At 46.0% G+C, this 144,179-nt stretch overlaps 1 protein-coding gene across 1 annotated transcript; it reads right to left on the reverse strand.

Moving 5' to 3' along the window:
* Positions 1-3,144: 3,144 nt before the first annotated feature.
* LPGAT1 (lysophosphatidylglycerol acyltransferase 1) lies at positions 3,145-98,728 on the reverse strand. Its single transcript, XM_040430395.1, has 10 exons — positions 98,725-98,728; positions 98,547-98,551; positions 96,206-96,290; positions 88,883-89,147; positions 35,229-35,347; positions 31,352-31,447; positions 28,650-28,923; positions 14,271-14,397; positions 10,636-10,742; positions 3,145-5,551 (listed from the first exon to the last, which is right to left on the reverse strand). Exons 4-10 carry the CDS (start codon positions 89,118-89,120, stop codon positions 5,400-5,402), a joined length of 1,113 nt encoding a protein of 370 aa, XP_040286329.1. The 5' UTR covers positions 89,121-89,147; positions 96,206-96,290; positions 98,547-98,551; positions 98,725-98,728; the 3' UTR covers positions 3,145-5,399.
* Between the last annotated feature and the right edge of the window lie 45,451 nt (positions 98,729-144,179).

Consider the following 144,179-nt stretch of genomic DNA (forward strand, 5'->3'; position numbering starts at 1 on the left):
TAGGTACCTACCCGTACTGAGGGATATACTCATGCATGTAGTAACAGGTAGGCCGTCTTGTGATATTCATGTTTTATAGTGTATACTCTTTGGACATGGTGACACTTGACATGTGGAAGATCTTTTTGGGAGTGGTAGCCGCATAGGTCAGGTGATTCTGGCACCATTATACATCTGTCGTTTTCCTTTAATCATTACTATTATATTGTTATATATTGTGTACATGGATTTTTATGCAATAAAGTGGATATATTTTTGACTATATTGGGTATGTCTTTGTTGTTTGTGAGTGAGCAACATTATAGGTATATGTTCTGGTCAATATACATACCCTGATTTGTTTGTTATTAAATTATTTAAAATATTCATTTTTCTCAGCACTGCGGGCACACATGAACATGGGACCAACACAGATGCCTTCAGCTGCCAACCGCACATGTAACAGTCAGTCAGTGTCATAGGTACAAATCTGCTGACAGATGCCCTTTAAAACCGCTGATTGGTGCCCTTAAAAACCGCCTACAGAAGGTGCTAGGGACTAAATAGGAAGCTAATGCCAACTGCGCCTTAGAGGAGGACAACTATTGAATATGGAGTCTTATTAGATTAAAGGGGTTGTCCTCTCTCGATGATAAAGCCATAAATGTCTGATATGTGCGGTTCTCAAGAACGGGCCCCGATGGCTGGAGAGCAAGCTGCGTATGCATGGCTTTCTCCATTTACTGCTATGGGACTTCCAAAAAGAGCAAACAGCTGGCTCAACTATTTTTTGGAAGTCCCATAGCAGTGAATATGGGGAAGGTGAGCTCTGAATTCACAGCGGGTCCCCATTCTTCAGATCGGTACGGGTCCCACATCTGGGACTTGCTCTTGCCGGACATTTATGGCATTTCCTATCAATATACCATAAATGTCCAGATGGGACAACCCCTTTAAGGGATTTCCACTTGAGTATTTTGGGGATGTATGGTTTGTAAAGCTGACTTTTACACCCTCTATTAGAAAATTCAGAGCTAAATCGACAGGGTCCATTGTTCTGAATCTCCATCAATTAGCCAGTCAAAGGGCATCTCCATCTCTCCGGAGGACCCGGCCCCTCAACGTACTAGACAGATGGCCAATTGATTCCCATGGGCGCCTTGTAATGCTTTATTTGCCCCGTGGTGGCGCTGCAGATGAACTGGACACTTGTTGCTGGATTTCCTTGCAGATCGCAGTTGATCACCAGTGATCCCATCAGCAGGACAACTAGTGATCTGCTTATTTTCAAAAGGACCCTTTTAACTAAAAATAAAAATAAAAAAAAATAATACTTATTGATCCAGATTATATTATAGTGCTGTCTTTGCAGCCATATTTTTCTAGCCTCGTACTTCACAGTCACTATATTACAGTCCGCCCCTCTTGATGGTAGTAACTATACGTGGTCTCGGCCTGTACAGTAAAGGGTGACAGAGGACCTGTCAGGGACTTCTAGGGGCTTGTGTCCCTGGAGTTGACCTTTTGCTTCATTTGGACAGTCATGCCAGACTAATGGATTTTCCGTCCCCTACATGAAGGGGTTGTCTGGTTTAGAAAGCACATTTTTAAATACTGAATAAGGGCTCATGCACACAAACGTATTTTTTTTCCGTTCCGCCGTTTCTTTTGCAGACCGTATGTGAAACCAATGGCTCCGCAACCCCCCCCCCCAAAAAAAAAAACCCTGAAGTTTTTCCATGTGCATTCCGTTTCCGTATGTCTGTTCTGCCAAAAAATAGAACATGTCATATTGTCCGCATTACAGACAAGGATAGGACTGATCTGTTAGGGAACAGCTCTCTTCTGTTCCGCAAAATACGTAATGCACACGGAAGTCATCCGTATTTTTTGTGGATTCGTGTTTGGAGGACTGCAAAATACATACGGTCGTGTGCATGAGGCCTAAAGGTGACCCGGCGAGATTAGCCAGCACTGAGAACAGCAAAAAAAAAAAAAAAAAAGAGCGTCCCTTTCTCTGGGAGACCCTGCACATTCACACATAGATAGCCACCAATTTCAACAGGAACCATGCAATACCTCATTTTCCCAGTAGAGGCGCTGCCATTAAATTTAACACCAATGATTACTGCCAATTACTGTGAGCTCTCAGCAGCAAGTCAACCTGTGAGCAGCTTTTCAGTGGACCCTGCGGCTGTTGAACATGGACAACCCCTTTCAAAAAGAATCCGTCCACTTCTCCCGATTCGTCCGTTTTTGTTTTTAATGCATTTGCCATGAAATAGCATTTTTTTTTGCTCATTAGAACCATCTGTTGTACCATTCCTGTGTTATTCCTTTCTAAAAAATAAAAATAAAAAATAGGAATAAACTGGTGTTACCAGCTGAGGTTGTGTCCCTGACACTGCCAGGAGTCAGACTGCATAGGGACACGCACTTTGGGAAGGGCCAATTCAGAGCTCATGCATGCGACCGCATCCGCAAAACACGGATCCCGAGCGCATGCTGCCACACTCCTCTAGAAATGTCCTTTCCTTGTCCGCTAAACGCACAAGAATAGGACATGTTCTATCATTTTTACGGGGCTGTGGAATGAACGTGCAGATGCAGACAGTACATGGTGTCCTGTCCACATCTTTTCCGGCCCCGTTGAAACAAATGGGTCTACATCCGATCCTCGGCAGGTCGGATGGATGCGGACAGAAACTACAGCCATGTGCATGAGCCCTTATTCATACATTTCCAGGAGGAGTAACAGAAGGACATCCCAATGCAGAGTTCTAAGAAAAGAGACTCCGGAACCGTTATCTCATGCAAGTAGTTCCTAAAACAGACATGTCAGGTCCTCAGAACTGTACATGAAACTACAAATATAAAACCCAGGGATGATCTCATTGTCTCCATGGACTTCTGATCCTCCGTTTTACCTCACCTAGATAATAATGAAGCTACAATGTGCAGGCGCTACTCCTCATCCCGCTACACGCTCCCTGCCAGGACGAAAACATTGCTGAACCAAGCGCTATAATGTGCAGCGGCATCACAAATACTGCAAAGAACAGACAGTCACATGAAATCACAGATTTGCAAAGTCTGTGAAGATTTTTTTCGGCCGTTAAATGACAAACGCTTGACCTTTTAAAGCCATTAAATGAGATAAAAAAAAAAAGTTTCGTTTTTTTTTTTTTTTTGCTTTTAATAAAATCTGGGTCAAATCATGTGTCTTTATAAATCCTGCGCTGCATTCGTTTGGCAATATTATTTTTTTTTAATGATAGATTTTCATATCAACGTACAAAACAATTCCCACCGTATGGGGGGTCAAATGGCAGCACAATCCCTCATCCCGTCTGGATGGATAACAAGAACTGTTTGATGGTGGGCTCGTTGAGACGACAAAAAAAATAAAAAAATATATAAAATACAAGCTCCTTGAAATCATCTAAAAGGCATATCTCTTCTGCTGATGACATCACAGTGACAACATACACAGGAGGACAACGTAAACCAAATCTAAAGTGCACCCAGAACCCCGACAACTCCGGTAACACGTAGCACAGTAGAAATACTTCCCTTTTAAGCGAGGAAAAACAAAACAAAAACAGTTTTCTTCCAGAAACGGCACCACCCCTGAACAGCAATACCACTCAGAACCTGCAGACAAGGTGTGCTGCTGGTTTTGGAAGAAAGCCGCCATATTTTTCCAACCTAACGCAACCTCTCTATAGCAGACCATTGTTCTCCAGCTGTCAGGGCATGCTGGGCGTTGTAGTTTTGCAATGGCTTGAGGGCCACAGTCTACAAACCACTGCTGCATACGGATATGTTTAATGTGACAGGGCAGCTACTTTGCAATATACATATCAAAAGGACGGGGGGGGGGGGAACACATTACTCTATAGGAACACAGTATGGCTTCAACTCCACCCCCTTCATCCTCGACATGAGAGGCTGTGGGCACAGGGATGGCCAACACAAAGAGCCTAGCGTCCGCTTGTGGTGCCCTACGTGAACCCACATTGAAAACTCACATGCCCGTTGTCAGGAACGGTCGTTCATCATGGGCCGACATCCCCATTCAGTCTGAAAGAACCGTATTCTGATGGGTGCCGGCCTCCGGAATAACCGTCGCTAATGGCAGACTTCTACAATATCTACGGCCAGTGCTAGACTGGAGCTCGACAGTTCACTAGCATTACTCATCGTAGTAAAAAAAAAACGGACATCTCCATAGGCAGCGTACAGTGAATGGTGATGCCCCGGCCTCGACACTTGGGCTCAGTCATCAGAACCGCCCCCGAAATTCGCCTTTTACGTGGCATTGACCATCATGTGGAACAAGCGACATCTGGACTCCGTGCCATGACACTGCCCTAAAACTTGAAAGCAGTCAGCGCGGTGTAGAAATTGAGCTGACACATTGTCCCCTCAGATCGAGGAGAAGAATATTGGTCACATATGGTCAGAGTCAAACCCCCCCCCCCAGATTGGCAAATACAATAAAATTCTCCCGGCCACTTCCCCTGCTTGTCAGACATAGAAACCGCGCCATGGAAACACAACGAGGACGCTAATGAAGTAAGACATTTCAGCCTTGACGAACGCTCAGATGGGTATCTAAAATTTTTCAGCACTTATTGGAAAAACGGAGAGAGAGAGTCCACAGAATGAGAACTGTGTGTCGTAAAAGTGCAATTAAGGAAGAAAAAAAAATTACTACATTGATAAAACCCACATACAAAAAAAATGGTGCATACTAACAAAAAAAAGAAAGAAAGAAATCGTCAACTTTACAGACACTTCTCCATAGAGATGACACTTGTATGAGTAAACCAGGTGCGCTGTGGTCTACGGAAAACGTCTTGATCTTCAGGATGGATACACGTAATGTCATGAAGGACAGGACAGGTTTCTGGAGCCTCACCGGACAACATGTTCCTTGGGTGTTGGGGCCGAAAGCAAAAACGTGACAAATGCATTTCACAGTCTTTTCTTTTTGTGAGGGGTACGGAGCAGTTTCACCCAAAGACTTTGCACTCGAAGACCAAGCACTCGCCACGCTCACTTGTCTTCTTTCCATTTTGATGCATCCAGTCGCGAACAACCTTTCCTCGCTGAAAGGTCGAGAAAGACTTCTGTCTGTTTTGCTAAAAATACATTAGCAGGTCACCGACATAGATCCGTTATATCATGACTTTAAAACGGCCCCGAGTGGAGCGTAAAATGAAAAAAAAAAAAAAAAAAAATTTGAAAAAGAAAAAATTATATATAAAAAAAAATGAAAAAAAAATGAACAAGTCAGCTATCTCCTCGACTGTGGTGTTCTTCACATTCACACAGATAACATGATGCTCTTACGCAAGAGCTTGAAATTTCCTACATTTAAAGTCCTCAGGTCCCAATGAGATTTTTTATTTTTTTTAAAATAGGCATTGATAAAAATAGTGGAGAACGCAGTACCACATGTACCCTGACAAAAACGCCAGCGACTGTACAAGGAAGAGCCAGATGTTGTTTAGGGTCATCTCTCTGGGCACAGCTTTCTTCTGTCCTGGCACGGGAGGGAAAGCACCTGGAAGAGAAAGGGATGGAAGTCCGATCAGAAGAGAAAATCATTCACAGGGTTGTTGATCCAAATTAGCTTAAAGGGGTTATCCGAGTTAATAAAAAAAAAAAAAACACTTAAAGGGTTTCAGTCACCCCACAAAACTCTTTTTTTTTTTTTTTTGGATAGTTAGATTCCTCATAGCGCGATATAGGAGAATATAATAGTCTTACTTACTTTCATGCGGCCGATTCTTTATAAAACGAAGTTTTATAATATGTAAATGAGGGCAGAAAACCGCCCCCTCGCCGTGTTGATTGACAGGGCCAGCCGTGATCTCCTCCTCCGGCCGGCCCTGTCAGTAATTCAAAAATCGCGCGCCTCTGTTCATTCGGCGCAGGCGCTCTGAGATGAGGAGGCTCGTCTCCTCAGCACTCCCTCAGTGCGCCTGCGCCGATGACGTCTTCTCTTTCGATGATGTCATCGGCGCAGGCGCACTGAGGGAGTGCTGAGGAGACGAGCCTCCTCATCTCAGAGCGCCTGCGCCGAATGAACAGAGGCGCGCGATTTTTGAATTACTGACAGGGCCGGCCGGAGGAGGAGATCACGGCTGGCCCTGTCAATCAACACGGCGAGGGGGCGGATTTCTGCAGCGGCTACCAGCAAGTAGACGCCCTACTTGCTGGTAGAGCCCTCATTTACATATTATAAAACTTTGTTTTATAAAGAATCGGCCGCATGAAAGTAAGTAAGACTATTATATTCTGCTATATCGCACTATGAGCAATCTAACTATCCAAAAAAAAAAAAAAAAGAGTTTTGTGGGGTGACAGAAACCCTTTAAAATCCATCAGGATATACATATAATTTGGTTAAGCTAGATTTCATCAAGTTAAAACCCATATTTGCACCTTTTCATGGTCCTGTCATTGCTTTGTTTACATGCTGCAGTACATGCTGAGGGGGCGTATAACAACAAAGCCTGAGCTCTGCCTCATGAATATTTCTGGGCGTGAACAACCTGACCTTCCCCGCCCCCTGCTCTGCACACACAGGGCAGAAGACCTCCCTGTCACATTGCAGCTGCACAGTGTAAGTTATGTTATTTTACATACATTTCTTTCATGTTTGGTTTTGTTTCTAGTCTAAAAATTTTCTCTCTGTTATTACAGTATATCAAGGAGGACGTATTTGCACTAATTCCAAATTCCGTCACCATAGAAAATGAATGGGTCCGCACCCGTTCCGCAAAATTGCAGAACAAATGCGGACCCATTTGCGGATGTGTGAATGGAGCCTAAGGCTACTTTCACACTAGAGGCAGGATCGATCCAACAGGCTGTTCACCCTGCCGGATCCGGCCAGCCGCTATTTTGCCGTGCCGCTGGACTGCCGCTCTGTCCCCATTGACTATAAAGGGGATGGTGGTGGAGCTATGGCGCAGCACGGCAGTGCACAGCGGGCGGCCACTTGACTAAAAGTCCTGGATTTTCGACTTTTTATGGTACTTTCACACTAGCGTTAGTGTGATCCGGCAGGCAGTTCCATCGTCGGAGCTGCCCGCCGGATCCGCCAATCAGTGTGACAACTGACAGCATTTGTAGACGGATCCAGGTGCGGATCCGTCTAGAAATGCATTGCAATAACGGATCCGTCTATCCGCTTGCCATGTCTTTTTCACAGTTTTTGCAGTCTTTTTCACAGTTTTCATGCTCTGCGCATGCGCAGACCGGAAGGGCGGATCCGTCCTTCAGTTGTTTTGCAACGTCGGAGCTGCGTGCCTGCTGGATCCGCCGATCAGTGTGACAAGTGACAGCATTTGTAGACGGATCCAGGTGCGGATCCGTCTAGAAATGAATTGCAATAACGGATCCGTCCAGCGGCACGGTCAAATAGCGGCAGGGCGGATCCGACAGGGTGAACAGCCTGTCGGATACGTCCTGCCGCTAGTGTAAAAATATCATTAGCATTATCTGTATCTAAGCAATATCTATATTATTCAAATATATATTCAATATTGATATTGCTTAGATAAATCCATATATTGGTGGCAGATAAGGATTTTATATAGCTGAATAATGATGATGATGATAATAATGATGGCCAATAATTTATTTATATTTCCCAGCGGGTGTTGAATGTGTACTAGTGTGGGGGGGGGGGGGGGGGCAGGGCTGTAATAACGATCCAGAGGGGAACATTTACAAACTGACACCTCTAGCCCCAGTGAATGCAGGAGGGACAAACATACCCTGTGCTGCTGGAGAAGAGATCACCTCGGCATGAGCGATCGCATAGCAGAGCTGAGGCAGTGACAAGAGCTGGAGGGGGAGGGCACCAGAGGCTCTGACGTCTCGTTTACACAGCCTGGCCACTCCCTCAAGCAGAGAGAAGCTTGTAAACGAGACGTCACCAGCAGAGCAGGGTTACTGACGTCAGGTGTAACATGACCCTGAACTGAACTGGCCAAACAGTGATAGATAGGTGATGAAAGTGATTTTAAGAATCTTTCACTGGTCTACAATAAATGCAATTAGAATAGATTTATTTAAGTCGGATAACCCCTTTAAGGCCCCTTTCACACGAGAAAGTGTCACGCTCTGGACTCGCAGAGCAGCTCCCGTCCTGACCTCCCAGCACTGCCGGGGCCGCATAACATTATATTTATTTATGATGTTATGTAACACTTACAGTTCTGGAATGTATTGGATAACACTGACAGCATTATGTCAGTGTTATACAATACATTCCAGAACTCTAAGGATTACATAACATCATAAATCAATATAATGTTCTGCGGCCCCGGCAGTGCTGGGAGGTCAGGACGGGACAGTCTCTCGTGTTTTCAACAGATCTGCTCATGTAAGTGTTTACCTCATGTACATCTTCCCCGTGCTTTTCACTTTTTTGAATTTGGACCCCCCTGACCCGTTTTCACCATGGAAACCAATCCCTCTGGTTTGTTTCCATCCTGTATGTGGCACTTCCTGTTCCTGTATCCAACCGAACCCATGATGCACTTCTCCTTCCTCTGCCAGAGCTCCAGCCCCGCCCCTAACAAAGCCCAGCTGGTTTAAAGCTCCTCCCACCTAGCTAGTTACATAGACACTCCCCTATCACTGCCCAGAAAGAGCTGCATGGACATGGTCATGTGACCACAGCTCAGAACGGGAGATAGGAGCAATAAAAGGTAAAATAAATACATTACTAATTATTTCAAAAGGATATAAATGAAAAAATCGGAAAACCCCTTTAACAGAACTAAAAGCAGTTTGTCACTTTCCTAGGAATCCCCAAGCCACCTCATTTCTTACCTTAGCACAATTCAGTGTCCCCTGCTGCCCACAGATCTGGCCTGTAAATGGCGGGTGCTGGTGGCTGTCGCATCCATGACAATCAAGATGGCTGTGGTCCCATCATCTGCCAACATGACCACAGCTCTGGACGCATCCTCTTCTGTGCTTGAGTTGAAAACATTCAGCGCATGCTCAGATTCATGCAGCAGAATATACTGTCTCTGCACATGCGCCGAATGCAAGATGAGAAGAGGATGCACCTAGGGCAGCAGCCACAAGGGTTAATCACGTGGCCAAGGAAGTGACCGCTCCCAGGGTCCGCAGTTTACAGACCGGATCCATGGGCAGCAGGGGAAACTAAACCGGGGTGCTCCAGTAAGACACAAAGGGCATGGGGTTTCCTAGGCTGCTGCCCACAAGGTTAGGGCGTTACACAAATTTTATTAAAGAAATTGGTCAACCCGTTTAAAGGAGCAGTCTCAACTGAAAACAGGTCATGGCAGTGATATGCTACCAATTAACGAGAACCCAACTCTTGGACCCCCACTGACCCAGTGTTAGTGCAGTGCTTTGTTCCCTTGTTCGTTTTCATGTGAATGATCAGCAGGGGAGCCAGGAGATCAAAATGTCCGATATATGTGGTGGTAAGAATGGGTGGTACTATGGAAGTGGCCGAGCGGGCTGTTTCCGTAACTGCTATAGAAGTGAATGGCTCGCTGTCTGCTGGATCACCGTGTTCTGCTAATAGGCATCCTGAGAGCCAATAATCTCTACACTGCACAATAATCAGAGCATGCATGTGTATTAGAGGGGAAGGTGGGAGCGTTGGGAGGAAGAGCAGTCTGCCAAGCACTCGTAGTCGCCTTAAAGGGGTATTCCTATCTCAGACATTGATGGCCTATTGCTAGGATACGCCATCAATGTCAGATAGCAGCAGGTCTCACCTCCGGGACCCGCTTGTATCTCAAGAACAGGGCCCCTGAAATGAAAAGAGAGCAGCCAAGCATGCGCGGACACCCTCTGTTCACCACGATGAGAGTTCCGAAAGTAGCAGAGTGCTGGCTCGGCTATTTTCGTCAGTCCCATAATGGTGAATGTGCCACATGCCCCTTCCTTCACTTCGAGGGATCCGCTCCTATCTGACACTGCTCGCATATCCTAGCGATAGAGGAGAAGTGGCCATGCACGTGCAGTGCGTTTTTCCCATTTACGCTTATTGGACATCCGAAAAAAGCTGAGTGCTGGCTTGGCTATTTTTGGAACACCCATAGCAGTTAATGGGCGATGTGCTCTTCTTCACATCGGGGGCCCCGTTCTGAAGACGGGAGCCAGAGGCAGGTCCCAAAGCTATCTGACATTGATGACATAGCCTAGCGATAGAGGGGAAGTGGCCATGCATGCCCAGCGCACTTTCCATTTACCTCTATGGGTCTTCCAAATACAGCCGAGCACTGGCTCGGCTATTTTTGGAACTCCCATAGCAGTGAATGAGTGGTGTGCTCTCCTTTACATCGGGAGCCCCGTTCTGAAGACAGAGGTAAGTCGCCCAGATATCTGACATTGATTATATATCCTAGCGATATGCCATCAATGTCTGAGATGGGAATACCCCTTTAACTGTAGCATAAAGCAACACAACACAAAATCAGTACAGCAAAGTCACTAGAGATTAAATATACCTGGAAGGTTGGGGCCCCAATATTTGTCCGGCCAGTATACAGCCAACACATTGACTATAGGACATCATGGCCCCTGTGGCTATAGTATTGATAATTTACTTATAGATATTGATAATAACAGTCATTGATCATTTACCTGTTTTATAAAAATGTGACAAAAGCTCTTCTTTTTCAACAAAGCGCTGATATAACCAATCTGTTAACGCTTCTGTTTCCATGGGAACTTCTTTGATGGGATAAATTCTGTCCAGGAAAACAAAAAACAAAAATATTACATCATTATCGGAGAGAACGAGGAGTGTATTACCAGAGGAGACGAAGACATAAGGGGACGTCCACGCAGGACGCAAAAGCCCATGGCGGACTTTTTAGGATTAGATGCGTGACGCGGAAATGGCTTCATTGCAAAAGGTGAGATCTGCGGTGGAGATCTGCAACATAAATTGAAATACTGCACCACAGGTCAATTTACGCAGATTTTTTTTAATTTATTTTAATTTTGCAGTGTGTGAATGAGGTTTCTTACAATCTCATCCACTTGGCAGCACGCAAATCCACAGCATTTCAGTCCCATGTGGACAAAACCTTGTCTGAGGGGTTACATTGACAATCAGCCGATTTGCTACCCAGCTGTAGTCTGCAAGGGAAGCTGGAAGTAAGGCCAGCCACGCACTAGATCAGGCATCCTCAAACTGCGGCCCTCCAGCTGTTGTAGAACTACAACTCCCACAATGCCCTGCTGTAGGCTGCGAGGGAACCTGGAAGTAAGGCCAGCCACACACTAGATAGCTGACGTACGAGTTGCTCGGCTGCCCGTTATCCCTTCTGACTACCCCATGCACATGCCTGCTCGGCTGAGTGAGCGAGTACCGTAGATCAGGTGAAACCTGCTGTGTAGGAGTCAGGAGTTCTCCATATACATTTAATGGTTGGCTAGTCTGGGGGGGTACGGTTAATATACATCTAACACATAGGGCCAGCTTAAAAGCCTGTTTCACACTTGCGTTGTGGCATTCTGGTTTTGAGATCCGGCAGAGGATCTCAAAAGTGGAATTAAACGGTTATGTGCCATTTAAATACATACAGATGCATCCCTTTCAGCCGCATCCAGTTGTATTAAATCAAAACTGAACAAACCGGATCTGGTTTGAAAATCATTGTAAGTCAATCGGTGCCCAATTCGTTTTGGGTTTTTTTCAACAAAAAACAAAACAAACAGATCCAGAACCATTGACTTGCATTGTTTTTAGTGCCAGATCCGGTTTGTTCCGTTTCGTAGACCGGACACAAAACCTCAGCTTACAACAATTTTGTGTCCGGCCATAAAACGCAACTAAATGGAACGGAGTGCATCCTGATCAGCTTTGTCCCCATTGACAATGAATGGGGACAAAACTGATCCGTTTTGTGCCCGGTTTTGAGATCCTCTGCAGGATTTCAAAACCAGAATGCTGCAACGCAAGTGTATAACAGGCCTAAATGTTCTTCCATTTCTCTGCAGCGCCACAATGTCCATTCACATCATTGGTTCTTTGGGTAAAGCAGGACAGGGCAGGTCCTCCAGAGTGAGAGACGCTCTTTGTAACCGCTCTCCGTTCTGGAGAAGAGATGAGGATCCTGATCCTTCTATTAGCTCTAAATTCCCTAATAAGATAATGACTTTCAACACAGAAATGACAAAGGAGGACTTTTCCAGATATTTGGTCAAATTTCAGAAAGAAGAAGAGTTTTCTCCAGCCCTTGTCTGAGTTAAAATCATCAGCATTTATTAAAAACTAAATGTACAAAAAAAGATCCACGCAGACTTTTGCACGTTTTTGGACAATCTCCATTGTCTTTAGTCCTATAACTAAGGACAATGGCGTTTGTAGTCTGAAACACTTAACGCGTTTCAGACTACAGAGTAGAGCTGGTTCTCACCACCACCCATTATTGCCTTTCCAAGAATAAGCCACCACGAGTCTGAGATTATTCTGCACAATGCCAAGCTTTAGCTGGAGGGGTGTAAAGCCAGCATCACTGCAGTGCAAACTAGTGCCCTGGAAAGATGAACCACACTGCACCAAGTGGTGGTCTGACGGCCGAATAGGTGTTTAAGGGATGTCAGAGGAAGACGTAACTCCTGCATACATAGTGCTAATTGTTTTTGGAGAAGAATGAGAAATAATGGGGGGTCCTGATATGAGCCAGCTCTTATGGCAAGGCCCCATAATGAGTGTGGACCTCAATAAGGCTCTTGTGGCAGAATGTGTATCAGTACTGCCACAGGTTCCTTCTCAGAAAAGTGGAGAGCAGAAGGAAAGTGGGGCCTCACAGCCAAGAGCGCAGGAGCGGGGACATGTTTTTTTCAAAAATGTCAGATGTTTATAGACTATACAATCAAAGCCTTCTTCATCTCTCACACATTACTTCATGCATGTTGTGATCAAATATCCCATTATTTCAAATGACTTCAACACTCATGAATAATTCATTTATATGCATGCGGGAAAACATGCGAGAAGATAACCAGACCTCTGACAATACATGACTAATGTCATTCGGCCACCAAAATGATAAATGGTTGGCTACATACTTAGAATGTATCTAAACTTAGAAATACATTTATTAAAACCTACTGTACATGCCATACATATTTTTATTTCGTAATATACTTTTTTGTTTTCTATGTGATCTACTTCTACTACATTATGTGAAGTTCAGGTGCCCATAGCACTTTGCAATCTGTGCTCCGGTACACTGCTGTGCATGGCAGTACGGATTCCCCTGCGGCGGCACAGAGCGCTGTACAGGTAGGAGCCACGTATCACGTCACTGTTCTTGCCTGTACCAGCGCTGCTCTCCAGGGACGTACAATGCCAGGCTTTAGCAGAGTGGAGCGAGTGGGCACAGGCTCAGCATAGCACATCGCTCCTCTGTCTGTGCCCAGTCTGCGGACGCCTGGCATAGCACATCTATGCCAGGCTTTAGGACAGCAGCGGAACAGGCAGGAACAGTGATGTGCTATGGAGCTCCTGCCTATACAGCCGCAGGGGAATCCGTGCTCCAATGCACAGCAGGGTACGGGAGTACAGATTGCAAAGCGCTATGGGCACCTAAACTTCAAGTGTATCACATAGAAAACAAAAAAAATATATTAAAAAAAGTATATTACAAAAAAGAACATTTTAGGGCAGTTACAGTAGGTTTTAATAAACTTAATTTATAAATTTAGATACACTTTAAGGAGATTGCCACCGATGACAAAAAATTGTGGGGCAGATTTACTAATAATGTCGAAGAGTTAGACACTGCAAACGTAGACTGACGGTCTTAAATGGCGCAAGATTTACACAGTGGTTGATGCTGGATGATAAAGCTGGCACATCTTCAGAGTGTCTAGTCCAAGTTTACTCCACCTATAAATTGGCTTAGACTTACTCCAAAAGTGCACCAAGATTTTGCCACGTTTTTTGGTGCACAGCAGCGCCCTCAGGTCACGCCCCATTCCCATGAAGCCACATGCCCTTCCCTCTAAGTTATGCCCCCTGCCAAACAAGGCATAAAAAAGTTAGAAAAGGGTCTAAAATGATAAATGCATTGCAAAGCATCTTCAATATTAAGTCGGCCGCTGTGCGTTTGTTCTTGTAAAAGCACCATCTAGTCCATGGGCTTTGTCTGGTATTGCAGCTCTTACCATTTAAATGACTGAGGCCGGGATGCAATACTAGATGCAACCAATATAGACAAGAGAGGAGCTGTTTTTGCAAAAAAAAAACAAAAAACACCTACCTGTAGTACACATGTGTGACAGTAGGTGGCCGATAGCCCAGAATCCATGTTTGAATGTCCATAGGATTTGCATCTGGGTATCCAATGGTGGTGTCTATTACCCACTGTAAGCCTTTAGGTTTCCGATCTTTGAAAGAGGAAAAAATATATATATATATTATCACAAAAGGTACACGTAGATATATATTAATATCAATTATTTTTACAAAATGGACAAATTTAAGTAAATGTATATATTTTATGAATTAATCATTTATTAAAGGGGTTTATGAGTTTAGAAAAGAAAGGTTGCTTTCAGCATTGTTCCCTTTAATACTGCAATACCAGACACAGCCTATAGACAAGAGTGGCGCTGTTTCTTCTAGGAAAAAAAAGCAGACCTTTTCTAATCACATACAAACCCTTCAGGATCTACTTAGCTGGCCATAAAAAATGGATTAATCGCAATGTATAACCTTGCTTAGGATTGTCATCTGTGAGTGCCTTAAAGCACCCAGATGGTCATGTTACTTAGTCATATAACAAGCCTATTGTGATGTTAACTGAAAGGAAATTGGCAAATGTGTTGGAGGAACCAGCGGTGCCTCAAGAGCAAGACACATGGACATAGGAAGAACATACAAAGACCACAAGCAGGTGGCACTCAAGGTTTGATTCAAACCCAGCGGTTCCCCTGCCCTATTAGACAATGGTGGCAGCTGTGCCACGCAATTATAATCCTAAAATTATCAAGGGTATAGACCGACATGAAAATGCACTTGAAATACGATCCATTAGATGGATGTCAAGAAAGATCTTGGCAAGGATTCATAGACCATGACATTTCTGGTGACTGGCAGACTATGGCTTGGAATCTGCAAGGATGGGAAACTGGGATCGGAGAGGTTCAAGTTCATTGCTTCCACCGCATAAGCATCATCCAATATGTCTGGTGGATGCATACCTTACTTTTACCAATCATGCATGTAGTGTGGATTTGGCAGTAAGACTGGCAGAGAGTGTGGAACCACTGTGCCAACCAACCAGTTTGACTTTTCTGCAGGAGAGCCACCAGGTCGCCATCTCTTGGAATAGGCCCATTGTAGTTGGCAACTGATGCGAAGCACCGAGGGGTCAGGAAATACTCATGGTCAGGACACAGGCAGAAAGCAGGGCAGGCACAGTTTGTGCGAATCAGTAAAACTAGTCAAGGGCCAGGTCAGGGCAGGCAAAGATTAAATACTCTAAACAGGCTAAGATCAGGTCAGGCGGCGGAGGGTCAGAATTGGTAAACAGGCAGTGGTTGGTGCACAGGCAGAGAAACAAAACACCACACTTTTACTTGGAACTAGCAAGCTAGATAACCTAAAGCTTAGAGACCCTACCCTTGGGGAAAGCACCTAAAATACCCTGAGATGACCAAACATTGGCTGGGGACGACAAGGGTGAACGTGCTGGCCCTTTAAAAGCCAAAGAGGGCCCTAGAAGCAGAGATGGGAGCCCTTAGGCCCCTTTCACACGGGCGAGTATTCATTCATTTCTATGGGGCTGTTCACATGAGCGGTGATTTTCACGCATCACTTGTGCGTTGCGTGAAAATCGCAGCATGCTCTATATTCTGCGTTTTTCACGCAACGCAGGCCCCATAGAAGTGAATGGGGTTGCGTGAAAATCGCAAGCATCCGCAAGCAAGTGCGGATGCGGTGCGATTTTCACGCACGGTTGCTAGGAGACGATCGGGATGGAGACCCGATCATTATTATTTTCCCTTATAACATGGTTTATAAGGGAAAATAATAGCATTCCTAATACAGAATGCATAGTAAAATAGCGCTGGAGGGGTTAAAAAAATAAAATAAAATTATTTAACTCACCTTAATCCACTTGATCGCGGAGCCGGCATCTCCTTCTGTCTTCATCTTAGCTGTGTGGAGCAACAGGACCTGTGGTGACGATCCATGGTGATGGATCATGTGATGACCGGAGTGACGTCACCACAGGTCCTGTTGCTCCACACAGCTAAGATGAAGACAGAAGGAGATGCCGGCTCCGCGATCAAGTGGATTAAGGCGAGTTAAATGATATATTTTTTTTAACCCCTTCAGCGCTATTTTACTATGCATTCTGTATTCAGAATGCTATTATTTTCCCTTATAACCATGTTATAAAGGGAAAATAATACAATAATAACACCGATCCCAAGCCCGAACTTCTGTGAAGAAGTCCGGGTCTGGGTACCAAACATGCGCAATTTTTCTCACGTGAGTGCAAAACGTATTACAATGTTTTGCACTCGCGCAGAAAAATCGCATGTGTTCCCGCAACGCACCCGCACCTTTTCCCGCAACGCCCGTCTGAAAGAGGCCTTAGTGGGAAGTGCAAGCCGCAGCCTGCAGCACAGGAGAGAACGTGGGAGATCGGTGGTAGGGCCTGATGCTGTAAGGCTACTTTCACACTAGCGTTTTCGATTTTCCGGTATTGAGATCCGTCATAGGGGCTCAATACCGGGAAAAAAAACTTCAGTTTTGTCCCCATTCATTGTCAACAGGGACAAAACTGAACTGAATGCTCCAAAATGCATCCCGTTCCGTTCTCATACCAGAGAGCAAACCGCAACATGTAGTTTGCTTTCCGTCCTGGAATGCGGAGCAAGACAGATCCGGCATTACCCTCAATGCAAGTCAATGGGGACGGATCCATTTTCTCAGACACAATCTACCACAATAGAAAACGGATCCCTCCCCCATTGACTTTCAATGGTGTTCATGACGGATTCGTCTTAGCTATGTTACAGATAATACAACCGGATCCATTCATAACGGATGCAGATGGTTGTATTATCAGTAACGGAAGCGTTTTTGCTGAACCCTGCCGGATCCAGTAAAAACGCTAGTGTGAAAGTAGCCTTAGGCAGTGGAGGGCAAGCAGGTGCAGACCACGGCACAAAAAACATGGGGTGAGTGATGGGGGGCCTGTGCCTGTTTGGGGGCCATCAGCACAACATAGGGCAGATTAACCCCTTAAGGGCCCATGACGTACATGTACGTCATTTCTTTGTGGGACTTAAAGACTCATGACGTACATGTACTTCATGGGGATTGGGCGGGTGCAGAAATTGCGCCCACCCGATCAGCGGCAGGGGTCCGGCTGTCACTGATAGCCGGACCCCTGCTGCATGCGTCGGCATCTGTGAAATCACCGATGCCGGCGCATTAACCCTTCATGTGCCGCGGTCACCGCTGACTGCGGCACGTGCGATGTCGGGCGGGGATCGGCGCTGCCATCGGGTCCCCGTGCTGCTGTGACGGGGACCCGATGGAATGGAAGGCAGCCCGATGCCTTCCTTAGGCATCGGGGCTGCCTTCCGGTGGAGAGCCTGTGAGACCTAGCCCCCTGGATCTTACAGGCAGGAAGCTATATGTATAATACACACAGTATTACTCATACAGCCAATGCATTCCAATACAGAAGTATTGGAATGCATTGTAAAAGGGGATCAGACCCCCAAAAGTTGAAGTACCAAAGTGGGACAAAAAAATAAAGTGAATAAAAAAAAATAGTTTAAAAATAAAGTCGTCCCCCCCCCCCAAAAAAAAAAATATAAAAAGTAAAAGTTTAAAGTAAAAAAACAAACAAAAAAAACCTCATTTTCCATAAATAAAGTAAAAAAAAAAAAGGAAAAAATAGGGAAAAAAAGAAAAGTAGACATATTAGGTATCGCCGCGTCTGTATCGACTGGCTCTATAAACAAACATATCACATGACCTAACCCCTCAGATGAACACCGTAAAAAAAACAAAAAACAAAACTGTGCTAAATAAACAATTTTTTTTGCCACCTTACATCACTAAAAGTACAACACCAAACGATCAAAAAGGCGTATGCCCGCCAAACTAGTACCAATCTAACCGTCACCTCATCCAGCAAAAAATGAGCCCCTACCTAAGACAATCGGCCAAAAAATGAAAAAGACTGACTCAGAATATGGAGACACTAAAATATTGTTTTATTTGTTTTAAAAATGCTGTTATTGTGTAAAACTTAAATAAATAAAAAAGTATACATATTAGGTTTCGCCACGTCCGTAAGAACCTGCTCTATAAAAATATCACATGACCTAACCCCTCAGGTGAACACCGTAAAACAAATTAAAAAAATGGTGTAAAAAAAGCTATTTTTTGTCACCTTACATCTCAAAAAGTGTAATAGCGATCAAAAAGTCATACACACCCCAAAATAGTGCCAATCAAACAGTCATCTCATCCCGCAAAAATGGTACCCTACCAAAGAGAATCGCCCAAAAACTGAAAAAACTATGGCTCTCAGACTATGGAGACACTAAAATACACTGCTCAAAAAAATAAAGGGAACACAAAAATAACACATCCTAGATCTGAATTAATTAAATATTCTTCTGAAATACTTTGTTCTTTACATAGTTGAATGTGCTGACAACAAAATCACACAAAAATTAAAATCAAATTTTTCAACCCATGGAGGTCTGGATTTGGAGTCACACTCAAAATTAAAATGGAAAAACACACTACAGGCTGATCCAACTTTGATGTAATGTCCCTAAAACAAGTCAAAATGAGGCTCAGTAGTGTGTGTGGCCTCCACGTGCCTGTATGACCTCCCTACAACGCCTGTGCATGCTCCTGATGAGGTGGCGGACGGTCTCCTGAGGGATCTCCTCCCAGACCTGGACTAAAGCATCTGCCAACTCCTGGACAGTCTGTTGGTGGATAGAGCGAGACATGATGTCCCAGATGTGCTCAATTGGATTCAGGTCTGGGGAACGGGCGGGCCACTCCATAGCATCAATGCTTCGTCTTGCAGGAACTGCTGACACACTCCAGCCACATGAGGTCTAGCATTGTCTTGCATTAGGAGGAACCCAGGGCCAACCGCACCAGCATATGGTCTCACAAGGGGTCTGAGGATCTCATCTCGGTACCTAATGGCAGTCAGGCTACCTCTGGCGAGCACATGGAGGGCTGTGCGGCTCTCCAAAGAAATGCCACCCCACACCATTACTGACCCAATGCCAAACCGGTCATTCTGGAGGATGTTGCAGGCAGCAGAACGTTCTCCACGGCGTCTCCGGACTCTGTCACATGTGCTCAGTGTGAACCTGCTTTCATCTGTGAAGAGCACAGGGCGCCAGTGGCGAATTTGCCAATCTTGGTGTTCTCTGGCAAATGCCAAACGTCCTGCATAGTGTTGGGCTGTAAGCACAACCCCCACCTGTGGACGTCGGGCCCTCATATCACCCTCATGGAGTCTGTTTCTGACCGTTTGAGCAGACACATGCACATTTGTGGCCTGCTGGAGGTCATTTTGCAGGGCTCTGGCAGTGCTCATCCTGTTCCTCCTTGCACAAAGGCGGAGGTAGCGGTCCTGCTGTTGGGTTGTTGCCGTCCTACGGCCTCCTCCACGTCTCCTGATGTACTGGCCTGTCTCCTGGTAGCGCCTCCATGCTCTGGACACTACGCTGACAGACACAGCAAACCTTCTTGCCACAGCTCGCATTGATGTGCCATCCTGGATAAGCTGCACAACCTGAGCCACTTGTGTGGGTTGTAGACTCCGTCTCATGCTACCACATGAGTGAAAGTACCACCAGCATTCAAAAGTGACCAAAACATCAGCCAGGAAGCATAGGAACTGAGAAGTGGTCTGTGGTCACCACCTGCAGAACCACTCCTTTATTGGGGGTGTCTTGCTAATTGCCTATAATTTCCACCTGTTGTCTATCCCATTTGCACAACAGCATGTGAAATTGATTGTCACTCAGTGTTGCTTCCTAAGTGGACAGTTTGATTTCACAGAAATGTGATGGACTTGGAGTTACATTGTGTTGTTTAAGTGTTCCCTTTATTTTTTTGAGCAGTGGTATGATTTTTATTGTTTCAAAAATGAAATCATTGTGCAAAACTTACATAAATAAAAAATAAAAGTAGACATTAGGTATCGCCGCGTACATAATAACCTGCATTATATAAATATCACATGACCTAACCCCTCAGGTGAATACCGTAAAAAAAACGGTGTAAAAAATAATTAAAAAAAAACATTTGTCACCTTACATCACAAAAAGTGTAATAGCAAGCGATCAAAAAGTGATATGCACCCTATAATAGTACCAATCAAACCGTCATCACATCCCGAAAAAAATGAGCCCCTACACAAGACAGTGGACCAAAAAATAAATAAAACTACGGCTTTCAGAATGTGGAGACACTAAAAAATCTTTTTTTTTTCTAAAATGTTTTGTTATGTAAAACTGAAACAACCAACCAAAAAAAGTAGTCATAATTGGTATTGTCGTGTCCGTGACAACCTGCTCTATAAAAATACCACATGATCTAACTAACAAACAAAAAATAAAAACGGTGCCAAAACAGCTATTTCTTGTTACCTTGCCTCACAAAAAGTGTAATATAGAGCAACCAAAAATCATATGTACCCTAAAATAGTACCAACAAAACTGCCACCTTATCCCGTAGTTTCCAAAATGGGGTCACACTTTTGGAGTTTCTACTCTAGGGGTGCATCAGGGGGGCTTCAAATGGGACATTGTGTCAAAAAACCAGTCCAGCAAAATCTGCCTTCCAAAAACCGTATGTCAATCCTTTCCTTCTGCGCCCTGTCGTGTGCCCGTACAGCAGTTTACGACCACATATGGGGTGTTTCTGTAAACAGAATCGGGGTCATAAATATTGAATTTTGTTTGGCTGTTAACCCTTGCTTTGTAACTGGACAAAATAGGATTCAAATGGAAAATCTGCCCAAAAAGTGAAATTCAGAAGTTTCATCTTTATTTTTCATTAATTCTTGTGGAACACCTAAAGGGTTAACAAAGTGTGTAAAATCAGTTTTGTATACCTTGAGGGGTGTAGTTTCTAAAATGGGGTCACTTTTTTGGAGTTTCTACTCTAGGGGTGCATCGGGGGGGCTTCAAATGGGACATAGTGTAAAATAACCAGTCCAGCAAAATCTGCCTTCCAAAAACCGTATGGCATTCCTTTCCTTCTGTGCCCTGCCGTGTGCCCGTACAGCAGTTTACGACCACATATGGGGTGTTTCTGTAAACTACAGAATAAGGGCCATAAATATTGAGTTTTGTTTGGCTGTTAACCCTTGCTTTGTAACTGGACAAAATGGATTCAAATGGAAAATCTGCCAAAAAAGTGAAATTTTTCAATTGTATCTCTATTTTCCATTAATACTTGTGGAACACCTAAAGGGTTAAAAAAAATGTAAAATCAGTTTTGCATACCTTGAGGGGTGTAGTTTGCAAAATGGGGTCATTTTTGGGTGGTTTCTATTATGTAAGCCTCACAAAGTTTCAAGATTTGCTTCTAAACTGCTAAGCCTTCTAACGTCCCCAAAAAATAAAATGGCATTCACAAAATAATCCAAACATGAAGTGGACATATGGGGAATGTAAAGTAGTAACTATTTTTTGAGGTATCACTATCTATTTATAAAAGTAGAGAAATAGAAATTTTTCAAATTTTTTGCTAAATTTGGAATTTATTTATAAATAAAAGTACATTTTTTGGACTCCATTTTACCACTGTCATGAAGTACAATACGTGACGATAAAACAATCTCAGAATGGCTTGGATAAGTAAAAGAGTTTTAAAGTTATCACCACATAAAGTGACACGTCAGATTTGAAAAAAAAATGGCCGGGTCCTTAAGGTGAAATATGGCAGGGTCCTTAAGAGGTTAAGATTAGTTATGTACACAAGTACATAATACTTCTTGCACATCTGGCCATCTTCTATTGCATTATTCTATAGCATATGATTTATTAATCACATGCAGTGTAATGTTGGCGAGCCAGCCAGGATTCTGCGCACAGGAACAGTTCCATGTCCTCTGTGTTTGGAACAACTTCCAAGCTATTTTTCAGCTACTTCAATATTGAACAAGTAACCTAAATCTAAAACATTCCCCCAGAGTCATTAATATTTCATTGAGGAAGGGCAGCTGGTTGGGGTTGTAGTCCTGGCTCTCAATTCTTTAGTAAATTAACAATGAAACCCAAACATTTACAGCATTCAATACCTGTCAAGCCTTCCTGATAGCAGCTATTTACGGTGTATCTGATGCATTCACTCTCCCCACAGGTTTGAAGGCTACAGGTTAGCGCGCCATACCATTCTTCCTGCCTCTTCTGCAGAATGTAGTACTTTAGGCTTTCTAGCTACCACATGACCTTCTATCTGGGTGACCACCATGGTACATGTAGCTCACCATCTTGATGAGGCTGCGTGAAGTTCTATCTGCTGTACAGGAGACTAGCTCTCCAAGCTGCACTGACTTGTTTTAGGTCTATCACTATTAAGCATGCACACAAAACAAAATAGCTAAGGGATAAATCAATCAAGACTTCTGGAGGACAATGAAGACAAGCTGACTTAAAGGAAGATAGGGGGTCCCACGTCCCGCTCTTAAATGGAACGGTGGTTGAGCATGCGCACTACTGTTCTTTACCTGTTCTTATCGCCCATCTAGGGGATAGGGGTTAACTTATTGCTACTGGAATAACCATTTAAGCCAGGGCATCTACAAACGGTCCTCATAAGGATTATATTAGCTAGTTGATGCATTTGAACCCACAAAATGGCCAGCAGGACCAAGTCAGTGACCAATATATGCTCTCGGATTACTCTAAGCCCATCCGAAGGTGCACCCCAGGAAGCACTTGCAAATCTCTACCTTTACAAACAAGTAAAAGTCCAGAAAGTACTAACAAAGTACTGCAGAGCAAAGACTTGATAGCTGAAGCCATCTACCACAAATCCACCATAAACTTTACCAGTCGGGATGGTCAACAACGTAATATCCATGATGGAAGCAGGGATATGTGGCCATCAGGCACCTCGCATCGCCCATCTAGGAGGAAACCATAGGATTTAATTTGCTGACCAGACCAATCCTTGCTTTCCCAATGGCAGATAACAAGGGGACAGTCTAGACCAGGGTTCCTCAATTCAGGTCCTCAGAGCCCACCTGCCGGTCATGTTTTCAGGACTTCCTTAGTATGGAGCAGGTGATATAATTCGTATCAGTGCATCAGGACTTACCACAGGTATTCATTCTGCGGGATATTCTCAAATCATGACCGGTAGGTTGGCCCTGAGAACTGGAGTTGAGGAACACTGGTCTAGACCACGATTATGATTATACAATACCAATTGTGAGACGGTTGTGGATCCTGCCTACTGCAAGCTTTTACGCATCTGACTGGCAGAGAGGACTCGGGGACAGGTGCCCATTAAAAAAGGAAACTGTAAAGTTTTATGGAATTTTTCATGCTGTCCCGCACAACACGGAGCTCAGTAGTAATTACACTATCCAGTGGAAAAAGTCTAAAATCTATTGCCAGGTTCCACACTTCTTATCACCTCCTCTACAGGTTGCATCAACTGGGTCAAGTCGCTTTGCTCTATAAACTCAAAAATTCTTTATGGGGTCGCGATGATCTGCAGCTTCAATTATCTGTTTAATTTCACATTTGCCACCATAAATTTCTAATGTGCTCAAGGTTATTTAATAAGTCAGTCTAAGAAATTCCCGGGAGTAAGGCAATTCCCAGCAACCTGAATATTTTATACTGAATCCTAATTTCTGAGGCTCCTTACAGAGTTGCACAGGCCTCAATGTCCCTCTGGCCTCGCGCTCCTCTTCTCCACCAAGCCTATGGTGCAGCAGTAATGCGCTCCGGTCCGAAGTGCTGTCAGCAGTGGAAGACGCCTCCTCAATAGAAGATATTATTTTTTTCTCATTATCACTGAACATATTGTAGTTTTTGTTTTACATATTAACCAGTTAACAAGAAACCAAAAGGTCTTGAATCTTTTCTATTAAGTAGTGGGGTCAGAACATGCCCCAATGAGAGATACAATGGGGCTAAAGAAAATGGCCAGCGTGGTATTTCATTTTAATTTGTATTTTAGATTATATTTTTTAACACGTTCAACATCGGCCATTTGAACCCCTTTCTGACCATGAGTTTTGAAAGCCATAATTTTTCTTTTTTCCCCCCACAGAGTACCATAGGTCATCATCAAGATCAGAATGGCGGGGGTCCAAATCCTGGCATCCCCACCGATCAGCTGTCTGAAGAAATTACAGCACTCGTACAAGCGCTGCCTTCCCTTCATTGCTTACCTGCTCGCCATCGCAACAAAGCGGTGATCAGGTGTAATTACCGTACATCTCAGCCGCCCCATTCACTTCAATAGGAAGGCTCTGACTTCAAGTGAAAAGGAAGGAGCTGTCTTCAAACAGCTGAACGGAGGGGGAAGGCCGGAGGTAGGACCCCCGGCGATCTGATACTGATGAACTATGGATAGGTCATCATTCAACATAAAAAAGCATACAACCCCTTTAATAGCTCAACATGCAATAAAAATATACAATTTTTAAATTACATCCCCTTTCCATAACAGTCGCTTTGATATGTGGAACCAAAGGGTTATGAGGGGTGGGTGGTGTGGTGGAGTTTTTTGATTGTGGGGACATGTAACTTTTTTATTGTCGATTTCTCCAGTAACTGGAGCTCATATATTAGTTCCAGTTACAGAGGGAATACAGCCACCAGAAAGGTTCTCCACATCTGAACAACTGTACTCCAAAGCTGATCTGAGTGTGCTAAGACCCAGCAGCTCATGCAGACAACTGGCCCCTGGCAAGGACATGATAGCTAGGACCAGAGTGTTGCCGCTTCCTGATCTTTATACACAACACTTATTGAGAGGCGAGTGGGGAACCAGGCTGTCGCTGACAACGGGCTTCCCACAGCCACACGAATAACCTGCAGCTGCAATCTCTGCAAGGGCGTTTAGAAACCTCGGTGTCGGGACGTATACAGTAAACAGGGGGTCGGCAAGTGGTTAGGTCTTACACATGTCCTCTCATGAGAAGTTTTCCACTGTAACTGGAGCTTCCATAGAAGGACCAGTCAAAGGGGAAAACAGCGCTTTGTCAGGACGTTAGTCACTGGCAGAGCTAATCTGGTTCTGCTAAGACCCAGGACAAATGTCATACTGGGGTAAGGGGGAGGGGCACAGATAATAGACTGATATTTTGGTAAGAAATTGAGTTATCTAGTGATGATAGAGATATGCACATCCCCTTTTTGCAGCAAGTCGTAAAGTAATAGCTGGATCGACCAGCCTTTTACTTTCAAAGCAAAAACAAAACAAAAACCTGTCCCTTGTTAGGCCACTAGGGGCAACGCTGTCATAAGACGCAACTCCCACAGCCATGACTAAGAATGTCCCACCTGAAAAAGTAGAACCTTGGACAATCATTTATCATGAGAATGAGGGTTCAAAGATTTTCAGATTCTCCTAGCAGACAGAACCCCCAAGATGAGCTACACAAGGGGGGACCCACAATCTGAGCACGGGCTGTCCAACCAGATAGTAGCCGCGTACTGACTATATGACCATAATGACAGGACACCCGGGGCACTAACTAATATATGTAAATCTATGTATGAGACCTACTGCTATATTTAGGCATAACCTTTATATTAGCATTCATGCGCACGTAGGAGCGGGCGGAAAACACAGGAGGGCTCAAGTCTGCGAAGTCCATATATTCATGGAGAAACTGAGCAGAGGGACTACTATAAATCTATGTGATACTCTGGATACAGTTCACTAACTTTAAGTAATTCATTGATTTCTTAATTGAACACAACCCGCGATCCAGTGTTCATTCAGAGGAGATCAGTGACTCTGAGGCTCGTTGTACCTCATCAATATTCACAGCGTATCAGCAGCGTCCTGTCATCAGAGACATGGTAACCTCCGCAACGTCTAGGACAGGAGCATGGCAAGTCCACTCAGATGTTAATTCTACTCCCATATTGTACATAGGAGCAGTATTATAGTAGTTATATTCCTGTACATAGGAGCAGTATTATAGTAGTTATATTCTTGTACATAGGAGGCAGTATTATAGTAATTATATTCTTGTACATAGGAGGCAGTATTATAGTAATTATATTCTTGTACATAGGAGGCAGTATTATAGTAGTTATATTCTTGTACATAGGAGGCAGTATTATAGTAGTTATATTCTTGTACATAGGAGGCAGTATTATAGTAGTTATATTCTTGTACATAGGAGGCAGTATTATAGTAGTTATATTCTTGTACATAGGAGGCAGTATTATAGTAATTATATTCTTGTACATAGGAGGCAGTATTATAGTAGTTATATTCTTGTACATAGGAGGCAGTATTATAGTAGTTATTAACTTGTACATAGGAGGCAGTATTATAGTAGTTATATTCTTGTACATAGGAGGCAGTATTATAGTAGTTATTAACTTGTACATAGGAGCAGTATTTTAAAAGTTATATTTTTGCACATAGGCGGAGGTATTATAGCGAGTTATATTCTTATACATAGGAGCAGTATTATAGCAGTTATATTCATGTACATAGGAGCAGTATTATAGCAGTTATATTCATGTACATAGGAGGTTGTATTATAGTAATTATATTCTTGTACATAGGAAGCAGTATTATAGTATTTATATTCTTGCACATAGGCGGAGGTATTATAGCGAGTTATATTCTTGCACATAGGAGCAGTATTATTCATGTACATAGGAGCAGTATTATAGCAGTTATATTCATGTACATAGGAGGTTGTATTATAGTAATTATATTCTTGTACATAGGAAGCAGTATTATAGTATTTATATTCTTGCACATAGGAGCAGTATTATAGTACTCGTATTCTTGCAAACAGGGGGCAGAATTCTAGTACTTCTATTCTTCTACATAGAAGGCAGCATTACAGTAATTCTATTCTTGTACAGGGGGCAGTATTATAGTTGTTCTGTTCCATTGGAAAGTGGAATAAAGGAGACAATCCTTTTAAGGAGTGCCTGCTCTTCATGCTTTCCTTTTCACACAAAGTGAACATCATACTCCACAAAAGAAACGTATAAAATCCAAATATTTGCTGTAGACATGGAGGCCCTGGCCACAGGTGCAGAGGCTGCTGTATCCCGGAACAGGTCAATAAAAGCTGCGATGGTTTCAGCAGGAACTAAATTGTTCATCACTTTGGGAGCAGACATGCTCTGTCCCCGATTATAGAAACACAACCCATTACTGAGGCAATAGCATTAGGATCTAAATTCCTGGCCAAGCCTAAGCAGCTGTATGTGATCATGGGGTAATCTTATAAAGACATGCTGTGTGTACTGCTCAGGTATTCTGGAGAGCAAGCTGGGTACGACCTGGACGTCCTTCACCGAGGAGGAAACAGAGATGAACCCACTGCAGAGTCCATGTTACATGGCTCAGTGGTAAAGATTGGCGTGACGAAAGCACCTAAATACATACGGATCAGCCATAATATTAAAGGGGTTTTCCGGGAGTTTTACACTCATGACCTATCCTCTGGATAGCTCGTCAGGATCTGATTGGTGGATGTCCTGCAGCCTTCTCTCAGCTTTCCCTAGGCCAGGTGATGTCATGTTTATTGGTCACATGGCCAGGGTGCAGCTCAGCCCCATTGAAGTAAATGGGGCTCAGCCCGAAACCAAGCACAGGCGCTGAGCTTGGTTTGCAGAGAGAAGGGAGCGGGGCTACAGCAAGTACCAGTGCCTTCACAAACAGCCGACCGGCAAGGGTCCCGGGTGGCCACCATGGATCAGACTTGTTTTCCAGCACATCCCACATAAGACGACTGGCTTGAGATCTGGAGGCCAAGTCCTCACCTTTAACTCTTTAGTCATGTTCCTCAAAACATTCAAGAACAATTTTTGCAGTGTGGCAGGGGTGTTATCCTACTGGAAGATGTCAGTGCCATAAGGAGGGGTATGTGATCCATACAATGTTCAGGTAGGTGGTATGGGTCACATCCATATGAATGGCAGGAGGCAAGGTTTTCCAGCAGAACACTGCCCAGAACATCACGCTGCCTCCACCAGCTTGCCTTCTTCCCATAATACATCCTGGTGACACCTTTTCACTTGCTGCCCATCCCATGATAGGTGCCAGTGCCATGAGATAATGTTATGGCTGATCAGTGTATACATATATATAGTATTTTGGAGTCATATTGGTCTCCCAATATGGCCGCCACTACAAGGGTTTTCACTCCATTTCCCAGGACCTCTAGATAGCAAATATGTAGTTATACACCCCATGTCTCCCTATCTACTGCAGAACAAGAGAAAACTGCCATTCAGGGGTCTGGGAAAGTTTAGTGATCAGCAATATGGCCGCCCATTGCAGTTTCCACCCAAAGTCACTCAACTATCCAAAAAGCCTTAATGGATTTGGGGGGCATGCAGGCATCTAGAGCGACATCAACACGGTAATTAAGAACTTGCTGTGCCATCCTTACCCACGTGAGGCATGTCACCCCCTGCTGGAGTGCCATTCTCTTGCTGTGCCAGCAACGTGTTCAGGATCACTTGTGTCGCCCCCAGTCTCGGGAGGGTGACGTGAGTAATAAATGGCAAGTTATTTTTTTTGGCATATAACTGGCTTGTTTCCCTTCTTTTCCTGAGAAAGCCGCCCTCTGGAAATAAGATGATCCACTTTCGGTCTCGACTCCTGTAGTATTTTTCTAGATGGACCTTCAGGAGGACCAGCTGCTGGTCACGGTAAGCTTTACCCTGAGAAGATACAAGAGCGCAGACTGATCAGAGCGGATCGGTGCCATCTGATTGATCGCTTTACATGCATTTCAATGATTAGACTGTAAAAAAAAAAAGAGCATTACACAACGTACAGGACGCTGCGCCCGTGGGCAACGGTAACAGATAGAAGCAATTTCCATAATAACCCTCCAGATTCCTCGCTGCGGCCACGTAAGTGCCTGGAGCACTACTCTGTGAACGGAGCACCTGCAGAGTCTCTATTAGCACCAGTGTCTTCCACAGAAGCCGCTAGTATCCTGTTAGAAGGCCTCTGCAAGGGAAGCTTTGCTGGCGGATTAGGCTTCTTCAGTCTCTAAGCGGAATATCAGAGGATAGCTATTCTTTTAGGGCTCATGCACACGACCATATGTATTTGCGGTTCTGCACAAAATGGATCTGCAAGAAATACGGATGGACATCCCTGTGCAATACGCTTTTTGCGGAACAGAACAGCTGGCCCCTAATTAACCAGTCCCTATCCTTGTCCGTAACGCGGACAATAATAGGACATGTTCTATTTTTTTGCAGAATCGTACATACGGAAAACGGAATGCACACTGAGTAACTTCCGTTTTTTTTTTTTTTTTTGCGGACCCATTAAGATGAATGGTTCCTCATACGGTCTGCAAACAAAAAACAGAACGGACACAGAAGAAAATAGGTTCATGTGCATGAGCCACTTATTGTTCCTTCCCCTCACTTTTGGTTTATTTTCAGTTGGCTTTTTAAGGTGGGATGGGGCCAAGCTCTCTCCTGGTATTACTATGAGCTTCTAGCTTCCAAATCCTGCCTGGAGAGTAATTACGGTATATGAGTGCGGTATTCTATGCGATACTTAATAGACAGATGATCTTTTGCTTTCTGTGTATTGTTCTTCTTTACAAAATAAATAACTTATTTTCCTAAAAAAGAAATGAATGGGTCCGCATCCGATCCGCAAAAAATATGCAGAGAAGATGTGGAACAAAAATATAGTTGTGTGCGCGGCGCCTAAAGCGGAGAACCCCTTTAAATGGAATCAATACAATTCCTGAGTCTCTGAAGTCCTGAAGGTGCGGGGCTTCCTCCACTTAATCTTGTATCCAGCGTTGTCCTCATTTGGTAATATCTAAACAATGACTGAACAGAAGACACACAACTGCCTGAAAGAATGTAAACCGGAGAGGCATTACTGCTGCTCGGGGTCTGGGTGGTGTCTGATGAAATACAGAACATCAAAGTGAAAACGTTCCCCGCCATCATGACCAAATAAGACCGACCCCTTAAAGGGGTTGTTGGCACTTCAGCAAACGGATTTATCATGTAGAGAAAGTTAATACCAGGCACTTACTAATGTATTGTGATGGTCCATATTGCCTCCTTCGCTGGCTGGATTCATTTTTTCCATTGCATTATACACTGCAGGTTTCCTTGGTTACGACCACCCTGCAATCCCATCTGTGGTGGTCGTGCTTGACACTATAGAAAATGCACTAGCTATGGTGCTCCCACGGTCCCCGGCCAACCAGGAGAGGCCAGGGGTTTTTCCTATAGGGTGCAAGCACGGACACAGCTGATGGATTGCAGGGTGGTCATAACCATGGAAACGAGCAAGTGTATAATGCGATGGAAAAATTAATCCAGCCAGAAAAGGAAGCAATTGTGGACAATCACAATACATCTAGTAAGTGGCTCCTATTAACTTCTTCTACATAATTAAGGCTATTGCAGAAGGGACGCAATCCCTTTAAAATGGAAAAGTGTGGAGGGGGAGGGGGGGACCGCAAAAACAAATACGGTCATGTGCATGGTGCCTTTTTCACACATTCACAGCAAAATCACAAGTTCTACATAAAAATAAAATAAAAAAACACAAAATCACTGTGATTTGGTGCAGATTTCCCTTTGGGTTCTTTTCTTAGATTTTTTTTAACAATTCCGCTAGGTAGGGACGTACTGTGCACTCATGTGCAAACTGCAATGGTTCAGATTTTTTTCCCATGACTTTCCTGTGACTATCTAGCATGCCAAAATGGTCCCTAACTCTAATTCTACCAGGTATAGGCCGTCCTTGGCGAGCTAAACATATCAGCAACACAGACGTCTCTCCTGTCTGCTGCAATGTCATCAGCGCAGGGAAAAAAATTTCAGCCCAGACTTTGGGTGCTTTGCCAAAATGGAATACAATTTTTAGCAAAGTTTCAGCTGGACATTGAGCCTCGCGGGGGGGGGGTTTAAAACAAGGCTACCATTCACTGACAGCAAGCAGACATTTGAAATGGCAAAACATAGCATATTTAAAAATGACAGATCATTTTTTCATCACAAAATAGCAATGTTATATATATATATATATATATATAAAAAAAAAAAATAAAAAAAAAGCCCCAACATATTTCCCCAAACACACAACAGATTGGCTTACCTGTCGTATGAAAAAATCTCCGTGCACAAGAGACACCACCCCGAAATTGGTGTATTTGAAAATATGGTCCATTAACCACATCATCTGCCGGACGACCTATAATAGAAACAAAAAGATGAAAAAAAAAATACAAAAAAAAAAATGAAATATAGAAAAACACAAAAATCCTCCAACACTAGTCCAGAAAATGTCACTGCAGCTTCTACAGCACAATAATAATTGGTCTCCTTCAAAGAGCAGACGTCCTGCGCTGACCCCGCAGCCTCGGAGTACGGAGCAGCACTTGGCCCCTGCAGCAGCTCAGAGCCTGTGAAAGCAGCTGAGGTAAGCGGACCTCCTTACACTGATCGTTATTAGGGCCGTCAGATCGTCATGCAGGTCAAGAATATAATCAGAGGCGTTTAAGAAAAGACGAAAGCCAAGAAGAAGTAGTCGTGGTAATGTAATGCATGTACTCAGTGACTGCACCAGCAGAATAGTGAGTGCAGCTCTGGAGTATAATACAGGATGTAACACTGGATCAGTACAGGATAAGTAATGTATGTACACAGTGACTCCACCAGCAGAACAGTGAGCGCAGCTCTGGAGTATAATACAGGATGTAACTTAGGATCAGTACAGGATAAGTAATGTAATGTATGTACAAAGTGACTCCACCAGCAGAATAGTGAGTGCAGCTCCGGAGTATAATACAGGATGTAACTTAGGATCAGTACAGGATAAGTAATGTAATGTATGTACACAGTGGACTGCACCAGCAGAATAGTGAGTTGCTAAGCTCCGGAGTATAATACAGGATGTAACTCAGGATCAGTACAGGATAAGTAATGTATTGTATGTACACAGTGACTGCACCAGCAGAATAGTGAGTGCAGCTCTGGAGTATAATGCAGATGTAACATAGGATCAGTTACAGGATAAGTAATGTAATGTATGTACACAGTGACTGCACCAGCAGATATGTGAGTGCAGCTCTGGAGTATAATACATGATGTAAACTCAGGATCAGTACCGGATAAGTAATGTAATGTATGTACACAGGTGACTGCACCAGCAGAATAGTAGAGTGCAGCTCTGGAGTATAATACAGGATGTAACTGAGGATCAGTACAGGATATGCTAATGTAATGTATGTACAACAGTGACTGCACCTGCAGAATAGTGAGTGCAGCTCTGCAGTATACTAAAGGATGTAACTGAGGAATCAGTACAGGATAAGTAATGTAACTGTATGTACTTAGTGACTGCACCAGCAGAATAATGACTGCGGCTCCAACTTAATGTTCCTGATATCTACATTACTGAGCCCAGGAATCTGCAACGTCCATCGTCCCTTTATAGAATACAGGCATCAAATGTGGAAAACTGGTCTCCGCCAGTAGACAGTGGGGGCCTGGCCTTGCCGATCCTCTGCCATTATATGTTGCCGGTGATTGGCAGCTGGAGGCCACGTCATGAGGAAGCCATTATCACGTTTACAAGAATTGCTAAAATAGATGCAAGGGCATCAGAGCCTAAACCCGGATCAGCACTTTCTGAGGCTCCTCGCATTATGGGATTATTGACATGTCGGAATATTTCTGTCACTCCCAATTAAACAGCACTGGTATCTCAAGTGCACGATCCGTCCATGCACTACAGCGCGGGTCTGTGTGCGCTGGTAATCTGGTTTCTTTCAGTATCTGGGATAGAGTTAGGGCTCATGCACACAAACGTATTTTCTTTCTGTGTCCATTCCGTATTTTTGCGGACTGTATACGGAACCATTCATTTCAATGGGTCCACCAAAAAATTCATAAAATGGAAGTTACTCCGTGTGCATTCTGTTTCCATATGTCCATTCTGCAAAAGAACAGAACATGTCCTATTATTGTCTGCATTACGGACAAGGATAGGACTGTTCTATTAGGGGCCAGCTGTTCTGTTCCGCAAAATATGGAATGTGCACGGACGTCATCCATATTGTGAAGGCCGCAAAATACATATGGTCGGGTGCATGAGCCCATAGATAGAGGTACAGGATTAGAAAAACATGGCTGCTTTCTTCCAGAAAGAGCGCCACACGGTCCACAGGTTGTCTCTGGTATTGCAGCTTAGCTCCACTGAACTGAATGGAACTTAGCTGTAATACCAGACACAACCTGTGGACAAGGGTGGCGCTCTTTCTGCAAAGAAGCAGCTATATTTTTCTTATCCTACGCAACCACTTTCATCATGGCAGTTTTAAAATTTCGAAGGTATTATCACTATAAACTTTTTTTTTTTTTTTTATAACCGTTTAAAAGGGGTTGTCCACCTTAGAAAACCCACTGTTATAGCCAGGATCAACCCAAGTAAACGAGACATATTGCCTGGTAGGGTTGACCCTGCTTATTAAAATATCTGTCATGAAAATCAGTTGCGCCGTTCCTGAGAATGTAAATGAGGACTTCAATGCACTCAGGGGTGGGGCCTATTCGCTTGTGCGCCTCAACTTCCCAGTGGTGGCCACGCCCCTCATTGCACTGAAGCCCTCAATTACATAAAGTGGGAACAGATTTTCACAAGAGAGGTATCATTTTAATCAGCGGGAGCAACCCAACAAGGCAGTATAATAGGGTTGATCTTGCTAATGAGTGCTCTTTAAAGGTGTTTTCCCACTGACAACACTTATCCCCTGTCCACAGGATAGGGGATAGGTTTCTGCTAGCTGGGAATTCACAAACATGAAAGTCCCGGACTCTCCTTTGAGAATGGAGCTGTGATGAGCGTGTGACCACTGATCCATCTACGTGTATGGGACCGCCAAGTGCAGCACTGGACACTTAGGGCTTGTTCACACGACAGTTACGCCTCCGTGCTGTCCGCAATGCACGGGCACCGGCCGTGGGGCTGCCGCATGTGGATCGTGACCCTATTCACTTGAATGGGGTCGGAAATCCGTCCGTTCCGCAAAAAGATAGAGCAAGTTCTATTTTTTTTGCAGTGCGGAGGCACGAAACAGAACCCACGGAAGCACTCCGTAGTACTTCCGTAGGGTTCCGTTCCATACCACATCTCCGGATTGGTGGACACATTCAAGTGAATGGGTCCGCATCCGTGATGCGGAATGCACTCGGCCGGTGCCCCGTGTATTGCGGACCTGCTGCATGCGGGCCGCAATACGGCAACGGGGGGGAAACGGTCGTGTGAACAAGCCCTTACTCTGACAGTCCCTTAGAAGTGCACAACACTGGGGACCTGCACTGTATTACACAGGCATCCCACTGATTTGAGCACTGTGTAATGCTTTGTTTCCCCTGTGGTGGCGCTGTAGGGTAGATGAACCCTTATTGCCAGGTCCCAGCACTGATCGCTGGAGGTCCCAGCAGGGACACCCTGTGTGATAAGCTTATCATCAGGGGAACCTTCTAACAAGCAGGGAACCACTTTAATAAGAAATGTGACCTGGGAAAGAGGACTACAGGATATATATGGCACGCTGCCATAGGCAGCAGTGCCGGGCCAGGAGTAGAGAACACAGGGTGGCGGTCATTCAATAGTTGCACAGTTGTCTCACAATCAGGCAGAGCGTTTCATAACCACCCTCTGCCCAATCCCTATGGAAGTGGTCTGGCAGGTCAGCGCAGTCGCTTAGCTTTACTAATAGAATCTAGCTCCCTCTGCTGGTAGGCTTTAGATAAAAAAAAAGTGTATATGCCCCAGATATAAATCAGAGACCAGCCAGACAAACCCTTTAAGGAGTTCATCAGCAATAGAAGTGTATGAGAGTCATTGGGGACCATAATAAACTTTTCATTAGAACCCATCGAGCGCAGAGTGTTTAGTCCCGGAGAACACAAAGCTCCCCTTTGCCCCCCTGGAGGATAGAGCCAGTTTCCACAGAGAGACATCATACCATGCCTTTGTCCTGCAGGCACATCATCAGCGTGCAGACGTCCCCCGTTGCTTGATGATTCACCAACATTACAGCTTCGTCTTCTGTGATCGTGTGGACGTCGTCGCCCCATTCAATGACTGCAATGACAAGGAAACGCCAGCGTTAGTCTTCGGAGCTCCTACAGAGGGCGCACGTTGTGACACAGGATGAAAACCAGCCAGGCGACCGCTCGTCTGCAGGCTGTACTGTGAACGGCATGCCAAGAAGATTCGCCACTCACATGTAACCGCAACGCGCTTCTTTGCAACCAAACGTTAGATGTGCGCTGGTCTCCCAAGTAAAACGATCTGTCGTCCCCCCCCCCCATACAGATTTTCACCTGCGTTCCAGAGAAATTCTTGTTGTAACTGCTCAGTGCAACAAGGGTGTCGCTGTTGCACCTAAAGCCATGCTACTTATATTGCCCATGCCCCAGCAGTGGAGACATGTTCGCCTCGGGGATCGGCACACACAGAGCACAGACCTGATGCTTGCCAGCAGAAGGAGTCAGTACTGCAGGGCGTGCCAATCCTGAGACAAATGCGCAGGCGCACGAGTACAGGCCCAGAGTGAGATTATGTCACCACTGCTGGCCCTGTCACTGAAAGATTTGGAAGGGGGGTGTTTCGGGGCAGACAGCAATAAGGAGCGTAGCCTTTTGGTGCAATGGTGACACCCTGATTGCACCGAGCAGTGAATTTGAATACCAGAAAAATCTGGTTCTGAATTTCTCGCAGGAACCAATCGGGATGGAAGACAACTCAGGAGAACAGCGCACATGTAACAATTCATCTGGATTGAGCAGGTATGGAGGGACATATCCATTTAGAACTATTTGTAAAGTGGCCATTTTTATTTAAAATCTGCAACTGAAAATTCAGTTCCCATCTCTGCAAATCCACGCGCCTGCCACCAATACAGGTTTAGGGAACCGATTTTCAGTCGTAGAAAATAGCGCCACAAAATCTGCAGCGAGTAAAGCACCCCATAATACGCTGTACATGATGAGCGATCGTGTGGATGCTGTAGCACTAATGGCCTGTGCCAATGGAGAGGGTGCTCCTGCTTCACACCCCACCGCCAGTCCGATTACGGGGGCTTGAAGCGTTAGGAGTAACCCTAAACATATGCTTGGCATTTTACATGCACAGGAACCAATGTAATGTCATATAGACAAAAAAAAAAATTGAAAAATAAAGAAGTCAACTGAATTAAAAAAATAATGAAAAACTAAAACAAATTTAATACATATACATATTTTTAATAAACAAAAAAAATAAAAAATAAGCATTAAAAAACACACGCATCAAGTATCCTCGAACTTGCAATAACACGTACAATAAAAGGTAATTTGTCAATTATGCTAAAAGGTAAAGGGTATAAAAGATGAAAAAAATTATAAAGTAAACTTTAATTTATATATGCCAAAAATAATTTCCCAAAAAAAAATCCACAAGCGGTCACCAACTATGAGACCATAAAGGACAATTTCGATTTTAATTAAAAAAAATAAAAAAATGGCTAATTAAATACAGTGAGGCAAAAAAAGAAAAATTTCATGTGGTCCTTAAGGCCCCTTTCAGACGAGCGGGACGGATAGGTCCGGATGCGTTCAGTGAGAAACTCGCACCAATTTGCAAGGAAAGTTCAGTCAGTTTTGTCTGCGATCGCGTTCAGTTGTTTTCCGCCCGGTGCAATGCGTTTTGATGCGTTTTTCACGCGCGTGATAAAAAACTGAAGGCTTACAAACAACATCTCCTAGTGACCATCAGTGAATACCGCATCGCTTCCGCACTTGCTTCCGGATGCAATGCGTTTTTCACTGAAGCCCCAATTCACTTCTATAGTCAGGGGCTGCGCGAAAACGCAGAATATAGAACATGCTGCGATTTTCACGCAACGCAGAACTGATGCATAAAAAACAGAGCCATTGAAATGAATGGGTCAGGATTCAGTGCGGGTGCTGTGCGTTCACGTCACGCATTGCACCCACGCGGAAAACTCGCTCCTGTGAAAGGGCCTAAGTGAAAAATCTAAAGTTTTGTGTCTGCGGCTTCAGTTTCCATGGTAACCGACTACAAACAAACCCTGCATAGTGTGCTATTCCCTCCCATCTGACCCCAGTTTCTTACAAAACATACATTCGGCAGATCGACAAGACAGGAGACAGAACAGTGAGCAGGATCAGACTACACAGGGTGTGTTTGTAGTCTGTAACCATGGAGACACAAGGGCCCACACAGGCGCGAAAGAGGACAAAAAACTGAAGATTGTTAATAAAAGGGTTTGTGAGGAAGTTTTCTACCCTGATCCCTGATCCACGGGATAGGGAATATGGAGTCTGATCAGCGGGGGTTGGACTGTTGGGGCCCCTACTGATCAGGAGAATTGTGGCCCTGCTGAAAAGAAACTAAGTACAGCTATTGGCAATCTCAGGCAGCTCCATAGAGATGAATATGGCAGAAGCACGCGTGCTTGACCACTGCTCCAGTCATAGAGGGAGAAACGGGACGCGTGTTCTCATGACCGGAGGGGGGATGAATAGGGGAGGAGGTCCAAACTTGGTACAACCGCCTCTGCAAATTTGCATTGCTTGCAAGGCCTATAACAGGGATCAGCAACCTTCGGCACTCCAGCTGTGGTGAAACTACAACTCCCAGCATGGACACCTCCTAGGCTATTCTCAGAACTAAATGGAGCATGCTGGGAGTCGTAGTTTCACAACAGCTGGAGTGCCCGAGGTTGCTGATCCCTGGACTATAAGTACCGACGAGGCAAATTCATATTATTCTGACCCTGCTGGTTGCCATATGACGGATCCGTAAACCACGCATTGTTGTATGGACACGTCCACGGGCCTTTACTCAGACTGGACGAGTTTCCAAGAGACCAACTGGGCAAAACTCTGTATAAAGTCCTCCAGTTCTGTCATAGCAGCTCTATTACATCTCTGTAGAAAACAGAGCCACCGTACGGCTGAGTGCGGGAGCCGCAAATATCGCCCTCTCTAAAACCAGACGCCGAAGAACAGGCTTTCATTTCTGCTCAGTATGAATAAAAGATAGCACGGCTGCTGAAAATAGAAGAAGATGCAGAGTCATGATGTGGCAGATCCTAAATAGACCTCCCTGTCAATCATCGTTACCCTACTAAAAGGGTTCTCTAGAGAGTTGTAGAGTGGTGCGAAGAGAAAACGGAGCGGACAGGGACGACCATGCGCATTCCGTAGGAACGATGGATTTTCCGGACTGATCACTGACTTAAACAAACTGCACACAGAGGTCCAGGCTGACCGCAGCCCCCGTACAGGAGAGGGGACCCGCCATTGAGATGGAACACTACAGCGTCATAAATCACTAGGATGCAGCGAGTTTGGGTCGGCCCGAGCCAGTCTTCTCAGAAATTCAGCCGTCACTTGGACTTGTCTGAAACCGCCCTACGTGTGTGATATAAGATCAGGCATACTGAAAATATAAACTGCCCCGATCCTTACTCTCCTGACACCTCTATACAACATGGTAGACGGGTTCCCACAGATTTTGTTGCCATAACTACAATGGTATGACCACCCTTTAAGAGTCCAGTGGGTGGTCGTAATTCGTATCGACAGCTATCTCTATATGTACAGTGGGCGGACGACTAGTGATTGACAGCTAAGCCCAGAAAAAAGCAAGGTTTACTAAGTGATGGCCCCTTCCTCAGGATAGACTGAGCGGCGGAGGGCCGACACCCCGCACCCCCTCCCGGATCAGCTGTTAGGGTGTAGCTCCGTTACCAGACGTTGTCGTCGTAACTAACACAGCCTCTGTAACCTTATAGTGGAAGGAGCCTGTTACCACGTTGGTCAATGGAAGCAGCGATGGGCGCCGACACCAACATCCGGGCTATACCCAAACAGAGGATAGACGGGGATGGAGGGTGTTGGACCCCCACCGATCAGATAGTGATGTCCCATCCTGAGGATAGTCCATCAATTAGTAAAGGCTGGACAACCCCTTTAAATAAAGGATCAGTATTGAAAAGTTTTGTTGAATATTTTACCATAAAAACTACATAATCAGCTTGCTCAGCTCCTCCTGCGCTGCATGTTCAACCTCAAAGGCTCCATTTAATATTATAAAATGTAAAATATACAGTCATGTGAAAAAATTAGGACACCCTTTGAAAGCATGTGGTTTTTTGTAACATTTTTAATAAATGGTTATTTCATCTCCGTTTCAACAATACAGAGAGATTAAAGTAATCCGACTAAACAAAGAAAACTGAAGAAAAGTCTTTTCAAGATCTTCTGTAAATGTCATTCTACAAAAATGCCTATTCTAACTGAGGAAAAAGATAGGACACCCTTGCCCCTAATAGCGAGTGTTACCTCCTTTGGCTGAAATAACTGCAGTGAGACGGTTCTTGTAGCCATCTACCAGTCTTCGACATCGGTCTGAGGAAATTTTACCTCACTCCTCAATGCAGAACTTTTTCAGCTGTGAGATGTTTGAGGGGTTTCTTGCACGTACAGCCCTTTTCAAGTCACCCCACAGCATCTCAATGGGATTCAAATCTGGACTTTGACTTGGCCATTCCAGGACTCTCCATTTCTTCTTTTTCAGCCAATCTTTGGTTGATTTACTAGTATGTTTTGGGTCATTGTCATGTTGCATGGTCCAGTTCCGCTTCAGCTTTAATTTTCTAACTGATGGTCTCACATGTTCTTCAAGCACCTTCTGATACACAGTAGAATTCATCGTGGATTCTATGATGGTGAGCTGACCAGGTCCTGCTGCAGCAAAGCAGCCCCAAACCATGACACTTCCACCTCCATGCTTCACAGTTGGTATGAGGTTCTTTTCTTGGAATGCTGTGTTTGGTTTACGCCAAACATGTCCTCTGCTGTTGTGTCCAAAAATTCAATTTTGTGACCTCATCTCGTCCAAAGAACATTATTCCAGAAGTCCTGGTCTTTGTAACTTTAATCGCTGGCCAATGTCAGTCTGGCCTCGATGCTTTCTCTTGGAAAGCAAAGGTTTCCTCTTGCACACCTCCCATGCAAGTTAAACTTGTACAGTCTCTTTCTGATTGTAGAGGCACTGTACTTCTACATCAACAGTAGCCAGAGCCTGCTGTAGTTCTCGAAGATGACACTTTAGGGTTTTTGGATACCCTCTTTTAGCATCTTGCGGTCTGCTCTTGGGGTGAACTTGCTGGGGCGACCAGTCCTGGGCATGTTGGCAGTTGTTTTGAAAGCCCTCCACTTGTAGACTATCTTCGGACAGTGGAATGGCTGATTTCAAAATCTTTTGAGATCTTTTTAAATCCCTTCCCAGACTCATAGGCTTGCTACAATCTTTTTTCTGAAGTCCTCTGACAGCTCTTTTGCTCTCACCATGGTGCTCACTCTCACTTCAACAGTCAGGAGCACACCAAACTAAATGTCTGAGGTTTAAATAGGGCAAGCCTCATTCAACATGCAGAGTAACGATCTACTAATTATGTGCACCTGGTGTGATATACCTGTGTGAGATCTGAGCCAATTTAAGAGGGAATACATGTGAGGGTGTCCTATCTTTTTCCTCAGTTAGAATAGGCATTTTTGTAGAATGACATTTACAGAAGATCTTGAAAAGACTTTTCTTCAGTTTTCTTTGTTTAGTTGGATTACTTTAATCTCTCTGTATTGTTGAAACGGAGATGAAATAACCATTTATTAAAAATGTTACAAAAAACCACATGCTTTCAAAGGGTGTCCTAATTTTTTCACATGACTGTAAAAAGAATTTGAACATTTACAAAAGTAAAATCTTTTTAGGTAGTAACTGGCTCCAGGAAACATTGCTAGAAAACTCAATATACTTGGTACTTATGTCTCAGGGTTTAGCTCGACGGTGCGGCCAGAGGACGGCAGAAATTGTGGACGATTTTAACTCTACGCAGTAGTGTCTGGATGTAGTATATGTCCAGTCCAGCACAGGCCCCTGTTCGGCTCTCACCTCTCCTGTCACAGGCAGCCCTGTGCCGACATGTACAGATGATACTCAGATTGGGGAAGCCTTGAAGGGTCAAACTGGTACAAACCACAACGGGTACACTGAAGCGTCTGCTCCTGGAACCACTGCCATGCTTTGCTTCAGGAAATGCCACACATTGTGGACAGTCAGATGCACAAGAGACCTTCTGCTAATAGTCACCCCGCAGCAGGACAGAAGCATCGCTGTACAGGACAGCACAGTTCCTGGTCGGGAATAATAGTCTTTAAAGGTGTCCCTGCCCACAAGAGCTTACAATCTAAATTTGGGTACCTTGGCCTGAGGCACTAATCTAGTCTACCATACACATGAAATCAGACCGGATCCCACCCACACTCCCACCCCATACACACGCCCGCCCACACTCCCACCCCATACACACGCCCGCCCACACTCCCACCCCATACACACGCCCGCCCACACTCCCACCCCATACACACGCCCGCCCACACTCCCACCCCATACACACGCCCGCCCACACTCCCACCCCATACACACGCCCGCCCACACTCCCACCCCATACACACGCCCGCCCACACTCCCACCCCATACACACGCCCGCCCACACTCCCACCCCATACACACGCCCGCCCACAATCCCACCCCATACACACGCCCGCCCACAATCCCACCCCATACACACGCCCGCTCACAATCCCACCCCATACACACGCCCGCCCACAATCCCACCCCATACACACGCCCGCCCACAATCCCACCCCATACACACGCCCACTTGGCTTGGCAGGGCTTGCATGTGTTGGGAATGGATATAGGGGAGAAACCTGCTGCCAGACAGAAACCTCTGGCTGTGGCTCATCTCCCACAGTACAAAAGGATCGGGCATGTTGAAATCCAGTTGTCCGATCCTTATCATCCATGACATTTGATGTCAGGGAAGAGTTGGGACATCTCTATACACGGATGGTCGGCCAGTCCCATGGAAATCATAGCGTTTGGATGACTTTAATGTATATTGCCTGCTTTCGACTCTCTAGCGGATGGGGGAAATAACTACAACTTCCAGCATGTCCCAACAGGGCATGCTGGGAGTTGCAGTGTCACCATAGCTGGAGACCACTGATCCAACGTCTCCTGAACCCGGCGGTGTTACAGCTCCAGGTTGTGAGCTGTACAGGGCATCTATAGAGGTGTATGGCGCCATACTGGACCATTGAATTGCTTCCAAATGGAGGTTTTTTAATACAGACTAGAGGTGCCATATGGCAGCACACAACTGACATACTGATGGCAGCCAATACCGTGCCCATAGAAGCTGTCATTGAGCCTCCCACAGACGTGGCGGTGCACTTACCTCCCCACGACTCACCCCTCATAGGAGTTGCCTGCCGATTCTCGTAACAGCACAGGGATTGCGATTTATGTAATTCTCTAATAGATCAGTGTAGATTTACCAAAAATGGCAATTTCCTCTCTGCGGGCGGACATGCTAAGCAATAGAGTGAGGGCAGGAGACGGTGTTCATAGACTTCAATGCACTTAAAATTCATAGGACAGTTCTGCATGGGCGCCTCCAGAAAGCGTGGCCACAGGAACAGCAGATATTGCCTGCGTAAGCAATCCCTGATCACTTACATGGCGGTTTACAAGGTGCCTTACATTTCTACACTTTATACATGGGCAGGGGCTGCCAGATGAGGGTAGTGCTCCATATTGCCAAGTTCCAGCTCTCCACGGCACCAATTCATTACATTTTACTGCACACATCTCTCTTTTACCAGACCCTAATAAATATTCTTTACATTTTCTAGTCTGTTTTTATTTTTGGATTATAGATTAATTTTTTCTGTACGTGATTATGGAGGGGGGGGAACGACACGCTTTACAGCAGCCACCATGGGGCACAGGTACCTGCAGACTGGAGACGATTCATTCTCTACTATGGGAGGATGTAGTGGGCATGCTCTGTGATCTGTGCAGTCAGTGGTCATTGTACAGGACAGAGCTTAAAGGGGTTCTGCAGTTTTTTTAAACTGATGATCTAGCCTCTGGATAGATCATCAGCATCTGATCGGCGGGGGTCCGAAACCCAGGACCCCTGACGATCAGCTGTTTGAGAAGGCAGCGCCGCAGCCTTCTCGCCGTTTACCACTGACCCAGTGACGTCACGACTAGTATCACTGGCCTGGGCGGGGCTAAGCTCCATTCAAGTGAACAGAGCTTAGCCCCGCCCAGGCGAGTTGATACTAGTAATGACGTCACGGGGCCTGCGGTAAACAGCGAGAAGGCTGACGGTGCTCCTGGAGCGCCGCTGCCTTCTCAAACAGCTGATCGTCAGGGGTCCCGGGTGTCGGACCCCCGCCGATCAGATGCTGATGATCTATCCAGAGGATAGATCATAAGTTTAAAAAAACTGCAGAACCCCTTTAAGCTCTGAACATCACCTATGGTGAATGGTGGATCCTGTGTTACCAATACAGAAGGGTGAACTCTCATTGTAATCTTGCCTGTGATGATAATGAGAGGACTGCTGAGAAGTGATCTCTACACTAGACGAATTGGCAGCCTATTATGACATGAAGGAAAACATTCTTCCAACATTCTAAGAAAATCACCTATTTTTTAAGGATTGAGGGTCTGATATCTTGTGGGGGGCGGAATGAGCACTCAGAGGTATCATTTTTGTAACATACATGGCAGATCTGGGGGCTCTTCTTAGACCATGGCAATCCATCAGCACCCCGTCCACACATCAGCGGGAATCAAAAGGCACTGACCACTTAAATGGGGTTATCAAATAGTAAAAATACCCCTCACAATGCCCGGTCTCCTCCTATAGACAATACCTACCCTGGCACCCGCGTCCCTCCGGATCCCTGCACGGCCACCGCTGCATCTCCTCGTCGTTCGGATCAAAACATCTGGCGACGGAAAGAGCAGCCAATGGCAGGCCGCGACAGTGACCAGCAATTGGCTGCTACCAACCCTCCACCACCCCCGGTATGCGACGGGGAGATGCAGCAGTGGCCGTGCAGGGATCCTTTATTATTCCTGCTAGAAGCTATGAATGAATTGCTATCAGTCTGCAATAAGGGTACAGAGGGGTGGTAACCAGTTTGGGGGGGGGGGGGGGGTTTCTCATGCATAGTCTGACAATGGCAGCACTCACTGGATACAGTCAGACCATGTTTGGGAATTGCATAAATAACAATTGTTCGCATAAAATCCATTAGATTATCCTGACACTAGAAATCACTTCCGGACGTTCTGACCGTTACCAGAATACCAGCATCTATAGCCCGGGCCACTTCCCTCAGACACATGGCCTCACAAAGCCACATCTGCCAGTTAAATGACGGGTATATACTACAGAGGAGCTCATATAATGGAGGCTACGATGAGGAGGGGGGGGGGGACTGATGTGCCAGGTTATCAATACTTTGGCTTCTGTGTGTCCACCATCATATACGTCCATCTATACCAGTGGTGGCAAACCTATGGCTTATCCCATCCTCTCTGTGGGCACCCACGCCCTGGAAGAAGTCTATGGTGTACCAATATGTCTTACACTTATCCTGTCATTCATCAGCGCAGGGCGCACTACGAACAGCGCAGGCAGCGCAGGGCGCACTACGAACAGCGCAGGGCGCACCACGAACAGCGCAGGGCGCACCACGAACAGCGCAGGGCGCACTACGAACAGCGCAGGGCGCACTACGAACAGCGCAGGGCGCACTACGAACAGCGCAGGGCGCACTACGAACAGCGCAGGGCGCACTACGAACAGCGCAGGGCGCACTACGAACAGCGCAGGGCGCACTACGAACAGCGCAGGGCGCACTACGAACAGCGCAGGGCGCACTACGAACAGCGCAGGGCGCACTACGAACAGCGCAGGGCGCACTACGAACAGCGCAGGCAGCGCAGGGCGCACTGAATGCAGGCAGGTTATTATAGCTAAATGATAAAGTACATGGAAGATAGACTGTACTGGACTGTAGTATTCAGGGTGAACTGCCGTGTTGGCACTTTGTGATCAATGAGTGGGTTTTTGGTTGCAGTTTGGGCACTCGGCCTCTAAAAGGTTCACCATCACTGATCTATATGGTGACTAGTGCTCAACTGAATGTGGATATGATAAAAGGAGTTGACTGACCCTTTTTATGGATGTAATAGGGGTTCACCGCACACCCCATATTAGATTGAACAGAGGGCTGGTAAAAAAACGCAAGGACCTGACTTGTCCCACTGATTTCAGAGGGTGCTGCCTACTGCCTGGGTAGCCGGCCGTTCCTCTATGATAACATGGACTGGCATGAAAACCCATCCTCCATGATCAGCTCACGGGCTGTCAGATACACATGTAAAGGTGTGCAATGTGCGCTGTGGGTCAGGACGTGATGCAACCACTTCACTTCCTATCTGGGTAACCAACCATGAGAACATGTGGCAACGTGCGCTAAATTGGTGACAGGAAGTGCTGGCTGTTCTGCAATAGACTACATGGCGGTAATACAGAGGTGTGAGCAAGACATGAGATCTTAGCACAAGAAATCATGGGCGACAACAAGCAAAAGGAGAAGGTGGAGGCAGAAACAAGAGGCGAAGTGTTGTCTGTGTTTCTATAGATCTAATCTACAGGTACATAAAAAGTTGAGAAACAGTTTACACACATCATCCTGTACTGATCCTGAGTTACATCCTGTATTATACCCCAGAGCTGAACTCACTATTCTGCTGGTGCAGTCACTGTGTACATACATTACTTATTCTGATCCTGAGTTACATCCTGTATTATACTCCAGAGCTGCACTCACTATTCTGCTGGTGCAGTCACTGTGTACATACATTACATTACTTATCCTGTACTGATCCTGAGTTACATCCTGTATTATACCCCAGAGCTGCACTCACTATTCTGCTGGTGCAGTCACTGTGTAGATGCATTAAATTACTTATCCTTTACTGATCCTGAGTTACATCCTGTATTATACCCCAGAGCTGGACTCACTATTCTGCTGGTGCAGTCACTGTGTACATACATTACATTACTTATCCTGTACTGATCCAGAGTTACATCCTGTATTATACTCCAGAGCTGCACTCACTATTCTGCTGGTGCAGTCACTGTGTACATACATTACATTACTTATCCTGTACTGATCCTGAGTTACATCCTGTATTATACTCCAGAGCTGCACTCACTATTCTGCTGATGGAGCCCCGTTGTAAGTATTATAATGAATCACCACACAAGGTTGTCAAATTATGCATACATTTTCAGGAGGAATAACAGAGCAGCGGTACAATGCACAGCTGTATGAAAAGATGCTCCAGGATTGTTAGTACATGGTAACACAAGTATTTTACAATACAAGTAACACAAGTATCATCTTCCTGCGGAGGCCGCCATCACTGCACGTTCTCTACACCGTCTTCAATGGAAGTAGAAGACAAGACAACTCCGTAGGAGAGCGAGCCATAGGAGTACATGTAATGCTCCAGTATGTTGTGTGCTATATAAATACATTTGACATCTTCCCCTTGGAAGGACAGCCATGCCAACGTGACCTCGGGGTATTTTTATTTTAAGACACAACATATGCCAACCCTGGATCGCTGCTCCTGAGGCACACACTATGTATTCTGCTGATCCTATAGACTGCTGGGAATTCTTACAAACCTATATAGACATACAAATCCTGAGACAAGAGCTTCAGAGGACGTGTCCCCTCTCCTGACATCTCTGCTTCAGAGAATACTCGGATTCTCTATGAAACAATTCGGTAGCATCCTTTCTCAGAACTCTTTGTGCCATCCCTCTGTTATTCCTCCTGAAAATGTAAAATTAAATTGACGACTGAGCGTTCTCGGCCCCCTTGTTAGTGTATTGTGCCACATACAATGTAACCTCGTGATAGGCGCACCTGAGCCATCTAAATCTCCGTGTCAACCTTCCCTAAACCCACCCTTGGCGCTTGCGTGGTACACCTGAAAACCACCGCATGCGCAGAGTGTCTGACCCTGTGTAGGCCGAGTTAGCAATTAGCAAGTTAGCAAGGTTTTTCTGAGATTTTATTACTGATGACCTATCCTAGGATGACAGACTCTGCTGTGTAAAACAGCAGGCACCCAGCAGGTATGGCAGCCGCTCAGGAACTGAGCGGGCCCCATATTTAAAGGGAACCTGTCACCGGGATTTTGTGTATAGAGCCGAGGACATGGGTTTCTAGATGGCCGCTAGCACATCCGCAATACCCAGTCCCCATAGCTCTGTGTGCTTTTATTGTGTCAAAAAACTGATTTGATACATATGCAAATTACCCTGAGATGAGTCCTGTCCCTGACTCGTCTCACATACAGGACTCATCTCAGGTTAATTTGCATATGTATCAAATCGTTTTTTTGACACAATAAAAGCACACAGAGCTATGGGGACTGGGTATTGCGGATGTGCTAGCGGCCATCTAGCAACCCATATCCTCGGCTCTATACACAAAATCCCGGTGACAGGTTCCCTTTAACCTCTTTAGGACACAGGGCGTACCTGTACACCCTGTGCATTTCCGATCACCGCCAGCCGCCGGTGCCTGCACAAATCATTGAGCAGGCACCTCGGCTAAATGCGCAGGGGGGTCCCGTGACCCCCCCATGGCGGCGATCGCCGTAAACCGCAGGGCAATTCAGACCTGCGGTTTGCAGCTTTTTATGATGCAGTGCCATCGTGTCTCCATGCGGCTGTAGGGTGGACCCGATGGCATGGAAGGCAGCGTAATGCCTTCCTTAGACATCGGCGGTGCCTTCCAATGACGAGCCTGTGAGATCCAGCCCCCTGGATCTCACAGGCCGGAAGCTGTATGAGTAATACACACAGTATTACTCATACAGCCAATGCATTCCAATACAGAAGTATTGGAATGCATTGTAAAGGAATAGACCCCCAAAAGTTGAAGTCCCAAAGTGGGACAAAAAAAAAAGTGAAAAAAAAATAAAGTTTTAGGTAAAATAAACAAAAACGTCATTTTCCCCAAATAAAGTTAAATGGGGGGGAAGGGGGGGGGGGGATTTGACATATTAGGTATCGCCGCGTGCGTATCGACCGGCTCTATAAACATATCACATGACCTAACCCCTCAGATGAACACAGTAAAAAATAAAAACTGTGCTAAATAAACCTTTTTTTGTCACCTTACATGACAAAAAGCACAACAGCAAGTGATCAAAAAGGCGTACGCCGACCAAAATAGTACCAATCTAACAGTCACCTCATCCCGCAAAAAATGAGCCCCTACCTGAGTCAATCGCCCAAAAAATAAAAAAACTATGGCTTAGAATATGGAGACAATAAAACATCATTTTTTTTGTTTTAAAAAGCTGTTAGTGTAAAACTTACATAATTTTTTTTAAAAAAGTATACATATTAGGCATCGCCGCATCCGTAATAAGTTACTCTATAAAAATATCACATGACCTAACCCCTCAGATGAACACCGTAAAATTTTTTAAATAAAAACGGTGTAAAAAAGCAATTTTTTGTCATCTTACATCACAAAAAGTATAATAGCAAGCGATCAAAAAGTTATATGCACCCCAAAATAGTGCCAAACAGTCATCTCATCCCGCAAAATATGAGACCCTACCTAAGATAATTGCCCAAAAACTGAAAAAAAAAAACTATGGCTCTCATACTATGGAGACACCAAAACATGATTTTTTTTGTTTCAAAAATAAAATCAGTGTAAAACTTACATACATAAAAAAAAATGTATACATATTAGGTATTGCCGCGTCCGTGACAACCTGCTCTATAAAATACCACATGATCTAACCTGTCAGATGAATGTTGTAAATAACAAAAAAAAAAAAAACGGTGCCAAAACAGCTATTTCTTGTTACCTTGCCTCCCAAAAAGTGTAATATAGAGCAACCAAAAATCATATGTACCCTAAACTAGTACCAACCAAACCTCCACCCTATCCCGTAGTTTCTAAATTGGAGTCACTTTTTTGAAGTTTCTACTCTAGGGGTGCAGCAGGGGGGCTTCAAATGGGACATGGTGTCAAAAAACCAGTCCAGCAAAATCTGCCTGGCTATGAGCTGTGCGCTACGATTGGCCAGCGCTGCAGCAAGGGACAACCCTAATACAAAAACTCTGCCCAGTACAACAGAGGGAGCTGCACACACCGGAGCCTATACCGGGCGAACGGAGCGGCGCCCAGACATACTAGTAAGTGCAGGGGGACCCCTGGGTGCCGCTCTGCCCACTGATATAGTTTGTTTTTAGTTTTTAAACTAGTGAAAGGTCCTATTTAAGGTGAAATAAGGCTGTGTCCTTAAGGAGTTATAGACCTGGCATCCAGTGCACTTGTACACCTGATGTCGGGAAGGGGTTAAATCTGTTGCAAATGATTTGAAAAACATGGCTGCTTTCTTTGAAAAATCTGTGCCATGTCTGCCTAAGTGACCGAAACCATGCTGCAATACCACATGCAACCTGTGGACAGGCGGGGGTGCTGTTTTTAGAAGAAAGCAGCCATGTTTTTGCCGGTCTTATTGTACTAAAACAACTGAGAATGTAGACCAACTGGGCACGTGCTCACCCTGAAAGAAGAAAATTAATTGCAGGACGTAACCAAGGTCAACATGGTAAAAACAGACCGATAGGATTTGACGGCACAATATCGTCTGCTGCATTCATTTTTGGGGGAATAATCCCAAAAGGTTTACTTAAAAGGTAGATAGCGTTTAGAAAAACAAAAAAAAACTTTATTAGAAATCTTATTAGCTATCTGCCCACTAGATAATACTCATTAAAAAGGATAGGAATATCCTTATCACCCTGTATAGTATATGTAGTGTGTAGATAGGTCGCCACCTAGAACTGCTTGAGGTGTGTCTTGGTTCAGTTAGGTACTTTCACACTTGGGTTGTTTGATTCCGGCAGGCAGTTCCGATCAGGCAAACTGTATGCAAACGCATGTCATTTTTTCTGACTGATCGGGCATTTTTCAGACTGATCAGGATCCTGATCAGTCTGAAAAATGCCTGATCAGTCACAAAAATGCATTGCAATACCGGATCCGTTTTTCCGGTGTCATCAGGCAAAACGGATCCGGTATTTATTTTTTTCTCATTTTTAAAGGTCTGCGCATGCGCAGACCGGAAGGACGGATACGGCATTCTGGTATTTTGATCCGGCACTAATACATTCCTATGGAAAAAAAATGCCGGCATTCGGGCAAATCTTCAGTTTTTTTCGCCGGAGATAAAACCGTAGCATGCTACGGTTTTCTCTTTTGCCTGATCAGTCAAAATGACTGAACTGAAGACATCCTGAACGGATTGCTCTCCATTCAGAACGCATGGGGATAAAACTGATCAGTTATTTTCCGGTATAGAGCCCCTGTGACGGAACTCAGCGCCGGAAAAGAAAACCGCTAGTGTGAAAGTACCCTAAGATCAAAATCACCTCAATCAGCCCAGCCACAGTATTTTGGCAACACATACAACTAGCACACACTACATTAAAAGGGTGAGGGGTGAAGCTGACAAACATATGCAGGGTCATGCACAGAGCTCCGCACCTATCTGTGACCTCTTTGTTATGTTATCACTGGGTACGCTGATATACGGTGCAGTCCTGCTTTCCCCGCCTGTCATGCTCGATTCAACCTCCTAATTCTGAGGCTACATTTGAAGTCTCTCCTTAAAGGGATTCTGTCACCAGGATTAACGCTATAGCGATATGTGCCCATTAGTCTCCATGCAGTGTTCACAATGATCCCACTGTTACTGCTCTGTGTGTGTTAGTTTTTTATAAGACTCTATCTTATTGATATGTAAATCACCTCCGTCAGGAGCCCAAGGGGTTGTCCCACGATATGTTGGCGCCCATCGATCCGGAGCCCAGCACCGCCTACCACTTAATTTATGCACAGTTGCACATGCACAGTTGACTCGTCGAAGCCGGTGCCAGGAGTCCGCTCAGGCGCAGACTACAGTGTCGTCTGCGCGAGATTACGGCACCGAGAAGAACTGATGTCGGGGATAGTGGAGTGAATAAATTAAGTGGTAGGCGGTGCTGGGCTCCGGATCGATGGGCGCGGCTGGGCTCCAGGAGATCGTGGGTAAACCCCTTGGGCTCCTGACGGAGGTGATTTACAGATCAATAAGAGAATCTAACACACACAGAGCAGTAACAGTGGGATCATTGTAAACACCGCATGGAGACTAATGGGCGCATATAAATATCGCTATAGCGTTAATCCTGGTGACAGAATCCCTTTAATGCTCTACGCGTTTCATTGTTGTTACAAGAACCAACAACTCATCAGGAGCGGCGTGGAGAAGTAAATCAGGATAGATTGCATCACTACAAAAATAACATTGCGGTGTGCCTCTGACGGCGCGCACATAGCTGAACAGACGGCCGCCAAGCGTCAGTAGCTACCTGGCCACAGCACAGGGAGGAGCCTGCCCACGGGGATGTCCAATCATGTGAGAGGCAGAAAGTACTAATCCTCCCCCCGTGTATGGATTATCGGCCTTGATCCTGGGTGAGGATAAGGTGTATTTTTTTTCCAAGGTAAAATCACTGGCGGTTTTATAATCTGTCTCCTGTATGGGACAAAGCGTTATACAGGTCCTTCTCAAAAAATTAGCATATTGTGATAAAGTTCATTATTTTCTGTAATGTACTGATAAACATTAGACTTTCATATATTTTAGATTCATTACACACAACTGAAGTAGTTCAAAGCCTTTTTCTTGTTTTAATATTGATGATTTTGGCATACAGCTCATGAAAAACCCAAAATTCCTATCTAAAAAAATTAGGCATATCATGAAAAGGTTCTCTAAACGAGCTATTAACTAATCATCTGAATCAACTAATTAACTCTAAAAACATCCCTGCAAAAGATTCCTGAGGGCTTTTAAAAACTCCCAGCCTGGTTCATTGCTCAAAACCGCAATCATGGGTAAGACTGCCGACCTGACTGCTGTCCAGAAGGCCATCATTGACACCCTCAAAGCAAGAGGGTAAGACACAGAAAGAAATTTCTTAACGAATAAGCTGTTCCCAGAGTGCTGTACAAGGCAACCTCAGTGGAAGTCTGTGGGAAGGAAAAAGTGTGGCAGAAAACGCTGCACAACGAGAAGAGTGACCGGACCCTGAGGAAGATTGTGGAGAAGGACCGATTTCCAGACCTTGGGGGACCTGCGGAAGCAGTGGACTGAGTCTGTGCAGGAAATAGGCTACAGGTGCCGCATTCCCCAGGTCAAGCCACTTTTGAACTAGAAACAGCGGCAGAAGCGCCTGACCTGGGCTACAGAGAAGCAGCACTGGACTGTTGCTCAGTGGTCCAAAGTACTTTTTTCGGATGAAAGCAAATTTTGCATGTCATTCGGAAATCAAGGTGCCAGAGTCTGGAGGAAGACTGGGGAGAGGGAAATGACAAAATGCCTGAAGTCCAGTGTCAAGTACCCACAGTCAGTGATGGTCTGGGGTGCCATGTCAGCTGCTGGTGTTGGTCCACTGTGTTTTATCAAGGGCAGGGTCAATGCAGCTAGCTATCAGGAGATTTTGGAGCACTTCATGCTTCCATCTGCTGAAAAGCTTTATGGAGATGAAGATTTCATTTTTCAGCACGACCTGGCACCTGCTCACAGTGCCAAAACCACTGGTAAATGGTTTACTGACCATGGTATTACTGTGCTCAATTGGCCTGCCAACTCTCCTGACCTGAACCCCATAGAGAATCTGTGGGATATTGGGAAGAGAAAGTTGAGAGACGCAAGACCCAACACTCTGGATGAGCTTAAGGCCGCTATCGAAGCATCCTGGGCCTCCATAACACCTCAGCAGTGCCACAGGCGGATTGCCTCCATGCCACGCCGCATTGAAGCAGTCATTTCTGCAAAAGGATTCCCGACCAAGTATTGAGTGCATAACTGAACTTAATTATTTGAAGGTTGACTTTTTTTGTATTAAAAACACTTTTCTTTTATTGGTCGGATGAAATATGCTAATTTTTTGAGATAGGAATTTTGGGTTTTCATGAGCTGTATGCCAAAATCATCAATATTAAAACAAGAAAAGGCTTGAACTACTTCAGTTGTGTGTAATGAATCTAAAATATATGAAAGTCTAATGTTTATCGGTACATTACAGAAAATAATGAACTTTATCACAATATGCTAATTTTTTTAGAAGAACCTGTATAGCAATTGGGCATATGCAGGGAGGTCATCATAATAAAAACCGGACACCGTCTCTCCAGTGAACAGTACTGGATAGGATACACTTATACTGTAGGATGTCTGACAATGAGAAATGCAGTACAGTGTGGCACCTACTACGGTTTCTTTTTACGCGCATCTTAGAATTCAAGGTGCATAACACCTAAGTGTAGCCTAGACCATCATGCCCGCAACCCGTTTAGACTTATGGACACGAAGAGCCAGCAAGCAAATCTCTTGGGGGGGGGGGGGGGGGAAGGGTGAAGACCCCTATATAAAGCATGTGTACGAGATAAATTCATTTAGGCCCTTAGGTTTTACCGTGTGTAATCTGAAGGTCCATTCTGCCTCCTTACGTAGTAGGAGATTATCAACATCGCCTCCTCTAGGGGGCGAACTCACGTGCTCAATTCCCTTGAAGTTCATACAATCAGGTCTTCCTGAGTGGCATGTCATGATGTGCGGTGACAATGGGGTATCATTTTGTCTGGCAATATCCGTAAGATGCTCCCCTATACGTCTCCTGAACTCTCTCTTCTATTCTGAACCGCTCTGCAGTTACTAAAAGTTCTTCTATTCTAACGGCGTCCAGTGACGGAGCCGGTTATCATGTCGCCTTTACAAATCACTTTACAGGCTACACAGTTGCCACATTTGAATGTGCCTGGTGGTCTCCTTGGGAGCCACGTGCCACTGATCGGAGTGTTAAACGTACTGTGCACCCCTCTTCTGTATGTGATTAGTGGATATTCTCCCCCAATTCACCCACAACAGGGTCCGATTGGAGAATATGCCATGAATCCTGTAGAGTCCTTCGTATCTCATTGTGAGCCACATCAAATGTCCCCATTGTCCTCATCTTCCCCTCCTTGGGTATTGTTTTTTTCGGCTATAGGAGGCTATCCCTGTCACAACTCGCAGCATGTTGGAAGGCCGTCCTTAGAGAAGATTCAGGGTAGCCTCAATAATCCCAAAAACCTGGTACTATGGGGCATGGTCCCATCTGGAGATCACAGGAGCAATATGACACCCATGCTCTACAGAGAACTGACTACGAGATATCATTCCCAAAGATGAAGCGAAAACACATTCGCTAACGTTTTAGTCCTCCAGAGCTGCACTCACAGATCTGATCATTCCTTCCCATTCAATTTCTATCAAATGTTCCAATTACTGAGTAAGGACTCATGCACACAAACGATGTTCTTTCCTTGTCTATTCGAGCCGTATGCGCAAGCTCTTTCATTTCAATAAGTCCGCCAAAAAAAAAACGGAAGGTTACTACTCCGTGTGCATTCTGTTCTTTTCGTGCGCATGTCCGTTCCGTAAAAAAAAAAAAAAAAAAACAGCAGTCTTATTATTGTCCATAGGACTGTTCCACTAGGGGCCAGCTGTACGGAATGCACACGACATCATCCTTATTTTTTGCAGATCCGTGTTTTGCAGACCGCGAATATCATACGTCGTGTGCATGAGCACTAAAGGAGGGAGGCGAAGGCGCATTTTCTTTGACTTCCAGTCCTGCAGGGATCAATCACTGCAGATCTCACCTCTCCCTCAGCAGTCTCACGCTATTTATTCTTTTAGCAGCGCAAAATATAGTGAACATATCCCTTTAAACTGTCGGGAATGGCGGCCATGGGGTTGTCTGACATTCCTAGACATCACACAAATGGAAGCATCTCATGGAAAGGGCGAACTGGGACGTGTGGAAGTTGACTGGACACAACTGGCCTTTCATCCGTGACAGGTTCGCCAGATCAGCTATTCCCCCTATTCTCCCCAGGCGAAATACCAGTGCAAACTAGACAAGACGTCTCAATGTGGAGACTAAGCAGTCTTGTTGAAGCGCAAGGCGTGGACACCGAGGCTTCCTCTCATACCTGGTGAATCCAAGTAGAATGTCTCCCATCGCCTCAGAAGATGGACTGACGGACAGCACAGACCATACAGGACATGCACCGCTGTATACAGACCCAGCCTAGAGGAAATTCCACAGTTCTTATAGTCCTGCCCCTAGGGGGGCAGTGTACAGTAGGGTTTGTGATGGTGCCGTTTCCATTTAGTTGGGCAGAAATGCAGCCTTAAAGGGGTCATCCCATGATTAATGTGAAAAACGAACAGACATTATATAGAACATGACAATCTCTTAATAGCTAGAACCAGCCCTGTACCTCACATGGATCCAGAGATCTCCACATTCATAGCTGTACTGGATTTAGTTCAAGCTGAGAGCTGCTGCAGCTCTCTCCCCCATCACATCTCAGGGGGGGAGTGTCCTTTCCGATGCTGCTCTCTCTCCCCATCACATCTCAGGGGTGTGTGTCCTTTCCGATGCAGCTCCCTCCCAATCACATCTCAGGGGGGTGTGTCCTTTCCGATGCAGGCTCTCTCTCCCCATCACATCTCCAGGGGGGGCGTGTCCTTTCCTGATGCAGTTCCCTCCCAATCGCATCTCAGGGGGTAGGGGGGTCCTTTCTGATGTAGCACTCTCACCCATCACATCTCAGGGGGTAGGGGTGTGTCCTTTCCGATGCAGCGCTCTCCCATCACATCTCGGAACAGGGGGGCCCTTTCTGATGCAGCTCTAACCATCACAGCTCAAAGCATGTGTTCTTTCTGTGCAGCTCTCGCCCTATCACAGCTCAGGGGACAAGTCCTTTCTGCTGCAGCTCTAGCCCTGTAACTGTCACAGCCTCTAACAAGTAGATACAACTGGTGCCAGCTGAAGGATGGAACTAAGCATGTGCGACCACCTCGGCAAAAAAGAAAAATAAGGACAGACAGCAGGTGGTGCTATACAGATACATTTTGTTGAATAACTGAGTGGCTATAGTAAATTTTTTATTACATGCAATTACAAAAGTATTCCGATCCAGGTGCCGGTTTTAAATAAAAATAAAAATTATTATTTTTTTTTTATAATTTGTAAAAAAAATTGCATGGAACAGGTCATCCACTCAGACCCCACCGAACTATACTTCTGACATGTCATATTTTTTTTTTTATTAGACATCCTTTAAAAGGGGGTTTTCCACTTTGGGCGACCCATTTTTTTCCTTTTTGTTTTCTTATGTTACAGTGTCCCTGATGATAAATAACAGTGTCCTGTGCCTGTAACCCACAATAATAAATTGTAAAGGGGTTGTCTGCTTAAAGAGGAATGGTAATGGGCACCTCTCCTAACGTGTCTGCTGAAATTTTAACCCCCATGCTCCTACGATCCATGTTGTTCCGTCCCTCAGTTATTGCTAATAGAAGTTTATGGATGAATTTGTAATTGGGTTTTACCAGTTGGGGGCTGTCACTGCACAGTGTGACCATGTCCAATCACAGCTGCCAGCGTCAGACTGAGCAGGGACACCCCCCCTACTGTTAAGACCCATTTGCAGACTCATGAATACATTTCTCATAGGATTAATAGAGGAACAGAACAAGAGAGTTATATGTAAAGATACCCCAGAATTTGTATATTGCATGGAAATTAAAATTATTTAGTATAACAAACACATCAGAAAAGGTGACATGTCTTCTTTAAAGGGACACTGACAGGGCCAAAAAGCATATTAAGGTATATATATGACCGTACAGGTCTTATAAAGTGTATAAGAGTCATGTAAGTATCCCCCCTGTCCACCTTATAACTACAGTAATGTGAAGTTTTATAACCTGCTGATATCTGGTTCAATCTGCCCAAGGGGCGGTGCTTCACCTCAGCTTGCGCCCAGCCAGCCTCGCCGCAACTGCCGTTTGAAGCGCCGCCCAGCTCATCAATATTCACTTCGCTGGGCGGCTACTAGTGTCCCCGGCTATCTTCAGCGCATGCGCCCGGCACCCTCACTGGCCGGGATCGCATCGCGCCTGCGCACAGTCTCATTCTCAGAGGCTGCCTCTGAGAATGAGACTGTGCGCAGGCGCGATGCGATCCCGGCCAGTGAGGGTTGCCGGGCGCATGCGCTGAAGATAGCCGGGGACACTAGTAGCCGCCCAGCGAAGTGAATATTGATGAGCTGGGCGGCGCTTCAAACGGCAGTTGCGGCGAGGCTGGCTGGGCGCAAGCTGAGGTGAAGCACCGCCCCTTGGGCAGATTGAACCAGATATCAGCAGGTTATAAAACTTCACATTACTGTAGTTATAAGGTGGACAGGGGGGATACTTACATGACTCTTATACACTTTATAAGACCTGTACGGTCATATATATACCTTAATATGCTTTTTGGCCCTGTCAGTGTCCCTTTAAGTAGCTTTTTACTGTACCCCAAAATGGTTATTTTCGCCTGACATGGGCTTTTCTTATTATTTAAAAGACCTTAATCCAGAAGTTCTTATTCAGGGACAAATGGTCAGAAATAGGAAAAGATACACTTTTTACAAATTTTTTCATGCTATGCTTTAACACAGCTTGTTCAAGAAATAATATTTGCCCCAAAAATGAATCCTAAAGTTTTCCTGTGCAAAATGATGTCACATACGGATTTGCTCATTGAGTAACGTAAGCCGTTACTATAGCAGATCTCCCTCCTTTAGGTTTAAACGCAGCCTGTGCACATACACGTATCATCCAAAACAGAACGTTTTTAGGGAAAGCATGGACTTTATTTTATTTCGAAGGGAGGGGGGTATTTTTTTTTTTTTAGGGTACTTTCACACTAGCGTTAAAGTTTTCCGTATTGAGTTCCATCATAGGGGCTCGATACCAGAAAAAAACGCTTTCGTTTTGTCCCCATTCATTGTCAATGGGACAAAACTGAACTGAACAGAACGGAATCCTCAAAATGCATTCCTTTCTGTTTAGTTGTGTTCCCAGACCGGAGAGCAAACCGCAACATGTTGTATTTTGCTTTCCGTCCTGAGGATGCGGAGCAAAATGGATCCGTCATGACCCCCAATGCAAGTCAAGGGGACGGATCAGTTTTCTCTGCCACAATAGAAAAAGGATCCGTCCGCCATTGATTTTCAATGGAGTTCATGACGGATCCGTCTTGGCAATGTTAAAGATAATACAACCGGATCCGTTCATAACGGATGCAGATGGTTGTATTATCAGTAACGGAAGCGTTTTTGCTGAACCCTGCCGGATCCAGCAAAAACGCTAGTGTGAAAGTAGCCTAACTTTTATAGACTATTTTTCACAGTATACTTTCATTTATCTATTTTTTTTTTTACAATTTCCATTTATTAATACATTTTTTTTAAAAAAAATTTTTTACTAGGGGAAAACAGGTTAGAAGAGAACACATTGGGGCCCTATGCCAGAAACTGTTGTAAAAAAATAAAAATAAAAAAATAAAAAGTAGCATGCCCGCATTTTGCAACTTTTTGAATGCTTTAGAGTCTTAATTTAGGAGCCTGAGGCATTTCTATGCAAGTTTCCTTGCGTAAGTGACTATTGAAATCTATGCCAAGGGCTGCGCCCAATTTATGACGATGCCTGCAGCAGTGCAGAGGATGTCAAGGGCCAGTAACAGGTCTTTGATAAATGACCCCCATTATCCCTGTGTTCCCGGCTGTCCCCATATACAGGTCATTGATAACAGTTTTCTAATGGTAACAGCCCATAGATAACTGTCCAGTCATCTGTATACATAGGCATGCAAAATACAAAAATCGTACAAATCTGCATGTCTCCAAGCAGTCTCTGCACAGGGAATCCCTCTGATGTCATCCCTGACATCACAGGGATCCTAAACAACCTTCCGGGAGCACGGAAAGGGAGGAGGCCTTCCGAGGGCACGGAAAGGGAGGAGGCCTTCCGAGGGCACGGAAAGGGAGGAGGCCTTCCGAGGGCACGGAAAGGGAGGAGGCCTTCCGAGGCACGGAAAGGGAGGAGGCCTTCCGAGGGCACGGAAAGGGAGGAGGCCTTCCGAGGGCACGGAAAGGGAGGAGGCCTTCCGAGGGCACGGAAAGGGAGGAGGCCTTCCGAGGGCACGGAAAGGGAGGAGGCCTTCCGAGGGCACGGAAAGGGAGGAGGCCTTCCGAGGGCACGGAAAGGGAGGAGGCCTTCCGAGAGCACGGAAAGGGAGGAGGCCTTCCGAGAGCACGGAAAGGGAGGAGGCCTTCCGAGAGCACGGAAAGGGAGGAGGCCTACCGAGAGCACGGAAAGGGAGGAGGCCTACCGAGAGCACGGAAAGGGAGGAGGCCTACCGAGGATAATGGAAGGGGAGGAGGCCTACCAGGATAATGGAAGGGGAGGAGGCCTACCAGGATAATGGAAGGGGAGGAGGCCTACCAAGCGCATAGAAGGGGAGGAGGTCTACCAGCTGCATGGAAGCACCATAAAATTCTATCCTACAAGGACATACAGGTGAAACTCAAAAAATTTGAATATCGTGCAAAAGTCCATTTATTTCAGTAATGCAAATTAAAAGGAATCGCATTAATGCAGCTTAAAATGATAATTTTGTGAAAAGGTTCAATATTCTAGGCTCAAAGTGTCACACTCTAGTCAGCTAATTAATCCGTACCTCCTGAGCAAAGGGTACCTCAAAATTGCGACTTCGGGGTTTTAAGCTGTAAGCCATAATCAACCAAATTATAACAAATAAAGGCTTGAAATATCTCGCTTTGCATGTAATCAGGCTATCTCATATGTTCGTTTCACCTTTTAATTTGCATTACTGAAACAAATGAACTTTGCACGATATTCTCATTTTTCGAGTTCCACCTGTACACTTCTATTTGTGCCATTGTCATGACATCTGTGTCTGATGTCAGAGCTCATCACTTATGCAGGAAAGGTACAGATCTCCATTGGGGCTCTCCTTGTGTATACCAGCATGGGTATAGATAAAAGCAGAGGAGGCAAATTAAATGCTAATGAAAACCAGGCCTTTGTGATATTGAAATCATATGTAAGACATAAGGATCAAACAGGAAGACGCAAGTCAAACATCTCAGAGCTCGAAGAGCTTCAAAGACATAAGGGAGAACACGACAAAATATACCCAATGTACAACTAGAGGACACAAGCCTTCGATATTTTCCATTATACTAGGTGGTAAAACGTCCACTATTTATTTTTCTTAAACTGAGTCATCTCTGTCAAGTATTTATCATCTATACACAGAGTAGGTGATAAATATTGGATTATGGTGGCTTCCAGTCACTGGGACCCCCAGCGATCTCAAGAGTGGAGGGTCCCCAAGTCCAATCTTTAAATAAAGCGGCAGTGCACACGTGAATGGAGTGGTCAACTAACATGGATCGGATAAAATCTTTTCTGTGGGATAGCCCCTTTAAACAGTTGGTGCCTAAAGAAGAACAGGCCCACTGGCAAGAATAGTTCTATTCGTTTTAAAGTAAATCCCCCTCCTATTCACATGTTTTTAGATCGAAAGATCCACTCCGATTCATTTCTTAATATATCTTTATAGTGGTCAAAGTGCCTTTTTTATGATATAGAGCTCCAAATTTCCAGCAAAGTTTCTAAGTATAACATTCAGGCTGCTTGCAGCCACCACTAGGGGGAGCTTACTGCATATTGTGTTATTATTGAGCTCAATGTAAATGCAGTCTGCAGCGAGCTCCCTCTAGTGGTGGCTGCACACAGCTGAAATGCAACAGCAAGAAAAGAGTAAAGATATAAAGTGTGTGTCCGATAGTTGGAAATTTCTCATAAAGTGGTATAGAGCAGTCCGGAATGTCAGAATCTTACACGATTTCACAGGAATGTTAGGCAGTCTACCCTTCATTCACGGATGGGAGGAGTTGTAATCCGACATTTGGCTGGGTGTCTATGAGCTCTTGATACGAGGAATGCTTCAGTATAATAGGTTATAATTAGGAATGCGGGAGCTGAATACCTTCCTCCATTAAAATCAAAGAGCTCGGAAGTCTTCTGAGCTGAACATGACGCTTTTCTCTGAACATACCTCAACACAGTAATCCGTGGCACTTAAAAAACAAAAAGAGCCATTTGATGTACCGGAGACAATTCGCTACGAGAGGTCAAACATTCAAGCAGTGCTCATCGGCCGGAACAATATCACCTTAATGGAAGAGGTATTACATAAAAACGCTCTGGAGACAGAGTACCTCTAGGTTCTGAAACCTTTAGAAATGTGATATGGGCACCATGTCCCTTCAGCTTTTAACTCCAAAGACCTCCAAATTAATGTTGATAAGGCGCCCATATTAATGGTTTAATTACACAATTGTCCATATCCATAAAAACATTAAAGCAGTTGTGTCACGAAACATTCAGCATTTTTCAAGCCAGCCCCTGGACCTGAATACTATTGTAACTGCATGTAATTAAAAATTTTGTATAGCCACTGAGCTATTCAATAAAATTAATCTGTATAGCGCCACCTGCTGTTGGTCCTTTTTCTTACTTTTTGTTCATCTCACCGAGCTGGTTGAATGTGCTCAGTTTAAAGAAGCACTTCCACAAAAAAAAAAAATGTATACTCTGACCTGTTAGATATAAACTGTAGTGACGGTTATCTTCTTACCAGAGACTGTATTTGTGAGTTATAACCTCCCTTCTGCTCCTCACCTGTGTCACGTGACCAGCACTTGTGGACAGGAAGCCAGTTTCTCTATGTATTCCTATGGCAGCCTCAATGTCAGTCTCATAGGAATGAACAGAGAAGTAACAGACTTCCTGTCCTGTGTCAGTTGAAGATCAGAGTGCTGGTCACATGACACAGCTGAGGATCAAAAGGGAGGTTATAACTCACAAATACAGTCACTGGTAAGAAGATTACCCACACTACAACTTACATCATGTACCTCTCCAACAAGTCAGAGAAAAAAAAAAAATGTTTGTGGGAGTGCTGCTTTAAATTTTCAACTGTCGCGGTGGCAGTTACAGGGAGAGAGCTGCAGCGGAAAGGACACGCCCCCCTGAGCTGCCAGGCTGAAGATCATCAAGCAGAGCAATTGGAGCAATGAATGGGGAGATCTCTGGATCCATGTGAGGTACAAGGCTGGTTCTAGCTTTATTAGAAAGGTATTGTCATGTACATCAATCATGGGATAATCCTTTTCAAAAGGATTTTGCAGGGGAGATAAAATAAAAAATAAAAAATGAAAACCAATTACTCAATTTACCGATCCCAACTGCTACTGTTCCGATGGTGCTCCAATCCCCGCTGCTCTCCAGTTCCTGGTCATGTGTCGACACACAGGAAATACCTTAAGATATATTTTTAGCCAATCACTGTCTGAGACCGGTCACTGCTGTGTATGGTGATTGGCTGAGCAGACACTGCAAGCAATCTGCAGGCATCGGGAAGTGGACAGCAGCTGGAGACCAGAGCAGCAGTAGCAGGGGGTTGGTGAGGTGATAACATTATTTAGCCCTTTCTCTAAAAAAAAAAAAAAAAAAAAAAAAAAAAAAAATGGGAAAAAGTAATTTAACATATGCAAATGGTTCCTCAAATGAAGAAGTTCCAGTCTGCAATCTTCTTTTATTCTAGATCCACTGAAATCCCGTTTACAACCTGCTGCTAGTTTCAGACTTTTCTCACTTGCCCTGGTCCCGTCCCCGTCCCCCCTCGCTCACGTTATACCAAACATTGCTATGACTGTGAAGGTCTCAAACAGGTTCATATAGTCCATACCGCCATTCTTATGGGCTTCTTCTATAGGAAGTTAACCCTTGGGGCATCCACAAGAAGACACCTAACCAGTTGGCATCATTACCCGATCCCCCCCCCCCAGTATGGAAATACAATTCACTAATACACACAATTGATAACAGGATAATGCAATTCCCAGGAGTCGAATATTGCAGGTAAACGAGTCTCTTTAGCGTTCAACAGGTTATCAATAATTGGCCGTCCAGGTCTAAAGGTGGTTGAGACAACAGAGAAAGGTTTATGACGTGCGCTCCCCGGAAACGCCACGCCCGAACATAACTATTAAATGGAGACTTTACAGATCATTAGCGAATGTAATGATGCTGGCATAAGGTTGGGATATTGCACCGACGGCTGACTGCTCTTGAAACAACTTACAATTCGGGAGAGCAGGATCTCACGAGGACAAAAGTTATTTCATGTCTGAAATGCAGCAGCAATCCTATACTAAAATGTATGACATATACTGTATATTTAAAGGGCATCTGTCAGCAGTTTTGTACCCATGACTCTGTCTGACCTGTTACATATGCGCTTGGCAGCTGAAGGCATCTGTGTTGGTCCTGAGCCTCTAGGAGCAACGGGGGCGCCAGTTTCATAGGTACAAATCTGCTGACAGATGTCCTTTAACCCTTAGACTCCCAGTGCTAACACATGGAGCTGGCTCACGCGTGCACTGGGAGCCATAGCTGGCAGGTCTCTGCTGTTTAAAAATAGCGGACGTGCTACCGGGTTAAGACCGGCATCCCCGGGGATGCGGGTCATTCGTTCTAATACGCAGAGTCTGAGCATTTTGGAGCGCTCCGTTCTGTTCAGTTACGTTTTGTCCCCATTGACAATGAATGGGGACAAAACTGAAAAGTTTTTTTTCCCGGTATTGAGACCCTATGACGGATCTCAATACCGGAAAATATTAACGCAAGTGTGAAAGTAGCCTTATACTGTCATTAAATGGGAATACAGTAAACGTTGTCATCAATCTGGCCGATTCACAATTTTTTCCATCGCCCCTCTTTCCCCCAAAACATTTTATAAAATGTGATAAATGTGTGTGAAAAAGTCTCGCACACTCCAAATTGGTATCAATAAAAACTACAGATCATCCCACAAAAAAAATTAGACCCCACACTAAATTTTCTACGTTTTTCTCATTTTTTTCAGTACTAAAACCCCCCAAAAAATCCTACACATATGTGGTGTCGGAGAATGAAGGGCCCAGGTCAGTTTTTTCCGCATAGAGAATGCTGTAGGGACAAAACCCATAAAACTGTGGCTTAATTGAGTATTTTTTCCAATTCAACCTATTTGGAATTTGTTTTTCCCACTACATTGTATCCCACATCACATGAGGGCATTAAAAAGTACAACTTATAACACAGAAAAACAAGCCCTCATATGGCTATGTGAACGGAAAAGTAAAAAAAGTTATGGCTCCGGGAAAACAGGGAAGAAAAACAGGAAAAAATAAAAATCACAAGGGGTTAAAAGGACACTGAGTTTTGAACAAATGTTTTACAGAGATACAGTATATCAAAAGCTTTGCTCAGTGGGGGTCTGAGTGCTAAGACCCCCACGGGAGTGAAGCGCTCACATATCGTGCCGTCTCTCCTTGCTGCAGAGGACGGGCTCCATAGCAAGTCTATAGGCCCATCTCGATTCTGTAGAGCGCGATATGCAAGCGCTTCTCTCTTTTCGATCTAGGGACCAACGGCGAACTCCGTACTCAGAGCCCCACCAATTAAAACTTCTGATATCGCTCAATGATAGAGAAAAACTCAGTGACCCTTTGAAGATGCAAAAAAAATGCAGATGCAACACGGATACAGTCATAGGAATGGGGCCTAAAGCATCAGCCCAAAAAATGTACAAGTTAAAGGGGATGTCCCAAGATATAAACCCATCTCCCATTCGCTTGATAGGGGGTAAGCGCACAAATGGAGTTCTCAGAATGAATGGAGCTGCTCCATGTTCTCGTCGTCGGTGGTGCTCCCGGCAGTCGGATACTTCTCCCCTATTTGGTGGAATACAGTTATATATGGGGAATGCATTGGTGCAAATATTATAACCGCTAACTACAACCACAAAAACTCTGAGCCGCTCCTTAAAGAAATGAAGAAGAATACCCAGGGTAATAATAACGTGAGCAGATGACCGCGCGAGCAGGTGTCCGCCAGCGGCCTCCAAATTAAAAAGTAACCCAAGAGCTGTAAAACCGCTCCAAGTTTCCCTTTGTGTTTTCGGAGAAGGGTGGGACGCTACTGGGACTGCGTTATTATATGATCCTGCCATTAGTCACAGCCTTCAAAGTTAGTCGAAGGGTCACTTGCAGTATTCTTCCTCCCACGCACGAGGGAGGGGGGCTACGGGGGCAGCTGGCAGATTTGAAAGCCAGTGAATGAAGCCGCCCGCACACCGGGATCTACTGACTGGGAGTGAGAGGGTCTCGTCCTACGTCGTCACTTGGCCAGGGAGCTGGTTCTGTCAATTAAGGAGGGAGGGGGAGCAAAGGTGCACAGAGAGGCCTGGGCCCACCCTCTGTGCACTTAAAGAGGACCTTTCACCGATTCTTACCCTATGAACTAACTATACAGATAGGTAGAGCGGCACCCGGGGATCTCTCTGCACTTACTGTTATCCACGGGCGCCGCTCCGTCTCTCCGTTATGCCCTCCGGTATCTCCGCTCAGTAAGTTATAGTAGGCGGAGATACCAGTCCCTAAGTTATGGTAGGCGGAGTCTGCCCTAGCGCTGGCCAATCGCAGCGCAGAGCTCACAGCCTGGGAGGTTATTTTCTCCCAGGCTGTGAGCTCTGCAGTGCGATTGGCCAGCGCTAGGGCAGACTCCGCCTACCATAACTTAGGGAACGGAGATACCGGAGGACATAGCAGGAGAACGGAGCGGCGCCCGGGGATAATAGTAAGTGCAGAGAGATCCCCGGGCGCCGCTCTACCTATCTGTATAGTTAGTTCATAGGGTAAGAATCGGTGAAAGGTCCTCTTTAACTGCTCATTTGCATATGGATTTAAAAGTATGCAACGCAATGGATCGCCAAGTGAAAGGAATCGGTGAATTTCCTGTTAAAGGGACTCCATTTAATTAAAGGGGTTATCCGTGAAATAATACTGATGACTAGGGATGAGCGAATCGACTTCGGATGAAACATCTGAAGTCGATTCGCATAAAACTTCGTTTCAATACTGTACGGAGCGAGCGCTCTGTACGGTATTAGAATGTATTGGCTCCGAGGATGACCTATCCTCAGGAAAAGGTCATCAATATCAGATTGGCGGGGGTCTGGTCACCATGAGTGCCGCGGCCTCTTCATTGGCCATGTGACGTCACATCGGTCACGTGGCCTAGTTGCAGCTCAGTCCCATTGAAGTGAATGGGGCTGAGCTGCAATACCAAGCACATCCACTCTACAATGTACGGCGCTGTGCTCACAAATCCATGAAACAGGTCGTCATTATCATTATTTACTGGATAACCCCTTGAAATTTCTACTTGTTATAGAAGGGTCCTTTGAAAAGATGCTGAAACAAAAACTGTCCTCCAACTGGGACCCTAAACGATTGGCTTTGATCTGTGGGGAAACCTGGCAGAAAGTGTTCAATTTCCCTGCAGCGCCACCACAGGATACACCAGGCATTACACCCTGCCCATTCAACTCAATAGGTTGCCTGCTGAAAGGGGTTCTCCAAGGGGGGGGAAACAAAAACAAAAAAAAAAAAACACACAGCGCCTGCATCAATTAAGCCCTAAATACCTTTAATTAGCATGTGCTCGTTTTGTGTAGGGCAGGGATGCTCAATCTGCAGCCCTCCAGCTGTTGCAAAACTACAACTCCCAGCATGCCCTAATAGCTGTAGGCTATTCAGTCAGGCTGGGAGTTGTAGTTTTGCAATAGCTGGAGGTCCGCAGGTTGGGCATGCCTAGTCTAGGGGGTACAGTTCATTAAAGCGGTCACCATAAACAAAATGGGCTGGGTGTGTGTGGAGGGAGGCAACACCGCCTGCTGGGATTTGGGAGACACGGATTACGGCTGCGGCATCAGTAAGGGTACGACCACTTGGCACGGTCGTGCTGCATTAAGGTACCGCGCCGACGAAAGATCCAGTGGGCTCTAATTAAACGAATGAAGAGCGCGCTGATCAGTAGGCCTATATGGTTAATGAAGGTGCTGCGTGGCCATTAACCGGACAGTGCGGTCTCAATTTAATTCGTGCCTGCTGCGGCCCTTTCGGCTGTACGGTACCTGAACGCAGGACAGCCACGTAATAAACGTTATCCAATAGAAACCTCTACTTCCGGATAAGAATGCGTCCTGCTCACGTGGTGGACACAGATATCGGACCTGTGTATTAGAACTGTCAGTATAGGAGGGATCCTGTCGCAAAGACAACAAGCAGAGATCTTACAAGAAGTCTGCCATTTATAGAGGAGGTATATTAAAAGATTGGAACTATTCATTGCACGATGAGTATGCTTGCTGAATTTTCGCCATTTTCACCCTAGGCAGACTCATCAAGAACACCACAGGGCAGGTAAGAAATGACCCGGAAACCCCGCGGACATGACCGATGCGCCATCAGCTGTACAATGTGATCAGAGAGAGAACGCAGCGGTCAGCTGGAGAGGACATGGACGTCACCTACTCAATCAATACCGCTAACAAAGGACTTCTCAAGAACACAACGTGGACGTCTCCAAGTGGCAAGAAACACTCCTCTTATTAAGGCTACATGCACATGACCGTATGGGTTTTGCGGATCGACAAAAAAAAAAAAAAAACGGGTGACATCCGTATGCCATCCGTTTTTTTTTTTTGCAGATCCATTGTAATAATGCCTAAAACGGACAAGAATAGGACATGTTCTATTTATTTTTGCGGGGCTACGGAACAGACAGACGGTGTGGTGTCCGCATTTTTTGCGGACCCATTGAAATGAATGGGTCTGCATCCTATCCGCAGAAAAAACGGAACGGACAAGGAAACGAAATACGTTCGTGTACACGAGGCCTAAAGGGACTATTCACCTACATTGAAAACGTACCTGCTATTCACTTCTTTCCGTTTATTTCATTCAGCTCCATTAGGACAGAGCTCTGACTACAGCTCAGCTACAGTATCTACAGGAAGTCTGAAGTAGTCTGAGACACGCCCCCTGTCTCCCCATTGGTTCCGGTTGACGCATTGTACATTTTAATTTAAAATCACATAACCATTGCTTGCAACACCCCCAACAGCGAGGTCAGAACGGCCTAGATTGCGAACAATTCATCGAAACGACCGTCCCGCTTCTCTCAGTCCAGTGATGCGCCCTCTCTCAAAGTCTGTCATCCGGGCAAAATGTCTGAGTGCATCGTAGAGGCATGTATAGCAGTCAGTGATCTCTCATCAAGAGGTACACTACCCAAAAGTAGCCTCTGTGAACCTTTCTATAGGACAGCAGGGTGAAACACTTTTACGCCATCTTGTAGCAAGACTCAGGGGGTCATTTATCATCCAGAAATAGGACTATACATTAGGTGCATTCCTAGTGTAGATTGCACCAGGTCTACAAAAGTGGGAGTGGCGGGGAAGGGGGAGGATCGGCAGGCCCGTCTCATCTGTCATTTTCTATGACTTTAGAACTGGCGCTGAATGCGCCAAAGTTATGTAGAAGCCGGCGCCATTTCATAACTTTGTCGGATCCACCGCCAGCGCAGGGGTTATTAAGATCAGTGTCTAAAACACCGGTCTTAATGAATGACCCCCTCAGTGTCTAATCAGACCAGACCTTAAGTCATTCACATACCTGCCCGAGACACAACGGCATGGAGAGTTTGGCAGAAAGCCAACATTTCTATCTGGACGCATTCACTTTTTTCATCAGTGCATTTTCTGCACAGATTACTCAATTTCAAGATCTCTGCTTGCTCTCAGTGAATCTCAAATCTCTAGTGATGAGAAATTCCTGAAATATTTCCATACACAAGTGACCAATATCAGCAGCTCGGGATAGGTCATCAATATCGGACCGCTGCAGCTCAATCCCATTCACTTAAAGGGGACTGAGCTGCACAACGGACATGAGATGACTGAGCGCCCACCAGAGCGCCGTGGCCCCTTCCAACTGCTGATCGGCGCTGGTGTCGGGAGTCAGACCCCCACCCTTCAGACACTGATAAATATAGATGACCTTTCCTCATGATAGATAAAGTCCTGGAAAACGCCAGTGGCTACTAAATACAGCAACAGCGCCACTGCTCTCCATGGGTTGTATTTGGTACTGCAGCCTCATTGGGGTGAATAGGGCTAGTGGTACAATATCCTCTGATGCAGTTTTTGGAAGGAAGCTGCCATGTTCAAGAACATAAAGATCTACAGTTCTTAAGTTGCCATTTCCAGGCACCGCCGCTTGGGCCAAGGAATTCAGGAAATGATCAACCCTTGTAACATCTCATTTCTTGCCCCGCCGTCCTCGTCTCTGCAACAGGAGTATGAAACCTCATCAGTACTGAGGTGTTCTGAATTCACCCTCATCTCTTCGCCATATGCTGATTCATCTCACGCAGTTCTGAAAAATATCTCTGGCTCTGTCATTTTCTATTTCGGCTGCGCAGTGTAGACACACAACATTACTTATCCTGTACTGATACCGAGTTACATCCTGTATTATACTCCAGAGCTGCACTCACTATTCTGCTGGTGGAGTCACTGTGTACATACATTACATATCTTGTACTGATCCTAAGTCCCATCCTCTATACTCCAGAGCTGCACTCACTATTCTGCTGGTGCAGTCACTGAGTACATACATTACATTACTTATCCTGTACTGATTCTGAGTTATATCCTGTATTATACTCCAGAGCTGCACTCACTATTGTGAAGGCTGTAACTAAGAATCAGTAAAGCATAAGTAATGTAATGTATGTACACAGTGACTCCACCAGCAGAATAGTGAGTGCAGCTCTGGAGTATAATACAGGATGTAACTCAGAATCAGTACAGGATAAGTAATGTAATGTATGTACTCAGTGACTGCACCAGCAGAATAGTGAGTGCAGCTCTGGAGTATAAGCCAAGATGTAGGATCAGGCTAATCAAATTTTCATGTGGATGATATTACAATATATCCTGGGCATATCCTACAAGAAATACTTGATGGAAGAATCTCTTCCTGCTACTCACTTCCTCTGATGTCTCAGTGCAGGATATCCACCTTGTTTATTCCCCTGCATGCTGCCTCATATTGTACCTCTTGCAGCTGAGCTCAGTGCAGACCTCATATTAGGCCCCTTTCACACGGGCGAGTAGTCCGCGCGGATGCGATGCGCGAGTTGAACACATTGCACCCGCACTGAATCCTGACCCATTCATTTCTATGGGGCTGTTCACATGAGCGGTGATTTTCACGCATCACTTGTGCATTGCGTGAAAATCGCAGCATGCTCCTCTTTGTGCGTTTTTAACGTAACGCAGGCCCCATAGAAATGAATGGGGTTGCATGAAAATCGCAAGCATCCGCAAGCAAGTGCGGATGCGGTGCGATTTTCACGCACGGTTGCTAGGGGACGATCGGGATGGAGACCCGATTATTATTTCCCCTTATAACATGGTTATAATGGAAAATAATAGCATAGTAAAATAGGGCTGGAGGGGTTAAAAAAAATAAAATTTAACTCACCTTAATCCACTTGTTCGCGCAGCCGGCAACTCTTCTGTCTTCTCTTTTGCTGTGTGCAGCAAAAGGACCCATGGTGACGTCACTACGGTCATCACATGGTCCGTCACATGATCTTATACCATGGTGACGGACCATGTGATGACCGGAGTGACGTCACCACAGGTCCTTTTCCAGCACACAGCAAAAAAGAAGACAGAAGAGATGCCGGCTGCGCGAACAAGTGGATTAAGGCGAGTTTAATTTAATTTAATTTTTTTTAACCCCTCCAGCGCTATTGTACTATGCATTCTGTATTAAGAATGTATTATTTTCCCTTATAACATGGTTATAAGGGAAAATAATAGCAATCTACCCAGCACCTAACCCAAACCCAAACTTCTGTGAAGAAGTTCGGGTTTGGGTACCAAACATGCCGATTTTTCTCACACGAGTGCAAAACGCATTACAATGTTTTGCACTCGCGCGGAAATATCGTGTATGTTCCCGCAACGCACCAGCACCTTTTCCCGCAACGCCCGTGTGAAAGAGGCCTTAGAGTATTGGGTGGTCCATGCAGCTCCTTGCTCTCTGCATTACACAAAGTATGGGGGGTGGGGGGCAGCACATGCATTTTCACCCTGATATAATGGAATGCAGCAGGACACTGGCGGTGGAACATCTGAACCAGCAAAGCAAAATCCCCATATAACACAATGAGATCACGCAGTGGTTGAAAATGACAAGCTCAGCTCTGCTACATCAGTCATAAAAGCTTAGTCATACGATAGCTGACTTTCTGCCCATTTAGGGCTCATTCATATCACCGTATGTATTTTGCAGTCTGCAAAATGCAGATCTGCAAAAAATACGGATGACGTCCGTGTTGAATTGTTTTTTTTTTGCGGATCCATTTCTAACAATGCTTATTTTTGTCCACAAAACGGACAAAAATAGAATTCGTTCTTTTTTGTGGAGATGCAGAACAAACATACGGATGTGGACAGCCCAAGCTGTGATGTCCGCATTTCTTGCGGACCCATTGAAATGAATGAGCCCGCATCCATTTTGCAAAAAATACGGTCGCGTGAATGGAACCTTAGAAGACTAAGTACAGAATGATGAAGCACAGCAAGGCCCGGGCATTTACCCACGCCGATAATGATGCCAGCTGGTGGTTATGTGGCGGAAGGCTCCCAACTATAGAGGCCAACTTGACCCCAATAGCTCCGTCATACCGTCTACAAGAGGCCGATCCCTTCCCATAGTCATTTATAGTCACAGTCAAGGAAGAATAAGCAGAAGGGCGTCCAGGTAAAAAGGCTTTTATGATGATTGATTTAGAAGACGACACAGCGCTATAAATGGCCGATTCATAATTCATAAGCGACAGACTCCTGCGCCATGTGATAGGATGGAGACTGGAGCCTCGACAGCCTCCGTGACATGACGAGAGCGCAGCTGCTGCCATAAGACCATAGAAATCCTACAAAACCGTAATATTCCCACAGTTACCTCCGACTGGCTGCATTCAATATGGCGGACAGCCTTGCACAGTTCTGCTCCAAGTCTTCTAGACCTGCAAACATTACATCCATAGTGTAAAGCTCCTCACTGAGCAAACCAGGGCTGTGGAGTCGGAGTCGAGGAGTCGGAGTCGGGGGAAATTTTGGGTACCTGGAGTCGGAGTCGGCAAACAATGCACCGACTCCGACTCCTACTAAATTTAGATTGGAATAAAAAAAAAAAAGCAAGTTTAAATGTCCCAATTCACAAAAAGTTATAATTAATGACTTCTCTACTGTAAGAATAAAGACCAATGCATGCAGTGCCTCACGTAACCGCAAAACGAACACGTTAAGTGACCGTGAAGAAGCTTTTCATGTGCTTCACTATATGGCACGCAACGCACAGTTAGGAGCTGCAATACTTATACTTTCCATAGTGTTGTGTTCCGCTGTTACAGGGAACGCAGCGTCCATGTGTAACCTAGCCTCTCACTGATAAGGGATTAAATAAATATGTTTTTTGCAGGACTAGAGAGTGAGACACTTGTATAAGTGAAGGGAATGGAGGGCCAATAGCTCAAGACTGAAGCTGTAAACCATTGGAAAAACTGCTGTCATTCAGCTAAGGCTATAAAAACTTGTAAACTCAGATTGTTAGCTTAAACTTTAAACATGACTATGGGATTCTCCTAGGAAAATCATGTTTTAGAATAAATGCCCCGTCCTGGATCCTCCCACTGCCCGATCTTCAGCAGCAGATCAGCACACAAAGGAGAAGGCAGCTTCCCAGCCAGTAGTCCTGTGGTAGGTTGCGTTTCTTTCCCTCAAGGAATGTATAAAATACATTCACATATTAATACAGAGGAGTCGGAGTCGGGGAGTCGGAGTCGGAAGTACATAAAACTGAGGAGTCGGAGTCGGAACATTTATCTACCGACTCCACAGCCCTGGAGCAAACAGCTGCATAGAAATGTTCCTGCCAGCTATGTCTGCACAGCACTTCACCCCTCAGAGCAGCATTTTGTGCTCCAGAGCTGCTCTTCCTACAGTAAATGGGGACAAGAAGCTAGTGTATGTGCGCATCCAACTGCATATGACAATATACTGAATCCTTGCTTTCCTCTCCTCCTACAGCCTCGTGCACACAACCGTATGCATTTTGCGGTCCGCAAAAAAATACGGATGACGTCTGTGTGCATTCTGTATTTTGCGGAGCGGAACAGCTGGCCCCTAATAGAACAGTCCTATCCTTGTCCGTAATGCGGACAATAATAGGACATGTTGTCTTTTTTTGCCGAACGGAAATACGGAAACGGAATGAATGTTTTTTTTTTTTTGTGGACCCATTGAAATGAATGGTTTCGCATACGGTCCGCCAAAAAAAAACAAAAAAAAAAAACAGGACAGACACGGAAAGAAAATACGTTCGTCTGCATGAGCCCTAACAGGGAGTCTGTCACCAGGAAATCCACTGATACACCAGGCACAATGTCTTGTAGGGCTAGCTCCGATGAATGTAATTATACCTTTCACTTAGCGATCCATTGCTTCATTTTGGAGAAAAAGTATGTTTGATCCATTAGGTGCACTGAGGGCGGACCCAAGCCACGCTGTGCACCCCATGCTCCTCCTACTTCCTCTACCAGCCCTTCCCTCTACTTGACCAATAAGGCCAATCCAAATGACCATATAAAACTGCTGGGCTGCCCTTGTCAATCAAAAACATCCTGGTGACAGACTCCCTTTAAAGTGCTAGGCCACTTCAAAATTTCCAGGATTACCATGTTTCTTTAGCATATATGCTTAGGTAGTTGCTTACTTCATCAGCATCTCTGTTTTTTTCAATTCGGACCCTCCTGACCCGTTTTCACCATGTAAACCAATCCCTCTGGTTGTTTCCATCCTGTATGTAGCACTTCCTGTTCCTGTCTCCAACCAATCCCATGATGCACTTCTCCTTCCTCTGCCACAGCTCCAGCGCCGCCCCTAAAAACGCCCAGCTAGTTTATAGCTCCTCCCACCCAGCTAGTTACATAGACCCTCCCCTATCACTGCCCCGCCCGTGGACATGACCTCACAGGAAATAAGAAAGAGCTGCATGGACATGGTCACGTGACCACAGCCCAGACCGGGAGATAGGAGCAAAAAAAAGGGGAAAGAAATACATTACAGAAATGATATTGATGCAAGCAGGAAAACCATTTTAATCTTAACTAAGCCACGCCCCCTACCTTGACCAAACCTGTCATTCAGCCTCCTCCGTGTAAACAGCAAACCGCACTTACGGAGGTCCTGGACGTCAGGAATCTACAGCGCGGTTTCAATAGAGGAGGATTCTGCGTCAGTTCCCACTGAAATGGGCAGGAATGAAGGGGGGTAGAAATTTCTTTAAAAAAAACTGATTTGGATTCCGCTTCAGTTTTCTTCCTCAACTATACGGTATATGGATAGGTTTACACTTATATACGGTCGGGTTTATTTGAACGGTGTGTTCAGACTGGATTTCTAGCAGCCACCAGGCTTGGGACCACTACTGAGAGCTTTGCGCCGGGACCACCAATGTGGTTGAACGACTCTGGATTTCAGACTCCGTCAAACCCCGACAAGTAATGCGGCTGAGCCGGAGTCACGGATCACAACTCTGACCTTACAAAGCGATAAGAGCCAAAACCGGAGAATAAAAAAAAAAAAAAATTTTAAACCTAGCATGGCCACCCCTACTGCTGAGATTTTACCATTTCCACAGGCTCTAATGTTCAGCCATCTGTACTGTATAACTAAATGGTGTCGCCATCATGACCCACCAAAATACACACACAAAAAAAACAAAAAAAAAATGCTCATCGGGATCCAGCAGATGACGTGTTCCATAATATAATCTATTGTATCTACAGATGGCTTTTTCATATTCCGTGATACCTATATGGGTTACAGGATGCCAGCTCCAAACTGCACAGGGTTAATAAAGCAGAAATCTTTTTTTTTTTAAAAAGGTGGCGCCAGACTGGCACGGACCCTGGCGCAGGCCCTGATTAGCTACGAGGTACGACCCTGGTGACGGACACAAAAGGTAAGGAAAGAAAACAAACAGTGAACACATCCTGCGCGGCGAGGATAATACACCGGGGGACGGCAGCCATCTGACGCCAGCGCTGCACTAATTAATTTGGCCTCGGAGGACGCTCCTCACCCGGAGAATTACCGCACATATGTCTATGCACAAGGGGCTTCAATGCGAAGGGGAAAACAAAGAGGATGAGAAAGCTGATAGACCCGGCACAACGCACGGGAGCGTCTCTGCTGACCACAGTACAAGTCCGGCAATTCCCAAATCGCTGAAATATTTGAGGAATATTATAGTTTTACGCACAGAATGTGAGGTCTGACTGTACACATCAATGAAATAGGAATGTCATGGGGGAGGGGGTCCTTGATTGGGACCCTCCTCTTTGAGAAGAGAGAGACGCTCTGGCGGACTCAGGTCCTCCTCGTATTACGTGGACGGCCATTGATCTGAATGGCCGCCATGTAATACTTTGTTTCCCCAGCAGTGGCCGCTGCAGAGGAATTGCGTGGCTAATGACGCGGTCTTCCCTTGGCAAAAATCAATGCTTTGTGGGGGTTAATCAGCTGAAAAGGGGGGGGGGGGGTCGTCTGTGAAGAGACGACGACTCCTCTAACTGGAACACAGCGACAAACATATATGCTTTTATATATTACTGGACATATTCTGTCCCCATGACAGCACGGTTGCTGTGATTTGGGAGCTCAGGGTTAGGCCTCATTCACACTACACTGGAAAATGTCGGTGTTTAAGGAACGTCACATGGCCATTTTCAGAACCACTGCAGTCTATGGCCAGAGGTGCGCCACCAATGAGGCAGCACCAGGTAGGGGCAAGAGGGGGGCAACGGAAGGCCCATGGGCAATGAGCGCTTTAATTGAGGTTAAGAAATTGGCATGGGGGGGGGGAGCCCCGTTTCAGTTTTCGCCTCAGGCAGCGGAGAGGCTAGGTGCGCCCTAGTCAGTGAATAATGGGCCTCCAAGAATAAGGCAGACCCTATTTTGATGGCCAGATAGACCACGCTGAATCAAAGGCCATCTAGTGTGTATGGCCAATGCTTAATTCCTGGAACCCCCACTTTTAACTACATTTGTCCCCAAAATCGCTACTTTAGCTCAAGGCCGCCATGTTTAGTGCTCCTTTACACTGGATTCCTCGGTCCCTATTCCCAGAGGGCTCTGCAGATGAACGGGAGCAGAAAACGATGACGAAATCCATCTATTATTAAAAACCCAGACAGACTCCCTGCGACGGTTAAATACAGGATCGGATAACAAGTGTAATGTCCGGGCCCTGTGATCTCCACGCGGAGAGTGCCACAGGCCTGACCTTTGTGTAGACGAGATGGAAATACCACAGACATACAGTATAAGGCTACCTTCACACTGGCGTTTCTGGGTCCGCTTGTGAAATCAGTTTCATGGATCTCACAAGCCGCCCAAAACTGATCAGTTTAGCCCCAATGCATTCTGAATGGATAAGGATCAGTTCAGAATGTATCAGTTTGCCTCCGTTCAGCCTCCGTTCCACTCTGGAGGAGGACACCAAAACGCTGCTTACAATGTAAGTCAATAGGGACGGATCCGTTTTCACGGACACAATATGGTGCAATTGAAAACGGATCCGCCTCCCATTGACTTTCAGTGTAAGTCAAAACGGATCCGTTTGCATTATCATGAACAAAATGCAAACAGATCCGTTCTGAACGGATACAAGCGTTTGCATTATAGGTGCGGATCCGTCTGTGCAGATACCAGACGGATCCGCGCCTAACGCAGGTGTGAAAGTAGCCTTTTTTTTTTTTTTTTTTTTTTGTATCTTTACAAAAATACAGAAATAAAGTTATATAATATAAAAGTTTTTAATATTCTATATTGTAGCTACTTTTACTTCAAAAGGCTGCTGGAATAAAACTACGATATGTCCGACATTTATTCCGGCAGCCTTTTGCCGTGCCTCACCAGAACTCCGCCCCCGCCTCCATTATAGTCAATGGGGACGGAGCGGCAGTCCAGAGGCACACGGTCACTAGCGGCAGAACGGATCCAACAGGCTGTTCACGCGACGGAACAGCCTGACGGAGGTCCGTGCCGCTAGTGTGAAAGTAGCCTAAGGCCCCTTTCACACGAGCGAGTTTTCCGCGCGGATGCGTTGCGGGAGGTGAACGCATTGCATCCGCACGGAATCCTGACCCATTCATTTCTATGGGGCTGTTCACATGAGCAGTGATTTTCACGCATCACTTGTGAAAAATCGCAGCATGCTCCTCTTTGTGCGTTTTTCACGTAACGCAAGCCTCATAGAAATGAATGGGGTTGCGTGAAAATCGCAAGCATCCGCAAGCAAGTGCGGATGTGGTGCGATTTTCACGCACGGTTGCTAGGAGACGATCGGGATGGAGACCCGATCATTATTATTTTCCCTTATAACATGGTTATAAGGGAAAATAATAGCATTCTGAATACAGAATGCATAGTACAATAGGGCTGGAGGGGTTAAAAAAATAATAATAATTTAACTCACCTTAATCCACTTGATCGCGATGTCGGCATCTCCTTCTGTCCCCTTTACTGAATAGGACCTGTGGTGAGCATTAATTATAGGTCAAGGACCTGTGGTGACGTCACTCCGGTCATCACATGGTACATCACCATGGTAAAAGATCATGTGACGTACCATGTGATGACCGGAATGACGTCACCACAGGTCCTGTTGCTGCACAGAGATCAGATGAAGCCAGAAGGAGATGCCGGGCCGCGAACAAGTGGACTAAGGTGAGTTAAAATATTTTTTTATTTTTTTTAACCCCTCCAGCAATGTTTTTCTATGCATTCTGTATTCAGAATGCTATTATTTTCCCTTATAACCATGTTATAAGGGAAAATAATACTATTTACAGAACACCGATCCCAAGCCCGAACTTCTGTGAAGAAGTTCGGGTTTGGGTACCAAAAACGCACAATTTTTCTCACGCGAGTGCAAAACGCATTACAATGTTTTGCACTCGCGCGGAAAAAAAACGCACATTTTCCTGCAACGCCCGTGTGAAAGAGGCCTAAGGGTGCTTTCACACTAGCGTTTTTCTTTTCCGGCACCGAGTTCCATCCTAGAGGCTCAATGCCAGAAAAGAACTGATCAGGTGTATATCCCCATGCATTCTGAATGGAGAGTAAGGGTACTTTCACACTAGCGGCAGGACGGATCCGACAAGCTGTTCACCCTGTCGGATCCGTCCTGCCGCCGGACTGCCGTTCCATCCCCATTGACTATAATGGGGATGGGGGGCAGAGCTCCGGCGCAGCGCACGGCGAGAGGCTGCCGGACTAAAAGTACATCATGTCCGACTTTTTAGTCCGGCGGCCTCTCACCGCGCCGGAGCTCTGCCCCCGTCCCCATTATAGTCAATGGGGACGGAGCGGCAGTCCGGTGGCAGGACGGATCCGACAGGGTGAACAGCCTGTCGGATCCGTCCTGCCACTAGTGTAAAAGTACCCTAATCCGTTCAGGATGCATCAGAATGTCTTCCGTTCAGTCATTTTGACTGATCAGGCAAAAGAGAAAACTTCAGCATGCTACGGTTTTATCTCCGGCGAAAAAAACTGAAGACTTGGCTGAATGCCGGATCCGGCATTTTTTTCCATAGGAATGTATTAGTGCCGGATCCGGCATGCGCAGACCGAAAAAAAAAAAAAAGGTGAAAAAAATAAATGCCGTATCCGTTTTGCCGGATGATACCGGAAAGATCCATACATTTTATCTGACTGATCAGGCATTTTTCAGACTGATCAGTCTTACTAATGCCATCAGTTGGCATACATTTTGCCCTGATCCGGCGATGGAACTGCTTGCCAGATCACTCTGTTGCAAGTGTGAAAGTAGCCAAAGGCCTCCTGCACACGAACGTATTTTTTTGCGGTCCGCAAAAACGGGTCCCGTTTTTCCGTAATCCGTGACCGCTTTTTCGTCCGTGGGTCTTCCTTGATTTTTGGAGGATCCACGGACATGAAAAAAAAATTTCGTTTTGGTGTCCGCCTGGCCGTGCGGAGCCAAACGGATCCGTCCTGAGTTACAATGCAAGTCAATGGGGACGGATCCGTTTGACGTTGACACAATATGGTGCAATTTCAAACGGATCTGTCCCCCATTGACTTTCAATGTAAAGTCAGGAGTTAGTATACCATCGGATCGGAGTTTTCTCCAATCCGATGGTATATTTTAACTTGAAGCGTCCCCATCACCATGGGAACGCCTCTATGTTAGAATATACCGTCGGATTTGAGTAACATCGTGAAACTCAAATACGACAGTATATTCTAACACAGAGGCGTTCCCATGGTGATGGGGACGCTTCAGGTTAGAATATACTAAAAGAACTGTGTACATGACTGCCCCCTGCTGCCTGGCAGGTGCTGCCAGGCAGCAGGGGGCAGCCCCCACCCTGTAGTTAACACATTGGTGGCCAGTGTGGGCGGCCCCCCCTCCCCTGTAGTTAACACATTGGTGGCCAGTGGGCCCCCCCCCTCCCCTGTAGTTAACTCAATGGTGGCCAGTGGGCCCCCCCCCCCTCCCCTGTAGTTAACACATTGGTGGCCAGTGGGCCCCCCCTCCCTCCCCCTCCTAATTAAAATCTCACCCCTATCATTGGTGGCAGCGGAGTGTACCGATCGGAGTCCCAGTTTAATCGCTGGGGCTCCGATTGGTAACCATGGCAACCAGGACGCTACTGCAGTCCCGGTTGCCATGGTTACTTAGCAATTTGTAGAACCATTATACTTACCTGCGAGCTGCGATGGTCTGCGTCCGGCCGGGAGCTCCTCCTACTGGTAAGCGACATGACCTGTCACTTACCAGTAGGAGGAGCTCCCGACCGGACGCAGACCATCGCAGCTCGCAGGTAAGTATAATGGTTCTACAAATTGCTAAGTAACCATGGCAACCGGGACTGCAGTAGCGTCCTGGTTGCCATGGTTACCGATCGGAGCCCCAGCGATTAAACTGGGACTCCGATCGGTACACTCCGCTGCCACCAATGATAGGGGGGAGATTTTAATTAGGAGGGGGAGGGAGGGGAGAAGGCCCACTGGCCACCATTGAGTTAACTACAGGGGAGGGGAGGGGGGGGGCGGCCGCACTGGCCACCAATGTGTTAACTACAGGGGGGGGGCTGCCCCCTGCTGCGTGGCAGCACCTTCCAGGCAGCAGGGGGCAGTCATGTACACAGTTCTGTTAGTATATTCTAACCTGAAGCGTCCCCATCACCATGGGAACGCCTCTGTGTTAGAATATACTGTCGGTTCTGAGTTTTCACGAAGTGAAAACTCAGCTTTGAAAAAGCTTTTATGCAGACGGATCTTCGGATCCGTCTGTATAAAAACTAACCTACGGCCACGGATCACGGAAACGGATGCCAATCTTGTGTGCATCCGTGTTCTTTCACGGACCCATTGACTTGAATGGGTCCGTGAAAAAAATAGGACAGGTCATATTTTTTTCACGGCCAGGAAACACGGATCACGGATGCGGCTGCAAAACGGTGCATTTTCCGATTTTTCCACGGACCCATTGAAAGTCAATGGGTCCGCGAAAAAAAATACGGAAAACGGCACAACGTCCACGGGTGCACACAACGGTCGTGTGCAGGAGGCCTAACATGGAGTAAACATGTAAACATCCTGCCGGGATGTAGTGATGCTGAGAACAGGGGAGGGTAAGTGCTGAAAAGTGAGAGAAAAAAAAAGAAGGTATATGGGGCAGAAAGATGCAGTGTTTCAAGGACTCTGGTCAGATAAAAAATAATAATGTGATTATGAAATAAGAACCCCTTTAAAATCATTTGCAGTAGTGATGCATATGATAAAATACATTAAATAAAAATACATTAAAAAAAAGTTAAAATAAGATTGAATTATGTAAACAGAAAAGTTTGGCCTCAGGCACACGACCATTGTTTTGGTCCGCATTCGAGCCGCAGTATTTGCAGCTTGGATGCGGACCCATTCACTTGAATGGGGCCGCAAAAGATGTGGACAGCACTCAGTGTGCTATTCTTGTCCGTTTTGCGGACAAGAATAGGCAGTTATATTAATGCGATCTGCAAATCCCACAACAGTCGTGTGCATGAGGCTTATTTCATAATTTTTTTAAGAAGCTAAAAAAAACAAATGTAGACAAGGCCTGGTTATATGAAACATTTCATTGGGAACCATTATAAAACCATTTAAAATGCATCAAATTAATAAAAGCAAAAAATATGTAAATAAATCTGAACTACTGAATTATATAGATATAAAAAAAGTTCACCTTTTGTTAGAATGTTTTGTCAAGTCTGGCCAAGGAGGGAAAACAAAAAGTTAATTTTCATGTCGCACTAGCGAGTAAAGAGCCCCCCACTGGGAATGGCATTTCCATTCTGTTTTGTCAGGTGCTGACAAAGGGTCCGTGACTGGAGACCCTTCCCTGAAGCCAAAATTTCCTGCCGCTTCCAAGATAAGATGAAGAGGGATTATAAAAAGGCAAGAAACCAGTTTTTGGGTCGCTGTTTTTCACAATACAATAAAATAACCGGTCCCTTGACCTACTACTAGAACAGCGGTTTGATTTTATAGATTTATAATATTATACAGTTTATTTTACTAAAAAGTACAATATAAAATGATCGTGCTAGGTTGTGCTCAGTGGTTTTCCACAGTAAGGGCTCATGCACACGGCCGTTGCTCGCCCATTCTGTGCATTGGGGACCGCAAATTGCAGTTTATCCATGCGGATTCGGCAGACGGATACAGACCCATTTAACTTGAATGGGTCAGTGATCTCTCCGCACCGCCCAAAAATAGAACACATATTTTTTTGGCGGTGCAGAGGCACGGACAGAAACACCACGGAATCGATCTGTAGTGCTTCCGTGGGGTTCCGTGCCTTCATTCCACAATGCACCTTTCAGACGGCGGACCCTTTCAAGCGAAGGAGTCCGCACCCATGATGCGGTGAGCACATGGCCGGTGCCCGCATATTGTGGACCCGAACAACGGCCGTGTGCACGAGGCCTAAGGCCCGATTCAGATGGCCGTACTTTTCGTCCCTACAGAGGTCAATGGTGCAATTCACAAACCATTTGTCCCCACGACACCGAGGGTCCGAGCACAGAAACTCAGGGCCATGTTTGTATTTGGGTCTGTGTCCTTCGTGGACATAAGAACCACGCGGTGATTTTTAGTATGGCCGTCTGAATCCTGCCTGTTGGATCCGATCCAGCAGGATGCACTTAAAAAAATCTATGCATTATATGTATTAATTAAAGAAGAAAATCTATTCTATGCAATAATCTCTGCACCAAATACTCTATGGGCTGTGTCAACCAATCAGAGTTCAGATCACATCTCTCAAACCACTATGGAGAAACAGAAGCCACGCTCTGATTGGCTGCTACAGGCAAAAAGGCCAGCTTTCCCCATTAGGCCTCTTTCAGACGAGCGTGACGGATTAGGTCCGGATGCGTTCAGGGAAACTCGCACCATTTTGCAAGCAAGTTCAGTCAGTTTTGTCTGCCATTGCGTTCAGTTTTTTTCCGCGCAGGTGCGATGCGTTTTAATGCGTTTTTCACACGCGCGATAAAAAAACTGAAGGTTTACAAACAACATCTCTTAGCAACTTGCTTCCGGATGCAATGCGTTTTTCACTGAAGCCCCTTTCACTTCTATGGGGCCAGGACTGCGTGAAAAAACACAGAATAGAGAACATGCTGCGTTTTTCACGCAATGCAGAACTGATGCGTGAAAAAAATAAACGCTTGTGTACACAAACCCATTGAGTGAATGGGTCAGGATTCAGTGCGGGTGCTATGTGTTCACGTCACGCATTGCACCCGCGCGGAAAACTCGTTCGTCTGAAAGGGGCCTTAGACCAGTGGCGGCCCTGCTACATGGCATGACGGTACAAAGACCCATAAAAAAAAATACCAGAAGCGAATCACGGTCATTTACGGAACAGGTTTGAAGGCATTCTTTTCACATGGCTCTCTTCCTGAGCCCTGGGTGGTAATACTCCGCGCCCCCGGGGACAGGCACGTCGTTGGCTGGTTTATTATAACCTGTAATTACGGCTTGTCTTTAATTACAGACCTCAGTTCTGTTCAATGGGAATCGTGTAAGAAAAGATAAGACCTGGAGCCATGATCTATGCGACCACGGCATGTGCTAAAACCCGCAAGGGTCGTCTGCAGTTTGTTATACCCAGATTTCCTTTTTGCTTCTTTTTGGAAACCCTGGTAAATTAAAAGGGGCGGTCTCGCCAAGAGTATGCCTTCTTTAAAAATCCGTTGACATGCCTTCAGCTCATCGCCAAAGGTCTGGCTCTTGGGACAATCACTGATCACCGAGGAATGTCTACATCAGCCATACATTTCCCTGCAGCGGCCACTACAGGGGAAGTAAGGTATTACATGCCGGATATTTTCTATGTATGGCTGAACACTCTTACCCCGCGCGGCTTTCTTCTTTCATTCAACAGCAAGAGACCCCCAGTACGACTTTTATGTCCCCTAATAAGGCTTACGCACACAACCGTATGTATTTTGTGGTCCGCAAAAAAAATAAAAACTACATCCGTGTTGCATCCGTTTTTTTGCGGATCCATTGTAACAACGCCTGTCCTTATCCACAAAACAGACAAGGATACGACATGTTCTATTTTTTTTACAGAACGGACACGGAAGTGTAAAAAAAAAAAAAACACTGAACAGAACAGAAAAAAAAAATACATTCGTCTGCATGAGCCCTAAGGCTTATAGGAAGGAGGTATATCTTTCTGAGACGACCCCTCGGTCAGAAGACTATGCTACCTTGTTTACCATGGGGGTAGGGGCTCAGCACAAAAAGGACTGTCTGGATAAGACAAAATGCCAAGAAGGTGACTCATTCCACTAAAGTCTATGGAGGCAGCTGGGCCGCTCTCTAGATACAAGCTGAACAACGATGCTGAAAAGGTGAAAGGTCCCTTTCAGAAAAATGGCTGGTGCAAAGTCACGGCAAACTCTGCAGGAGCAGAAAGCCTTCACCAACTGCTTAAAAATCTCCTTTAAACAATGCAGAAAACCTTCAGTGCATCAAGATCCTCGGCACTGAAAGACGTGAACCTTATCCATTCACGCGTCCGCAGAATGGGTCCGCATCCGTTCCGCAAATTGCGGACCCATTCATTCTCTATGGGGCAGGAATGGATGCAGACAGCACACAGAGTGCTGTCCGCATCCACATTTCCGGAGCGCACCCCCGATCTTCCGGTCCGCGGCTCCGGAAAAAAAAATAGAACATGTCCTATTCTTGTCTGTAATTGCGGACAAGAATAGGTAGCTCTATAGGGGTGCCGGCCGGGTGTAGTGCGGATACGCAATACGCTACGGACGTGTGAATGGACCCCATCATTTACACGAACGTGTGCTGCCCGTTGTATTTGCGGATCCGCACTACACAGGCACGGTTCCGTGTGCATTCCGCATCACAGGTGCGGACCCCTTCACATCAACGGGTCCGCAAATCCAGAGATGCGGAACGGAAGCACAGAACAGAACACTACGGAGTGCTTTCTGGGGTTCCGTTCCGTGCCTCCGCACCGCAAAAAGATAAAACTTGCTCTCTCTTTTTCCGGGAACGGACGGATCGCGGACCCATTCAAGTAAACGGGTCTGTGATTCCCATGCGGCTGCCCCATGGTTGGAGCCCGTGCATTGCGAACCGCAATTTGCGGTCCACAGCACGGGATTCACACGGTCGTGTGAACGAGCCCTAAAATAGCAGAACCTCTATGGCCGGGTACAGCCACTCACGGACGCCAAGCTGCTTCCACGTTTCATAGCACAGAACGACAGAAAATGCAGAAGGGCTCTGCATTACTTAGTGGGTGGCAAATTTTTCTTCTCCATTCACATCCAGAGCTGCACTCACAGTTCTGCTGGTTTCTGTCCCATGGTGAGGTGCATTATGGGAATGCAGAAGACATGGAGAGAAAAAAAAAAAAGAAAGTAAACAGGGGTTGGCCTATGTCGCTAGGATATGCAGAGGTGGGACCCACACCCGTCTCTAGAATGGGGCCCTCAAGGTAAACGAGGGTGCACCGCGCAAGGGCAGCCATCCTCCAATGGCTTCTATGGGAGTTTTGAAAAAAGCTGAGCAAGAGCACTTGGCCATTTCCAGTGCTCCCACAGAGGTGTGGCCGCGCTTGCGCACTGTGCTCTCCATTCACTTCTATGGGACTTCCAGAAATAGCAGAGCAAACACACTCTGCTATTTCCAGCATTTAACTCCTATAGAGGGGATTGCGCTTGCGCAGTACACTCTCCTTCACTTTAAGGGTCCCAGTCCAGAGATAGGTGCGGGTCCACCTACGGGACCTGCACCGATTGATCGGACACTGGTGGCATATCCTAGCGATACACCACCAAAGTGTGAGATGGGCCAACCCCTTTAAGAGCAGACTGCAGAATATATTAAAGGTGTTTTCCAGGCGCTGTTATATTGATGGCCTATCTTTGGCACAGGTCATCGATATCAGATGAGTGGTGGTCTGACTCCCAGCACCCCCACAATCAGCTGCAGACCGCTGCATTCCAGAAAAGCACAGCTCCATAATCCATAGTGGCTGTGAATGCGACTGCAACGCTGCTCCCATTTAAAGGGATTGGCCACGTTAACAGAATAGACACTAAGTGGGCACAGTCCATGCTACGCCCCATGGACAGGCAGTTAAAGTGTTTCTTGGGGCACAGTTAAGACTGCATGCCGGTTTAGCCTATTTTCTTTTAAAGTGGCCAGCCCCTTTACAAAACAGGATTGGCGCTGCAGTACCATTAACAGCCACTACCCAGCGTATGGCACTGTACTGTTCTTGAGTGCGTATACCTATTGAAGCAGCTGATGTTTCTGGGAGTCGGACCCCTGCTGATAAGATATCGATAACCTCTTTCAAAGACAGGTCTATAACAAAACAGTCCCAGAAACCCCCTTTAAATTAGGACATTTTTAAGACATACTCCCTATGAGCCATCGGCAGAATGCCTCCTGCTGCTTTGGAGGTGACTGGAGGAGGTGACAGCTGTGAGGCGTCACGGGCTCAGTAAATACCACCGCTTTACAACAAGCGCATCATCACTACAGCGCTCTGACCGCAGGGCTGCACAGTCACACCAGATTTCAGGAATAATCAATGGACAAGAAAACAAAGGGCTGACACATGAAACACATACAGACTGGACCGGGAGCCGGCGGAGATCACCCCGGGAGGTGCCGCACTCATCATCATTAGGGATGAGCGGAAAGATCCAAAGTCGATTCGCAAAAAACGTTGTTCTATTACTGTACGGAGCAGGAGCTCCGTACAGTATTAGAATGTATTGGCTCCGATGAGTCGATGTTGTTACGTTACAAAGTCTTGCGAGACTTCGCATAATAACCTCAGAAATTGATTTAGGCCTCATGCACATGGCCGTTGGGCGGCCGTGGCCATATGGCGGCCCGCAAACCCCCATCAATCACACAAACGTGTGCTACCCAATGCCGTGTTGTGGACCGCATTTGCGGATCCACAATACACGGGCACGGTTCCGCAATGCGGAATGTACACGGACGTGGACCCATTCACTTGAATGGGTCCGCAATTCCGGAGATGCGGAACGGAGTCACGGAACGGAACACTTGAAGCACTACGGAGTGCTTCCGTGGTGTTTCTTTCCGTTGTTCCGCACCATCATATTTTTTTGCGGTGCGGACAGACCACGGATCCATTCAAGTTGAATGGGTCCGACCCGCTGCACGAATGTTGCCCATGCATTGGGGACCGCAATTGCTGTCCCCAATGCACGGAACGGCCGCGTGCATGAGGCCTTATACTGTAAAAAAAAAAAAACATTTCCCGAATTCAGGTTCGGTTCCAAGGTACCACTCCTCTATTAACCCAATTATACTTTACAAGCAGCACGCAAACTTCTCACAGACGACCCCTCACCTCCCCCTGACACATCTGATGTAGTAAACACTTGTATCCCTCCATTAAGTAACAATTCTGGAGCAAGTTTAGCCATTCCTCTTTTAATCCTCTTGGAAATTCATGAATGCATGGACAACTGCATGTTACCATTTGTAGGGGTGAAGCAGCACACTCTGACACTGCGCCATCAACGCTGCCAGTGTCAGGGCCCCCCCCCCCCCCCGTGACATGGGGAATGGTGGCCCCCAGTTGTCAATTTATTAATACATTTCCAAGTATAATAACAGAGGAATGGCACAACAAAAAGTTCTGAGAAAACATGTTCCAGAATTATTTCATGGGTATACAAGTATTTGCTAAGACAGACATGTCAGGAGAAGTGATGGGGGTTTAAAAGGGGTCCTCCGCCTAGGACAACCCTATGTTCTCAAAACGTCTATAGGACGTAGTATTGTTATATGTGGTTGTACCAGGACCTCCCACTATAAGCCAGTAGAGGGGTGACCTGAGCTGGTGACCCCTTAAAGGGGTTTTCCGACACTTTTTAACTAATGACCTATGCTCTGGATCTGATCGGTGGGATCCGGCACGCAGAACCCCTTACCAATCAGCTGGTTACCCTAGGTCAGTGACGCCACATTCATCGGTCACGTGGACCAAGCGCAGCTCAGCCCCATTGAAGTGAATGAGGTTGAGCTGCAATACCAAACACAGCCACTATACAATGTGCGGCGCTGTGCTTGGTGATCTGAGAGAAGGCCGCGGTACTCACAGGGGCGTCGGTGCCTTCACAAACAGCTAAACGGCGGGGGTCCCGGGTGTCAGACCCCACCGATCAGATACTGATGACCTATCCTGAGGATAGCTCAGTGAGAGTCGGAAAACCCTTTTAATGACATCTATAGGCCCTAACAGGACATATCCAGGCATGCCGCAGATACGAACAGACCCTAAGGCCCCATTCACTCGATGGTATTTTTGGTCCGCATCCGATCCATATTTTTTGCGGCTCGGATGTAGACCAATTCATTTCTATGGATACGCAAACATGGTGTGCCGTCCGCATCCATATGTCCATTCTGCAGCCCCGCAAAAAGATAGAAGGTGTCCTATTCTTCGTCGTTTTGCGGACAAGAATAGGCATCGTTACAATGGGTCCGCAAAAAATAAAAAATAAACGGATGCAACACGGACGTCATCTGTATTTTTTGCGGTCCACAAAATACATACGACCTTGTAAATGCACCCTAAAAGCGTACGACTGAGCTCACAGCATCCTCCGTAATCAGAATCTTTAATTGGGTCTCATGCACACGACCGTAGCAGGTCCGCGCCCGCAAACAGCGGGTCCACAATATACAGGCACCAGCCATGTACGCACTGTATCACTTGAATGGATCCACAATCCGGAAGAAAGGGGGTGGAACAGAGGCACGGATCAGAAGCCCACGGAAGCACTAGTCTGCAGCACAGGCACGGTTGGCACACAGTCGGGTGCACGAGGCCTAATACGCATTTACATAACATGCAGAACAGGAAGTATACCAGTGCATGAAAAAGTAAGTGCCCTCAAGGTGCACAGTGAATATAAACCTGCAATCATCATCATGCCAACATCCAGACGCCACCTTACCTGTGTACCCCGCTGTCCAGCCCCAGGACGCCACCATCGCCAAGAGCCATTTAAACATGACCCCTTCTATATACCAGAAGAGTTTACGGTCTAGAAGTCTGAGCGGCTGCAGAGCTATTAAATAGAACACGTAGGACGGAATGGCGACCATGTTGTTGACCACCATGAAGGCGAACCGTAAAACCATTTTCAAAATGAGAAATCCCATCCTCCTGATCGCCTCCAGGGTGACGGCCATCTTGCCCGCGCAGAGCTTATCCAGTGCCTAAAAGAGATGAAAAAATAAAATAAATGTTAAAATTATAAAAGGAGCAGAATATAAAGACGACAGATCCAGAAATCCCGCTCCGCCTGGCTCTGAGTAGTCACCCAGCTTTCCCAAAAACAGATGACGCTTGGCAGAAGAGGGCGACTCAAGGTCTTCTGTACCATGAGAGGAGGCAAGTTGTTTTAGCTCCTGGAGAGACATGCGGCTACAGACGTGAGCTCGGCGCGGACATGCAAATCTTCATCAGGGTTACCGGGTGTTAAATCGCCCTGCCCTCGCTGCCAAAAACGGCCTCCTCACTAATAGAGACTTGCCCGTACTATCACAAAGCTGTGACATCCATCTTCTCACACCCCTCCCTCCCCCGGCACACAGACAACTCCGAGAAAAACTCATGGTGAGAACAACACAGCCCAGGTCCCCTCCTGACACCGACACAAGGTCACGCCGCGCGCTCACGTGGCTGCACAGGGTGCCGGTGATATTTTGGAAGGCTGGAAAGGAAAAAAAATATCTACTATTTTTAGGGACTGTCCAAACTGGCGACCCTGCCTACTGGGCTGGCCCCAGGAGAGTAAATCATGTGTCGCCCCCTCTTGCAAATGGAACCACGAGAACACGGTTATTACGTGTAAAAAAATTCACAGGAAACCTCTATTGCAGAATACGGTACAAATCACATTTAAAGGGACACTACCAAATAAAATAATTCTCACATATTAACAGCCTATATAGGAATAGGATTTTTTTTTTTTTTGCTATTTTCTGGATAAATATATATATATATATATATATTTTTAAGTCTGTACTTCCCGTCCTGGCTCTTTAAAGGGGTTTTCCAGTGGTAATGATTTTTTAGTCTGCCCCCTGGTCCATGTCGCCTCTGCTGTGTTCATCTTCCGGTCCACGCACCGTTTTCTTTCAGTAATGCATGGTCATGGTCACGTGCGTGTGGCCACATCAACGCTGGAGCGGTGCGCGGGACCATGCACCGACGTATGTAAACAGCGCGGGGACCAAAAGATGGAGGCAACGCGGAGGACCAGAGTGGCAGGGAGCAGTTAAAGGGTTATTCCCATCTCGGACATTGGGGGCATATAGCTAGGATAGTCTGACAGGTGCGGGTCCAACCTCTGGGACGAAACCTGCAAAGTGCCGGACTGCGCATGGCCGCCCTCCATTCATTTCTATAGGACTGCCGAAAGAAGTAGAGCATCACGCTCGACTATTTTTGGAAGTTCCAATGAAATGGAAAGGAAGCGCACCGAACAAGTGCGGCCACCGCTCCATTCACTTCCGACCCAGCGCTGCCGTAGAAATGAACGGAGGAAGGTCACGCATGTGCGGTGCGCAGTCCGGCACGTTGCAGGCTCTCAGAGATGGGACCAGCACCTATCAGACATTGGGGGCACATCCTAGCGATATGTGTCCAATGTCCAAGACGGGAATACCCCTTTAAGTATGAGTCTTCTGTCTCTGGGGTCATGCTGCGGGCACCTGCTGAAAACAAACCATTATTACCAGAAAACCCCTTTAAATTCCCCTTGTTTGGGCTTTTAGCACAGAAGACACAGCCTCGCTTAAACGTTTCGACCAATGATCTGGCAGATTGTTGAGAATTAATTGGCCTGTGTAAAAGGTGCCAGTGATCATCGGGTGATTGTGTCGTTCTGCTGGCACCAAATCGAGCAGTGTGAACAGCAATCTTCTGCGGGGACGAGCGATCGCTGTATCTGACCCCATACAGTAGAGGCGATTGTTGCATGTAAATCCAGCTCTGTCCTCCACTGATTATAAAGCAATTATCGGGAACGTTTCGTTTGTTCCCAATAATTGCCTGATACATCTGTGTAAATGGACCTTAAAGGGGTTTTCCGAGATTTTTATAGTGATGACTATCCTCTGGATAGGTCATCAGTATCTGATCGGCGGGGGTCCGACACCCGAGACCCCCACCGATCAGCTGTTTGAGAAGGCAGCGGCGCTCCTCTGAGGTGTGCAGTTCACCAAGCACAGCGCCGTACATTTTATAGTGGTTATGCTTGGTATTGCAGCTCAGCCCCATTCAATTCAAAGAGTCTGAGCTGCTCCTAGCCCAGGTGACTGATGGCGTGAGAAGGCCGTGGCACTACTGTGAGCACTGCTGCCTTCTCAAACAGCTGATCGGCTGGGGTCTCAGGTGTCAGACCCCCAGCATCAGTATCAGTAAAAATAAAATACAAAATATTGGGGGAGATTTATCAAAACTGGTGTAAAGTAGAACTGGCCTAGCTGCCCAAAGCAACCAATCAGATTCCATCTTTCATTTTTCAGAGTTCCTTTGGAAAATAAAAGCTTGACTGATTGGTTGCTTTGGGCAACTAAGCCAGTTGTCCTTAAAGGGTTAAAGGGCATCTGTCAGCAGATTTGTACCTATGACACTGGATGACGACATGTTACATGTGCACTTGGCAGCTGAAGGCATCTGTGTTGGTCCCATCTTCATATGTGCCGGCATTGCTGAGAAAAATGATGTTTAATGTATGCAAATGAGCCTCTAGGAGCAACGGGGGCGTTGCCGTTGCATCTAGAGGCTCTGCTCTCTCTGCAACTTCTGCGCCCTCTGCATTTTGATTGACAGGACCAGGTATAATGATGTTACACTGCCTGGTCCTATCAAAGCGCAGAGGGCGTGGCAGTTGCAGAGAGAGCAGAGCCTCTAGGTGTAATGGTAACGCCCCCATTGCTCCTAGAGGCTCATTTGCATCTATTAAAACTCAATTTTTCTCAGCAATGTGGGCACATATGAACAGGGGACCAACACAGATGTCCCAAAACAGAATTTTACCTTTCTTGTGAAAATCCAGTCCTCTAATGGTGAGAAATGCTCCATATGAAGCTGAATTTTGCCCAAATGTTTTGGTTGCGTTAGCCTCTTGACTGACACGACCAGACGGCATGACTATGCAGGAATCTAGGCCTGTCAATCAGAAGGGAGAGGGAGGGGCTGGCAGAGGAAGGAGCAAGGGTGCACAGTGTCTTGGGTCCGCCCTCGGTGCACTTTACTGCTCATTTGCATATGGAGTAAAAGTATTTTTCTCCACAATGAAGCGACAGATCACTAAGTGAAAGATACCATTACATTTAGCTGAGCTAGACCTGCAAGACACTGGGGGAGATTCATCAAAACTGGTGTAAAGTAGAACTTGCCCATAGCAACCAATCAGATTCCTCCTTTCATTTTCCAAAGGAACTCTGCGTAATGAAAGGAGGAATCTGATTGGTTGCTATGGGCAACTAAGCCAGTTCTACTTTACACCAGTTTTGAGATATCTCCCTCATCAGTGAATTTCCTAGGGTATTAAAGGCCTTATGAGAGACTAAAAAAATGTCCCCCATGGGCCGGGCCCCTCACACTGAATCTACTTACCTGGCTCCCTGCGGCGCTCCTGGTCCCCGCACCGCCACTGCTGCTTCACCCCGGGGATGAAAACAGCCGGTGTCGTGGGGGGCAGCCAATGGCAGGCAGGGACGAGCCTCCCTAGCGTCATCCGCGATGCTATGGAGGCTCATCCCTGTCACCGCCTGCCATTGGCTGCTCTCCCACGACACAAGATGTTTTCATGCCCGCATGGGGCGAAGCATCGGCGGCGGCGTGGGGAGCCAGGTAAGTATATTCAGTGTGACGGGACCGGGCATATGGGGGACATTTTTTAGTCTCGGATAACCGTTGGACTATTGGACAGTTACGGTAGATAAAACGCATTTAGGGCTCATGCACACGAACGCATTTTTTTTTTTGTCCATGTCGATTCGTTTTTTGGAGTTTTTTTGCGGCACAGTCTGACCCTGGCAGCACTGATTGGATAATGTCATATTGTTCAGGGACACCCCCCCCCCCCCAACTGGTAACACCCAGCTGAACCTTCATTGCAAACTGCTAGTAATTCATTCATTACTTCTAGCAGGAATAATAGAGGAAGGGCACAACATAGTCATAAGAATACGTAGGGAATGCAAGTAGTTGCTAAAACAAACATGTCAGGAGAGGGGACAGGTCCTCTTTAAGTTAAAAATATTTTTTGTTGGGGGGAGGTGTTGAGGGGCGAGGCTACAATACCCAGTGTATGAACCCTTGCTGACTCTTGTCATTCAGCACCACAGAGCGGTATAACCTCCAGTTATGCGAGCGGTAATAACTACCAATGCGGAACTAAGCCTGCAGCCGAAGTCCTTTACTTTGAGACCAGCGTGTCATATTACACCAGTCCTAGAGGTCAGCACAGCCTCCAACATCAGTCACTCTAGAGTGCAAGCTCTTTGTCACAGTATATTGCATACAACAGGGTGAATGGCAGGAGCCCGGCAGTTAATATGTGAATGAGCGCCTTAGGGGCTCTGACTGGTAGGGTTGTTCCTGCTGATTAAAATGATACCCGTCTTGTGAAAATCGGTTGTGACGTTCCCGAGAAAAAAGGCTTTCATCAAATGAGGGGTGTGGCCTAGCACTTCAATGCAACCAGCTTTCCTGTGCTGGCCACGCCCCTTTGGAAACCTATAGTTCTTGTCTGCATAAAGAATAAAAGCCTTTTTTCTCAGGAATGCCGCAACCAATTTTCACAGGGAAGGTATCATTTTAAGCAGCAGGATCAAGCCTATCAGGCAATATGCCTGTTTTCCTAGGTTTAACCCTGCTGAACATTGCCCTTTAAGGTTAAATATCTGCTGTAAAACTCATGGGTTCTCTCTGCTCGGTCTTCTGCTTCTAATCTTGTGAAATTTCAGATTGTACTGCAACTGTGTTCTTGACACAAGCGCCTGACTAGAAGGCTTTCTGGATTATCAAATGCTAGACTAAAAGGAATCATAGTTATAGCTTTCTTTTTTTATGTACCGCTATGGAAACCATAGCAGTTGTAGTGTGTGCATGAGAAAGCTTTGGCCAACTGCAGGAAGAAGATACCGACCAATGGCCAAACTGACCGGAGAAACAGGAACCATTTGTGTCGTCACCACAGGTCCATCAACTACGTCACAGATGGAGAACAATTTACACCCAGACCACCAGACGCAAATCAGACCCTCAAGACAAGAGCACATGTTATATAAGAAGCTGATTTTAGAGGACTTTTAACTTTAGAGGGTTAATTCCACTCACAAATTTCTAGGAGAGATAATAGAGGAACGACCCAATGCACAGTTATAAGAAAAGAAGCTCCAGAATGATTTCATTGGGAATGTCAGGAATAATGACAGGTCCTCCTTAAAACGGCGGCACCTGTCAACATTTCCAGTGAGTTAAAGGGGTCCTCCAATCTCTGGGAGCTGTACCTACCGTGAGAACAGACGGCCCGAGCCCTGCCTCGCAGCCGCTGTGTCTGGAGAGGAGGTGGCCGCGTATGCGCAGCTCTCTCCTTCCACTTCTCCAACCTCCAAGACTGGAATACCCCTTTAACTCACTGGAAATGTTGACCTGCCACTACTTCTATCCGGAATTAGTAAAAATAAAAATTGCATTCCTGATGAAATAATAATTCTGTAGCATTTTTTATTATAAGTCTTGTTCCGTTCCCCTATTATTCCTTGTAGAAATGTATACATGCACTGACAACTAGGTGTTCACTGTTGAGGGTGTGTCCCTAACACAGTCTGACAGCTCCTATTGGACAGTGTCAGGCAGTGTAGGGACACAACCCCAACTGTTAACACCCACTAATAAACTTCTAGGAGGAATAACAGAGGAACAGTTCAATGCACCAGATCTGTCACATCCTTGGGAATAAAATGATTTTCTAAGACACGTCAGAGGAGCTACACGTGCCCTTTACATACATAGGCAAGAGCCTATACAAAAGGTGGAGAACTCCTTTAAGGCAATGGATATAGAAATAATGCAGGAAGGTAGAGAACTAGAAGGTAAACCTAATGGCGGGCGATCCTCCGTAACTCTCAGACTACGGACTCTCTCCAGTGACAACTTGGGGGAAGCAGCAATCTGTTCTGACAACTGTAATCAGTTGCCAGAACAGTCTAGTGCTGTGATGGGTAACCTCCGGCACTCCAGCTGTGGTAAAACTACAACTCCCAAGATGTACAACTCCATAGAAATGAATGGGGCATGCTGGGAGTCGTAGTTTCACCACCGCTGGAGTGCCAGAGGTTAGTGGTCTAGTGTATGGAGCGGGCATGGCTGGCGACATAACTCACGCCCGCTACATGTTAATGGGATAGGACAGGGCGGAGGACTGGGCAGTCACCTTAAAGGGGTTTTCTGAGCATAAACATCCCCTTTAAGCGCGACCCCATTTGAAAATGTTCACGTTTCTATCACACTCACCTTTCGAAAATTCGGCCCCGGTCCCTCGTTACGGTCTCCGTCTGTTCCCCGATGGCCCAGTGTTTAGATCTGGATGCGGTGACGTCATCCATAAAGAAGTCACGTGACCAGGGCACCCAAGTGACATCAGCACGGACGACACATCATCTAAACACCGGACCCTAGAGAAGAGGAGATCCCCTGGAAATCTTATAAATGAATTGTAACTACGTGAACGGCGCCTGTAATAAATCCGCACGCGGCGATTCGCCATTTCCATCCTATTACTCAATAAAAATTGACAGTAATCTTACGATTGATCCGATATTCCATTATCGGTTATGGAGATCGCGGCGATCCGAGCGTCTGGGACGTATCGGATTGTCGCTAGCGTGGAAAACGATTACGTCCACGACCAGGGGGGCATGATGTCCTGCGCTGCTATGTCAGCCTCCACTGATACATACAGGGAGGTAGATTACAGAGATTAGATGGAGATTACAGGGAAGGGATGGCTGACAGGTACAGGGGTGACACACAGAGGACAGTCACCCATGGGACACAGGGCGGCCAGTCACATGATCCTGTGCATGGACACGAGGACAGGACACACAGACACACGGATGGATGGACACAGGCTGACACTACTGCGCCTGCGCAGATCGCTCTCCCATGTAACGGCTCCTATTAGACTCAATCCCGGCTCTTCCCCCCCACCGCCTATCCCGAGCCATCCCCAAGCATCCTCCGCCCGGCTCACCTGCGGGGCCCCGTATCCCGGTGTATGACCGTATCGGTTGGAGGAGCTGGTGGTGGAAGAAGCCTTCCTCCTCCTCCACCTCCTCCTCCTCCCAGCAGCACTGACTGACTCCAGCGCTATTCGCACTATCACAGGCCGCCTCGCTGATTGGAGGAAAGCAGCGGGGGGATCGACCAATCGTTTTGCCCTGCCAAGACCACGCCTCCGACGTCATGGAGGGGGGAAAGGAAGGGCGGAGCTATGGCGGTTTACGAGAAGTGGAGGGCGCAGAGGGAGAGGACGGTGTTAGGGGGAGGAAGGAGTTCAAGGATGCACAGGGGAGCACCTTATAGGTGACACTGACTGGACTGTATGGCAGGAGCTGTGGATTGAAGCTGAAGCTGTTCTTTTCCTGTCACTGAGTCATGTGACCTTCGTTTTTGCCCCATTCAAAGAACTGGGGCATTGGTACAAAATCTCCCTTCACCTCCATGTTTAGGAGTAGGTCAGGTCCAGTTTTCTATTGGGCACAGAGCCTCTAGGCGACAGAGAGGGCGCTGGGTCCTCAGGGTCAGGGCCAACTGGTGGCTCTCCAGCTACTGGAAAACTACAACTCCCAGCAAGGCCGGAGGGGGGAAGAAAGCATGCAGGCCCACCCCAAATTGAAGGCTTCACAGAAATGCACGTCGGGGTTGGCACCATCCCGGTAGAAGAGGGCATTCTAATGTGGCGACCCCCCCCCCCCCCCCCCCCAAATATGGCACTCTCCTCCGAGCCTCTTGTTGCTGTCTTATGTGACCACCTCAGTCAGTGCTGTGGCTGCAGAGTGCACTTATACGGTGCAACAACATTGAATGCACCGCATCACCGAAACTGTGGACTCCAAGGTGTCCGGAAGGAGGACTGAGAGCCAGGAAGATGGACTGTCCTGGCCTAAAGTCGGATGGCTGGCGACCTCCGCATAACGTTTCTCCGTCAGTGATTGAGTAAAGTCATATGCTGCGCAAGCGCCTTGACTGGTGGCGGGCAGTTAAAGGGACGGCTGCAGAGCATGGCGATTCCTGTTTGTGCACGACTCCAACTGTGTTGGTCCTGAGGAGGCAGATATAGTGGTTGTGGTTCAGTCTAACCTGCACGTCAGGGGCCCCATGCAACTGAGTGGTTTGCATGGCGGTATAGACTGCCATTGAGTGCAGGGAGTGATCTGTGTAGTGCTCCAGATAGAAGTCAACAGTCGGGGCGGGGGGGAAATTAGAGTGACCCACCGAAGACACTGGTCCAGTTGTCCGATGCCTGACAGCATGCATTTTGCTAAGTGAAGCTCCTGCGTGAGCAGCAGTATATGCAAGGGTAATCTTACAAAGGGATCTACTGGATCTTCTTGGACAGATTCAGTAGGAGAGCAAATGGAAAACTGTACATTGCATCTTTTGACATGGATGAAGATCTAGTTGGTAACTGCGAGACAAATCTCCGGGAGAGGGACATTGTACCATTAAAGGGGTTGTCTCAACTGGATAGAATGAAGCCACCCCACCGACGAGCCAATCACTGCAGGTCCAGCCAGCTGTGGAAAGCTCTGTGCAACCCCACATTACCCTTGCAGTGGGTCATTCAATTGGACTGGCAATTAGGGTACCAAGGAAAGACCCTCTCTATACTTCCATATACCCCACGGCATGGGTCATCCATGGGAGGAATGGTGACCGGAGCTCTACAGGAACATAGAGACTGGGACGTATCACCCTCCTGTGATGTCAGGCAGTTAGCCAGAAAGCCCACCTAAAAAAGTATTCATGGTGGAATCTGACACAGCTCCCCATTTAATAATTACAATGGCAAATTCAGGTTTTTACCGCTTGTGACATTAAATCTTCCTGTCGGATGCAATGTAGTTATGTAATATTTGCACAATTACAGGCGTGAGTCAGCTGTGCATGTGAAGACAATGCAAGTGTTCCCCATTCTTCTTTGCAAAACTGTTCAGTGTACACTAGCGGAAAATGAAAGGAGAAGACCTGGCAAACTTAATCCGATTGAGCTGAGAATAACAAAGTACACTGCTCAAAAAAATAAAGGGAACACTTAAACAACACAATGTAACTCCAAGTCAATCACACTTCTGTGAAATCAAACTGTCCACTTAGGAAGCAACACTGAGTGACAATCAATTTCACATGCTGTTGTGCAAATGGGATAGACAACAGGTGGAAATTATAGGCAATTAGCAAGACAACCCCAATAAAGGAATGGTTCTGCAGGTGGTGACCACAGACCACTTCTCAGTTCCTATGCTTCCTGGCTGATGTTTTGGTCACTTTTGAATGCTGGCGGTGCTTTCACTCTAGTGGTAGCATGAGACGGAGTCTACAACCCACACAAGTGGCTCAGATAGTGCAGCTTATCCAGGATGGCACATCAATGCGAGCTGTGGCAAGAAGGTTTGCTGTGTCTGTCAGCGTAGTGTCCAGAGCATGGAGGCGCTACCAGGAGACAGGCCAGTACATCAGGAGACGTGGAGGATGCCGTAGGAGGGCAACAACCCAGCAGCAGGACCGCTACCTCCGCCTTTGTGCAAGGAGGAACAGGAGGAGCACTGCCAGAGCCCTGCAAAATGACCTCCAGCAGGCCACAAATGTGCATCTGTTTGCTCAAACGGTCAGAAACAGACTCCATGAGGGTGATATGAGGGCCCGACGTCCACAGGTGGGGTTGTGCTTACAGCCCAACACCGTGCAGGACGTTTGGCATTTGCCAGAGAACACCAAGATTGGCAAATTCGCCACTGGCGCCCTCTGCTCTTCACAGATGAAAGCAGGTTCACACTGAGCAGACGTGACAGAGTCTGGAGACGCCGTGGAGAACGTTCTGCTGCCTGCAACATCCTCCAGCATGACCGGTTTGGCATTGGGTCAGTAATGGTGTGGGGTGGCATTTCTTTGGAGGGCTGCACAGCCCTCCATGTGCTCGCCAGAGGTAGCCTGACTGCCATTAGGTACCGAGATGAGATCCTCAGACCCCTTGTGAGACCATATGCTGGTGCAGTTGGCCCTGGGTTCCTCCTAATGCAAGACAATGCTAGACCTCATGTGGCTGGAGTGTGTCAGCAGTTCCTGCAAGACGAAGGCATTGAAGCTATGGACTGGCCCGCCCGTTCCCTAGACCTGAATCCAATTGAGCACATCTGGGACATCATGTCTTGCTCTATGCACCACAGACTGTCCAGGAGTTGGCAGATGCTTTAGTCCAGGTCTGGGAGGAGATCCCTCAGGAGACCGTCCGCCACCTCATCAGGAGCATGCACAGGCGTTGTAAGGAGGTCATACAGGCACGTGGAGGCCACACACCCTACTGAGCCTCATTTTGACTTGTTTTAAGGACATTATATCAAAGTTGGATCAGCCTGTAGTGTGTTTTTCCACTTTAATATTGAGTGTGACTCCAAATCCAGACCTTCATGGGTTGAAAAATTTGATTTCCATTTTTTTATTTTTGTTGTCAGCACATTCAACTATGTAAAGAACAAAGTATTTCAGAAGAATATTTAATTAACTCAGATCTAGGATGTGTTATTTTTGTGTTCCCTTAATTTTTTTGAGCAGTGTATAAACTGCTATGGGTGCTTGGTCAATAATCACATAAGCAAGGTAGTGCCCCCTTTATTTTGGGTTCTGCCGCAGAGTATTGGTTGAACTAGGGCCGTATCTCCTCTTGCTGCATTACAGGCTGCCCCTCTGGCATGGTAATGGCCATACAGATGATGGCTATCTTCCTGTGGTACTGTATATCATCCCGAGCTCTTGTAACTTGGACACGTAGTTCAGCCGAGGTGGTTGTTGGCTACTGTGCATGGAGGATCCGTTGCTATCACGGTCGGCGTGACTATCACATACGTGACGCAGAGGGAGGGAACAAGGAAGGCCCTGCCCAAGTGAGAGGGAAGGTGGTGACCCCTGACTCACCTAGCGGCTGGCACCTGGCTGCCCTGACGTCCCTAGACGGGTTCCTCACCCGTACGTTGATCACGTGCCTAAAGCCCTGGCTTTCCCTAAGCTGAGCCCTAGATAGTGAACAGGGCGGTTGGAACACTAGTCCGCACCACTAGCTCTAAAGGAAAACACCAAGGGAAGGACAGACAATACAAACTCAACATATAATCCCAGGTGAGCGACAACAGGAGACAACAAGAAGCCCAACAGGGATCCGGAGGGTAGCACTCTGGAACGACAACCAGGATTCACAACTCCAGTGGGTCAGTATAGATGTCTAGGCAGGAAGCTCTATAACTGGCAACTAGAGAAGTGTGAGGGGAGAATATAAGGAGGTAGGGAGTGGCAGACAAGAAACAGCTGAGGAGGAGAAGCTACGGATCCCTGAGAGAGACTAAAAGGATAGCAAGGCAAACACAGAAAACAATCACTAAGAAACAACGTGATCTTTAGATATAGAGCGCGCAGCCACCCGCTGCGACCTCCTGACCCCGGGTATAACGGAGTCAGACGTGGCTCTTGATACCCTCGTGACAGTTGCCTCATCCAGTCCCAGATATTCTCAATGAGGGAGAGATCTGGTGATCGAGCTTGCCAGAGAAGCTCCTGGATACCCTGAAGAGCAAGTTGTGTAGCAAGTCAAAAAAGGCAGTCGGACTGGTTCCACTATATCCTGGACATACCGAAGGCTGGTCAATGTTCCTTCCGGTAATACCAGACGGGAACAGCCATGGTAACTAATGAGTCCCCACACCATGACACCTGGTGTTGGTCCATGATGGCAGTAGATGCTATCCAGCCCTCCTGAGACCTCCGATGTGGCCATTAATGGCAAACCTTAGTGTTCTGCTTTGGTACTAATGATTTGTGATGGCTAGAGCATCTTCAAAACAGGTCTTGTGGGTTGTACCCAGTATGCAGGGGTTAGTACCTATAGTACCTACCAAAACTAGTCTAAGGAAGAAGAACTGGTGAATGGGTCTTGGGCGTTAAAGGTTCATTGATGGGTGTGAGGTGTGACGGCTAGCCCGTGTGGTCCGATCCCACAGAATTGCCACTGTGGCACAAATGTCTGGAAAAGTTACCGCTGGCTATGATAGAAAGGTATAGGAATACGTTGGACATCACCACCTGCTGTGAATGGGTGCTGCTGACCGGTCAGTGTGCCCATGCTGGCCCACGTTTACCTCTGCAAGCGCCTACAGTGGGCACATTAACATCGGAACTGGACAATGGAGCGATGGAAGAAGGCAGCCTTGTCTTATGAATCACATTTTCTTTTATGTGATATGGAAGGCCGGGTGTGTGCACCACTTACCTGGGGAAGAGATGGCACCAGGATGCACTATAGGAAGATGACGGCAGAAGCAGTGTAATGCTCCAGCTTGTGGTTGTGATACGTACCACCTACCTAACGTTTGTAAAGACAAGGGCCATACTGCAAATTTTTGTTTGACGAAATGGCCCACGTTTTTACACCAGACTATTGAATTACAGGCTTTCAGAATTTCCCACTAAAGTATATTTACAGTTTTATGGAATGAGCGTATAACGCAACATCAGCCCCTCAGTGTCCTTCATTTGCCATATGAACCTAAATTCATGTGAAGCTCCTGGGCCCTAATGCACACTCCATACTAGGGCCCCCAACTATCATGTGCCATTTATAGTACTGCATACCTCCCAACTTTTAAAAATCACACAGAGGGACAATACGCAGCAATTTTTTCATGCTAGGCCGCACCTCTAACTCCGCCTAAAGCATAACTATACACACCCAGTATCCTTAATGCCCCCACATAGTAATTATTCCCACTTTGTGCCACCACACAGTACTTATGCCCACATTTGCTCTCTTCACAGTAGTCATGCCCATATGTGCCCCCTCCACAGTAGTTATGCCCCCTCACAGTAGTCATGCCCAGATGTGCCCCTTCACAGTAGTTATTTCCAGATGTGCCCCCCAAGTAGTTATGCCCAGATGTGTGCCCCCTTCACAGTAGTAATGCCCACATGTGCATCCTTTACTGTAGCTATGCCCAGATGTGCCCTCTTCACACTAGTTATGCCCGAAATCGAGGACAGCCCCGCTGGATCCGGGACAGATGGGAGGTATGGTACTGGTGTCGTATGTGAAATGGAAGACATTGCGCCTGTTCAGTCATCAGGCCTTGGGTGTGACTGCTACCTATGTTACTCGCCCCACACGCCTGTTTGAATTCTAATTGATAGGGTTTAAAGGGCCCAAATACCGCACGTCTTCACTTCATAGGGGATGGCGTTTTTTAATGAGCTTGTTGCCAAATTGCAAAGGATGCGGTACAGAGTAATTGTGCCTCCCTTTCAACTACAGTCCAAGTGTTCATATGTAATTATCCTGGACATTCTCATGTTGCCCATTTATCAAATAAGTGCCATATAATACTACAATTACTCTGCATGGAGTTTCCCCCACGCTATGACAACTGATCACCAAGCAACTTGAAGATACATAGTTGTTGTTCACTTACCCAACTATTCACGTCTAACTTAACTGAGTTTGAATAGTTTCGCTAAAGAATGGGGGACATTTGCAACGTCCACAGCTGACTCATGTCTGTAATTGTGTAAATATTGCACCTTTATTAAACACTGAACTGAGGGACGTGAATAGTTATTCAATTATTTTGACACCTGTGTGGGGAAGTGTTTTCATTGTGACATTAAAAAGGCTCTCTGCTTTGGACAATCCCTACCAGTAAGAAGGGTCCTTTAATTGCAGAGTGATAACAAAGTGTCTCCCTGCTAGGACAGACAGGAATCGCCTGTCATGTGAGGAGAAATCGGACGGTAGGTTTGCTGCAGCACTATCATGAAGGAAAATAAGCATTAGGCCTCCTGCACACGACCGTAGGTGTCCCGTTGCCGTATTGCGGATCCGCAATACACGGGCACCGTTCCGTGTGCATTCCGCATCACGGATGCGGACCCATTCACTTCAATCTGGAGATACGGAAGCACTACGTAGTGCTTTCGTGGGGTTTCGTCCCGTACTTCCGTCCCGGAAAAAGATAGAGCATGTCCTATCTTTTTGCGAATCGCGGACGCATTAAAGTGAATGGGTCCGCGATCCGCTGCGGCTTCTCCACGGTCGGTGTTCGTGCATTGCGGGCCGCAGCACGGCCACGGGGCGCACACGTTCGTGTGCAGGAGGCCTTACATAGTGCTCTTTCAAATAAATGTGTTGTCTGTGTAATACAGGGCTGGTTCTCCAAAGATGCTCTTAGTAAAGTTTCTCCCCTCTGGCCAAGAGATGAGGATACTGAACAGAAACACACACACACCCCGTAAATCAGAATTCCCAAACATGGTTGTGAGAAAAGGGTTCAATTCAATGGGGCCGAGCAGGATACCAAGCACAACCACTATACAATGTACGGCGCTGTGCTTGGTGAGCTGCAAGAAGGCCGCAGTTCTCACAGGAGTGTCGGTGCCTTCTCAAACAGCTGATCATAAGGGATCCCGGGTGTTGGACCCCCACCGATCAGATACTGAACCCGGACTTCTTCACAGAAGTTCGTGTTTGGGATCGGTGTTGTGTATATTTTATTATTTTCCCTTATAACATGGTTTATAAGGGAAAATAATAGCATTCTGAATACAGAGTGCTAAGTAAATTAGGGATGGGGGGGTGAAAAAATAAATAAATATAAATTAAACTCACCTCATCCACTTGTTCGCACAGCCCGGCTCGTCTTCTTTGAGGACCTGGGAGAAAAAGGACCTTTGGTGACGTCACTGTGCTCATCACATGGTCCATGTGATGAGCATCAAGTGAATGAGGTGAGTTTAATTTTAAAATTTTTTTTTTTTAACCCTTCCATCCCTAATGTACTTACCATTCTGTATTAGAAATGCTATTATTTTCCCTTATAACCATGTTATAAGGGAAAATAATAAAGATCGGGTCCCCATCCCGATCGTCACCTAGCAACCATGCGTGAAAATCACACCGCATCCGAACTTGCCTGCGGATGCTTGCGATTTTCATGCAGGCCCATTCACTTCTATGGGGCCTGCGTTGCGTGAAAAACGCACAATATAGAACATACTGCGATTTTCACACAACGCACAAGTGATGCGTGATAATCACCGCTCATGTGCACAGCCCCATTGGAGTGAATGGGTCCGGATTCAGTGCCGGTGCAATGCGTTCACATCACGCATTGCACCCGCACGGAATTCTCGCCCGTGTGAAAGGGGCCTAAGGCCTCATGCACACGAACGTATTTTCTTTCCGTGTCCGTTCCATTTTTTATTTTTTTTTGCCGTATACGAAACCATTCATTTCAATGGGTCCGCAAAAAAAAGTGTGCATTCCGTTTCCGTATGTCCGTATTTCTGTTCCGCAAAAAAATAGAACATGTCCTATTATTGTCTGCATTACGGACAAGGATAGTACTGTTCTATTAGGGGCCAGCTGTTCCATTCCGCAAAATACGGAATGCACACGGACGTCATCCGTATTTTTTGCGAACCACAAAATACATGCGGTCGTGTGCATGAGGCCTAAGCATCTTACACTGTATTATGCTGACAGTCAATGCAGCACAATACAGCATGTTTTATACTGCATTGAAACAGGGATCAAACCCTGAAAAGTTAAAGTCCCACAGTGGGACAAAAATAAAAAAGTGAAAAAATGTATATATTTTTTTATAATAAAAGAATTAAAGTTTCAAGTAAAATCATGTACAATTAAAAAACAGACATATTAGGTATTGTCACATCTGTAACAACTGGCTCTATAAAAATGTCAAATGACCTACCCCGTCAGGTGAACGATGTTAAAAAAAAAAAAAAAAAAACTTTGCCAAAATAGCGATTTTTTTCCCCATGAAAAGCGTAATAGAGAGATCAAAAAGTCATATGCACCCAAAATAAAGGCACCAATGAAACAATCACCACATCCTGTAAAAAATGAGTCCCCATATCAGACAATCGCCATAAAAATATAAATAAAATTGGCTTTCTGAAAATGGCGACACAAAAACAAGATTTTTTCTTTTCAAAAATGCTTTTACTGTGTAAAACGTAACAAAAAAAAAAAAAAAATACACATATTGGGTATCGCCGCACCTGTAACAACCAGCTTTATAAAAATGTTGCATGATTTATTTATTTTTTCATATGTGGTTTTTCTGTAAACTGCAGAATTACGGTAATAAATATTGATTTTGGTTTGGCTCTTAACCCTTGATGTGTTACAGGAAAACATGGATAAAAAGTCGGCAAAAAAAATTACATTTTCAAATTTCACCTCCATTTTCCTTTCATTCTTATGGGACATCTAAAGGGTTAGCAAAGTTTGTAATATCAGTTTTGAATAATTTGAGGGGAGCAGGTTCTAAAATGGGGTCATTTATGGGTGATCTCTATGTAAGCCTCACCTGATAACTGAATTAGGCCACTTTCACACGACCGTTTTTTTTTCTTCCGTTTGCGGGCCGTTTTTTGCGTTCCATATACGGAACCATTCATTTCAATGGTTCCGCAAAAAAAACTGAATGTACTCCGTATGCATTCCGTTTTTCCATTCCATTGAAAGATCGAACATGTCCTATTATTGCCTGCAAATCACGTTCCGTGGCTCCAATTAAGTCAATGGGTCCGCAAATAAAGGAAACACATACGGAATGTACTCCGTATGTCTTCCGTATCCATTCCGTTTTTGCAGAACCATCCATTAAAAATTTTATGCCCAGCCCAATTTTTTCTATGTAATTACTGTATACTGTATATGCCATACGGAAAAACGGACCGGAAATGTAAACACAACGGAAACAAAAAACGAAACAACGGATCCGTGAAAAACGGACTGCAAAATACTGAAAAAGCCATACGGTCGTGTGAAAGAGGCCTTAAAAAAGTGGGTTTGGAAATTTTTTGTAAAAATCGCTTCTAAAATTTATAGCCTTCTAACGTCCTAAAAAATAAAATGACATTTACAAAATGATGCCAACATAAAGTAGACATACGGGTAATGTTAAAGGGTTTCTACCACCAGAAATACTGTTATGTAGCTGACTGATATGGCGATGCGCTAATGTCAGCACTACATAACAGTATGTTTCTAACGTTAGTCCATGCAGCCGTTTTTGTTAAAAAAAAGCACTTTTATTATATGCTAATGAGCCTCTAGGTGCTATGTGGGCGTAAAATCAGCACCTAGAGGCTCCGTCCACTCACCCATTAGCCGCCCAGGTCCAGTGTTCTGCCCGCCCAGCTCCTCTTGATTGATGCCACTGTTCCCTGCATCGTTGGCGAAATCCCGCGGCTGGGCCGTTCACTTCTGTCTTCGGCGCAGTGAGTGAATGATGCGACCCTGGTGACGGATTCCTCACTGCGCCTGCGCCGACTACGTCACAGTGAGGAAGCTGGCATCAGGAGAGCGGCCTTCACTGAAGACAGAAGTGAACGGCGCAGGTGCAGGATTTCGGCTGCGATGTGGTGGACCGTGCCATCAATCAAGAGGAGCTGGGCGGGCACAACACTGGACCTGGGCGGCATAATGGGCCCACATAGCACCTAGAGGCTCATTAGCATATAATAAAAGTGCTTTTTTAACAAAAAAACGGCTGCAGGGACTAATGTTAGAAACATACTGTTATGTAGTGCTGACATTGGCGCATCGCTATATCAGTCAGCTACATAACAGTATTTCTGGTGGTAGAAACCCTTTAAGTAATAACTATTTTATGAGGTATCACTATCCGCCTTAAAAGCCGAGAAATTCAAATTGAGAAAATAGTGACTTTTATCAAATTTTCCATAAATTTAGGATTTTTCTAAATAAATAGCATGAAGTGCAATATGTCACGAGAAAACAGTCTCAGAATGGCTTGGATAAGAAAAAGCGTTCCAGAGTTATTACCACATAAAGTGAAACATGTCAGATTTGCAGAATGTGGCTTGGTCCTTATGGTGAAAACTGGCTCGGTCTTGAAGGGGTTAAGGGGTTTAGAAGCTACATTTCCATTAACCTCTTCAATCCCGGAGCATTTCACATTTTTACATATTAGTTTTTTTACTCCTGGCCTTCCTGGAGTCATAACTTTTTTATGTTTCCGTTCAAATAGCCAGCCATATGAGAGCTTAATTTTTGCAGGACAGGTTGAACTTTCTACTGGCACCATTTACTGTTGCTTACAATGTAGTGGGAAGCTGGAAAAAAATTCCAAATAGAGAGAAATTGGAAAAAACATGAAACTTCTCCACAGTTTTATGGGTTTTGTTTTTATGATGTTCCCTATGCGGTAAACCTGACCTGTTCCCTTCATTCTCCAAGTTAGGGCTCTTTCACACCTGCGTTCTTTTCTTCCGGCATAGAGTTCCGTCGTCGGGGCTCTATGCCGGAAGAATCCTGATCAGGATTATCCTAATGCATTCTGAATGGAGAGAAATCCTTTCAGGATGCATCAGGATGTCTTCAGTTCCGGAACGGAACGTTTTTTGGCCGGAGAAAATACCGCAGCATGCTGCGCTTTTTGCTCCGGCCAAAAATCCGGAACACTTGCCGCAAGGCCGGATCCGGAATTAATGCCCATTGAAAGGCATTGATCCGGATCCGGCCTTAAGCTAAACGTCGTTTCGGCGCATTGCCGGAGCCGACATTTAGCTTTTTCAGAGTGGTTACCATGGCTGCCGGGACGCTAAAGTCCTGGCAGCCATGGTAAAGTGTAGTGGGGAGCGGGGGAGCAGTGTACTTACCGTCTGTGCGGCTCCCAGGGCGCTTCAGAGTGACGTCAGGGCGCCCCAAGCGCATGGATCATGTGATCACATTGACACGTCATCCATGCGCATGGGGCGCTCTGACGTCATTCTGGAGCGCCCCGGGAGCCGCACGGACTGTAAGTATACCGCTCCCCCGCTCCCCACTACTACTATGGCAGCCAGGACTTTAATAGCGTCCTGGGTGCCATAGTAACACTGAACGCATTTGGAAGACGGTTCCGTCTTCAAATGCTTTCAGTACACTTGCGTTTTTCCGGATCCGGCGTGTAATTCCGGCAAGTGGAGTACACGCCGGATCCGGACAACGCAAGTGTGAAAGAGGCCTTAGTATGCTTACAACAATACCAAATTGGTGTAATTTTTAAAAACTTGGAAATAACTAATTTTTTCTACGGAGCTGTGTGATCTGTACTCTTAAATTATACCATTTTGAAGTGTGTATGAATTTTTGATCAAGTTTTTTGGTAGGTGAAGCTACAAAAAACAGCAATTTTTATTGGCCATTTTGAGTTTTTTTTTCCCATTGCACCGTTTGATATATTGGATAAATATTTTTATATTTTGGTAGTTCAGACTGTTATCCTGCAAGTTGATTCAGAAGAAGGGAGGTAAAAGCCAATTTTCCTAATTTTATGGGGAAAAAATTCCTTCCCGACTCCAATCAGGCATCAGAATAACTCCCTGGATCAACAACCCCTCTCTAGTAGCTATAGCCTGTAATATTATTACACTCCAGAAATACATCCAGGCCCCTTTTGAACTCTTTTAGTGTACTCGCCATCACCACCTTCTCAGGCAGAGAGTTCCATAGTCTCACCACACGCAGTGGATGTCCCCTTGTCACAGTCCTGGGGATAAATAGATGATGAGGGTGATCTCTGTACTGACCGCTGATATACAGTATTTATACATGGTTATTCACTCTCTTAGTATTTTTTCTAAAGTGAATAACCCTAATGTTGATAATCTTTCAGGGTACTGTAGTCCCCCCCATTCCAGTTATTACTTTAGTTGCCCTCCTCTGGACCCTCTCCAGCCTGCTATGTCTGCCTTGTTCACAGGAGCCCAGAACTGTACACAGTACTCCATGTGTGGTCTGACTAGTGATTTGTAAAGTGGTAGGACTATGTTCTCATCACGGGCATCTATGCTCCTTTTGATGCAACCCATTATCTTATTGGCCTTGGCAGCAGCTGCCTGACACTGGTTTCCACAGCTTAGTTTGCTGTTCACTAAAAATCCTAGGTCCTTTTCCATGTCAGTGTAAGGGTCCATTCACACGTCCGCAATTTCGTTCCACATCGTGCTGCCCCATAGAAATGAATGGGTCCGCAATTCCGTTCCGCAAAATGTGGAACGAAATTGCGGACGTGTGAATGGACCCTTACACTGACATGGAAAAGGACCTAGGATTTTTAGTGAACAGCAAACTAAGCTGTGGAAACCAGTGTCAGGCAGCTGCTGCCAAGGCCAATAAAAAGCCTGCACTTCCGGGTCCACAATTCCGTTCCCGAAAAAAATAGAACATGTCCTATTCTTGTCCGCAATTGCGGACAAGAACAGGCATATTCTATTAGTACCGGCAATGTGCGGTCTGCAAAATGCAGAACGCACATTGCCACTTTCCGTGTTTTGCGGCTCCATGGATCCGCAAAACACGTTGCGGACGTGTGAATGGAGCCTTACCCTGTATTTTACCATTTAGTATGTACTGGTGACTTGCATTATTCCTTCCCATGTGCAAAACCTTACATTTGTCAGTATTAGGCTACTTTCACACTAGCGTTCGGAGCGGGTCCGTCTGATGTTTCATCAGACGGATCCGCTCCTATAATGCAGACGTTTGCATCCGTTCAGAACGGATCCGTCTGCATAATAACTTAGAAAAATTTCTAAGTGTGAAAGTAGCCTGAGCGAATCCGTCCAGACTTTACATTGAAAGTCAATGGGGGACGGATCCGCTTGAAGATTGAGCCATATGGTGTCATCTTCAAGCGGATCCGTCCCCATTGACTTACATTATAAGTCTGGACGGATCTGCTCGCCTCCGCACGGCCAGGCGGACACCCGAACGCTGCAAGCTGCGTTCAGGTGTCCGCTCACTGAGCGGAGCGGAGGCTGAACGCTGGCAGACTGATGCATTCTGAGCGGATCCGCCTCCACTGAGAATGCATTAGGGCCGGACGGCTGCGTTCAGGGCCGCTTGTGAGCCCCTTCAAACGGAGCTCACGAGCAGACACCTGAACGCAGGTGTGAAAGTAGCCTTAAACCTCATCTGCCACTTCTCTGCCCAAGCCTCCAATCTATCCAGAGATCCACTGTAGCAGTGTATTGTCCTCTGTAGTGTTTATATACACAATATACTGTCCTCTTCCGTGTCAATTACTTTACACACAGGGGCGTAGCTATAGGGGGTGCAGAGGTAGCAGTCGCTACCGGGCCCAGGAGCCTGAGGGGGCTCAAAGACCCTTGTGCTGCATAAGAAGACACACAAAGCACTGAGGGAAGGGGGGCCCAAGTCTAACTCTTGCACCAGGGCCCATGAGCCTTTAGCTACGCCCCTGTTTACACAGTTTAGTCTCATCCGTAAAAAAATTGATACTTTACTGTGCAAGCCTTCTACAAGATCATTAATAAATATATTGAGGCAAATAGGGCCCAATACTGACCCCTGTGGTACCCCACTAGTGACAGTGACTCCTCCAATGCTGACAACTGTGGTAACCCACTAGTGACAGTGACCCAGTTACTTACCCACATACAGACATTTTCTCCCAGCCCAAGCATTCTCTTTTTATATACTAACCTTTCATGCGGTACAGTATCAAATGCTTTGGAGAAGTCCAGATACACGACATCCATTGATTTGCCGTGGTCAAGTCTAGAACTTACCTCCTCATAGAAACTGATTAAATTAGTTTGACAAGACCGATCCCTCATGAAGCCATGCTGATATGGCGTTATTTGCTTATTTTCATTGAGGTACTCCAGGATAGCATCTCTTAGAAAACCTTCAAACTGTTTACCCACGACAGATGTTACACTTACCGGCCTGTGTTTTCCGGGCTCTGTTTTTGGAACCTTTTTGCATATTGGCACCACATTTGCTATGCGGCAATCCTGTGAAACACTCCCTATCAATATAGAGTCCTTAAATATCAGAAATAATGGTCTGGCTATGACATTACTTAATTATCTTAGGATACGAGGGTGTATGCCATCTGGTCCCGGCGATTTGTCTATTTTAATCTTTTTAAAACGTTGCTGCATTTCTTCCTGGATCAGACAGGACACTTTTAATGGGGAATTTACTTTTACATTCTGCATTTCATCTGACAGTTTATTTTCCTCAGTGAATACACTGGAGAAAAAAGTATTTATTTATTTAATTAGTTTTATTTAGCTTTCCTTTCTTCATCGCTCTCTGCAACTCCCACCACATCACTCTGTAACGGGCCAACACCTTCAGATTTATACTTTTTTTCCAGCATTGGAATATACCAAAAATGGGTCTGGAAGCCTTGTACAGACTTAGGCCTATCACTGCCACGAAACGACTCCCCTTGTCTCAGCAGGGGAAGGCATCCCGGGCCAGGAAGCACACGCTTCTGGTTTTAGCTCTCTCAGATGCCGTGGTCACATTTGACCAAGGCATCTGAGAGGTTAAATGGTTGCGATCAGCATTAATTCCGATCACAGACATTAGCCCCGGGTATCTGCCCCCGGTATGACGCCTTCTGCACCTAGGAGCGGGCGCCATCTTTAAACCCCGCACTTTCCTGTTCATGTATAGTGCTGGGAATGAAAGGGTTAACCAAATAGGAAATTCTGAGTTGAGAGAGACGGTAGGGGGTAGTCTCTTCAAATCCCTCATCCATTAACCATAAAGGCAACAAAAAGCATCCCTCACTCTGGATGACCCAGCACGTCCATGAATTAAACAACTACTGTACAAATTTAAGTGGAAACTGCCGAATGCTTTATTTCTCCTGTGGAGGCGCTGTAGGAAAAATGAACATCTACTGCTGGGTTTTCCCCACAGATTATTGCATCTCAGAGTTGGACTCTGTTGCTCAGGCCCAAAAGAGAACATAATTCTGAGGTTCTCCATCCATCTATATTAAACATTTACACATCTAATATTAATTGTATTGTAATCCTTGTAGTTTTATATTGTACATACAGGATGCATCATCAGTGAGATGTAATACTGTAGGTTATTTGTGACTTATCCCATAAAAAATAGACCCTAGTGACAAGTAATTGGCTCCAAATGGTTGGACATTTGTGGTCAAATCCTCTGTTCATAAAAAGCCTAGGAGCACTGGTGGGCCAGTCTAACACTGAAGCTAGGGTCCCAGCAGTAGGTGACCTAATGTTTGGATTGCTATTTGTGGACCCTTCTAACAAAAAGGGATTACCCCGAAGGGATATCCTCTTATACCCCTTAAGAACGTGACCTGTTTTGTCCTTCTGGATGCAATTTTATTTTTATGGCACTTTAGTCGTATAAGGGTTTTTCTTTTGGGGAACCAATATTTTTTTCAAATCTTTATTTAGTATATAGAAAATCCATTACATAAAAAAACTATACTACAAAAAAAAAGACAAAAAAGGACAAAAATAAACCCTAACCTTCTGCCCTCTCCACCCAGTGCTCGTGAGAGGCCAGGAGTACATAAAGGGGGATGTTCTTGACTGACTTATTTTGAGTCCCACTGTATTGCAATAAGAGTTTATAAAGCAAAAATCACAGAGAATAGCAGTTGTTCTTGGTATCACAGCTCAGCCCTATTCACTTGAATGGGTTTCAGCTGCTCCTAGGACATGTAACGATGAACGTGATGTCCCTGGCCTAAGCGCTCACAGAGCGCCGCAGCTTCTTTATACAGCTTATCAGCGGGGGCGCCGGGACTTGGACCCCAACTGATTTGATATGGATGACCTATCATTAGGCTATCAATATGAAAATTCCACAAAGCCCCTTTAAGTGTATTAAATAGCTTTTAGAGTTTCTTTATAATTTGGGTGGATTTTTGGAACTAAAACAGTAATTCTACAATTTTTGGGGTTTTGCTTTTTGAGTTTAATTTTTACGGTGTTGACCATGTGACGTATGTAAAATGCTAATGCGTTGGAGTCTATGAGAATAGCAATTTAATGATTGCTTGATATAGTTCCCTATGGGAGCTATAAAAAAAATGTAAAAAGAATAAATAAATAAAGTTGTTTTTAAAAAAAAAACATTAAAATTCAAATCAACCCCCCTTTGCCCAAGATAATAAAAGAACTAAAAAAATATAAAAAATACACAACAAGGGTATCGCCATGTGCAAAAGCGCCCATACATTAAAAATATTAAAATATCTTCCCCACACGGCAAATGGTGAAGCGAAAAAAGACATCAAAATGGCCGATACGCTGTTTTTGCTTGCTTCATTTCCCACGCAAAATTAAATAAAAAGTGATCAAAAGAGCCCCCACACAGCCCTGTGCACATAATTACAAAAAAGTTATAGGGGTCAAAATATGGCGACGAAAAAATATAACTGAAGTTTTTTATTATTTTATCAGTATCAAAACGCAAGAAAAACTATACGGTATAGGTGGGACGAATCCAATTTTTTTCGAATCCGAAAAGGTTCTCGAATCTATTGAATCTTTCGAATTTCGACTCCTACAAATCCTGTACATAAGAATTGTGTGAACGGTTTAAGAAACAAAGTGATCCAAACACTTATGGGGGGGGATCTGTGGATGACACTACTATGGGGGGGATCTGTGGATGGCACTGTTATGGGGGGGATCTATGGATGACTGTTATGGGGGATCTGTGGATGGCACTGTTATGGGGGGGATCTGTGGATGGCACTGTTATGGGGGGATCTGTGGATGGCACTGTTATGGGGGGATCTGTGGATGGCACTGTTATGGGGGGATCTGTGGATGACACATATATATGCTATGTGCCATCCACAGATCCACCCCATAACAGTGTCCCTGCAGTGTGAATGACCCCCAATACAGGGACTGGGGGCCGGCATCTGGATTAGGAATGACAACGGGGACCGGTGCAGTCCCTGTATTCAAATGCACCGGCCCCACTCACTGTAGTGATTTATCCTGCACTGTTAAGATATAATAATCCATCTGTATTACTTACATTACAACATTAAGTTCCGTAGCAGGGAGGAGGCAGGGCGGGCGGGCGGCGCGTCACTCACTACATCACGCGCCCTTGTCGTCTGCCTCATTCATAACGGGGGCGGCGCAGGCACGTGACGTAGTGAGTGAGGCGCCGCCTGCCCGTCCTCCCGGCCTGCCTCCTCTCTCCTCCCTCCTCCCTCCTCTCTGCTACAGAACTTAATGTTGTAATGTAAGTGATACAGATGGATTATTATATCTTAACAATGCAGGTTAGATCATAAGACTATACTACAGTGAGCGGGGCTGGCGCATTAGAATACAGGGACTGCACCGGTCCCCGCTGTCATGGATTCGTCGGATTCAAATTTAGTAAATGAGGTCGGGATTCAAGTCCACGAATCCAACAAGATTCGAGTGATTCGTGGATTCGACGGATTCGTCGTCCCACCTCTAATATAAGATATCGCTGGATTCGTACTGACCTGTAGAATGAAAGTAACTGGTCAGTTTTATCGCACATCGAACTTCGTAAATAAAAGAAAACTGTAAAACTGTGGCGGAATTGTTTTTTTTGTTTTCCTATTTGGAATTTTTTTCCTGCTTCCCACGACATCATATGTAATATTAAACAGTGGTGTTGGAAAGTACAACTTGTCCCACAAAAAAACAAGCCCCATACGGGTATGTGAACGGAAAAAGAAGAAAAAGTTATGGCTCTAGGAAGGCAGGGAGCGCAAAATGAAAATGCAAAAAACCCTCCAGGGTAGAAGGGGTTAAAAAAACATTTTAAGACGGGAATTCGAAGTCGGTTTCCACCATGTGGATTATGTGCATCTTTTCAGGGTGGATTTTCATGTGGACAAACCGCAGCCATATACAGTATTAGCAAAGTGAATGAGATTTGCCAAATCTTATGTACACTTTTCTGTATTTTTCCTGTGCGTACATTTTTTTTAATCCGCTGCATGTCAATTAATTGTACAATTCTGCACAATATCTATAATGGTTTTCCTTATAGACTTCAATAAGTTTGATAACTTAAGCAGAAAATCCGCACAAAAAATGCAATTAAGGCCTCATGCACACGGCCGTTGGGCGGCCGTGGCCATATTGCGGCCTGCAAACGGCGGTTCGGCAATCCACGGCCACCGGCCGTCTGCTTCCGCAATTCCGGAGATGCGGAACGGAGTCATGGAACGGAACACCGGAAGCACTACAGAGTGCTTCCGTGGTGTTTCTTTCCGTTGTTCCGCACCGCAAATAAATATGACATGTCATATTTTTTTGCGGTGAGGACAGACCACAGATCCATTCAAGTTGAATGGGTCCGGCCCGCTGCAATTGCGGTCCCCAATGCACGGAACGGCCACGTGCATGCGGCCAAACAGTGCAGTCATGTTGCAGATTTTATGTGGATTTTCTGCATACAAATAGGCAAGGCGTGCAGGCAGTCTGAAGGGGTTAATGAGTATTTTCCTATTGCATTGGATTTTTTCTTGTGTTCCTAGACACTGATATGTCAGACACATGTACAGGTATTACACTTGCAGGTGATGACACTGATCGGCGTGCCTAGTGTAAGACGGCTAAGACTTTACACCGGTTATCTAGAATTACTTACAGAGAGATCCTGCACATGTCAGGTTACCAGGTTTTTCCAGGAACTAGATAATGTTACATTCCATCATTGCAGATCTTAACATTGAATACACCAGACAAGTTATCTGACCTGTAACTGTCGCTTAAATTATATTGTCTAATTAAATAATAATCAAGAAAATCAAAGAGTTCCCCTCTTTACAATGTACTGTAAATTCACATTGCTAAACCTACAAGCAGGGATTTAGCTTTAGGGGGTGCAGAGGTGGCAGTCACACCAAGGCCCTAGTGCCCAAGGACACCAGTATTATTAATAGCACATGGTAGAGTGGGCCCTGTTACAGATTGTGAATTGGCGCCCTGGAGCTTCAAGTTATGCCTCTGCTTATACTGCGGGCAACATATTACAGATTACATATAGAACTGAAATGACAATACTTATCCTGTACTGATCCTGAGTTACATCATGTATTCTCCTCCAGAGCTGCACTCACTATTCTGCTGGTGGAGTCACTGTGTACATACATTGCATTACTTATCCTGTACTGATACTGAGTTACATCCTGTATTATACTCCAGAGCAGCATTCACTATTCTGCTGGTGGAGTCACTGTGTACATACATTACATTACTTATCCTGTACTGATACTGAGTTACATCATGTATTCTCCTCCAGAGCAGCATTCACTATTCTGCTGGGGGAGTCACTGTGTACATACATTACTTATCCTTTACTGATCCTGAGTTACATCCTGTATTATACTGCAGAGCTGCACTCACTATTCTGCTGGTGGAGTCACTGTGTACATACATGACATTACTTATCCTGTACTGATCCTGAGTTACATCCTGTATTTTACTGCAGAGCTGTACTCACTATTCTGCCGGTGGAGTCACTGTGTACATTAGTTATCTTGTACTGATTCTGAGTTGCATTCTGTACATGTTTTATACTTCAGAGCTGCACTCACTATTTTGCTTTGCATACCAAACACGCTAATAGAAGTCCACTGGTCTATAAACACAAAACACGGATAACATTTTTCACTGATCCACTTCATAGAAAAATTATAAAAAGTTTGAAGGGCAGCAGAGGGCAAGAGGGCTGCACAGCCTGCCCTTCTCAGTGAAGTCCTCCCGGCCTTCTTAGGGTCAGTGTGCGTGTTCCCTATTCTCTTCCAGCCCATTACTGGATAATTCAGGTTATTTTAAGCACCTTACCTTGGGAGAGAGTGCCTGAGCTATAGGTTTCCTAGTTGCTAGAAACCAGTGAGGTTGTGCGGTTCAGTTTGTCTAAATGTGTACTGACCTCTGCCTGTTTACCAACTCTGACTCTCTGCTGCCTGTTCTGACCTTGAGCCTGTTTACCATACTGATCCACTGCTGCCTGCCCTGACCTTGCTTGTTTCTTGATTACAAGTATTTCGTCACCCCTCTATTCCAAGAGGTGGCGGCCTAGTGGGTCCCCTGCAGTGAAGGCCAGATCTCTGTATAGGAGTTAAAGGGTGAAAACCAGCAGGTTGCCATGATAACAACCTTATGTCTAGGCTGAAATCCAAACGCTTAGTTGGTACAGAGGTTCCTCACCCACTGCCAGTAACAGACTATCCTCTGGAAGGTTCCTACTAAATGATAGTAAGCGGCGATCTTTAAAACTGTCAGGAATTAATACAAAAAGTATATTGAACAATTGAAGAAGTTTTTATCAATTAAAATAAAAAAAATCCTTCCTTCCAGAATACCTGTTTAATGCAAGCATGGGCTCAGTTTAGAGATGAGCAAATCATAAGAGTCGATTTGTCTCATGAAGCAGAGTTCTACACCTGCGACGGAGTGTCCCCGAAGCTGAGGACACTCCCCCTGCCGCTTGATTGACAGGGCAAGACATCTTGACTAGCCCTGACAATCTTGTGCCTGCAAGTAGCGGTGCAAGTGCAGATGCTTTAGTTTCGCTTCTGGTGCAGCCACTGTTCACGCACTGCTAACCGGAAGTGTAGCGGCGAATGCGCAGTTGCTGCTCCAATGGCGGAAGCAGTGCCTCAGCTCTTGCGCCGCTACTCGGAGCAATGACACCAGCACAAAATTGTCAGAGCTGGCTGAGATGTCTGGCACTGTCAATAAAGTAGCAGAGGGAACGTCCTCAGCCTTGGGGACCACTGTCGATTCGCTCATCTCTAGCTCAGTCCTAAAGGGGTTAACATATGCATGTTACATCATGCTTACTACATGTACTATGATATTAGTAATACATTGTATTCTAAGCTCTCCAACCAGTAGGGATTGGCACATTTTTGCTTCCTGGCAGTGAAGCAGTAAGTCATCTAGCATTGCATTATGTACTTTGGATGCAGCCCTCCTGCTATACCATGGGCTGTCAGTCTTTTACGTGATATAATGTAATGTGATTTAATGGAAGGCTGCTCCTAGTGCGCGAAAGTATGTGCATGCATTATTAATACAAAGACACTGTATACAAATGTCAATGGGGAACGTACAGAAAAACATAAAGAAATATATTCCATTATTTGCGGAGGGTAGAATGTATGAGCGAAGCATAAAAATTGCATCCACAATTAAAGCAATATAATCTCATAAAATCATCATGCTATAATAAAGCTGTGGGTTCTTCAAGGGCTGTATTATTGAATAAAGCCTCATTCACATAGCTGTGTCCAACCGTCGTGGCATCTAACTTTTTCTCACCATGTTTTTTTTGCTAGGGAACCTTTTCTTTTTTCAAAATGTTATAATTTTTTCTATGCAATGGATCAGTGAAAAATGGTACCCGTGTTCTGTTTTCATGGACTTCTATGAGCGTGTTTGGTATGTATTTGTGAATAAACGGGCTCTAAAATCAACGGACATGACGCGCTGTCTGTGGAGAACAAGCTGATGTGTGAATAAACCCTGATGCCCAAGTTACATTAAAGTATTGGATGATGGAAATTGTAGTTTTTTGAAAGTTGACTTCCCAAAATTGGAGGGATAAAGCAATTCCCCCCCCCCCCCCCCCCCCCCCACACACACCACTGATATAAGATTGGCTACGGCTAGACCTTAAGGTCCCTATTTTATTAAGGGTCCATTATTGTCAGAGCGTGGGCCCAGTAGAGGATCCTCTGGTACTCTGATGGACCAGTCCGAAACGATGGAATCCATGATGGAGGTTCCTAATAAAGCCTTCAATATGTATGTGAACAGAGTAGAGTGGTCCCTCAGGATACAATATTTTCAACATACAATGGTCTTTTTCGACCCATCGTAAGTTGAAACTAGACTCAACATACAATGTCTCAGACTCACCTCCAACCAATCAAGGCCACCTCTTTGGTAAAATAGCTGTATTAGCTGCTAGTTATCAGCTATTCCTGACTGTTATATGTAAGGACTTGTTATATCTGTCTTACTTATCTGCTTATTTTTCTTAAAACGTAATTTTGTCTTATCTTGGATGACATTTTGGGGCTTTGGAACCAATTACTGAAGTTACAATGGTTTCAACATACAATGGTCGTCCTGGAACCAATTAATGTTGTAACTTGAGGGAACACTATATACCTTATTTACTGCTTAAAGGAAATGTGTAATCAGAAAATGACTTATTGTTTAAATCACGTTTTAATGTTTAACATATTTTAAAGAGGACCTGCCACCCTTTCTGACATGCCTGTTTTAATAGCTTCATGCATTCCCCATGTAATAACAGTTCTGGATCATCTATTCTTATGTCTCTGTGTTGTGCTGTTCCTTTATTATTTCTACTAGAAGTTATGAATGAATTGCTAGCAGTCTGCAGTAAGGGTACAGAGGGGAGGTAACCAGTTGGGGGGGTGTACCTGCACAGACTCACTCTATCCAATCAGTGCTGCCATTTTCAGACTGTGCAGGGACACACCCCCAACTGGTTACCTCCCCCTCTGTCCCCTTACTGCAGACTGCTAGCAAATGCTTCATAACTTCTAGTAGAAATAATAAAGGAACGGCACAACACACAGCCATAAGAATAGATGCTCCAGAATTGTTATTACATGGGGAATGCATGAAGCTATTAAAACAGGCATGCCAGGAGTGGTGAAAGGTCCTCTTTAAAGAATTTTTGGTGATGTTATTTTAAATTTTCCATGTCACTATCTATATTTAAACAAAAAACATAAAATCCCGCATTTTTCGCACTGGCCACTAAGCCTAATAATAGGCGCCACTCCTTGGTCTGTACAGATCACTTTACTACAGTTACTTGCTTATCTGTCATTCTAATCCTGCCTCTAATGATATCACCTCTGTGTACAGATAAGACAGGATCCACCATTCACAAGAGGTGATTGTCAGAGCTTATCTATTCTTTCCTTGTACAATGACCTCTGCACAGCCCACAGAGCATGTCTAGAAAACGGTCCCATAGAAATCAATGAGGTCCCCTCCTGACCATAGGGTCTATGGCCCATGGGGGCTGCCATAAATCAACTTTCTTAATGTTTTCTAGGTGCTGTTAAGAACAGCTCAGGCAAGATGGCCGCTCCTATAATCATGTTCAGAAAATTAAAACAGATTAGAAAAAAAAAAATGTGTACTACTATCTAGTTTTAACTGGCAGAAAAAAAAATTGGTGACACATTTCCATCAAAGGGGTTTCCTTCGAATAAAAGACTGATGAAATATCCTCAGGATAGGGCATAAACATCCTCTTGGTGGGGTCTGCCTCCCTTAACCCCAGTAGATCAGCTGTTTGAAGGGGCTGCAGCGCTCCAGCGAGCAGTATAATAATATACCAAGCATAGCGCCGTACATTGTATAGTGGCTGTGCTTGTTTTTGCGGCTCAGGCCCATTCACTTGAATGGGACGAAGCTTCACAAAGACTATGTGACTGGTGGACACCTTTAACATATTGTCTCCTTTGAATGCTGTTGTAAAGTTTATATACAATAGGGCAGATTTACTAATCAAATTCAGGCATACAGTATGCCATGTACCACGTTTACTTTTTGCTCTTGCCCTTGAAGAAGCATGATTTAACAGGAAAGGGACATGACTTATGAGGTGCCACAGCGTGCCAAAATGTAGGCGTAAAGTAATAGTCTGACATAAAGTAAAAAGATTGCCATGCACATCCTCATGCCATGCATTGATCTATTGCATCTCTGCATAATTAATGAACTGTACATCAGGTACATTGTATACATTTTGATCAAAATGAAAAAGCCAACGTCAAGGTGACCTCTTTTGAGCAGGTCCCTAATATAAATTAGGTCAGCGCTACATAGGGACTACGGCTACCACAACACCGCACCCACAGGCAGAACAACCCAGCAACACCCCTACTGTCAGGCTAACCGTGGCACTGGGCCGCAACAACCCACAAGCACAGCGCCCGCCGTGCAGCACTGCCCCATGTGAACAGATCTTAAAAACTCACCTCTTCATGTGCTCTTGAAACCAAGTAGGACTTAACCTTCATGCAGTCTCCTGCAAATTAAAAACCCCTGGGCCGAATGGAAAGAAAAGAAAAAAAGCAGCAATGCAATGTTCTGACGTAAAGAAAAAAGTCTACGCTCTTTTCTTTGTATGGTGTCTGCTCTCCTTCCATTCGGCCCAGGTGTTTTTAATTAGCAGGAGACTACATAAGGGTTAATTCTTACCTGTGCCATGGGATGCTTAGTCTCACAGCAGGGGTGTTTACGGGCTGCCGGGTTGCACTGCCTGCGGGTGTGGTGTTGCAGCGGCAGTGGTCGCCATGTGGTGCTATGCCAGTTTAGACTATGGACCAGCTCATAGGCGGTCACCTTAATGTGGTGAGTGGGCTTATGCATTTTGATCAAAAAGTATACAAAGTACCTTATGTACAGTCGTGGGCAAAAGTTTTGAGAATTACATAAATATTGGAAATTGGAAAAGTTGCTGCTTAAGTTTTTATAATAGCAATTTGCATATGCTCCAGAATGTTATGAAGAGTGAACAGATGAATTGCATAGTCCTTCTTTGCCATGAAAATTAACTTAATCCCAAAAAAACCTTTCCACTGCATTTCATTGCTGTCATTAAAGGACCTGCTGAGATCATTTCAGTAATCGTCTTGTTAACTCAGGTGAGAATGTTGACGAGCACAAGGCTGGAGATCATTATGTCAGGCTGATTGGGTTAAAATAGCAGACTTGACATGTTAAAAGGAGGGTGATGCTTGAAATAATTGTTCTTCCATTGTTAACCATGGTGACCTGCAAAGAAACGCATGCAGCCATCATTGCGTTGCATAAAAATGGCTTCACAGGCAAGGATATTGTGGCTACTAAGATTGCACCTCAATCAACAATTTATAGGATCATCAAGAACTTCAAGGAAAGAGGTTCAATTCTTGTTAAAAAAAGCTTCAGGGCGTCCAAGAAAGTCCAACAAGCGCCAGGATCGTCTCCTAAAGAGGATTCAGCTGCGGGATCGGAGTGCCACCAGTGCAGAGCTTGCTCAGGAATGGCAGCAGGCAGGTGTGAGCGCATATGCACGCACAGTGAGGCGAAGACTTTTGGACGATGGCCTGGTGTCAAGAAGGGCAGCAAAGAAGCCACTTCTCTCCAAAAAAACCATCAGGGACAGATTGATCTTCTGCAGAAAGTATGGTGAATGGACTGCTGAGGACTGGGGCAAAGTCATATTCTCCGATGAAGCCTCTTTCCGATTGTTTGGGGCATCTGGAAAAAGGCTTGTCCGGAGAAGAAAAGGTGAGCGCTACCATCAGTCCTGTGTCATGCCAACAGTAAAGCAGCCTGAGACCATTCATGTGTGGGGTTGCTTCTCATCCAAGGGAGTGGGCTCACTCACAATTTTGCCCAAAAACACAGCTATGAATAAAGAATGGTACCAAAACTCCCTCCAACAGCAACTTCTTCCAACAATCCAACAACAGTTTGGTGAAGAACAATGCATTTTCCAGCACGATGGAGCACCGTGCCATAAGGTAAAAGTGATAACTAAGTGGCTCGGGGACCAAAACGTTGACATTTTGGGTCCATGGCCTGGAAACTCCCCAGATCTTAATCCCATTGAGAACTTGTGGTCAATCCTCAAGAGGAGGGTGGACAAACAAAAACCCACTAATTCTGACAAACTCCAAGAAGTGATTATGAAAGAATGGGTTGCTATCAGTCAGGAATTGGCCCAGAAGTTGATGGAGAGCATGCCCAGTCGGATTGCAGAGGTCCTGAAAAAGAAGGGCCAACACTGCAAATACTGACTCTTGGCATAAATGTCATGTAATTGTCGATAAAAGCCTTTGAAACGTATGAAGTGCGTGTAATTATATTTCACTACATCACAGAAACAACTGAAACAAAGATCTAAAAGCAGTTTAGCAGCAAACTTTGTGAAAACTAATATTTGTGTCATTCTCAAAACTTTTGGCCACGACTGTACAGTGTATAAGGCTGCTGTCACACTTGCGTTTTTGCCTGATCCGGCAGGGATCAGCAAAAACACTTCTATCATGATAATACAACCGGCTGCATCCGTTATGAACAGATCCGGTTGTATTATCTTTAAGATAGCAAAGACGGATCCGGCATGAACACCATTGAAAGTCAAAGGGTGCCGGATCCGTTTTCTATTGTGTCCGAGAAAAGGGATCCTGCACCATTGACTTGCTTTGTGGGTCAAGCCTGATCCGTTTTGCTCTGCATCCCATGCCATGCCGCATCCATTACGGGAACGCAACAAATAGGAACGGAATGCATTTTGGAGCATTCCGTTTCGTTCAGTTCAGTTTTGTCCCCATTGACAATGAATGGGGACAAAACAGAAGCCTCTGCCGGATCTCAATAGCAATGGATCACTGCATGGCATTTTATCTTTCTGTCAGAATAGGCATAAAGTAAGCCAACCAATAGATGGTGTAAGGGTAGACAACAGTGACTAGGCATTCACCAAATATATCATCCGGCCTCAGCCACCGTATAAATTTGGCACATCTTTATACTGCCTGGCTAATGTTTACGCTGTCTAAATAACAGACGAGATTACTGTAGTAAGTCTGCCCCATAATCTACATAAAAAGCTGAGTCATTTTATAAATACATTCCATTGCTTAAAAATGATCCTTCAGTTACAGCCTGTGTTATACTCCAGAGCTGCATTCTTAATTCTGCTGGTAGTTAATAGAAACATTCTGCAACTTTGTTGACAACACTAATCCCCCCCACCCATCCCCCGTCCCCAAACCATTTACTTAAAGGGGTGCTGTAGTTTGTTTAAACTGATGATCTATCCTCTGGATAGGTCATCAACATCTAATCAGCAGAGGTCCGACACGCCGATTAGTTGTCGGACCCCCGCCGATCAGATGCTGATGATCTATCCAGCAACTGCAGAACCCTTTTAAGCTTCTGTAATGCGGGGGGATGAGAGATTTGATGAGAGATTTGAGCTCGGACGCCTGCATTGTGAATGGTGCATAATACAGACTGTGATCAGAACTCTCTAAAATCACGTGAGCCCATCAGCCACTGAAAACAGACCTCACTCAGAAGCGTCGAGCTTGGAAAGATGGTGGACTGAGCGCTCTGACCCCTACTGAAGGCGTACAAGCTGTCTACTACTGTCTAATTCCTGCACATGTATTTATCTGCAGTCCGATGTGTCACGAGGGACATTGGGGACAATGTAGTCAGTGATACATATATTACATTGTCTGATGGCTGTATCCCTCTTCTTTTGTCGTTGTTCTTTCACCATAGTAACTTTAATATTTCACTGCAGAGTAAACAGGAATTGTTACTTCATTTCCTGTGTGTATCACAGAGGACAAGGAGTCAAGAGTTCTCTTATATCTGTCATGTCACCAGGAACAGTGAGGCTGCAATTATCAAACATTTTCCATTATGCTTCCTCTCCATGTGACATGTCATTTTCGGATCCCCCGTGGTGCCGTACGGCTGCTACTGTTGCTTTGTATTGTTTTGCGCTGCAATGGAAAATGTTTATATTTAGTAGTTTATTTCAACTCCTACCTATATGCCTGCCTAGCTTCCGGACATTTTTTTTGTGGTCTCCATGGAGGGTGAAGTCTCGGTAAGGCCTCATGCACACGACCGTTGTTGTGTTCCGTTCCGCAAAATGGGGTTCCGTTGTTCCGTGATCCGTTTCCGTTTTTGTTTCCGTGCGTCTTCCTGTATTTTTGGAGGATCACCAGACATGTAGGAAAGTAAAAAAAAAATCTAAGTCAAGTTTGCCATGCAAATGATAGGAAAAAAACGGACGCGGACGACAATCTTGTGTGCCTCCGCGTTTTTTCACGGTCCCATTGACTTGAATGGGTCCGCGAACCGTTTTCCGTGAAAAAATAGGACAGGTTATATTTTTTGGACGGACTGGAAACACGGATCACGGACGCGGATGACAAACTGTGCATTAGCCGAGTTTTCAACGGACCCATTGAAAGTCAATAGGTCCGCAGAAAATCACGGAAAACGGAACAATGGACACGGAACACAACAACGGTCGTGGGCATGAGGCCTAACAGTGATGTTTCAGTTTCCCAATACACCAGACTTAACATTTGTAGATCCAAACGATGTGCTGATTAATTGCTTCATCTGTCAGCAGATTTGTCCCTATGACACTGGCTGACCTGTTACATGTGCGCTGGGCAGCTGAGGGCATCTGTGTTGGTCCCATGTTCATATGTGCCCGCATTTCTGAGAAAGATGATGTTTTAATATATCTATATGCAAATGAGCCTCTAGGAGCAACGGGGGCGTTACCGTTACATCTACAGGCTCTGCTCTCTCTGCAACTGCCACGCCCCCTCCACTTTGATTAACAATGACAGGTGTAATCACATGTACACTACCTTCCCCTGTCAATCAAAGAGGAGAGGGTGCGGCAGTTGCAGAGAGAGCGGAGCCTCTAGAACAGGGGTGGAGAACCTTTGTGTTGCTGAGGGTCATTTGGATATTTGTAACATCGCTCGCTTGCCATCCAAAATTCTTAACTTAAAAATTTGACGGCTACATAAATTGCGGTTCAATTTAAAAAAAATCTAGAGCGCTGTATTTTTGCAGCACAAAATGGCGCCTGCATTATAGATATTACATATAGTACAGGCGCCATTTGACCACACATAGCAGTCTAATTTTTTATTTCAGAACGTTATGTATTTAGTTCTTTATTTGGCATTAATGGCAGCCAAGCTAAACCCAGGGGGGTCTAGAGAAGGGTTCACCCAGCTGTCCCTGCCTTTGTCCCTTTCTCAGCCTCAGATCTCCACCCCCCCCCCCCCCATCAGCCTCCTATCAGACCACCAGCCTATATCAGCCTCAGATCAGGCCCCCATCAGACCCCTAGCCTCAGATCAGGCCCCCATCAGACCCCTAGCCTCAGATCAGGCCCCCATCAGACTTCCAGCCTCAGATGATGTGACAAACTGCCATTTGCCACTGGGCATTGTAGAGGACTTATGGCTAGCCTCCTGCCCTACGACTATGGCCCCTGGACATGTTGCCCTTCAGGAACAGTGTGACAGAACTGTGCCGCATGTCTGGACTGTTGGTGGGACCGAACGCGGTCAGCGGTGTATGCTGGGGATTCTGTAGAGCTGGAATCGGATGCGCAAATACACGAACACCGCTGACCCTTACCTTCTTCCATACTGAACTTTCAGCTCCAGAGACTAAGTCCCGTTCGAAGATGGGACTTAGTCGTTTTTCTGCATGAAATTGACCGACCGCACAGCCCAAATCTATGGAACTGTTTTGGGCAGGAAATTGTGCTTGCGGTCGGTCATAAAGGACTTCCATTTAACTTTTGATCCGCTGGAGGGATTTGTGTGATCTTTGGAAGTGTTTATGTTTGATGTATGCTGAGTTTAAATATGTAATTTTTATGGAGAGGGAATGTATGGTTTTAAAGTTACAGTGTATGTTTAAAAACTGTATTTTTACTGTCTGTGATAGTTATGTTAATCCATAATTATATCCCAGACAGAAGGGAGGATTTTGTGTATTTGGGTGGTGATTCCTCTCCTATTGTTCCCACATGTGTATTGGTTATGTCCCTTTGTCCTGGGAGATAATTGAATTGCTCTTTGGGTGTCTCCAGGGCAGAGAGGAGGAAACCATGATGCATTGTGGGGACCTGCATAAATACGGGCGGGTAGCCCTCAATAAAGAGTCAGTTCAGTTCATGTTTTTCTAACCCTTCAAAACGCAGCCTTGTCTCGTTATTGGAGGGAATTGCTGTGTCACGCTGGGGATTGCTATGCTCTGCATATTCCCTGGAGGAGAGATCTTTCTCACACGGTCCTGAATGCTGGAGGTTCATTCAGGGTGGAAGGAAGATGGCGCGGTTCCAGTTAAGCTACGGTGGTTGTGGAGTCTGCGGTGGTTGTGGTGTCCAGTGCGGTGCTTGTGGTCCTCGGCGCAAGCTAGGAAGCGTCCATTAACGGAAGCGGATCCGTTACAGATGATACCCCCTTGCTTCAGATCAGATCCCCCACCAAACCCCCCAGCCTCAGATCAAACCCTAATCAGACCCTCCCCAGCCTCAGATCAGACCCCCATCAGACACTTCCCACCCTCCATTAGCCTCAGATCAGCCCCTATCAGAACACCCCCCCCCCCTTTCCCAAGCATCCAATCAGACCGGAGATCAGACTTTAAAAATAAATAAATAAATAAACTTACCGCTCCAGCTCCGGACGGCAGATTCACTTGGCCTCTCTGGTCTTCTTCCCGCAGCGCACAGCGTCAGGTCATGGTGCGCATCTACGTGCACTACGTCCTGACACTGTACATGTCGGGACACAAAGCGGGGCTGGAGGAAGACCAGGGTGAGTACAGCCAGTGCAGTGCTGTTCTCATCTTCCTGTGCTTCCCGCATGCTAATGACGGCTTCCACAATCGAAGCGGTCATTAGCATTTTCACTATATGCTCTGGCAGGGGGCCACATAAAATGATCCCGCGGGCCATATGTGTCCTGCTGGCTGGAGGTTCCCCACCCCTGCTGTCGTGGATTGTGAGATATGGAGCCTGAAAGTCAAAAGTTCAAAACATTGTTACCCTTTTGCTCGTCAGTGTATGTCATCGATATAGCAAGACTGGTGCTGCAGCCATGACATATTTGACTGCCCCAGTGATTGGCTGTATCGATCATGTGGAGTAGTTGGTGACATAATCGCTGCAGCTCCAGAACAAAAAACAATATTTTTTTGAGGGTCCCAGAGAACTCCACAGGATAGCGGATAAGGATATGATCACTGTTGGTCTGACTGCTAGGATCCCTTGTGATTGCAAAAAATGATCTCCTGCAGTCTCATAGAAGGAAGAGAGCAGTGGTCACACATGCACACCAGTGATCCAGTCTCATAGAAGGAAGAGAGCAGTGGTCACACATGCACACCAGTGATCCAGTCTCATAGAAGGAAGAGAGCAGTGGTCACACATGCACACCAGTGATCCAGTCTCATAGAAGGAAGTGAGCAGTGGTCACACATGCACACCAGTGATCCAGTCTCATAGAAGGAAGAGAGCAATGGTCACACATGCAGACTAGTGATCCAGTCTCATAGAAGGAAGAGAGCAGTGGTCACACATGCACACCAGTGATCCAGTCTCATAGAAGGAAGAGAGCAGTGGTCACACATGCACACCAGTGATCCAGTCTCATAGAAGGAAGAGAGCAGTGGTCACACATGCACACTTAGTGATCCAGTCTCATAGAAGGAAGAGAGCAGTGGTCACACATGCACACTTAGTGATCCAGTCTCATAGAAGGAAGGGAGCAGTGGTCACACATGCACACCAGTGATCCAGTCTCATAGAAGGAAGAGAGCAGTGGTCACACATGCACACCAGTGATCCAGTCTCATAGAAGGAAGGGAGCAGTGGTCACACATGCACACCAGTGATCCAGTCTCATAGAAGGAAGAGAGCAGTGGTCACACATGCACACCAGTGATCCAGTCTCATAGAAGGAAGAGAGCAGTGGTCACACATGCACACCAGTGATCCAGTCTCATAGAAGGAAGAGAGCAGTGGTCACACATGCACACTTAGTGATCCAGTCTCATAGAAGGAAGGGAGCAGTGGTCACACATGCACACCAGTGATCCAGTCTCATAGAAGGAAGAGAGCAGTGGTCACACATGCACACCAGTGATCCAGTCTCATAGAAGGAAGGGAGCAGTGGTCACACATGCACACCAGTGATCCAGTCTCATAGAAGGAAGAGAGCAGTGGTCACACATGCACACCAGTGATCCAGTCTCATAGAAGGAAGGGAGCAGTGGTCACACATGCACACCAGTGATCCAGTCTCATAGAAGGAAGAGAGCAGTGGTCACACATGCACACTTAGTGATCCAGTCTCATAGAAGGAAGGGAGCAGTGGTCACACATGCACACCAGTGATCCAGTCTCATAGAAGGAAGAGAGCAGTGGTCACACATGCACACCAGTGATCCAGTCTCATAGAAGGAAGGGAGCAGTGGTCACACATGCACACCAGTGATCCAGTCTCATAGAAGGAAGAGAGCAGTGGTCACACATGCACACCAGTGATCCAGTCTCATAGAAGGAAGGGAGCAGTGGTCACACATGCACACCAGTGATCCAGTCTCATAGAAGGAAGAGAGCAGTGGTCACACATGCACACTTAGTGATCCAGTCTCATAAAAGGTAGAGAGCAGTGGTCACACATGCACACCAGTGATCCAGTCTCATGAGGCAGTTTTGTGACCTCCATTCTGGGGCTTGGTGGGTGCGCCATTGGTCAGACCCCCAGAGATCTGTAACCAGTGGGTTCTTTCATGGTGTCCATCATTTGCATGCTGCACTTATTCCTTCCAAATACAGCCTCTGACACTAATGTGAACACAGCCTTACTGTGCATGTGTGACCACCAGCACTGGATACACTAGCTGGACATTGTGAAGGGGAATTAAAAGAGCACCAGGGTGCGCCATAATCTGTAACGGTAATATCTAGACACAGAAACAATGCTTTCAAGGGAGTCTGTCATCAACAAAATCAGTTTTAAACTGGCTGCAGTGCTCCACCCCCATCTTATGATCATACATTTTTGTGCCATGACTGATACTAAAGTCAGGAGGGGAAAAAAGCTTTTATCCAATATGCTAATTAGCTGTTAAGTGCACCAAGGGCAGGGCCGAGCTGTTTTGTGCACCATAGCTCCGGCCCTTCCTCCTCACCGCCATTGCACCTGGTCCTGTCAATCAAGCAGAAGAGGGGGGTGCTGGGAGGGGGAAGGGCTGAAGCGATGGCACACAGAGTGGCTCGGGCCCATCCAGCATCAGTCCTGGCCCATAAAGTTATGATTATAACATGAGTAGGAACCTTACCCAGCGTCGTGATCAGTATAAAACCGATTTTGTTGATGACAGACTCTCTTTAACCCCTTCCCAACATTCCCAACTGCTGGAATGACTTTATGGAGCAGACTCAGGAGCTAAACCCACTCCATACATGGTGGTTGTGTAGTGCCCTGGAGCAAGGGTTCTTTGGACATTTGTGCCCTTATTGCTACAAAAAAACATTAACTTCCTACTTTATTGCACTTTGAAGGGTTAACTTGCACTGTGATTTATGCTGTTGTGTGCATGTAAACTATTTCATATTATTTTTTTAAACAGATCTTTTTTATTGTGACATCTGCCTATATACAGAGTATTTCCATTGTACAACCATGATACATATCAAAAGTATACAGACATATATCCATTAGTCACAATCAGAGATATTTTCCAACTTCCCTTCCCTTTTCCCTTCCCTCATTCCAACTCCTTCTCATTCTGGTCTCAGGTGCCAGCGTCCATCCCTGTCTCCTCTGTCCCACACCTGTAGCCAGAGTGCTTTTGGTTATCCATGGCAACCAGAATTTGTCAAATTAAGACGCCACTCCCCTCTTCTGGAATACCGCCCTTTCTTGTATGATGAAGGTGTTGCCGAAACTGTCTGGAAAAGCTGCATGTTGTTGCCGTGTGTGAACGGCGCTTTAAGTGAGGTAAGGATATTTACTGTTTAGTTAGAGCCCAGACGGGCAAAGGAATTGTTTTATGTTTTGTTGCTAGGAAAATAAACCTAACGTTTGGACCTGCAATCCGGCTGTTGTGGCGATAATTGCGAGAATGACCCCCGAAAAAGAGCTAATCCCCCACAATTGGTGGAGGATGCGTTTAGACGTCCGCGCGGACCAGTAAAAGGCAAAGTGTTGCTGGGGACAACGACAACTCAGGAACCTGTTTGTTCATTGGAGCAGGTGCTATTGGTGATAATCTGGACTTTTTATTTCTGTGGTGCAAACTGTGCAGGATTTAAAGGGCCAGAATCCAGGGAGCGAGAGACTGACCGGTGGAAATGGCTGCGGCTTGGGGGAGCCTATGGGAGAAATCCTGCGAGATGGTGATTGGGGGACTCCCGACGTGGGTTGCGCTAGACTCCCGCCAACAAGTGTTTCAGGTCAGGCCCAAAGTTTTGGAATTTCCGAAGTGGGGGCCAAAAACAGAAACTAAGGTGGCACTGGCCTTTGTAACGGACTGTGGCTCTGTACAATGGGAGCACTTGATATGTGAGACCCTGAGAGAGGAATTCATACTAGGCAAAGACTTTCCGTTATTTTGGCAGCTATGGAGCGGAGAGAATGCTTCAAGTTCTGAGGTTGGAGTTCCAGAGACAAAGATGTATGCCATTGCCAAGGGTAACCGTCTGGAAGACAAGATAGGGAACAGTGCGGTTTTCCGGAGTTCCTATATTACCTGCGACTGTGCACAGAGTCCAAAAGGGTGCGGCTGGAGTGACCATTCAGGAAAAGTCGAGACTCCAGGCCATGCTGTTTCCGGTGGCAACGTTTGCAGTAAGGAGTCTGCCGGTGTTCGGGATACCAGGAACCAAGAGAAGGCTGGTGATCTTAGTAGAGATGTCCTGGGAATATCGTCGTCTTCCGAATCCACGACGTCAGGCAGTAAGACTGTTCCTGTTAATAGTTTTGTGGCAGTCCCAGTGACTGCGAGCCGGCCGCAGTGGAAACCGGCTGGGTCAGTGATTAAAAAAACACGAGGCGAGAAACCGTCTCTGACATTGGGAAAAACGCAGTGTCTGAACAGGCGGGTAAGCCTGTTGCGGTTACTCCCTCACAGGAACCTGCAGGGGAGAAGGTTTCTGGGTCGCCCAAAGAGCCTGTGATCAAAGCTAGATTTAGGGTGGTGAAAGTCAGAGATCCCATGCTAGCCCGGATAAGAGGTAGCATGATGGCCGCCCCAGAGACTGATAGAGTGTTACATGTTCGGGACAATTATGTGGACAATACGGACTATCAGGTGGTTCTCACTGAGGGAGAGTCTCCGGTGAGAACTGGGACTTGTGAAACTGATGTTACAAATACGCTCATACATGAGGGAATGGTGGTGTCACGGTGTGCTATGTGCGGAGGCGGGGACGGCCGGGACGCGCTCGTGTCATAAGCGCGCCTGGCGTCGCCCGTTCCCATGGTAACCGCAATGGGGCTGAGTGCCGAGCTGCTCACTCGGCGCTCGGCTGTATTAGAACTCAGGAGTCATGTGACGCTGGCCACGTCACATGACTCCACCAGCGCCCTATTTAAACAGGCAATCTGCTGGCCACAGATTGCCTGTTATTGAGGTCCTTCCTGCGATTACTTACCTGGTTTGCTGTTCTCCTGCTCGTGCTAGACTCCCATCCGTCTCATCCCTTGGTCTTGGCGTTCCCTCCTGGTTCTGACTTTGGCTTCCTCCTGACGATCTTCTGCTTGCTCCTCTGGTACCTTGCTGCTCTTCAGGTTTTGACCCTGCTTGTTTGACTGCTCTGTTGTGTGTTTGTCCGTCTTCCCTGGACTTATCCTAGTTGAGGGTTTGTCGACCAGTTGTCCCTTGTCACTAGGACTTGCTAGACAAGTAGGCAGGGACAGGGGTGCGGGTTGAGCTCAGTGGTCACTTCCCTACCCCCTGTGACAGTTGGGCTGTAATTTTCCCTTATGCTTGGAGGTTTTGAGTAATGGAGACACTTCTGCAGAGAATGACAAAACTCCTGCAGAACCTGTACCTGTCCCTTTAAATTATAATGTGAAGGAGCTGCACATTGAGAAGAAGGGTGCAGATAAGATGCAAAGTGAAAGTGTCAAGTTACTTGAACGGCATAATGACAATGTGGATTTTTGCAAAAGATGCGAACTTGATGTTAAGGTGCTCGTACATGAGGTGAAGTGGGGAAACATTTCTGCAGCTAGTGCTGAAACTCCTGCAGAGGTGGTTTCTAGCCCTTTAAATGAAGTGACCATTAGAAACAATGGTGCTGATAAGATGCAAAATGAAAATGTGATGTCTTGTGAAATAGGTGATGTTGATGACATGCCTTATCCGTTGCAGGATGTGGGAAATAGTGCCCCCTGGAGGAAAAATTATAAAAAAGGCAGAAGGGTTGATAAATATTGTGAGCACAGAGTGGAGCAATCCTACTCTGGTGAACGTGCAAGAAAAGGTGGCAGTCCTAGAGGATGTACCACACGTACCAGAGGTGGATATGCAGTCTCCACAGTGTTCTATGATCAATAAAGTAATGTCCCAGGTAGGGATTAACTTGTCAGTGCCCCTAGAGGTCAGCGTTAACAATGACACAAGCGGTATAGGTGACGTATGCACTGTGACTATTAGCAACTCTGAGAGGGAAGCTACCAGGTCGAAGTCTTGCGAAGTTGAGGTGGTTACTTGTAGCGACCAGATGACAGTTGTATCTGACATGACGAGAGTTAAGTGGGGAGACATCAGCCTAATGTCTGAGACCCATACCCAGGCCGTGGTAAATGACCTGACATGTCAGTACAGCTGCAAGCAGGAAGATAATTCCTTCCTCTCTATACAGTCCCTAGATCTGATAAAGAAAAGACTAGCTGTCTTCACAGAGTCACCGAAGAAGGCTGCAGAGGGATCAAGGGAGGAGACCCCGAAAGTAGTGAGTGATCTGAAGGGTCTACGGCCTGATATCCAGATGAAGAGCAAAGATGCCAAAGAGATACAGAAAACTGCGGTAGACACCGATAAAGTGCTTGAAGGGACTCTAGGTGAAACCCCCACAGGGTCTCCAAAAAAGAATGGTGACACTCCTATATCTGCTGCCGCAGAACCCAGCGAGGAGCAGTTGGACCAGGAGGCCCAAGAGCGGGGCGCTTCCAACAAACTGGTGCGAAAAACGAAGAAAAAAACTGAAAGTTTGACCGGCCCCGGGCTGAAGAGAAATACATCTTGGCCCGATATACCGAAGAACATGACCAAGCGAAGGCGGGTGCTCGGGGAAAAGAGACGAAGGCCCTCTCCTTGGCTAGAGCCCTTGAAGAAGCGCAAGAGGAGCGAGATGAGTTTGAAAGGCTGAACAAGCAACTCAGGATCTTATGAGCTCAAAGGATGACGTCGGGAAGAATGTCTATGAGTTGGAGAAGTCTAAGCCAGAGCCTGTTAAGAAGGGATCTGGAGATGGTGGCGCTGCGGTGCCGACCGAGGCAGAGAAGACGGAAGATCTGTCTGCTGAACCCGTGGATAGGGCTGATGTAGATGCAGAGGCCAAGAGACTCACGGCAGTGGGTAGCCAGGACCTGGTCCTGAAAGACATCCCCTCCGCCTGCAAAGCCGTCCAAGTAGCCAGCAGCCTGCTGGGGAAGGAATACAAGGAGTTGGACGGCCAGTATGCAAATCCTGTCTACTAATGTGGATTGGCTCTCCTGAATTCTTCCCGAAAGGAGAATTCTTCCCGAAAGGAGAACTGTGTCCTAAGTGAGCCTCTGGAGAAAATGCCAGAAGTCTACGAGTCTGGTGAAGTCCCTTTTGCCCCTGGTACCTCCTACCTTGATGAGAAAGAGGAAAAGGATTTAAGAGGGCAGGTATATGATGCCGGGTCCAAACAAACCAAGGCTGAAGAAGTTAAGGCCGAGGTGTTGAAGGATGTGAAGTCCTCAGGTGCCGCAGTGACCGAAGGAGAGGCTACTGAAGTGGAAAAACCCACTTAAGAAGCCGAAGTCTCTGAAACTGCGGCCAAAGTGGGAGAAACCACTGCTGGAAAGAAGGAAGAAGTGAACCGGAGGCATGTAAAAGAAGCGAGCGGGGATAAGCCTGCTCTGCTGAAGGAGCCCCTCAAGGCAAAGGAGAAAGGGTCGGGACACAACCATGACTGGGAACAGTTCGGTCAAGAGCTGCAGCAGTCCAAGAAAGGACATGAGGAGCATGTGCAGAAGCCAGAAAATCTAAAAAGAGAGCACGTCGGTCGTATAAAAACATCTTCTGAGAGAAGTTCCAGAAACCAAATGCCAAATGCGGAGAGGAACAGAAAAAAGAAAAGAGAGACCACGGATGCGATAGTGCATCACCCACACTCGTGAAAGAGAGTACCTGCTCATGAGATGGGCAATAAAATTCCGTAAGTCTTATTGGCTCTGTAATAAACTCATGAGGGTGACAAAACAAGTGCTGTTGTCCTGGGTCTGGCAGAATAAGAGGAAGACTGTAGGCCAGGTTGATGCCCGTTCACGAGCATCTGGATTCAATGCTAGTGTTCACCCCTACGGGCGGGTGGGGAATATGTGAGGCAGTGACAGGCCTCATAGCTGCCAGGGGAGATTCATGGCAGGAGTTTCTGTGTCTTCCCCGTCAGTCATCAGGTCTGAGGCAGCACCAGGTGAGACAATCAGTCTGGGATAAGAGCCCAGCCCAGACTGTCAGTCAAAGGGAGAGATTCTTTGTGCAACAGAGTCCTGCTGGAGGCTCTGGAAGAGTGGTCTCAGCCGGGCTGGCTGAGGGGCCACGGGGCTAGGTGTTAGCCTGAACTTTGGGTGACTCCGCGAGGTCTGGGAAACGACGGTCGCAAAGTCAGAGTCGGCAGGACTGCTAGACCCATACCCCCAAAGGTACTGGACTTGGTACTACCTGAGAGACTGGAAAAGCCGCATGTTGTTGCCGTGTGTGAGCGGCGCTTTAAGTGAGGTAGGGATATTTCCTGTTTAGTTAGAGCCCAGACGGGCAAGGCTTTGTTTTATGTTTTGTTACTATGAAAATAAACCTCACGTTTGGACCTACAATCCGGCTGTTGTGGCGATAATTGCAAGAATGACCGCCGAAAAAGAGCTAATCCCACCCCCAATATATACATTGAATAAAGATTTGTATTTACTTTGAGCTATACTAGACTCAGCTTTTTTGTGTAGGTATACTTATGTCATGTTGAGTTGGCTTTTTTGGAAGGGTTTTTTAATGCTGCCCATTATTTTCTTTGGGTTATCAACTATTAAAATGTTGAATTGTGTAACCTGCATCTATTAATCCTTTCTTGTATGAGCATAGAGTTCACCTTCCTCACAAACTCAACTGTTAACGGTGGAGATGTTTGTATCCAGTGGTATGCAACGAGCTTCCTAGCAACATACAGTAATCTTCCCACAGCCACTTTCTCGTATTCTGTCAAATGTAGATCCTCCACCAAACCTAGTATACATATCTTAGGGTCTTTCTACAGAGACACTCGATAACAGTCAAAGATTATCTTTAGCACTGAATCCCAGTAAGAGATAAGCATTCGACACTGCCAGAGCATGTGTATCATCCCTGCCCCCTCCTCCCCACAGTCATCTAGGGCAGCAATCGTCCAAACGAAAATCTATCTGACGTAAAAATATTGGTGTCTTGTACACTCAGTGTATGATATACAATTGTGACTGCTTTTGGGGACGGCTTCCAGAATATCCGACCATTCAGCCTCCGTAATCCCTCCTACCTCCTGCTCCCATTTTTTCATCCTGGATAATGGGGGTTTCATGAGAAACCTATCTAAAAGTAGTCGGTATACCAATGAAATCATTCCTCGGTGTACTGCACCTGAGCTCAACAATTTGAGGAAGGCATCCTCCGAGCACCTCACAGGGGTATTTCTATGCATGTGTCATAAGCGTGCCTGAATTGCAAATACTGATAGAAGCATCTATGAGGCAGATGGAACTCCTCCTGCAATTTACTGAAAGCTTTAAGGACATTATTCTCCAATACGTGACCCAGTCTAGTTATTTCACTTTTCTCCCACGCCTTAAATCTCTCCAGTACCTTAAATTCTGTGAGCTTATCATTTCTCCATAAAGGAGAGAAAATAGTATACATTCATATATCTCGAAGCTGTCATATTTTCCCCCATACCTTACCTAATAACTCAACAACTGCAGGACTTAAACCTCCAGTAACTTCTCTCGCCCTTTCAGCCACGACACTAGATCCTTGCATCCCAAGATATGACATAATGAGTGGAAACATCCCGTCTACTGGGGTTGTTCCAATATTGCATATGTTGACTTTGTGCTGCCAAATAATAAATCCAGGGGTTTGGCAGGGCTACACCCCCCTCCGTCTTGTTATAACAGCGACCTCTGTGTGGCGCTGTTCCCCCACTCATCACAGGGGTTCTGGGTGCCGTGCTCTTCTGTGATCTCTACTTCCAGCCTCTGTTGCAGCTCTGGACTCTGCCTGTGCGGTTGGTATTACCTATGTGGATTCCGCTCCACAACTTCCATTTAACCTGGACACTGCTTGTACTCGGCTGCTGATGTGGTGTGATGTGATCTCGTTAACCTACCCTGGCTCTCCTGCAGGTATTTAAGTGGCTCAGCCCTTTACCCAGATGCCTCAGAGTCAAGGTCCTAATCTTGTGCTAAAGAGCTTGCTTACCACTCGTGTTCCTGACTTCATACTTCATTCCTGGACTCTGTTTATCGTCTGATCCCTGCCTGCTTGCATCGCCTCTCCCGTTGCCGACCCAGATTGTCTGACCTTGTTCCTGTGCCGCCTGCCCTGACACCATTGCTTGTTCTGACTAAGTCTCTGCCTCTTCCTCCGGTTCCTGTCTTGTTGCTCCTGGTAACGACCCTGCCTGTCTGACCACGTCGGTACTGTCGGTACCTTCTCAGGTACCTCCTGGTCTGCCTGAACCAACTGCCACTGACTGGTTTACGCTCTGAAATAGCCCCTGGCAATTACCGACGGTCAAGCCTATCCTCACCATCTGAGGCTCTAGTGAAATCCGGGTAGTTGCTTAGTTACTTCCCTCCAGAGTATTGCTAGTCAGTGGCACAGTGGGTTCACATCCGCTGATCCATGACACTTGTTATACTGCAAAGTTTCTAGTTTAATTCTGGCTTGTCCCTTTTTCTACACTAAGTCTCTGAAGATGGTATTAATCTTATGAAACCTATCCAGGGGGGATCCATATGGGGGCATTTGGAGCACATAAAGTAGCTGGGGCATCAAAATCATCTTTACCAGGTTTTCCCTGTTTATGACCGAGAGAAAAAGTTTACACCAGGCAGATACTTTCTCCCTAAGGGCTGTTTCACACGAGCGAGTCCATTGCGGGAATCACGCTCCGTGAGTGAGTGTGATCCTCCGCTCTGGACTTGCAGGAGCGCACGGCATTATCATGATTTATAATGCTATGTGTCTCTGCTTGACCTTATTTCTACAGAATCATACTGACAGCTTTATGTCACTATGATTCTGTGAAAAAAAAAGCCATGCAGAGACACATAGCATTATAAATCATGATAATGCCGTGCGCTCCTGCAAGTCCAGAGCGGAGGATCACACTCACACACGGAGCGTGACTCCCGCAATGGACTCGCTCGTGTGAATCAGCCCTAAAAGTAAAGAAAGAAGGTTCAGTTTTTCATAATCATATACCGATGGGGTGACCTCTATCCCGAGGTACTTAAATTGGGGCACACATGGAATGGACACTTCTCGGTGAGTGGAGACAGTGGACTGCCCATCTATCAACATCAAGGAGGACTTACCCCTGTTAATGGTGAGGCCAGACAGGTTACCAAATTCCCTAATTATGTCCATTGCTGCTGTCAAGAAAGTCGCCGTATCCCCCAGAAATAGCAGGCTATCATCTGCATTCTGCATACAGCGTTGTCTTACACTACAGCCCCCCATATATAAACCCCTGTACACTCTGAGAGCATTGGACACATGCAGCCAGAGGCTCTATGACTATGGAAAACAACAGGGGAGACAGGGGGCATCTTTGTCTCGTTCCCCTTTCCAGAAAAAACTGTCTTGAAAATCCCCCCACTTGCTCTCACTCAGGCTAAAGGTCTAGAATAAAGAACCTTAACCCAGGATACAAAGCTGTCTCCAAAGCCAAAATACCCCATCACTTGCCACAAATACCTCCACTCCACACTATCAAACACCTTGCCCTGTCCCCCACATTATCCGACTGTACTTGCAAACTCATAAATACCCGTCTAATATTTATGGAGGTAGATTTGCCGGGCATGATCTTCATGGCTAATGGACAGGATCACTGAAGCCAATCTATTGGCAAGTATTTTGGCCAGGATCTTGATATCAGTGGTTAGGAGAGAGATTATTATCTTTCCAGTCATCTTGAGCAACCTTTAATCTTTCTCCATTATCAGATGAGGGGAGCTGAACAAAGGCTTCTTCTGCCTCACACAATGACTGCTGTAGCGCCCTATCTTTCTCTCTGGACTTCGACTTTACTTTATGTATGCCGCTTGTATACAGCCCTCTGAGATATGCCTTCATGGCATCCCACACCATATAGGGTGAGGCAGTTCCCTTGTTGGTTTAGAAAAACTCCACCAAGCCCTCCCTAATTCGATCCTCTCCCCGCACCACTTTTATCCACAAAGAATGCAGCCGCCATATTGACGGACCACAGGGCCCCTGCTCTCCCACCGACAATCTCAAGCTCATAGGAGTATGATCCGACAGGGACCTAGGTAAGTATTCCATAGTCCGCACCATAGGTAGAAAGCTCTGATTGGACAAGGCAAGGTCGATGCGGGACAATGAAGAATACGTAGATGAACAACAGGAGTACTGGCGTTTGTCACCATGCTTAGCTCTCCAGACATCTATTAAACTCACTTCAGCTACCAAGCGTCCACATGATTCTCGACACTGGATTCTCGAAGAAATGTGTTCCTCCCAACGCCACTATCTTCAGCTTGGGAAAAAGCATGGCGTATTGTATCTGTAAGGCCCTCAGCCGCTTCTTGCTGTCAAAAAATTTCGCCCATCGCTTTTGCACCACTGTGGAGTAGTCCAGATACACAGATATTTTACTGCCATTGATAGTGAGATCAGGGTGATCACAGGCTTTCTGCAGGATAATGTCCCAATCTCGGTAATGCAAAATCTTGGCCAGTATAGGCCTTCCAGGTGGTAGGGGGCCCTTTCTACCGCATACAAAACCGATAGGCCGTATTTCTTAAACTTTTGCGCCAGCCATTTTTCAATAAACTCTGTGGGATTATTCCCCTTTATCTGCTCCGGTACCCCCACCAGGTTGTAACGGGGCGCCGAAGGCGCACTCGGTCTCCCATCAGCCGCAGACCTGCTGCTTAGCTTCGGGAGCGAGGATCTGTGTTTGGCCTCGTTCCCAGGGCAGCCTTGCTAGCTGGGAGGCTCCCTGCTCCTAGGTCTGCCTTGAGCGCCGAGCTGATCGCTCGGTGCTCGACTTGTCTGTCTGTCATGTGACGCTGGCCACGTCACATGACCCTCACTCCCCACTATAAATACAGGCGGCCTGCTGGCTACAGGTTGCCTGTGATTTTCATCCTATAGGCTGTGTACTTTATTGTTATTAAGCTACCTCTGGAATTGAACCTCGATCCGCCTTTTGACACCTCTTCTGCCTGCTCCCTGTACCTTGACGCTACCTCTCAGATTTTGACCTCGGCTTATTTATGTATTTGTCTTTGCCTCTTCCCTTGTTCTGACGTGACCTCCTGGACTGACCTCGGCTAGTTGACCCGCCTCTCCTTCCGTTTTTGTTCTACCTCTTGTCCGCTTATTGTAACTTTTCAGTGGCTGTCCTCTTCCCTGCTGTCTCTTTCTCTCTGCTTGCACTTAGTAGGTTAGGGACTGTCGCCCAGTTGCGCTCCGTAACCTAGGGCGGGTGGTGCAAGTAGGCAGGGACAGGGGACCGGGTGGCAGCTCAGGGGGTGCACCTCCACTCTATCTTGATTCCCGTGACTCTACCCGTGACACAGGTGCACATTGTTACGGCGCGATCGGTTCTCTAAATCATCCACTAATAATAATAATAATAAGGCCTCTATATCCGGCTCTGCTCTCTTTGTTATCTTAGTTAGGGGGGAAATCGCATCCTCCATGTCTGAGACCCTTTTCTCCACCACCTTGGTGCACTCTGCCACCTTGTGCAGATCATGTTGGATAAGAGACAAGTCCGCCTTCAGCCCCCCCCATCTGTGTAGTGAGTATTGACAAGGAGGAATTACACTTTGTCAGCGCCGCCATTACATCTTTAAGCGTGGGCTCCTTACCAGTCCTTTCAACAGAAACATGGCACTGGGGACGCTGTGACTGCGGTGAGGATCTGTTTTGGGAGGGTATAGCCTCCTCCTCAGAGGAGTCCCCATTAGGGTTCACACTACCGCCTCCCTGATTGCGGTCTTCCTCAGTGTAAATGGTGCTTGGTTCCTCGGCCTTCCGACCAGCCTTCTTCAGCCACGCCGTGATGTCGCGCCGCGCACTTTCCATGGCTCCTTCTTCACCGGCGCCATCTTGGGAGGAGGCCTCCCTCTCAGGCCGAAGAGATGTTATTACACTATATCTGCACTGCACTGTGGAAAGGGTTGATGAACAACCAACTGATACTGAGAGACTTTATGATTGTCTACCTATGCAAAGTTTGGAGGAGAAAAAAACAGACACACGGAATTTCTGACTGTCTGGTTTAGCTCTGTTGGTTATGTCTGAAGACTTGCTCATGTCTGGAAAAACTACTTATTCATTCCCATAGACTTGCATTGAATTTCTATTCAAATCTATGATGGACAGAAATTGTAACAATGTTTCTGTTTAGGATGTGCTTCTCCACTCCTCCCCTCCTAGTAGAAGGTTCTAGTTCACCTGAAAACTGTATAACAGGAAAGCCTCTAGTTGTCTGCAGATAGAGAACAGTGCTTAGTAGAAGAGACTCTGCCAGACTACATCAGGGATCAGCAGAAGATCCTGAGAATCGGATGCTGAGCCACAGACCCCAAGTTACCAGCCTTTTGGCCAGGGAGCCAGCCTTCTGAGAGAGGCACGCTCAGTGCTTGCCTATATTGTTTTGCACTTGAGTTTCTCCAGTAAAGTAGCACACTGGTTTAATGCAGACCCTGACTCTCTAGACTGTTTTCCCATTGGGGTCCACCATGTCTTACCATCCCTTCCGGAGAGCAGCAGCATGTGGTGACAACTAAACTGTGTCCAGGGGAACCAGTGTAGCATTGGGGCCACCCCAAACCCGTCCACTACAGGTGCTGGCTGTTTAATACAGCTGACACCTTCCTGCAGTGGTTGGGATTAAAGATGACTTTGATCCCGACCATTTAACTGCGTAAGATGCTGCGGTCAATAGTGACTGCAGCATTGAAGTGGTTAGACAGAGGGAGGGGGCTCCCTTTATTTCAACATTACCCTCCAGGGGTGAAATCGTGAGATGTCAAGCTGTTGTCACAGTAACTGGGAACCTATTTAAAGCCCCAGGCTTGCCATCTTACTGCTCCTATTATACCCTGAGAATGTAAAAGGATGATGTTAAAATCAACGTACACTGACAAAAAGTGGATCACACGTTCAAGTCACCTAAAAGGTCTTAAAAAATGTAAAAAAAATTGTGTTGAGTTTATAAAAACATACACCCTCCATTTATTGTTAAAAAAAACATAAAAATAAACAAAATTGGTAGTGCCGCATGTGTAAATACCCCATTGTTTATCACAAGAAAAATTAATTCACAACTGTAAAATTGCCATTTTTTTGGTTAGCTTGCCTCCCCAAAAAAATGAAATATAAAATGATCAAAAGGTTGTATGTACCTCAAAATGTTACCAATGAAAGCTACAGCTTATCTTTTAAAAAAGAAAAGGAGAAAAAAAGCCTTTTTTTTAAAGAATTTTTTTTTTATTTTTGAAAAGCATGGCATGTCTGTCTCCTGTACAGCATGTTTGTATTCAGTACAGCTTGTCTGTCTCCTGTACGGAGTGTTTGTTTCCTGTACGGCGTGTCTGTCTCCTGTACGGCGTGGCTGCCTCCTGTATGGGGTGTCTGTCTCCTGTGCAGGGTGTCTGTCTCCTGTACAGGGTGTCTGTCTCCTGTACGGTGTGCTTGTCTCCTGTACGGCATATCTGTCTCCTGTACAGGGTGTCTGCCTCCTATAAGGCTTGTTTGTCTCCTGTACAGGGTGTCTGTCTCCTGTACGGGGTGTCTGTTTCCTGTACGGCATGTCTGTCTCCTGTACAGAGTGTCTGCCTCCTGTACGGCGTGGCTGTCTCCTGTATGGGGTGTCTGTCTCCTGTGCAGGGTGTCTGCCTCCTCTACGGCGCGGCTGTCTCCTGTACAGCGTGTCTGTCTCCTGTACGGCGTGTCTGTCTCCTGACGGCGTGTCTGACTCCTGTACGGCGTGTCTGACTCCTGTACGGCGTGTCTGTCTCCTGTATGGCGTGTCTGTCTCCTGTACGGCGTGTCTGTCTCCTGTATGGCGTGTCTGTCTCCTGTACGGCGTGTCTGTCTCCTGTACGGCGTGTCTGTCTCCTGTACAAGGTGTCTGTCTCCTGTACGGCGTGGCTGCCTCCTGTATGGGGTGTCTGTCTCCTGTGCAGGGTGTCTGTCTCCTGTACAGGGTGTCTGTCTCCTGTACAGGGTGTCTGCCTCCTGTATGGTGTGGCTGTCTCCTGTACGGGGTGTCTGTCTCCTGTGCAGGGTGTCTGCCTCCTCTACGGCGCGGTGGTCTCCTGTACGGGTTGTCTGTCTCCTGTACGGCGTGTCTGCCTCCTGTACGGCGTGGCTGTCTCCTGTACGGGGTGTCTGTCTCCTGTACGGCGTGTCTGCCTCCTGTACGGCGTGGCTGTCTCCTGTACGGCGTGGCTGCCTCCTGTATGGGGTGTCTGTCTCCTGTGCAGGGTGTCTGTCTCCTGTACAGGGTGTCTGTCTCCTGTACGGGGTGTCTGTCTCCTGTACAGGGTGTCTGCCTCCTGTATGGTGTGGCTGTCTCCTGTACGGGGTGTCTGTCTCCTGTGCAGGGTGTCTGCCTCCTCTACGGTGCGGCGGTCTCCTGTACGGGTTGTCTGTCTCCTGTACGGCGTGTCTGCCTCCTGTACGGCGTGGCTGTCTCCTGTACGGGGTGTCTGTCTCCTGTACGGCGTGTCTGCCTCCTGTACGGCGTGGCTGTCTCCTGTACGGCGTGGCTGTCTCCTGTGCAAGGTGTCTGCCTCCTGTACGGCGCGGCTGTCTCCTGTACGGGGTGTCTGTCTCCTGTACGGGGTGTCTGTCTCCTGTATGGCGTGTCTGTCTCCTGTATGGCGTGTCTGTCTCCTCTACGGCGTGTCTGTACGGTGTGTCTGTCTCCTGTACGGTGTGTCTGTCTCCTCCTGTACGGCGTGTCTGTCTCCTGTACGGGTGTCTGCCTC

The sequence above is a fragment of the Bufo bufo genome, chromosome 4 (genome assembly GCF_905171765.1).
Source record: "Bufo bufo chromosome 4, aBufBuf1.1, whole genome shotgun sequence".
NCBI lineage: Eukaryota > Metazoa > Chordata > Amphibia > Anura > Bufonidae > Bufo > Bufo bufo.

Coding starts and splice junctions, on each gene's coding strand:
- LPGAT1 (XM_040430395.1), bottom strand. CDS start 89,120: ATGGCCGTCACCCTGGAGGCGATCAGGAGGATGGGATTTCTCATTTTG. Junction 14,398..28,649: donor GGGTGACATGCCTCACGTGG/GTAAGGATGGCA, acceptor CCTCTTTCAAAG/ATCGGAAACCTAAAGGCTTA. Junction 5,552..10,635: donor GTCACATTTTTATAAAACAG/GTAAATGATCAA, acceptor TTTCTCTTCCAG/GTGCTTTCCCTCCCGTGCCA.